At 37.5% G+C, this 118680-nt stretch overlaps 3 protein-coding genes across 6 annotated transcripts; 2 read left to right on the top strand and 1 right to left on the bottom strand.

Annotated features, from left to right (window-relative positions):
- Nucleotides 1-5775: 5775 nt before the first annotated feature.
- On the bottom strand, nt 5776-79649 carry IARS2 (isoleucyl-tRNA synthetase 2, mitochondrial). Its single transcript, XM_036757385.1, has 23 exons — nt 79256-79649; nt 61090-61212; nt 55231-55390; nt 53406-53554; nt 53276-53325; nt 53074-53183; nt 52541-52631; nt 51614-51729; nt 47591-47760; nt 46321-46411; nt 45488-45639; nt 42095-42255; nt 32048-32150; nt 30133-30226; nt 24707-24809; nt 23230-23332; nt 21580-21705; nt 15596-15727; nt 14527-14633; nt 13503-13648; nt 10640-10830; nt 9603-9747; nt 5776-6309 (listed from the first exon to the last, which is right to left on the bottom strand). The coding sequence occupies exons 1-23, from the start codon at nt 79523-79525 to the stop codon at nt 6179-6181; spliced, it is 3024 nt and encodes a 1007-aa protein (XP_036613280.1). The 5' UTR covers nt 79526-79649; the 3' UTR covers nt 5776-6178.
- An 85-nt stretch (nt 79650-79734) lies between these two features.
- On the top strand, nt 79735-117666 carry BPNT1 (3'(2'), 5'-bisphosphate nucleotidase 1). Of its 4 annotated transcripts, none has more exons than XM_036757389.1 (9): nt 79735-79744; nt 87427-87554; nt 90406-90510; nt 98443-98550; nt 100932-100980; nt 102066-102157; nt 105473-105670; nt 106418-106523; nt 116939-117666. In XM_036757389.1, exons 2-9 carry the CDS (start codon nt 87435-87437, stop codon nt 117085-117087), a joined length of 927 nt encoding a protein of 308 aa, XP_036613284.1. In that variant the 5' UTR covers nt 79735-79744; nt 87427-87434; the 3' UTR covers nt 117088-117666. The 4 variants fall into 4 exon arrangements, with proteins under 4 accessions (XP_036613284.1, XP_036613281.1, XP_036613283.1 ...); XM_036757386.1 differs by lacking the exon at nt 79735-79744 and adding an exon at nt 81998-82093; XM_036757388.1 differs by lacking the exon at nt 79735-79744 and adding an exon at nt 82145-82221.
- Nucleotides 91447-95699, top strand: LOC118848488 (COMM domain-containing protein 5-like). Its single transcript, XM_036757391.1, has one exon. It carries the CDS (start codon nt 91569-91571, stop codon nt 92256-92258), a length of 690 nt encoding a protein of 229 aa, XP_036613286.1. The 5' UTR covers nt 91447-91568; the 3' UTR covers nt 92259-95699.
- Nucleotides 117667-118680: the final 1014 nt, after the last annotated feature.

Genomic DNA, 118680 nt, shown 5'->3' with positions numbered 1-118680 from the left:
TACATTTTTATACCCAAATTAGTGTATATGTTACTCGCTTTCTGAGCTAATTCTGATTAGACTAAGGTTCACAAGCTCCCTCCCCTTTCACCTCCCCATCTTCCCCTCCACTATAAAAGCTCCTTTGTGCCTCTTTTGTCAGATAACTTAACCCGTTCTACCTCTCCCTTTCCTTTTCTCCCCATGCATTCCTCTTTCTCACCCCTGAATTTTATTTCAGATAATCATCCCATCATATTCAACTCACACCTGAGTCCTCTGTCTATGTATACTTCTTCTAACTGCCCTAATGATGAGAAAAATTTTAGGAGTTACAAATATCATTTTCCCATGTAGGAATGAAAACAGTTTAACCTTATTGAATCCCTCATGATTTCTCTTTCTTGTTCACCTTTTTATGCTTCTCTTGAGTCTTTTATTTGAAAGTCAAAATTTCTATTCAGCTCCGGTCTTTTCATCAGAAATACCTAGAAGTCCTCTATTTCAACGAATGTCCATTCCCCCCCCCCCCCCTCCAAAAAGGGTAATACTCAGTTTTGCTGGGCAGGTGATTCTTGGTTTTTCCAGCTCTTTTGAATATCATATTCCAAGCCCTCTGATGTTTTCATGTAGAAACTGCCAAATCTTGTGTTATGCTGACTGGCTCCATGATAATCTAAATTGTTCCTTTTTGATTGTTTGCAATATTTTCTCCTTGATCTGGGAGCTATGGAATTTGGCTATATTCCTGGGAATTTCCATTTTGTGATCTCTTTCAGGAGATGATTGGTAGATACCTTCAATTTCTATTTTATCTTCTGCTTCTATGATATCAGGGCAGTTTTCCTTAATAATTTCTTTTAAGATGATGTCTAGGCTCTTTTTCTGATCATGGCTTTCTGGTAGTCCAATAAATCTTAAATTATCTTTCCTAGACCTATTTTCTAGGTAGTTCTTCTTTTAATATTTCACATTTTCTTCTATTTTTTTTCATTCTTTTGATTTTGTTTTGTTTCTTGATGTCTCATTGAGTCATTTGCTTCCATTTGCCCAATTCTAATTTTCAAGGAATTATTTGCTTCAGTGAGCTTCTGTACCTCCTTTTCCATTTGGTCAATTATACTTTTTAAGGACTCCTTCAGTGAATTTTTGTACCTCTTTTTTCATTTTGGCCAGTTCTGCTTTTTAAGGAGTTCTCTTCAGTGGATTTTTGTGCCTCTTTTTGGAATATTGTTTTTTAAGGTGTTATTTTCTTCAGTATTTTTGGGGGGCCTCCTTTACCAAACTGTTGGCTCTTTTTTCACGATTTTCTTGGATTGCTCTCATTTCTTTCCTCAATTTTTCCTCTACCTCTCTTGATTTTTAAAATCATTTTTTGAGCTCTTCCAAGAATTCTTTTTGGGCCTGAGACCAATTAACGTTTTCCTGTGAGGTTTTTGATGTGGCAGTTTTGATTTTGTTATCCCTTCTGAGCTTTTGTCTCAACTTCCCTGCCACTATAGTTAACTTTCTATATTCAGGCTCTTTTTCTTGTTTGCTCATTTTTCCCCAACCTGTCCTTAACTTTTACCTCTATGTCAGTGTGGCTCTGCCCTTGGAATGAAGTGGGGAATCATCCCAATCTTCAGGGTTTTCTTGCTACTGCTCTCAGAGCTAGTTCTGGGAATCTGCAAATTTTCAGGTCATACAATTTAAGAAGTGTCGTCACTATTCTCCTGGCCTATGCTGTGGTCTCTGAGTGACCACAAGCACTTTTTTCTACCCTGGAACTGTGATCAGGGTCCCCACTCCTCTGTAGCCACAAGCTGTGGTGTGCTGATGATCCTTCTGGCCCTGGGGCTGTGACACGGATCCATGTATGGGTAATACGAGAGTCTTGTACACAGTGCCAGCCAAGAGACCCCTGTACCATCTGTGGCCTGAGCTCCAGAAACCACTGCTGCCACCACTGATTCAGTCACCCCTGAGGCCTGCTGCTGCTGGTTTGCTTGTGCCTGGCCTGTGCTTGACTGTGTTCCACTCTCACCCTGCACACCTAAGTTATCTTGGGCTAGAAAAGTTTCACTCCATCCTTTTGCGGGTTCTGCCACTTCAGAATTTGTTTTGAGGTGTTAAAGTTGGGTTTTTTGAGAGGGGAATTTGGGAGAGCTCAGTTTGAGTCCCTGCCTTTACTCTGCCATCTTGGCTCTCCCTCTCCATCATCAGTTCTTAAAAGACAAAGTTTTGAGTCATAAAAAAATTACAATCTGAATTATTTTTTTATATTTTTGTATATATTTTATTTAATATTTTAATTTTCAACATTGATTTCCACAAGATTTTGAGCCACAAATTTTCTCCCCATTTCCACCCTCCCCTCTACTCCAAGATGGCACATATTCTGATTGCCTCATTCCCCAGTCAGCCCTCCCCTCCTTCACCCCACATCCCCTCTTTCTCCCCTCTCCCCACCCTCCTGTAGGGCAGGATAGACTTCCACGCCCCATTCCCTACACATCCCGCTTCCCAGCGGCATGCAAAAAAAATTTTTTTTTTAATTTTTTTAAGCATCTGCTTTCATAACTCTGAGTTCCAAATTCTCTCCCCTCTTTCCTTCCCACCAACCCTCCCCAGGAAGGCAAGCAATTCAACATAGATCACAGATGTATCATTATGCAAAACACTTCCATAATGCTCATGTTGTAAAAGGCTAACTACATTTTCTTCCATCCTATCCTGTCCCCCGTTATTCAGTTTTCTCCCTTGACCCTGTCCCTTTTCAAAGGTGTTTGTTTTTGATTACCTCCTCCCCCTATCTGCCCTCCCTTCTATCATCCCCCTTTTTTATCCCCTTCTCCATACTTGCCTGTGGAGTAAGATCCCAATTGAGTGTGTATGTTATTCCCTCAAACTGAATCTGATGAGAGTAAGGTTCACTCACTCCCCCTCACCTGCCCCCTTGTCCCTTTCAACAGAACTGCTTTTTCTTGCCACTTCTTTGTGAGATAATTTGCCCCCTTCTATCTCTCCCTTTTCTCCCTCTCAATATATTCTTCTCTCACCCCTTAATTTTACTTTTTTAGATATCATCCCTTCATATTCAACTCTTCCTGTGCCCTCTGTCTATATTCCCTTCAACTCCCCTAATACTGAGAAAGGTCTCATGAATTCCACACATCTTTCCATACAGGAATGTAATGTTTACCTTTTCATTATTCTCTTGATTCTTGTGTTTGAAAGTCAAATTTTCTATTCAGCTCTGGTCTTTTCATTGAGAAAGCTTGAAAGTCCTCTATTTTATTGAAAATCCTTATTTTGCCTTGGAGTATTATACTCAGTTTTGCTGAGTTAGTGATTCTTGGTTTTAATCTTAGCTCCTTTGACCTCTGGAATATCATATTCCAAGCCCTCTGATCCCTTAATGTAGAAGCCTTTAAGTCTTGTGTTATCCTGACTGTGTTTCCACAATACTCAAATTGTTTCTTTCTGGCCACTTGAAGTATTTTCTCCTTGACCTGGAAACTCTGAAATTTGGCAACAATATTCCTAGGAGTTTTCTTTTTGGGATCTTTTTGAGGAGGCGATTGGTGGATTCTTTCAATTTCTATTTTACCCTCTGGTTCTAGAACATCAGGACAGTTTTCCTTGACAATTTCTTGAAAGATGATGTCTAGGCTCTTTTTGATCATGGCTTTCAGGTAGTCCAATAATTTTTAAATTCTCTCTGCTGGATCTATTTTCCAGGTCAGTGGTTTTTCCAATGAGATATTTCACATTGTCTTCCATTTTTTCATTCCTTTGATTCTGTTTTATATCTTGGTTTCTCATAAAGTCACTAACTTCCACTTGCTCCAATCTCATTTTTAAGGTGATATTTTCCTCAGTGATCTTTTGGCCCTCCTTTTCCATTTGGCTAATAGTGCCTTTCAAGGCATTCTTCTCCTCATTGGCTTTTTGGAGTTCTTTTGCCTTTGGGTTAGTCTATTCTTTAAGGTGTTATTTTCTTCAGTATTTTTTGGGGTCTCCTTTAGCAAGTTGTTGATTTGTTTTTCAGGGTTTTCTTGAATCACTCTCATTTCTCTTCCCAATTTTTCCTCTACTTCTCTTACTTGCTTTTCTAAATCCTTTTTGAGCTCTTCCATGGCCTGAGCCCAATTCATATCTTTCTTGGACGCTTTTGATGTAGGCTCTTTGACTTTGTTGACTTCTTCTGGCTGTATGTTTTGAATTTCTTTGTCACCAAAAAAGGAATCTAGAGTTTGAGTTTGAGTCTGCGTTTGAGACTGAGTTCGTTTTCACTGCCTGTTCATGTTCCCAGCCAACTACTTGACCTTTGAGCTTTTTGTCAGGATATGACTGCTCATAGAGTAGAGAGTACTTTGTCCCAAGCTTTAGGGTCCAAGTACTGCTGTTTTCAGAGCTACTTCTACTCCACTGTCACCCCAGGCTCTGTCACAGCAGTGCTCCTCCTCCCCCAAGAACCGCCAACCAGGACTGCAATACAGATCCACGCAGGGCACAGCAAGAGAATCTGCCTTTGTGCCCACAAAGCGCTCCTTGCATTCCCGCTCTGATCTGCTGCTAGATTCCTGTGTGAGCCAGGGACTTGGGGAGCCGCTGAAGCTGGCCCTCTGGAGGTAGCCTCAGGAGCTTCTTACTGCTGCTGCCGCCACCGCTGCATGACCTCCTCCACCCCCAGAGCTGGCGGCCAGACCGCTCTGAACTCGGTTCTGCAGTTTCCCCCTAACCTGCTCTTTGGCGTTTGTGGGTTGAGAAGTCTGGTAACTGCCTGTTCTGGCTGGCTGACTCTGGGTCTGGTCTGTCCCGGCGCAGCCCATGCTGGGCTGCCCTCGGCTATCAGCACCGTGCGATGGACCCTTCCTGGCAACCATCCAGGCTCTTCTGGGCTGGAGATCTGTTCCCCCCTGCTATTTTGTGGGTTCCGCAGCTCTAGAATTTGTTCAGAGCCATTTTTTACAGGTGTTTGGAAGGATCTGGGGGAAGCTTAAGCAAGTCCCTGTTTCCTGCCACCATCTTCTACAATCTGAATTATTACTGATGAAATAAATTCTTTCAAGTATTGAAAAAGCTGTTTAAAAGTACCCAGAAGTGACAGATGAGATATAAAGACCCTTCAAAGGGCCTAAATATGTTAAGTTTTACAAGTGTATCACACATTTCTGCACATGGAATTTCACTTGCCCCTCTAAAATTTAAATAGTGTCAAGTACATGTATTTGGCTTAGACTTGGTGTCAGAAAAACCTAGACAAAACCTCACCTCAGACCAAGTATCTCTGCATCCATGGACAAATGAATAATCTCCCTAAGACTATTGCATCATCTGCAAAAACGGGGATAGATGATACCTCGACGATTTGCCTCATGGGACTATTCAATAATAATGTACATTGTGTATATAAATGTCAGCTATAATTGGAGAGAATTAAGGTACAGAAGCGCCTTGTTTTCTGTGTTTTTATCTTTAAACCTACACTTCAGTACCTCACTGTGGCATTCTCAGAGGCTGTGCCAATACAGCATGTAGGTTCTGCTAGATGCTACAAAAGAAGGGCTTTGAGATCAGGCCTATGGCAGATCATGTATCTGTCCCTCTGAAAACCAGATGATTGAAGGACCGAGATGTTAATTATTGGAAAGGTGGCTATCAGGTGATGTTTCTGACTATAGCAATCCATTATGATGGTTTTCTAGAGCAGGAAATAAACTGTGATCTTCCATGGAAGGAATACTCATGCTAATAAAATTAGTGATCTTTGAAATAATTATAATTTCATAGCAACAAATTCAACAATGGTATTTTTCAAACAGAGCTTTATTTTCAGAGATAACTCTGAACACATTTGCTGCAGAAAATATTTACAAAATATAAAGCATTTTCAATTGACCTACATCTGAAGGCAGATTGTAGTATACAGTCAGGGTCTGTTAAGTTTTTATATGAAAATTTTAGTCACACGAAATACTTTAAAATACCGTGATTTTCACTTTCACCGTCATCTCTATTTTCCATTTCACTGGAAAAATAATCCAAAATCTAGAAAATGACTTAGTTTTTCAAGCATGAGCATATAACCTCTCAAAATTTTGTTCCTTACCATTATCCTCACTGACCAATCCAGATAAGCCAGAAATTTCAAAGCCAGGAGCTCTTTGCTTTAATGTAAAGAGTGTTTTACTTCATTAATTAGCTTATTCTTTTAAGCAATAACTTCAGTGCAACGGGGGCAAAGTTGGTTTGAAGAATCAGCTGTGTACTTCCAACAGCGGGGACATTTTTCTTTGGTAGCTGGTATGACAATGACTTTATATGAAGTCTCTTCACGAATTCCTTTAAATGGAAAATAGATGGTAGAATTACTAATAGCACATTTTAGTAATAACACATCTCCCTGAAAATGGATCAACTCTGGTGTCAAGATGTAGCAATATGTGCCTGGAAAAGGAGGTTGGGCTAGACATATAGTGAGAGTGAAAACAATTCAAATGGTGTGCCAAGATAACAAAAACAAAGGAAAAACTTCCAGCAAGCAAGCTGAACAGCTATTCTTTGAAGAATTTAGGAGAAAAACTTGTATGTAAGAGGGGATAATGGGATGATACATATCAGTGTAAGAAATACCTTCACAGACCTCCTGAAGTATAGCAACAGATTTAAATTACATAAGCAGAAAAAGAAGACACAAGAGTGCATTAAAAGCCAGGCTAGGCAGCTACCCATGTTCTGAGGAGAGGCCCACCACCAAGCTTCATGGCAATACTAAGTTCAGCAGTCAAAGAAGAGACTAAGGAGGGCAGGAACAGGTTAAGGGAGTTAAGGAAGATTCCTAACTAGCCTTTATTTTCTAGTATTTCTCTCATACCGAAACCCCCAAATATTTTCTCCCATACTGCCTAAAAAATTTCAGACACTTTAAGAAGAGGCTGTTTTGAGCTACTAGTGAGCCTCATTCTTATCCACCAGTCGCTTCCAAAGGACCGTGAAGCAAATTAATCTTTCTTCCTCATATCTAGATGACAGTCCTCACTGAGGTAAAGGGACTTTTGATTAGAGCTCTATCTTTTCAGTTCATCTAAGTTTATAGCCCCAGTGTCATTCCCAATGGCTCACTATCACCTTACATATCCAATCAACTACCTAATCTTGTCACTTCTATCTCTACATCTTTTTCTGCATCAGGTCCCCATCACTTGTCACATGGGCAGTTCAAGAGCCCTCCTTATTGGCCTTCCTGCCTCACAGCTCTCCTCACTCCAAGTGATTTTCCATATATCGGGCCAAGCCATGTCACTTCCTTCTCAAACTTCTCCGACAATCAAGAGCAGCAAGACTATAATGACTGAACTATAGGGTACCTGAAGGGGATTAGTAAGCAAGGCTAGAAAGACAGCTAGGTGGCACAGGCGATAGAGGGCCAGGCCTGGAGTCAGAAAGACCAGAGTTCAAATCCAGCCTCAGACACTCAGCAGCTCTGGGATGCTGGGCAAGTCACTTAACCCTGTTTGCCTCAGTTTCCTCAACTGTAAAATAAACTGGAGAAGAAACTGGCAAACCACTACAGTATCTCTGCCAAGAAAACCAAAACGCGGTCACAAAGAGTCAGACACGACGGAAACGACTCTACAGCAACTACAATACCAACAATAGCTAAGGCTGGGATTTGGCAGTCAAGGGTTAGAAAAGCCACGCAGCTGCTGATGTCTGATCTGAGAAGCAACACCCAGGTGGCGACCTCCTCATGGTGGGTAGAAAACGGCACAGTCAGATACGCACTCTGGAAAAATCACTTTGTCAGCACTATGGAAGCTAGATCAGAGCAGAGAAACCTGAGGATGAAAGACCAACTAGGAGGCTATTAGAACAGTCCAGGTGAGAGATGAGGTAGAAATGACAAGACCTAGAACAAGGATGACCCTGAGGCTGACCTCCTCAATGACAACCTCAGTGTACGAATGGCGGTACACTCTGCAGAAATACCGAAATGAAGAAGAGGGGTAGGTTTGCAGAGATTAACAATGAGGTTTATTTTAGACACGTTGAGCCTGAGATGCCCACATCTAAACCGAAGACATGCAAGTGGAACACAGGAGAAAGTGGGCTGGATTAACATCTAGGATTAACCTAGAGCAATATGATCCTTAAACCCATGATGGCTAATGACATCACTGAGTGAATGAGTGTAGCACGAGAAGAGGGCCCAGCCTCTTGGGGCTCACCCACGGTTAAGGACATGTTATGAATGATTAAGGAGCAAATGAGACTAAGATTTAGTGATCGAGTGTGGTTGTTGTTCAGTCATTTCAGTTGTGTCTGACTCTTCCCAACCCCATTTGGGGTTGTCTTGGCTGAGATCCTGGAGTGGTTTTGCCATTTCCTTCTTTAGATCATTTTACAGACAAGCAACTGAAGCAAACAGGGAGAAGTGACCTGCCCAGGGTCATACAGCTACTGAGTGTCTGGGGCCAGATTTGAACTCAAGAAGATGAGTCTTCCTGACTCCACTGTGCCACCCAGATGCCCCGAGTGGTCAAGTAGGTAGGAGAATAAAAGGTTTATCAGGAAAACCCTAAAAAGAAGAGTATATAATGAGGAGAGGGTGATCAAAGTCAAATGCTGCAAAGATGTCAAAAAGGACTGAGAAAAGGGACATCAGATCTGGCCATTAAGATATTTTTGGTTCAATTGGGGAATGCCTAAATAAGTTGTGGTTTGTGATTGTGATGGAATACTACTGTACTACAATAAATGATGAGGTGGTTGATTTTAGAAAAACATGGAAAGGCTTACATGAAATAATGAAGAGTGAAATGAGCAGAACCAAGAAAACATTGTATATAGTAACAGCAATATTGTTCAAAGAACAATTGTGAATTACTAAGTTATTCTGAGTATCATCAATACTCCAATCAGCTAAAAAGGACCTATAAAAGAAGAGAAAGCGTTGATAAAAGGAACTATGTGTAGTATGGTTTTACATATATAGACATATCTGTGTTTAATGGTGGCCTTCTCTAGGGTGGGATGGGAAGGGAAAGAGAAAAAAAAAATAAAAAGTGCACAGCAGAGAAAAAAAGAAAACTCAGAAGGAAGCACAAGAGCAGGGTAGCTTTGAAAATGTGTAGTACTTACTGTATAGTTTAAAAAAAAAGTGAACACTGTGAAATGGAGATTCCTGTTTTCATAATGAATTCTTTTTTCTGTGCTAAGTATGTGGAAATGTTTTTGTCCTTTTGTATTTAAATTCAAAATGAATAGAAAACTTTTTTAAAAAAAGACAAAACTGGTAACATTGGAGAAAACAGTTTCAGCTGAACAATACAACCAGACCACAAGCCTCACAAGCAAACAAAAAGATCCTCTGTGGCCTCTTCTTCTATACTTCTTAAGAGGCTATTATTAGTAATATAGTCCAACAAAATTATGAGTCCGTAGTCTGATTTTAGTACTTGATCATTATAATTTCTACGGTAGAACTATAAGCTTCAAATTCTTAAAAATATTTAAGATATGACAATTTTTTTTGGAAAAAAACCTTTTTATTAAATTTGGGGACTACCTATAATAATCCAATTATACCCTGGATTTCAGTTACATCTCTTGTTAGCTGTATTTCATGACCTTACCTTCAATGTTGATTAGATAGCTCCCTTTGAGTTCAATTGCGCCATCAGGGATTGCTATGGGATCTTGAGCCAACAGAGATGTTTGTGAAGCCATCATTAGTTCATTTAACTGAGACGTACCAGAAGTTTTTTGATCGTCTAGCATCTGGAAATAAGTATTTGACATGGTCACTAACTATATTACAATAATTTAAAAGTTCTTTTAAACATTTGCTGAGTACAGTGGAAAACAATGAATTCTAGAAATTCTTTAGGTTGGCTCTATGCCTTTTAAAATAATAACATCCTGTGCTTGTTCTAATGAATATATCAGTTATTACTGATACTAGTGGCTTTAATCAAATACAGTTCCAGTTAACTTCCTGGTATTAAGAAATCAGCATATGAGTTAAACCCTAAGGAACTCCCCCACGTCCCACTTTTTTTTTTCCCAACAGCGATCACTGCTAGCATTCTGAGATGATATAGGTCCTTTCTAGGGTTTAGCAGTCATTGGTTTTTATAATTACTGTGAAAATTAACAAATTCACAATTTTTAATTCTGAGATATCTTAAACTAGATCTTTAAATGAATACAAAATCTTTTTATTAAAGTATACTCTTTCTCACAGAGATCAGCAGTAACATTCTTTTCAACCTGCTTCTACCTCTCATTGAGGTACAATGAAAAATCAAATGCCATTTTAATACTCATTTTAAAAATGGAATTCAACTTTAACAATGCAGACAAAGAGTGTTACAACATTTCCTAAGAACTGTCTGGATAATAAAACTGCAAAAATTTAAATTTACAGACAGGCAATCCCACGGAAGGTAAGCAATTAAAGCAACTACAACAAAGACTAACATCATATGAGAAAAGCAAACCTTGAAGCAGAACTGAGGTCTCCCAAATCCTAATTCATGCATAAAACTGTACTGGAATAGGAGTCCCAAATGAGTTTAACAGCAAACTTTTACCAGTGAAACAGTGAAGGTTTACGAGATAGTTCAAAACACTAATATTATTTCAAAAGAAAGCCTGGCAGTCCACATACCTCAATAATTTCAAAGAGTAGTCCAGGATCGATCACAATGATAACATCATATTCCAAAGAATTCTTGCCAGGGATGCTTCCAAGAAATGCATCTCTCATTGTACATACTGCATCCACTGCTTCCTCCAGCCCCGGTTTCTTCCAAAGAGAACTTGTACTAATCCATCCAGAACGAAATACACTCTTGGGTTCTTAAAACAAAACAAATGGATTGAATTTCAGATTTAATCCCTTTCCTAAACTGCATTTATTCATTAACTTCCTAGTTATTACTATGATCTATTCAACTAGTACTTGATAGGTAAGATATGCTATATACACAGATAAATATGAGGCAAATTGGAATATGAGAATGCAGAGAAAAATACAGATCAGACCAACTGGGGAGAAATCTTCCTATTGAGGAAATCAGAGAAAGCCTTGCCTGAAGGAGGGTAGGTAGAGTATTAAATGGCAGAGATGGGGGTGAGATATTCATCTAATAATAAGTTAATATATTACTGAAGGAATTGAATAACATTATTACTGACATTCTCAATGGAAACAACAAACCAAATCAGCTGCAGCTAAATGGAAAAACGATTCACGGACTCTCCTGAATAAAATGAATAAAACAATTGTTTTTAAGGCGCTGATAAGCAACTAGAATCATCACTTCAAGGGATTCTTAGCTACTTGTTTTGCAATATTCGTGACGTACATAAAAGGCCATTAAGAAGATGGGTCTTACGTACAAACAACTGCTGCAAATTATAAAGAAAGGAATTCTAGAGAGAACTTGACAAAGTTCTTCAGCCGAACTTCAAAGTGAAGGAGTAAAAGGGCAAATAGTGAAAAATATTGTTGGGGACTAAGACATGCGGACCTCTGATCCGGACGTTACATTGCAGTACCAGAAATCAGAAAACAGAAATATGGCTTAAGAAAATGAAATCGGGGAGCTAAGCGAGCCTGGACAATGGACGCAGGAAAGAAATGCAGCTGAAGGCAACACAAAAAATGCAATTTATAAAAGATCTTATTGCCCCCAAAAGGCAAATGAAAAGCCAGTCTGTAACTACTGACTCATGACTATTTTTTCCATAGCTTAAACTCCTTGTAAAAAGGGTCTAAATTAGGAGTTCTTAATCTAAAGTCTATGAAATTAAAAAAAAAAATCACAACTATATTTAAAATGTAATTGTGACCTTTTAAATTCTATGTATTTTATTTTAAGCATTTAAAAATATTCTGAGAAAGGTCCAGAGGCTTCCTCAAATTGCCAAAGAAATCCAGGACACATAAAAGATAGTCTATATACATAATTAAATATATCCCTGATGGAAATATAAAGGAAAAGGAAAATTCCTTAAATTTTTCTACAGCAGACCACATCTTTACAATCAAACAGCTGATGGGGAACTAAGGGAAATACATGATTACACGGTTTATTGTTTGCTTATTAAAAAAAAAGAGCCTATGAAAAACAAACATTTGACCTTCTAGAAGAAAATATAATCTCAAATGCTGTCTTCCAATCCCACACATATAGTAAGGTCATATAAGATTTCTTATCAGACAAAATAAAAGTAACAATTTTGTTCATTAAGCCTCTGATTAGTAATATCAGATGAGAAATAAAACAGACATAAGCTCGCTAAAGGTATTTGTCACTATCATGAAGGATATCCAAAATGAATTTCATACTGAAAAGGAATCCGTGCTAGTAAGGTACTCCAAGCACTTTTATTTGAAGATGATAATAGGACAAGTTACAGTACTCTGGGACTTCTTCGACAAGATCAGAAAGAAAAAACAGTGGATTCTAGATGGTTGTGAATTATGAAACATGATTTCCAAAGGATCAAAATTATGGGCAACGTGAAAGATAATGGTTAATCTAAGTATACCTTAGCACTAAAAAATGTTATCAATCAACAAACATCTCTTAAGAACCTCCTCTGTGTCAGGAACTGGGCTAGGCACTGAGGAAACTAAGGCGAAACTAAGGCAAAACTGAAACTAATTGCTCTCAAGGAGCATCTATCCTAACTAGAGATAACATGCACAAACATAGATGTGGTAGAGACAAAAGAGAAACTGGGAGGGGGGAGATGGAAACAGATTAGCAACTGGGGAGACCAAGAAAGGCTTCACAAAGAAGGTGGTACTTGAGCCAAGTCTTAAGGGGCAAAGACTCACATTGAAAAAATGCTATCCACACGCAGAGAAAGAACAGATGGAGTCTGAATGCGGATCAAGGCATACTGTTTTCCCTTCCTTTAGGGGGGTGTGTGCTTCCTTTAGGGGGGTGTGTGGTGTGTGTGTGTGTGTGTGTGTGAGTTTTGGTCTGTCTTCTTTCACAATATGACTAATATGGAAATATGTTTTGCATGATCGAACAAGACGCACAGGACCAACAGGCATGAATGGGCTGTGATCTGCAATGCTGGAAGAAAAATCTAAAACACTGAGATCTGAGATCTAGGCAAGAGTTTTGAGTCTGAGTGATCAAGAGGGTGTTTTCATGAAACAATATAACCCTTCTCAATCTTTTTCTTTTGGAGGTTATTGGTAATCTGTGACAGACCAAAGCTCTGAATACAGTGAGAAAACTAGCACATAGACTTGTTCTGAAATCCTTGCTCCTCTAGAAATGGGTACAGCAGCGAAGGTTGCTTATGAAGGTCCCTACTAATACTACTCCGGCCCCTTACTTATCCTGGCTTTAGAGTTCTCATAGCACTTTCACTATACACGATCACATTTGACCCTTACAATAACCCTACAAGGCAGGCAAAGGTTGTTCCTGATTTAAATCATTAAAACTCAAAGAAAGCTCTCTTTAAAGACAACTGTTTTCCATTAGCAGACCACTCCTCACCTTTCTCATAGGGTATGTGCTGGAACACCTCTTCGGCCAAATGAGGGAGAATAGGTGCAATAGAACGCACCATCACATCCAAAATCTCAGCTAACGCAGTCTGACATGAACGTCGTTTGTGATCCTTTTCTCCTTCACAATATAACCTGAAGAACAATATATTCTGTGCTTAACAGTATTTCACAAACTGGGATTATTTAGACAGGTGAGGTCTGCTCTTTATTAATTACAACCTCTATGCTTCCATTTGCCCCCTAAATAACAAATCAAACATTATACTCATTATATTTACCCCTACTTAATCTCCAAAAGCATCTACAGATTATTTGTTCTATAAAACTGACTAAAACCTGTCAGCAGCTGATTCTGGGTGGCCGGCTCAAAGTACAGTGAGGCAAAGCTTCTCACTGCCCTTCCCATCCAAACTTCCTAAGTAATGGACCTTCACTCTTCCCAAGTGCATGTTCTCTCCACTATTCTCCATCTTCTTCTCACTTTTAGCTAAAAGTCAGTTAATTCCTAGGGTGATAGCTAACCATTAAATGATAATACTTATGTGCTAGCCTTTCTAGAGAGATTTAAGTTTTAAAGAGGTACAGTAATCCATCATATAGAGAATCTGTCCCCTAGGATAACCCCTGAAACACCTCCAGATTCATGAATACCAATGAGCTTGGCCAGACTACCTCCATACTGAAGTACTAGAGGAGGACGACTAGTCTTTACGACACCTACACCCTGACTTACTGAAAAAGTGAATAGATGAAGACCTGGTATACAACTGCTGACAGCTGACAACTGTAATACAATGATATTGCCATCTTCTAGTTTAAATAAGGAATCCTTGAATTTCGAGATATCAGCTTCTATCATTCTTTCAGTATTCTCACTGAATTCCAGTTAGCAATAAAATGATGGTTTCCTTCTTTCTCAACATATTCAATAAACACAAAAAGTACCAGGATAGAGTCTTTAATGCTAAATTAATAACTTCAATACAACTTTAATGACTAGGAATACATACCTATCTTTGATTATGCTGAAGTAAAAGTTAGAGAGTTGCCTGGGATAAAATGCTTGTAAATGCCGAACAACTTTTCCAAAATCATTCTGCTTATATGCTTCAGTAATCTGGGAGAAAGGCCAGAAAAAATTAATAGAGGTAGTGACCGGTTAAACTGTAAGTAGCAATCATGATCCGCACAATGTTGCTTTTAGAAAGTTCTGTCTGAAAGGGAAAACAAACTGAAAAACTGAGATAATAAGGCCAAACAGTTTCACTCAGCTCCTATCCTAATTTACATCTTAATGAGGAGTAAAAGACTGAAGGAAAAAGAATTTTAATGATAAAACTTTATTTTTGCCTTAAATGCCAGCTGCAATTTATTGCACCACTAACCCCAATCAATGGGGAAAAGGCAATGGGAAGTTCATGGCAAAATTACACTAATATACTTTGTGTACAGGTCAAAAGCACCCCCGGAAAAGCCACGCTAACAATATTTCAGAAAGTACCAGATTTTTTAAAGAAAAATTTCAGGGGCAACTAGGTGGCGCAGTGAATAAAGCACCAGCCCTGGAGTCAGGAGGACCTGAGTTCAAATGTGATCTCAGACACTTGACACACTTACTAGCTGTGTGACCTTGGGCAAGTCACTTAACCCCAACTGCCCTGTCTTTTCCCCCTAAAAATTTTTTTTTCTCCAAAGAGAAAGCACAAAATAGCTCAGTTTTGAAGAAGCATCTTTAAAAAAAATAAACTGCTTTACTAAAAGAGATATTGCTAAGAAACAAAGTAAACTGACTGTTTAGCTTACTGTATTACTGTCATAGAAAAAAAAGATGACCTACAGAGTAATAAAAAGCTGCTAGTGTTTCAGAAAGACATTTGTCTGTCTGATAGAAAAAGAAGAGTTTTACCTAACTCCAAAGCTCTAGGCCTTCCTAAGGAGAAAGATACCATCCTAGAGACACCAGACGAAAGAGACAAATCACTTAACATGGTTGGCATTTTTATCCAACCTCATAATACTAATACTGCTACACATATATGCTGCTGAAATCTTTCTGCTCCTACTTACTAAACAACTTACCTTTTTTCCAAAATCTTGAAGTAAATGTAACATGTACTGGTCTATAATATACATCTTTTCAAAGCGGACAGTATCTGTTTCTGGATTGAAATCAGCGACATTTCCCAAAAGAAAGCGAAGTGTATTCCTAAGCTATAAAAGAAAATGTTAGAGTATGAGCTCATTTTGTAATTATTCATTATTTTTTTCGTTTTTTCAGAATCTGAATTTAAAACCACCCCAAGATGAGTATATGGGCACATATACTATAGAATAAAAGGAGAGGATTACATATGAAACTACAAATCTCTATTATGTTTGCTTCTTTTTTTAAAAAAATTATATAATAAATTTAACATAACTTTCTAAACTGTCCTGCTAGTCTGTGATTCCTTTTGGCCTTTTCCTCTCTTCACTTTTTTTTTGCGGGGGTTAGTTCTGGGAGAGAACCCTGTTCCTAGTTTCCCCATCCCTTCCATCTACTTCTAGTGAAAAAGAAAACCATTTTGACAAATTTGTAGAATCAAGCAAAACAAATTCTCATAGTGGCCATATACATCTCATTCTATATCTTGATTTGCAATCATTTATTAAAACTTCATATTAAGCATAAATACAACCAATTAAATTTGTTTATAACCATCTTTTTTCTACAAATGAGAAATTCCCAATAGGGAAACCACTTCCATTGATACCAATCAGTAAATTCTCTTTAACTTATGCTGTTGGCACTGAGATATGAACTACGTTGTCCACTGTGATCCAGCCAATGTACATCTGAAGAAAGTCTTGAACCTAAATCTGACAACACTGCCTCTCTTGAAACAATATGTAAATAGCATAATTATTTTCCTTCAATATAATGTAAGCTCCTAGAGGGCAGAGATTGTACTGTCTTGATGTTCTCTAGCATCTAGAATAATGCTGGGCATGTGGGAGGAAATTCTAAAATGGAATTTAAAATTTAAATTTTAAACTTAAAATTAAATATTAAATGGAAATAAATTAATTTTACCCCCCACCAAAAAGTATAACTTTTCAATCATTTCCTTGAAGTCTCCTGTGTCTAGGGCTAATTTTCTTTACATTATTTCATTAAGGTTTTTCCAAATTTTCTTATATTCTTCAAACCTATCAATCACTATAAATAGAACTACAGTATTCTATTACCTTAATCACCACAATTAAACCATCCCCCTAATATTAGACTTTCAAGTTATTTTTAGTTTTCTACAAGTATAATAAATGCTGCTTCTAAAAAAAAGCACAAGTAATTTTTTTTTGATTATTGTTATGGTTTGATACCAACAATGGAATCACTGAATTGATGGTAAAGATTATTTTTGTCATTTTTAATGCATCCTGACAGACTGCTTTCAAAAAGTATATCTGCAGCTACCACCTGCACTGCTGCCTTACTTTTAATTATTTAGGTCAGTGTGGGAGGTGTGGGATATATATTAAGAGTAACAGATTTGCAGTAAAAATTAGAGAAATGCAAATTAAAGCAACTCTTAGCTTCTCCTTCACATTCATTAGATTGGCAAAGATGACATGGATAATTACATGCTGGAGGGGGTGAGGGAAAAGAGGCACACTAAAGCACTGTTGCTGGAGCTATAAATTAGTCCAGCTATTCTGGAAAGCAATTTGAAAGTATGCATCAAAAGTCTAGATAAACTACGACAACCTTTTTTTTCCATATAATTTGCATTGTGATTTTATCTAGTTCAATGAAGAAACCTTTGGATTTTGTATTAAGTATGTAAATTAGGTTCTCATGGTTTTATCATTTTTACTCTATTGACAATTCATGCATAAATACTGAATGTTCCTTCCAATTACTAAAGTCTTTCTTTATTTCAGATCATTATTTTAAAACTGTCCTAGTAGGGTCTTTGCATTACTAAGCAGTTCCTCCTCCCAAGTTTTATAGAAGATCATACATTCATAGGAGCACACTGATTAAAATATGCTACTTGGTGCAGTAGTAGAGTGCTAGATTTAAGGTCAGAAAAACCCGAGTTCGAGTCTTACTCAAACCCATTCTTACTTTATGACCTCTGGGCAAGTCAGTGACTTTCAGCCTGTTTTCTCATCTGTAACACGGGAATCAAAACATCTACTTTACACAAGCGTTGTTGTAAGGATCAAATGAGATAATATATGTAAAGTACTTTGCAAACCTTAAAGTACTATATAAACATTGTCTATTATTATTATTTTTAAAGAGAATATAAGGTCCAACTGTACTTATTAGTTAGCTACAAAAAAGCACATGAGTTGGTAGAGTGAAATGCTGTCCTACAAAGGTGTAGGACGTGTGACTTGAAAGCATATATCAAAATCACCTGAGCCTCCTTGAAAAATAGAACAGACATAACTTTTTTGGGAGTCTCTGATTAGTCTGGGAGATGCATGTTCAAGCACATCAGTCAGTAATCTAGTCTGTCAAGAGGCATCTATCACGCACTATGTACCAAGCACTATGCTCAGTGCCGGAGACATAGGATTTTTAAAAAAAAAAAAAGGTCCTCCTCTCAAGGTGCATGCATTCCAGTGAGAAAGACGAAGTAAAAATCTAGGTGGCATACAAGATATGCAGAGAGAATAAAGGTCATCTCAAAAGGAAAAGCACTGGTGACTGGAGGGATAAGGCAAGGCTGTCAGCAGCAGGTAGGATTTCAGCTGAGTCCTGAAGGAAGCCAGGGAAACTCAAAAGTAGAGGCGAGGGAACAGCACATGGTGGGCACAGGAAGAGCAAGCGCAAAGCCATGGGGAACAGCTAGTGAAAAGGCATAGTGACAGGAGACAGAGTGATGTATGTGTGGAACAGCAAGAAGACTAGGGCAGCTGATCACAGTCTGCGGAGTGGAATAAGGTGGAAAAAGGCTGAAAAGGTAGGAAGGGGTTAGGTTATGAAGAATTTTAAAAATCAGAGAGGATTTCATATTTGGTCCCGGAAGTGACAGGATTCGCTGGAGCTCCTTGAGCAAGGCAATTACATGGCCAGACCTATGCTTTACAAAAGTCACCTCAACAGCTTGAGGAAGAGAGACTAATCAGAAGCTACTACAGCCTAGCAAGAGGTGATCAAGACCTAAATTATGAGTAGAGATACAGGAGTGAAAAGCAAAGGATGTCTATGAGAGGTGTCACAAAGGTAGAAATAAGATTTGGAAGCAGCCTGAAGAAATGGTACTGAGAAGAGTGAAGAGTTGAGAAACACTGAGATTGTGAAGCTAAAGCACTGGGAGCGTGATGGTGCCTTTAAGGGCCATAGCACACACACAGGAGGCATGACAAAATGCTGTTATTTGTCATAGTCTTATTTCTTTTTTTATATTTGTATTCCTAGAACTTTGCATAGTAAGAGGCACATAGCATGCATTTAACACGTTTATTTATTTGCATGGCTGTTATTATTATTATGTAATACCTGAAAGTCTTAAGGGAACATTGAAAGATTAAATGGTTTGCCCAAGGCTTGTTTAACCAGCCAATGTGTATCAGAGGTGGTGCTTAGTTCAAGTTTTCCTGACTCTAAAGTGAGCTCTCTATCTACTAAGTCATGTTGCCATCAGCACTGAGGGAGTATCAACATTAAAAAGTGGGCTTCCACCAACCTGGGAATAAATCATGGTATATGAGTACAACAAAATACTACACCAGCAACAAGAAACAATATGAAAAATTCAGAGAAGTGGAAGACTTCTATGAACTATGGAAATTAACAGAATCAGGAAAGCAAAATATACAATGACTACAACAATGGAAAGGGAAAGAACAACAAAAACCTAAATGAAATACTGTATCGTTACAATGGCAATATTTTGACTTAGAAAAGAGGAAATGCCCCTTCCTTTCCTTCTTCCTTCTCTAAGTAGAGGTGAAAGTTTGTATATACTCTTAGATTTGGTTGATGTCAGTTTCCTGAACTGCTTTTTAAAAAACTTTTTTTTAATTCTTTGTTATAAGGGATGGCTCACTGAACAGGGAAAGAATATTATTCAAAAATGAAGATGATTTAAAAATAAAGACGTCAATAAAATAAATACAAAGACAAACTTTGCACACAATATGTACTTAACAAGTATTTCTTGGGGGGACAGAGCCAAGAAGGCAGAATAAGGCAGGTACTTGCCCGAGCTTTCCCAAATTCCCCTCCAAACAATATTAAAATAACTCCTCAAAACAATTTCTGAAGAAGAAACACAGGAGAGGGTAAAACAATTTTCCAGCCCAAGACCAGTTAGAGAAGGTTGGGAGGAAAAGTCTATCTCAGTGGGGTCAGAGCATAGTGTAGGCTGAGCCATGGCAAGCTAGCAGGAGGCCCTGGGGGTGACTGAATCAGTGGCAGAGATGGTTTACAAAACTCTCAGTCCACAGACAGTAAGGGGGTCAGACAATTGGTCAGGAGATGGCAGGGGACCCTTTGCTGGCACTGGGTATAGGATTCTGGTGCATTGACCATATAAAGATCCACAGTCAAGGCAAGGAGGAGCACTAGCAAAGAGGGTGAGAAAGAGGGATGCACTGGAAAGGGGGGTAAGGGAGAGGTTGAATGGGGTAAATTGTCTCACATAAATGAAGTGGGAAAGAGCTTTTATAGTAGAGGAGAAGATGATGGCAGACCACATTTAACCTTACTCTTGCTGGAACTGACTCAAAGAGGGAATAACATATGCACTCAGGTATAGAAAGCTATCTTACCCTACAGGGAAGCAGAAGAAGAATGGGATAAGAGAAAGGTGATGGGGGGCTGGTAGAAGGTTAAGACAGACTAGTGGAAGGCAATGGTCAGAAGCAAAACATTTTTGAGGAAGGACAAGGTGAAAGGAGAGAGAGACAAAAAGACAGAGAGAGAGTGAAGGATAAACAAAGGAAAAATAAGATGGAGAGAAATATACAGTTAAAAATCATAACTGCAAAAAAAATTTTACAGCACATTTCTATAAAGGACTCATTTCTCAAATATATAGAGAACTGAGTCAAATTTATAAGAATACAAGTTATTCCCCAATTAATAAATGGTCAAAGGACATGAACAGGTACTTTTCAGAAGAAGAAATCAAAGCTATGCAGAGTCAAATGAAAAAATGCTCTTAATCACTGCTGATTTGAAAAATGTTATCCACCCTCAAGGAACTGATGGCATCTAAATGCCTATCAAAGCATACTTAAAAAAAAAAACTTTATTTTTCTTAGGATTTTTTTTTGGTCTGTGTTTTCTTTCACAACATGACCAATACGGAAGTATGTTCTATATGACTGCACACGTATAGTCTTTATCAAAATTGTTTGCTTTCTCAGGGAGAAGAGAGGGAAGGAGAGAATTTAGAACTCAAAATTTTTAAAAAAATGAATGTTTAAAATTGGTTTCACATGTAATTGGAAATTTTTTTTTTAAATGAGTATTTGTTTTTTGGTTCCAAAGAATAGATGAGGGAATGTATCTCACTCCTTTAAGTTGGGGTTAAGAGGGAAGGGAGTGGAGGGGAGGCAGGGACATGCTGTTTCAGGCAGAATACTGCACATCAGATACAGTAAATTTGGGTTTTGCTGATCTTTTTTTCTCTTTCTCTTTTTATCTTTCTTTTACAAAGAAAAGCAGGGAGGAGTATATTCAGAAATGAAATACAAAAACAAAACTCAAAAATTAAAAAATTAAGTAGAATAAGGTGTTGCTTGAATTAAATTTAGTTATACTAATTACTTCAGAAATGTGTCATTGGTATAAACAAGAAAATACATATAAATATATTAAGCACAAAGTTAAGGCAATAAGTACATAACTTATTACTACAAAATATTATTTGTAGAAGCTCAACTAGCATGTGAAAACATACTAAAAATATTCTCTATAAATGCATGATAATTATTTAGATGGCAAACTGAAATTAATAGCATTTCTAGCTTCTTTATCTAAAAGCAAATTGTAGTTTTTAATTACAATTGCTTGACAACTTTTTGCTTCCAGAATTATACAGTTTAAATACTCTGACCTTGTCAATATCATCTCTGGCTGCATTAAGTACACGTGGCCCAATTTTCACTTCATTGAAGACATTTGATTCAGCTACCCACCATCGAAGGATATCTGCACCATAGGGAGGATCTTTGCTTTGATCCTTTTTGTGAGAAAAATACAAATAAGCATTAAAAACTGTGCATTTTAAAGTAGGCCCATAAGAAGTATGTGAAATAGGAACATTTCAGCTCAACACTGAAGGTTTAGAATAGCAATACAAGTACATGGGGTTCCACAATCTCAAGTCAAAGAAATTTAGCTTAGGTCCAAAAGTTAAATCAGGCCTCTCCACCTCTGTCAAGTTCTACATAATTTCTACTTCATCTGTCAGGCACTCCTATACATATTTAATTAGAACAGACAGGTCCAGATAGGCTTATCAGCTGGAGTATAATAATCCTTCTCTGAATAGACCCCCTATCTGAGAATAGAATGGAAGGGAAGAGGGGGAGGCATCAAAGAAAGGTTTTCCAACATTCTCTAGTAATTCTGGACACAATGCATTGAATAATGGACATTGGCAGGTCATTGGCAAACCAGGATAGCAATATATTACTGGTCTGGATAATTTACTTTATAAATAACAAATTGGCTTAATGTAAAGAGACAGAGGTTCTTGAGTTAGAAGACTTGAGTGAAAAACTCACCTCTGACATTTACTATCTGTGTGATCTTGGGCAAAGCACTTAACCTCCTTGGACTTAAGTTTCCTCATTTACAAAATCAGAGCACTGGGCTGGATAGTCTTTAAGGTCCCTTCCATCTCTCAATCTACTACTCTATGATCCTAAGTTGCTCTGTATCATGTGCAAATAAAGCCAGGTTATCAGCAGTGTCCATTAATCAATAATAATGATAATCAATTCTCCAGAGACAAACGTATATTTTCTAATAGTAGCAAAATAAAGTGAATATTTAACAGTTTCAATTTTCTGAAGTCTTATCTTCTCCTGCCAGTTTTCTCTGTGACTATACCTAAAAAAGAGCTGGATAATATTTTAAAATCGTGGCTATTGCTAATTGCTTGTGATTAAATAGTTTACCAGAGCAGCTAGTTAGTGCAGTGGATGGAGTGCCAAGCCTGGAGTCAGTAAGATTCATTTTCCTCAGTTAAATTCTGGCTTCAAGACACTTACTAGCTGTGTGACCCTGGGCAAGTCACTTCACCCTGTTTGCCTCAGTTTCTTCATCTGTCAAATGAACTGGAGAAGGAAACGGTAAACTATTCTAATATCTTTGCCTCAAACACCCAGATGGGGTCACCGAAAAAAAATGACTGAACAAAACAAAAACCAGAACTAACTGCTTACTAAAGGGACAAAAACTTTAAATAATTCACATGAAACTCTGACACCTGTCTACAAATAAGTATGACTTCGTCTCTAAATACAAACCCAAATTAGATCTTCTACTGAATATTAGTGTGATCTTAGGTGGAACATACAATCTCCATTTTTTAGTTTCATCATTTGTAAAATGAGGACAGAAGATAAGATCCCATGGCAGGTGACCCCTAAGTAAGCACATATAAAGCAATTTAAAAAAACTTAAGGAGCGAAGTATTACAGCAATCTAAAATCTGTAAAATAATAAAAACGTCAACTGTTTATTTTGAGTCTCTTACTTCGCCTCCATTGATGATAACATCTGGGCTAATCACATTTCCAAGAGATTTAGACATCTTTTCTCCTTTTTCACTAACAGTAAAACCATGAACCAAAACAGTCCTGAAAAGGAAAATCAACCAGTAATTTATATTAAAGAGTGTTAGGTGATAAAACACAAACTGCCTTAAAATTGATGAGAACCTTTTTATATAGTTATCAAAATTAATATACTTCGTCAGCTGCTTAAAATAGGTTAGACTAAGAAAAAGGTTCACATAGCAGTCTTTGATGAAAACATAATTCTAAATGTGACTGTTTAGTTCACGGGCAAGGGAAAGAAAAGTGAGTAAGATAATTAACTTTTTTAATGTGGGAATTTTGGGGGGGGGGGGAATAGTACTGTTCTATTAACTTATGGTAGCATATACAATTGACTATAATAGCTAATTATCCCCCCAAAATTCTTTCTCCTTTTTGGTCATAAGGGTGTAAGAAATTTATTTCCATTTCTGATGGCAGACAAAGGCACATTCTGAGCCCTCATTATTATTCAAGAAGAGGTGAAAAGCACTGGAAAGATGGAAGAAAAACATTATTTTGTTTGGGGCTCATTTGGGGAGATAGTTAAGATGGAATGGACAAAAAGACAGAGCTTCAATCCAATAAGCATACTGTGACAACATACATCTTTTTCTTCTGTTCTGAACCTGTGATTTCATGAATGCAGAGAATCCCCAGAGAAGAAACTCCCTTTGCCAACGTCCATTAACAAATGTTCTACAACTTTCAGTTTTAAGACTAGAAAGCAACTTCAAAGCTTTGAAAGCAACTCCAGTGCTTTGAAACACTGAAAAATTAGAAATGACTGGCTAAATGTCATACAGCCAGTATGCCTCAGAGGCAGAAGTTGACCCCAGATCTTCTTGACTCCAGGGCCTGCTACTATACCACACTGCCTCTTAGTCTCAACCTAATTTTATAGAACTCACGTATTTTTATGGTATATTATGATTTCTAATCTAATGGAAGTATATTGACTGGGAGCTAACAAATTCTCTAATTCTATGTTAAGCTAGCTTCTAATGCTAACTTCCAGGTGCTATATATCCAATTTGCCAATTATTTGTGAAAAGTAGAAGCATAAGAGCATTTGAAGCTCAAGATATCCTCTCCTCCTCTGGGTATGTCCCACTTTCTCTACCTGTCTAAAGCTTATCTATTCCTCAATCCAATTTCCTCCCCTCAATTATGACAGGCCATAATGATCCCCCTAAAGGATTTATAATCTATGGCAAAGATAATATACTTTTATTTGAAAGGCATGTTATACCCCAATGACATCAAAAGCTCTCAGAACTCAAGAAGCATGTTATAATTTTTTGGCATCCTACTCTACTCCTGGCATTGTGCTTGGTCTGTTATTGGTACTCAATAAATTCATACTGAAATTAAATGAAATATACTGACTAGCTTATTTGTGAAATAGATACTTACTTATAAGGGGCTTTATTCTTTGCTGCCACACTAGTTAACAAGGAAGAATGAAACCAGCCTCCAAGCTGGTCCTTTCCCTCCAAATACAAATCTGCTCTTTTGTCTGTAAATTATAGAAACACACAGAAAAAACAAATTCAGAGTTAATTTTACATTTCAAATCTTGCAGTTATGAAAATCCAGCGTCTTCTATTCTTTTAACATTATGTAGAGCTGCTACAACTTTTAACTGTCCGTTTATTCAAAGTATTTGTATGTATCAGTCAATAAGTATTTACTAAATACTCTGTCAGTTATTGTGCCAAGCTCCAGAGATACAAAGGGAAAGGAAAAACAGTTTCTTCCTACAAACAGCTTGTATTACAATGGGGAAGACCGCAAATAAATACAGGATACAGTACATACATGGTAACCCTAGAGAAAAAGCACTAACTCCTGAGGCCTAGAAAAGCTGGTGCTCCCCCTCACCAGGAAGGAAAAGGTCAGGAGTCAGAGTACAAAAGGTTTAGAAGTGAGACGAGAGTTTGAGAAAGCACTGAGTATAGGCAACTTTTCAAGGAATTTAGCTGAGAAAGGGAAGACAGATATATGACAATAGTTCTTAAAAATGGTAAAATCTAGGAAGGGTTTAAGAAAAATTTTAATACTTGGATGTGTTTGTAGACAGCAGAGAAGAAATTAGTAAACAAGGAGAGTTTAAAGACTAGAAAGATGGAGCAACATTGAGGGTAATCTGTTAGAGAACACAAGAAAGGATGGAATGAAGGGTATATGAAAAGAGGCTGTAATACTCCAAACATAAGATGACTGAAAGAATACTCAAATTAGGTAATGATAACATGTATTAAAGTCTCTATTAAATTATTAAAGTAGGCTATAAATACAAATTATTCAGTAATTTGCTATATATTTTAATAATAATTTGTATATTTTTGTACACTCTACAATTATAAATACATAAATGATAAAAAGAAATGCTGTTGCCTGTATTTCTGAAATAACAATTATATGATGGCTACTGAGCCCAGAGAATCAACATCTGGAATAAAAGGCCATTCTTGCTCATTCTGCCAGTCTTGCAGTTTTGTAGGTGAGTGTTATGGTCAAAAGAACAAAATAAAAGTGAGGGTGGGGTAGAGGCAGAGAAGGATGACTAACGACTAATTAATTTACTCCTGAATATCAAGGAGGCAATGGCGAGAGTTTGGACGTTTATTCAGTATTTCTAGGTTGACAACTCTCAGAAGCAAGTGAATGGTTATTTCATCAACATCCCTGAAATGTGTTCATTAAGAGCACACGATGAGGACTACTCATCATATTCTAATCCAATACGTCAAATGACTATTGCATCTCCCACAAGTCTTTTTCTTCTTCAGATTAAACATCCCAGGTTTCATCAAGTGATCCTTGTATTGAATGGTTTTTGGTTGCCTGGCAGTCCTGTTCACTTTCCTTTGGACATGTTCCCCCCTTGTCAACATCCCTTCTTAAATGTCTGACCAGCATATAAGATCATGTCTTTTGTCTTTCTTGACACTATGCTTCTTTTAATGCAGTAAGACTGAATTACTTTTTTTTGGCTGCCACATCGCACTACTTAGGAGTATTAGAATTTCAATCCACTAAAATTTCCAGATTTTACATAGCATTTTCCCCTACCTATTTATCTAGTAATCCTGTAGAAACAAAAATGCAATGAAGGTAGGCTGGCATGACTCATTCATAAAGAACTATGATGTTACATGGTGATTACAATTTTCCTTTTTCAAAATGGTCACCAACCACCCTCTTTAACTTAATCTAGAATTCTGCCATGACCTCACTAATCTAAAGCATCCACCCTTTTTCCCCAACACTTCTGTTTACCAAATCATCCTTGTCCATTAGTCAAAATCAGGTCCAGCCTAGAAGTATGTCCCTCTCCCACCCTTCCACTGGTTTGCAGATTTCTACACAGGTTTATCTTACCCTGTTTTCCCTTCTACCTAATTTGATCTGCTTGAATAAGGTATATATTTTCATTGTCACAAATTAGTCATCAGTTGCACCGGACTCTTAGTAAGCAAAGATATAACTTCTAAGTAAATTACACTATCAAGGATATGCATGCTAGAAAAGGAAATGGGCCAATCTTGTATAGAGAAAAAGAAAATACACAATGTAAGGGGTGCATTAGTAACCCTGTATGTTAAAAGAATGAGGCCTCCAGTATATTGGGTAGATCCTTTACAGAAGATTTGTGAGGGAATTATGGTTGAAAAATATACCAAATAAGTAGGTTTAACGGGGTTACATCGTCTGTCAGTAGCTGGCATGTCTTATCAAGGACTTTTCAAAATGTCAAATTAAAATACCACTGCAATCTTGCATTGTTGGAGGGAGTTTCCACATTTATGAGAAAGCTGTTAAACCTAAACTATTTACTTTAAGCCTTCCCGTTCTCTTAAAAGAATCAAAAAATATGTAAGGAGTTCTTTATGTTAGTTTTAAAATAAAATAAAATTAATTAGGATTAGTACTAACATGTCTTTTACAAATTCTTTAAGAATTTTTTGGGTATAAGTGAATCTGTAATTTAAAGAACGGTTTTAAGACAGAATTCCTTTAAATTTCTCAAATGCTGACTTCTTTTTAGATTCCACTGACTCTAATTTCTTAATGAAATAGGTGTTTGACCTAATGCCAAGTTTGTAAAACAAATGCCTCTCTTTGCTGTAAATCCTGTCAGGATAAAAGTGAAAACAAGGATGCAGGCTATAAGATAATCAGATTCATCTGATTAATGTCAATGATTACTACAGAAGATTATCTGGGCTATATAGATCACTTTCTTTTGCAAAAAAGAAACTTCAGTAGAATCACTGATCTCATAAACAGACCTTAAATCAATTAATACTAGAGACTCAAACTACTTGACATTATGCAGCACTTTAATTAAACAAAAAATATAGTACAAATGGGTGATAAGTAATATTGCTAAATTCATAAAAACGTAGTATTTCGGCTGTCATTGAATTTTCTTATGTTAAATCTATGTATACCAAAATAACTATTAAAATACTCAAGCACTTTAAAAATTCCAAGCATTTAGTAAAATCAAGTTTTCCTCTCTGTCTCTTCCCTTGCAACACACACATAACTAGCTGGATATGATTTCTCTTTCATTTGATCTCATCACATCTCATGCCCCTTGTATGGACTTAATCAAATTATTTTTTCTTAGTTTCTTATTTTTTTCTACTATAAATTATTAGAGGCAGGGTCCATTTCTTTTTATTTATCCCAGGGTCTATACATTACATTGTATTCTTTGATGGAATCAGGTTGCAAGAATGTTCTCTATCTGCGTAGATCACAAGTCAACCATGCCTTCCCAAGCTGTGGTACACTTACCTATGCTTTCTCCTAAGTTCTTAATATAAGACTAACCCAACAGCCAGGAGGCTATCCTCTAAATCTTTTTTAATATTGTTAGGAGTGGAGGTTTACATCACTTGCTCTCAATGCCTAAACACTTCGCACCACCTCCTTTTCCAATTATGTATTTGCTTAATGTCTTTACAATTGGGTATTTCCTTCTTACACAGAAGTCATCACTGGTAATGTGCTTAAGAAAGCATGTAATAAAAAGTTAAATAAAAGTATAAAATAAAATGCAAAGCACTCAATTTACTTCTTATTGGCAAGCTTTATTAAAGTTCTTGTTCTCTACCTGAAGGAAAGATCTAGGGCTAGTAGGTAGATAATACGGATTAAAATTCCCTTTTTATGTTATTTGTAAATTTCACTGACCACTGCCAACTGCCTTCTGTTTCATTATAATGAAAAATCAAGTTTATTATATCAATTATGTATATTTATATAATGTTTCTCTTATTATGGTACACCTACATATGAGAGTCAAACCCCCTAATTTTGTTTGGAATTATGTTCACAGACAGAATTTCATTTAATGAATTCCTCTACTTCCTGAATCTTCTAAATGTTAGGTTAAGAGTAGGCCTATTTTTTTCTGCAAGGTACTTATAGATGCAACAATGACCGAACTTCACCTATTAGTATAGTAAAGTAATTATTAGTAATTAGGAATATTAGTGCCACAGCTTTCATTCCATTTCAAACCAATCTAGAGCCCTGAATTTAACTTGTATGTATTATCCATAGTAAGGACTTTAGTTTTGTGCCGAATGTTTGAGAAATCATCCAAATCATGACAGTAACAGAAGTAGTTCTCAAGAAGGCTGAAGCAGTCACTGATCTTTTGCTACTATTTCACATCAGGTACACTCTTTTGAGTTTAAGAATACCCTCCCATGAATGGCTACAAGAAACCCTTCTTTCTGCTGAGGTTTAAATTGTGCAATTCTGTTTGTCTGCATTTCCAAGAAAATTTGGAAAAATGCTGAGTGCCTCTCTGCACATTTAATATTTTTCTAAACTACACTAGCAAAGGCCACTTGAAACAATAATTTTGGAAACCAAGGTGGCACGTGAAAATATTAGATAAGCAAGGTTTAAATTCTGACATTGCTTATCAGTGACATTTCTGGATAAAAAACTAAACAGTTCAAATTTTCTAGAAAAAAAAATAAACCCTTTAAGTATAACCACCCAGAATCACTATTTATTTAGGCGCTTTCCTTCATGTAAATCCAATTTCCTTACAAGTCATGGCATCATCTTCCTCACATCACTGTACTCTTTGAGAATGAAGGACAAACAAACAACAACAGCACCACCTAGCCTTAATCTAACTGAAGGGGCGTTGCCTCAGTGAAACTGAGACCTGAGAAAGACCTTAGCTGAAAAGGTCTCCCACTGCATCCTGGGCCATCTCTAGTTGTCCTGATCCATATCTGGCCACTCTTCCCAGATGGCTCTGTAGGAGAAAGTGAGGCTGGTGACTTTGCACAGCCCTGCCTCACTTAAATCCAATTCACTTGCAAGTCATGGCATCACTCTCCTGATGTCATGGTCCTCTCTGAGAACAAAGGACAAACAACTTTTCCCTGTTTTTCATGCTTAGCTACCTTATGAAAACATCCCCCCCCCTTTATTTTGTCTAATTTACTCTAATCACAACCAATTAAGCAAAGAATAGTATTACATTACAGACTTGTATTTCTAGTTTTAAAAAAAAGGAAAAGAAAGAAAGTTGTCAAGTACATAGAAAGTATGGTCCACAGGAGACCTGTTTTCTATACAATCCAGGTCCTTCCATAGACTAGTTCTGTAAGTATGTTACTTAAGCTCCATCAGTATAACACTGCTAACAGGTAAAAATCAGGGGTTATGTTACAAGTCTAAGACATTATAATTTTTTAAAATAGGAAATTTATTATAGGTTTTGAGTGTGTCTACATTTTTTGAATCTCAAACCTTTCAATGATGACATAATACATAACATTCTTTTTATTTAATACCTGGAAGAACACAATTCCATGAAGTTCCACTTTCAAACCAGATATCCAAGATATCCCGTCCTGGCACATATTCCAATGCATCAGGACCACCAAGCTAATGAGATATAAGTGAAAAATGCATTTTAATTATACAAAGATATAATACAAATGGGTAATAGGTAATACTGCTAAATTCAGAAAAACTTAATACTTCAGTTGACACTGAATTTTCTTATGTTAAATCTGTGTATATTAAATAATACTCAAACACTAAAAACAATTCCAAGCATTAAGTAAAATCAGGTTTTCCTCTCTGTTTCTTCCCTTGCAACACACACATAACAAGCTGGATATGGTTTCTCTTTCATTCACTCTCATCACATTTCATGTTCCTTGCTTGGAAATGAACAATCAAATTAGAACATTATCTATGAACATCTAATTTTTCCTACTATAAATTATTAGAGGCAGGGCCCATTTCTTTTTATCTATCCCAGGGTCTATACATTATTACATTGTATTCTTTGATGGAATCATGTTGTAAGGATGCCCTCCATTTTGTAGATCACAAGTCAACCATGCCTTTCCATCCTGTGGTATCTATCCTTGCCTATGCCTTTCCATAAGTTCTCAATGGAAGACCAACCCAATGCCCAGGAGGCTATCCTCTAAATGTCCTATAATACTGTTAGGAGTTGAGCTTTCCATCACTTGCTCTCAATACCTAAACACTTTCCACCACTTCCTTTTCCAATTATGTATTTCCTTAATGTCTTTACAATTAGGTATTTCCTTCTCACATAGAAGTCATCACTGGTTCTGTGCCTCAGCCTACTTATATCTAGTATATGTCTTCTCCGTTGCCCTTTGGGTTACCTGCTTCACTAGTGGTATCTATTTTTAAAAAAATCATATATCAGAGGGGCTTGGGATCATAAGACCATCGATTTAAGGATTGGAAAAGACTTTAGAGATCTTAGACCCCAACCCCTGCGACTTATAGCCAAGAAATGATTCTTTCAAATTTTTCTCTTTGTGCCTCAAGTCTTAAAACACATGGTTAAATCAGACATGTACTGAGTTAACCTATAAGCACATATAACTTATATGCTGCAGACTGATGAGGAGCTAGTCTCAGTACTGAAAAGGTGGAAAGTGGCCTGGATTGCTTGTGGGAACTTACCCAGTATGTTCAAAGATCTTAAGCACTGTATATAAGTGTTAAATAAATATTTAGTTAAATGACTGTAATTTCTATGGCCATTAGTTAAACATTCACAATTTTAGCTCATTTCTGGGCATTATTATTTTGCTAAAAAAAAAAACTTTTCTGCATGATATTTCAAAACAGCTAATACAGACAATTATGTACATTCAATTAATTCTTATTTGAATCCAGCAAAGTTCAAGTGTTATTCCCACTAACTCTTAACAACTTCCAATATAAATGCAAGTATTTATGATGCACTATAGTTTAAAATTGAACTTCAAGTCACTAATATTAGCAGAATATACATAGAGCTTTCATTTATAAAGCACTTTTTTCATCACAACATTGAGAGTAGGTCATGCAGGTATTACTCCTATTTTGCAAAGGAGAAAACTGGGGCTCAAAGGCGAAACAACCTGCCGAATAGCAGAGGGCTGGAAACCTTAGATTTAGGACTTGAACACATGTCTATCTGACTCCAAATCCAATGCTCTTCTTGCTGTATCACACTGCCTCAATACAGCGACCCTGTACCTACCACTATATTAAATTCTATCCTGTTAAAGACATACCTGCCCTATTTTAGGTCTAGATGATGTCTTTCTTATATTCTTGTATTTTACTATGTTAAGCCTGTTTTAAAAATTACATTATAAAATAATTACCAAGCTTTAAAAAATTACCCCCCAGATCTTTAGTATTCAACATTTGCAATTTGAAATTTACCTGAGATAAGACTTTTTCAGGAAGAAGCTGCTCAGGACTATGGGTCCACCAGATGTCACTTCCATGTTTTTCTACTAGTTGAACAAGATGCTCGATGGTTTGGCTATTGAAAGAAAAAAACAATCAGATCCAGTGAAGTAACTACTTCTGCTAAGGAATAAAGCAATAATAACAAAAAGAAATGACAGAAATAATGCCTTATTTCCAACCCCAAATTGACCTCTCCAGTTATGTAGCTACAACTGTAGGCTACTGGATACTAGTTCACTTCAAACATATTTCAGAAACAAACCTTATTCTATCTTCTCCGCCAAACTAAATTTATCCTCTGATTTTCTTATTATGTTAAAGGAAATATCATTCAATCAGTTAAAATGTGCAAAATGTCTTAGTCACCTCTTATAAAATGAACCAAAAGCATTTTTAAATACTTAATATGTGCCACATGGAAGGGATACAAATACAAAAGTTGACAGTTCCCGTCTTCAAGAACTAAAAGTGGGAGGCTACACATGTCGGAGAGCAGGGGCTGTAAACAGGGTGTTTGAGTCTACTAAAGCATAAAGATAATAAGTGGAGCTCAAGGGAAACCTAATGACATCCTTTCAAGAAGCAATGGTGCAAAGGCCATTCTCCATTAAATGGGTACGAACAGTTTTCAAAAGAATAAGCGCAAACTTAACAACCACATAAACGAATGCTCCAAATCATTAATAAGAAGAGACACACAAATGAAAACAGCCCTAACGTTTCATCTTCTACACTGCAAATTGGCAAAGGTAACGAAAGATAGATTAGTCAGTAATGGAGGGTCTGAGAGAAGGCAGGCACACTGGTGCAATGGTGGTGGAGCTGGGAACAAGCACCACCATCACGGAAAGCAATTTGGAATTATACAAATAAAAGTGATTAGAATATCCATGCCCTTTGACCCAGAGATTCTATTTCTTGGCTTATACTCCAAGGAAGGCACTGATCAGTACTTATATACACCAAAATATTTGTAATAGTCTTCATTGTGATAGAAAAGAATTGGAAACCAAGTAGATGCCCACAACTGCAGAACAGCTGAACAAACTGCGGCACACAAACATAATGGAATATAACTGTGCTATAAGAAATGACGAAATGTGGAGCAGCTAGGTGGCGCAGTGAATAGAGCACCGGCCCTGGAGTCAAGAGGACCTGAGTTCACCGGTAGCCTCGGACACTTGACATTCACTAGCCGTGTGACCCTGGACACGTCACTTAAACTCAATTGCCTTGCCTTCCCCCCACCAATAAAAAAAATGATAAAATGTGATGAATATGGTAAGATCCACGTGAACTAATGTAGAGTGAAGTAAGGAGAAGCAAGAAAACAACATGTACTATGACTACAACAATGTAAAGAACCACTACACACACCAAAAAAAAGAAAAAAGAAAACGAATGCTGCAACGTTATAAAGAGTAAGCCTGGCTCAAAAGAAAAGATAATGACAAAACATCCCCTCCTCACCCCTCTGCAGAGGTTAGGGATCCACAAGTTTTGTACATTATGCACATGTTCAGACTTTTGTGATCAGGTATGCTGACTTTTCCCTCTCCTTTTTCTGTTGATCTTTAAAAAATATTATTTGTTATGTGAAACGACTCTCTGGGTTGGGCAGGGGAAATGATACTGGGGGAAATTAGGTGATGTAAAAAAAATGTCAATATAAACTTAAAAAAAAAAAGAGCGATGGATGCATCAATTAGGTTCCCAGAAAAAATGATTCAAAGTAGAAGGGGCTACGTAAGTGTGGTACAGAGCAAGTGTAAGAAAACGGGCAGGAACAGCTGTACGGGACATGGAACAAGGAGTAATGGTCTGGCTGGCCTGGAGACTGCTAGCTGTCAGGATTATTACCTGGAACGTTATAAAAACTTCCAAATCATCTTCCTGCCTACACTCACTACACATTTCGTCATTCTCACCAAACACTGACATATTTCTCTTCCTAAAATACTACTTTCATTAAGCCACCTTCCTGTTAAAAACCAACTAAAGTTAGCCTCCAATCTGGCCCCAACCTATTTTTCTATTCTATTTTAACTCCCAATACTCTTCTTTTGGGGGGGAGGGGAGAAGGCAAGGCAAATGGGGTTTAAAGTGACTTGCCGAAGGTCACACAGCTAGTAAGTGTATCGAGTGTCTGAAGCCACATTTGAACTCAGGTCCTCCTGACTCCAGGACCGGTGCTCTACTCACTGCGCCACCTAGCTGCCCCGCCCCATACTCTCTTAAGGTGAACCTCCTAATCTTGCCAAACTGATCCATTCCCCAAAATAAACTAACCTGGCTCATACCTTTCCACTATTGCTCACTCAATTCCTCCTGCTCCCATCCATCCAAGAAGTGTCTCCCACTTCTCTGACCTAACCCTGCATATTCAAGGCTCACCTCAATTCTTACCTCCTCCATGAGGTCTTCCTGGCCACTCCAATTCTGTCATCTCCTCTTCCTGGTAGCTTAGTTGTGCACACTACTTAATTCACATTTAATCTTAGGTGCAGTGGATTCTGTGCTGGGACTGAAGTCAAGAAGACTTGAATTCAAATCCTGTCTCAAACACTTACTAGGTCTGGACTTCAGTTTCCTTATCTTTTAAATGAATGGTGCTCTTCCACCAACACATAGCTAAAAAGATCATTCTAAGGAACCAGACTGTCAATATCCCAGAAAACACTAACATCTCTCTGAAGGTCTGGACAGTTATTGTGAAGGGCCCCAGAGGAATCAAATGAAGGTATTTCAACCATACCAATATTAAGCCCAAGTTCCTTAGAAAGACAAAAAAAAAGCTTGTGAATGACAAGCAGTAAGGAAATTGAAAAGAATTTGCACCAGTTTGCACAATCAGTAATTGTGCAAAACATGACCAAAAGAGTTGTCCTGGACTTGGGGGTCAAGGTAACATCCTTGTATACTCACTTTCCTATCAACATTACTACTCAAGAAAATGACTCAATGAAATCAGAAATTTCTTGAGTGAAATACAGATTCCAAGAGTGCTCATGAGAGCAGATGTTGCTCATGCCATTTCTCAAGTCTTAACTCTTGAGGAAAATGATGTTAAACCTGTATCAAGCTCAGCCACCTTGATACAACAGGCCACCACAAAAACAAATAAAGAAAGGACAATTTCAGGATGGCATCTATGCCTCTAGGAAGGGCCCAACGTTCCGGGCTGGCTGCCAGGTCCGAAGTGTCCCCGGTGCTGCAGGGAACCTTCTGTGCTCCCCACACTGACTGAGATGCTAGGATAAAATACACTTGGTCCTTTGGAGACTACTGCCTTATGATCATATTGTACACAAATCTGGCTTATGCCCCAAGGTAGTTAGACAGGGGATCTTGGGCTCTTGGAGACTCGGTTGGAATTTTGGAAGATCCTTTTACCAAGCTGGACAGGCTGTGAATATAGACTTTTAAAGAGAGTGTAAGTTCAGAAAGCCTTCCGGGCAGAAGGTTTATCATCTATTTCTTCAAAGTGATAAAAAATAATTTTGTTGTTGTTATTTTGAGTCATTTCAGTCATGTCTGACTCTCCATGACCCCTTTGGAGTTTTCTTGGCAAAGAGAATAGGAGCAATTTGCCATCTCCTTCTTCAGCTCATTTTACAAACGAGAAAATGAGGCAAACAGGGTTAAGTGACTTGCCCAGGGTCACACAGCTACTAAGTATCTGAGGCCACATTTGAACTCAGGTCCTCCTGACTCTGGTAAAATAAAAAAATAAAATGAACGGGTTGGACATGATGTCTTTTAAGGCTTTCTGTTTCTAAATCTCTGATCCCATGACCCCTGTTTGTCTAGCTTAGCTGTCAAAATCAATTTCAAGCACCCCAGAGCTGGAGAATATGGTATAATTCTCTGAAATCACTACTGCACAATGCTATGATTTAAAGTGGGACTACAACACTTCAGCACTACAATACTTCCATTAGTAATTCAATAACTTTTAAAAAATTAACGGTTTATTTTTCACATTATCTTTCTTGAGGTTTTTTTGATCTGTTTTCTTTCACAATATGACTATCATAGAAATGTTTTGCATGACTAAAAATATTAATGGTTTAAGAGAATATAAAAACTGCATATCCCTTTAAAAGTTCTAAATTTTTTTTTTGGTAAATTCTATAGTTGATCATATCAAATGAACAATTTTGGGGAGGATGGAGGGGAGAAAAAAAAAGTGCTACACATGAAAAATATTGTAAAGCACATTCTCCTTCATCCTTCTTATCTGTCAGTCTCTAGACCTATGTTCCAGGGTTCTTCTCCCTTCCTCTTGCAAGTAGAAGAGATACAAATGTCACACTGGAAATGTAAGTGAATGATGGGTGTACTCCAGTGGAACTTAATGCTTCCTCACTCCTACCCCACACAGTGATCAATGCCTTGAATCAATCAGTCATGCTCTCACAGTACTAATCTTAATAGTTCTTCTTATATATGCTAAGTCTGCTGTTGTTGTTCAGTTGTTTGGTCGTGTCAGACTCTTCATGACCCTATGGAACACAGCACACCAATATTGTCCATAGGGTTTTCTTGGCAAAGATACTGAAGTGGTTTACCATTTTCTTGTCCATCAAGTGACTAGCACAGGGTCACATAGCTAGTGATGGAGGCTGAATTTGAACTCAGATCTTTCTGACTCCAGGTCCAGTGATCTTATCTACTAAACCACCTCGCTGCTTCTGTCGGCTACCAAAGTCCCATAGAAAAAAATGGGCAAAAATCTAATATTTGCATACAATATGGTCATAGGAAATTTATAAGACTAAGACCTACTCCCCAAGGAAATGAAAGAAAAGGACATCTCATATCTCATGGAATATAGATATTAAACATAATCTAATCCAACTTCTATTAGCATTCCAAACAAGACTTAGTATCCCTTGAGAACAAATATTTACAAAAATAAAGTTGACAAATAATCACTGTTACCTCAATCTCCCAAATCTCATATTTGAACCTTATCTGTCACCTGAGTTTCAGTCCCCAATCTCCAAACTGCTTAGCGGACATTTTCACATCAGTTCCTGCTCTCACCAAAATAAACAATAACTCAAACTCATCATCCCCATTCTCCTCAAACAAGCTCCCTCCTATTTCTATCAACATAATCGCATCTCACAAACTTGACCAACATTTCATTTGATTCGGTTCAGGGCACTCTGACTAGTGTTGGAAATACAAAACCAAAATATCTCCCCCCTTCAAGAAGCTACATTTGAGAGGAGGAATATAACATTTTTACAAATAAGTAGACACAAGATAATTGAAGGAAGGCTGAGGACAGAGCATTGGGCTTGGAATCCGCAAGTTGTCTTCCTGAGTTCAAATCCGGCCTCAGACTGTGTGACCCTGGGGTAAGTCACTTAGTCCTGTTTGCCTCAGAGTTCTCATCTGTAAAATAAGCTGGAGAAGGAAATGGCAAATGGCATTCCATTATCTTTGCTAAAAAAAAAAAACCAACTCAAATGGGGCCACAAAGAGTGGAACACAAGTGAACAACAAAAACAATAATAGCCGGTCACATTTCTATAGTGCTTTAAGGTTGACAAAAGTCTCGACAGAGCTAAAATTCCCATGCGCCAAATATAAACATAATGCCGTATTTTATGATGATGCAGCGTTTCTATCATTTTTTCCATAAACTAAAAAATACTTTATATAATCATTTGAATTTATTCTTAGCAGTGAGAGGCAATGTGGTATACCAGTAACAGTGCTGGTCTTGGAATTAAGAGAGACATACTAGTAGCCCTATGACCACAGGCAAATTCCTTAACTTCTTGTGCCAGGCACAATGTAGGCACTTAATTAATACCAGCTGACTTAAATTGACTTTTTTTAACCTCTTAGCAATAAAATAAGAAAAAGAAATTGACAGAATAATCATAAACAAGGAGGAAACACAACACTTTTTGCTGATAAGATTTACTGAGAAAGTCCTGAAGTCAACCAAAAAGTTAACTGAAACAATAAACTCATCAAAGCTGCAGGACATAAAATAAATTCATGTATCATCAGCACTCTTTTGCAGACCTCCACTCTTTAAAAAAAGGCAGGAATAAATAGAAAGAAAAATTTCATTCAATTAATTAAAGAAGCTATAAAATATGTGGGATTGTATCTACCAACATACACCAATGAGGGGCAGCTAGGTGGCGCAATGAGTAGAGCACCAGCCCTGGAGTCAGGAGGACCCGAGTTCAAATGAAACCTTAGACACTTGACACTTACTAGCTGTGTGACCTTGGGCAAGTCACTTAACCCTGATTGCCTCACCTCCCCCCTCCAAAACAGAACAAAACAAAACAAAGATACACCAATGAACTATACCAATCCAACTATTAAAATTTTTTATAGAAATAAAGACCTAGAAGGGCACCTAGGTGGTGCAGTGAGTAGAGCACCGGCCCTGGAGGCAGGAAGACCTGAGTTCAAATCCAGCCTCAGACACTCGACACATGTACTAGCTGTGTGACCTTGGACAAGTCACTTAACCCCAACTGCCCTGCCCAAAAAAAAGGTGAAAAAGAAAAAGAAAGACAGACCTAGAGAAGTGTTAATTGCTGCTCTTAAAAGCTGAGCCAATATAATAAAAATGACAATATTTTCTAAATTAATCTATTTTTTCAGTGCTGTACCAAATTATCAAAGGAGCATTTTACAGACCAAAAAGGAAAATAATAATCAAATCCATTTGAAGGAACAAAAAGTCAAGAATCTTTAGTTAATAATGAAAAAAATTGGAAGCAAGGTGGGGAAGGGGTCTAGTAGTACCAGATTTCAAACTTTTAGTACAAAGGGGTAATCATGAAAATAATTTGATAATGCCAAAAAACAGAAATCAATCAGTGCAACAGATTAAGTACATGACATACTAAAGGAAACAAAGTAGTATGGTGTTGGAAAAACACTCCAAAATGGAGAGCATTTAGGCAGAAATTAGGTTTAGACCAACGCATCATTTCAAACACCAAGATAAGTTCTAAATGGATACATGGCCTACATATAAAGGATCACATCAAAAATGAATTAGCAGAGCAAGGAAGAAATTATCTGTCGGTTCTTTAGTTAGAGGAAGTGTTCATAATTAAACAAGTGACAGAGAAGATCACAGAAGATAAAAGGGACAATTGAGTATATAAAGTTTAAAAGTGTCTTGCAAAAACAAATAAAATATGGTTTTAAATTAGAAGGAAAACTGGTAAATGGGGAAAAGAAATCTTTGTATCAAATTTTCTGATAAAGACCTCATTTTTAAGACATATAAGGAACAGATTCAAATTCATAAGACTAAGACCTACTCCCCAAGGAAATTAAAGAAAAGGACATATATTTACCCTCCAATAGATATACATTTGTATATATACACATCTATACATAAAAATGTATATGGAAGGAGGGAGAGAAGAGAGCAAGGGCACAGCTCTTTCTGAAGTAACAAAAACTGGAAATGAAGGATGTGTCTTATAGTAGAATGGCTAAACAAATTATGGTATATTAATGTAATATAAGATTATTGTGCCATAAGAAATAACGAAATAGACAGTTTCAGAGAAAGCAGTTAGACTTTAATGAACTGAGTGAAGAGAGCAGAACTAGAAGAATAATTTATATAACGGCATTATAGAGAAAAACAACTTTAAAAGACATTAAAACTCTAAATCAATGTAATGATAAGACATGAATCCAGAAGACTGAAGATAAAGCATGCCATTCACCTCCCGCCAAAGAGATTATGAACTTAAAATACAAAGAGACACATACATTTTTCAGACATGGCCACTGTGGGAATTTGTTTGATTTGACTATGCAAATTTATAGGGATGGTTTTATTTTTCATTTTGTTGTTATTGCCACTCATGGGAGAGGGGGCAGGAAGTGAGTGGGACAGATTATAAATTGTAAATCGGTTATGAAAAATAAGTTAACTTATTTAAAAAGGAAAAAAGGCAGAGTAATTTATAAAAGGTATTGAATTCAGTTTATAAAATTCTAAGGACCATCCCTTAACAAACAAAACAAATTACTCTGAGTCTCAGTTATTTCCTTTGTAAAACAAGGATAATTACACCTCCAGCACCTACACTTCAAATATATGGATCAATTGAGAAACTGGTAAGGAAAGTATTTTGTAAACCTTAAAGCAAACCTACACAACCTGTGGCCTGCCAAAGGATTTCAGGCTGCCTGAGAAAAATATAAAGGAAAACATCCTCTACATTTTTTGTGGGCAGCCCAAAATCCTTTGGCATGCCCAAGGGCCATAAGCAGCCCATGGGCCGCAGATTGTGCAGGCCTGCCTTAAAACAACAAGTTACAGGGGCAGTTAGGTGGCGCAGTGAGTAGAGCCTTACTAGCTGTGTGACCTTGGGCAAGTCACTTAACCCCAACTGCCCTGCCTTCCCCCCTTCAAAAAAAAAAAAGAAATAGAAAACATCAAGTTATAGTGTCTAAGAGAAGGCTTTCAGCGAAGTATGTATTAAGCTGGCCAATAATATGTGAAGCCCCAGAGATAAAAATGTCCTAGCAGTCATAGAGGATGGTATATCTTTCCAATAGAAAAATTAAGTCACTTGATACCTAGACAGAGGAACCCGAAAAAGAACATCAGCTATTTTAGAGGCCTCAGAAATAAGGAACACAAAACCCTCAAGGGAAAAGTTTGCTACAAAAATCACCAACTATCTGAGTACCAGGGCTGTACCAAAGATGATCTATATTAAGTCTAGAACTAAGAATGAATCCAGCCAACAATGTACAGGTGCACTTCAACCATCATCTTGGCACCTAACCACAAAATGGTCAAGTGCCACACCATGCAACCTGTAATAAATATCCAAGGTGGGGCATGCAGAAGGAATGACTGACTGACATTTGGAGGGGGGATAAAGGAGAAGTGTTGCCTTCGAGCATCACAAGAGAGCAAAAGATGTGAAAAAGGCTAAAAACAAATGTAGAAGATTCAACTCCTAGGGAAGGACACTCAGGTTCTTCTGTGTAGCAAGTCTATTTTCCTACAGTTTTGGCTGGACCTATGTAGGGAAAGTGAGGACAGAAGAATATGATAATGTATATATAGCTGTTTTGGGTTCAGAAGTTAAAGGGTTTGGACCATGCACTCAAAGTACATCCATACATTTTAGCTGAAGTTATGTGAACTCTATTAAGTACTTTCTTATACAGAGATTTGTCCTAAGTTACTCTTAAACATTTGAAGGGCACATGAAGCAGAGAGAGTTGACACACTACAGAATATACTATAAAAATGTGACCAGCTAAAACTATTTATGACAGCTACTATTGTTATTATTAAAAACTGAGATACACAAGAAGGAAAAGATTTTCCCCAAAACAGTAAGGAAATTTGTAATTCAAAATTCTTGAATTTACATACATTCTTTTTGGTTACTGAAGTCAAATTGACTTCCACTGTCCAACATAACTCCTACAGAGCAGATAAAGTTCATAAATTCTAAGGTGGAAAATAATAGGATTAGAAGTAAATGTGTTTAAGGGCAAATAACAAACCTGGGCTTGAGTCCTATTATTTCTCTGCTTAGTCTCAAAGGGCCAAGTGATAGCTATGATTTCTCCATATACAAAACCAAACACCTACTTCTCAAGGAAGTGAATACTACAACTTTATAATAACTTTTTCTCAAAGCAACAACAGACTATTCATACACTGTTTAAATAACACAATACATTGCTTCAGGGGAAAAAAACTACTATAAACATATCTTTCTAAAGCATAAATGGGAGCACAGCTTCAAGTTTGTTTTCAGTATTTGAACTGAAAGACTACTTTATTAATATGGTATTTTCCAACGAGGTTCTTTTGATACCTGAAGTGACTGAGCCTCTTTGGAAGCTTTACCAAAGTATACATCCTATAATTTATTTGAAAAAACATAATAAAGGTCAGTGAAGTTGAGATATTTTTCCATATTTGAAAAATATTTAACTCACTAAAATTTTATAAAACACAGCAAAAGTTTCTACCTGTTGATCAAGATTTCATCTGTTGTCTTGTGATGGAACACAGGAATTGGAACACCCCAAACCCTTTGCCTTGAGATACACCAATATGGCCGTCTCTCTATTGTATCCACCATGATATTCATTGCTGATACAGGAATAAATTTCACCTTTCTTAATGAGTCCTGTAATAAATTTACAAATGTATTTTTAATTGGGTTACTGAGATCATGCTAAAAAACACATTTGTATAAAACTAGGAAGGGAAACTAAGTAAAATTTTTTCAGGTGTTTACCAGGGGAACCCATTAAGTGATAATCCAGGGGAAATATACAGCATCTATCACAGACCATAACATTAATTTGTAAAAACACTAAATCAAAACCAACAGAATAGGTTAAGAACTACCACACTTTATTAATAGCAAATAAAATTAATTAAATCTCTATTTCAATCATAAAAAACAAATTAGTACTATATAATTAAAGAATATGTAGTTTTCAAAAGAACAATTGTAAACTATTAACAATTTTATGAAAGAATAATCCAAATCACTACTACTAAGAAAAATGTAAATCAAAGGAACTCTAAGAAGTTTCATCTCAGAAAATTCACAAAGATGACAAAGAGGAAAAATAGTCAACACTGAATAGGATTACGGAGAGATACACACTTAGGAACTGTTGGTGGAGCTGAGAATTGGTACAACCATTAGGGAAAATAATTTGGAATTATGTAAAGAGTAACTAAAATGCTTGTAGTTTCTTACACAGAGGTTTCAGTGCTAGGCATATACCCCAAGGAAGTCAAAGACAAAAAGAAAAGTTCCATAAACACAGAAAAACTTACAGCATCATTTTTTTTGTAGTAGCAAACATCTGGAAACAAATTAGAAGCCCATCAAATGGGGAATGGCTAAACAAATTGTGACAAATGAATATAATGGAATACAACTATGCAGTAAAATGGTGAATATGATGGACACAGAAGGCATGGAAACTTTTAAGTACTAATACAAAAATGAAGCAGAACTAGGAAAACAATAAACAGAATGACAATGTAAAGACAAAAAACAATAAAACCACCAAGTGTTGATAAAATTATAATGACAAAACTTGGCCCCAAAGAAGAGACATGAGAAGGCACTTCTCCATCTTCCATTCTTTGAAGAGGCAGGAGAATTTAAGTGTGGAACATCACATAGAATTTCTTTTATTTGATATGTTGGTTAGTTTTACTGTTTTTCCCTATTTTTTTTAATAGAGGATGGCTGTCTGGGAGGGGAAGGGATATAGTGAGAAATGAACATGATGTAAAAATAAAATGTTTATAAAAATTTATAAAAAGCAAATAAAATAGAAAACAAATTAGTACAATCTCAAAGTAGTATTTCAGAACCTAAAGTTGTCAGGTGATTTGCTATTTTAAAGCAAGTATTCTTTATCCTTATATCATGGATCCTTTTGACAGTGTTGTGGAATCTATGGATCACGTCTCAAAATGCTTTTTTTTAAAAATTCATAATCGAAAGAGATGCTAAGTTTCAACTACAGATTAGTGAAAATAAAGTTGTAATTTCCCTTCCAAGTTCAAAGACTTCATGAAATTTATCCATGGACCTCTAAGGGAACTGTAGACCCCAGGCTAAGCACTCCTGTTTTAAAAAATAGGTGGATACAAATACCTTTTCCTAAGAGCTTCTCCTTTGGTGTAAAACAGGTAAACATTAGCCCTCGACTTTGGGACTTTAGTTAGGACTTAACAGGACAAATGCTGAATTTAGCTGTAAGAAATGCTTGTGTCCAACTGCAAAACCCCCAAAAGCCCCAAGATGTCAATGCTACCCAATGTGGCTCTGTGTTCTTGAATTTATTTTGTTTTTCTTTCTCCTGTAGTTACAGTATTAAAATATTACATTTTTTATTATTTGTTGTATTTAACTGTTTTAGGTTTCCTTCTATTAATTTGAAGAATGTATGGAACATTTTATACTTGTCTGAAGAAAACTTCTCATGTCCTTCTTTTTAAACTTATGTGGCTTTCAACCTACTTTTGAAAATGATTGATTACCCTCAGAAAAAAAAAAAATGTTCCCTGTCCCTACTTGAACTTTACACATTTGTGAAAGGATGAATGAGTAAAGATCTATACTATGATTGTTCAATTTAACTACAGATTCCATTTATACTATACTCCTAATTTGAGACTACCCTTTTAACCAAATTCAGGAGGGATCACTCTAAGTCAAAGATGTTCAAGTAACCAAAAGGAGATCAAAACAATAACAAGGAATTGGCAAATAGTAATAGGGTCGTTTTTCTATTTTAAAATAGTACCCAGAACACAACAGTGTTTTAAACTAACCTACAAACTAATCTGCATGTTCAAAGTTGAAAAATATGTACTTGGTTAGAAACACCAAGTCTAATTTCAATATAGCATGCCAATTCAAAACTTTTCACATTACAACCACTAAAATGCTCTATGAAAATCTGGGAAGATTTATATGAAATGATGCAAAGTGAAGTGAGCAGAACCAGAATAACATTCTACACAGTAACAGCAATATTGTAATGATGATCAACTGTGAAAGATTTAGCTACTCTAATCAATACGATGATCCAAGACGATTAATTCAAAAGGATCCATGATGAAAAACGCCATTGAGACAACTGGTGAACTCTGAGTGCAGATTGAAGCATTTTTTTTTCAGTTTTCCTTTTTTTTTCTTTTTCTGCAACATGGCTAATATGGAAACATGTTTTACCTGACTTCACATGTATAACTACTATATTGCTTGCCTTCTCAATGAGTGGGAGAGGGGTTGGCAAGGAGAGAATTTGGGACTCAAAATGTGTAAAAATTAACACTAAAAATAAATAAAAGTTTTTAGAAATGAAATGCTTCATAAAAATGTTTCTACATGATTAAAAACTTTACCTCATGAGTTCAAAAATATTATCACAATGAAAATTCACTTTTCTGATGCACAGAATTCCAAGTTGAATGATTAAGATATTAATTGTTAAATACAGTTAGTAAGTACTATAGTTTTAAACTATATATTTTTTAACAAAGAACAGCTACTTTTGTTGAGATTCTTATCATTTAATGTGGCAGTGTATATGTATATACCAGCATAATGAGAGTCAAAAGACCAAGATTATACATCTTGCAACTAACAAGCTAGCTATGCAACCCTGCCTATATCACATAACCTCCTTGGCCATGTTTTACCATTTATAAAATAAAGATTATAGACTAAATGACCTTGAAGGTCCCATCAAGCTTTAAGCTTCAATTCTATGAATGTAAGCCAGTACAATGAAATGTGTTCCTTCAAAGACTATATGTGTATATAAGCCTGGAGGAGTCGTCAATCCTATTTTATAAGAAAAGTGACTTAAGTCTGGTACCTTGGCTGTAGCTGTCATATTTTCTATCTTTACAAACCACTGCTTGCTAGGGCGAATAATCACTGGTTTCTTTGTCCTCCAATCATAGGGATAACTATGTGTAAATTTCTCCTCCTTTAGCAAATTCTTTGAAGATTTAAGCATGTTTATCACTAATAAAAAAAAAAGAAAATTACAAGTTAGATATAAGAAGGTACGTAGCATTCTAAAACCTCCTAAGCACAATCTCAACAACTATTAAGCAGTGTAGAATCTGGTCTAGTAGTTGCTATCACCGAAGACACCCACCACCCTAGTACAAAAATCAGGGTCTGTAGAACCCCCGATAGAAAAGGGGCCACTCTTTCAGAAAAAAAGAGTGAAAAGTCTGGGCAGATAATAGGTTTAACGACTATTACTACACATAATGGCATCTGCCTCTTCAGTTGAAAGCAAAGGTAAAGGTCAAGTGGCTACATAGATCCATAAGAAACAGAGCCATTCCACAATATCTGTCTAGAAAGTCTTTTGGAAATCTAGAAACACCCAAGTTTATTCTTCTCTTGGTTTAAGGAGAGTGGTTTCATTACTACATCATCACTACTACTCTTCCACAAATCTATCAAGTCATGCAGCTGATTGAAACATTGCTACTAAGCAGAATCAATTAAAAACACAAAGAAGTATATCATTTGGCAAAATAAATTAAAATAAGCCACTTAAAAGTTTTGCTTTCTTCAGGGAAGAGTCACCCTGAGTTAAAAAACTGTAAAGACCAGGGCAAAAGAGACATAGATGTTACTTGCTCCTGCTACCCATAGAATGTTCTTGGATGACAAGCAGAAAACACTGACCAGTCTCAGACCCTTCCTCAAGGATGTTCTTGTTCTCAAGTTCATTTCCTGCAGCTTCTGTGAAATTCCCAAGTTCATCCACCAAACAATCCTAGGAAGTACATTTTAGTCAATTAGAACAAAATGTTAAGAGACATCATCTTTTGAGACATCTGACTAACAAAGAATCGACAATGAGATCTGATAATTATGAATTCCTGCTCTATAATGAAAACTTGGATAAATTTTAGTTCTAATGACACAACTTCAAATTCCTGTGTTTAAAAAAAATCTGCAGTACTAAGGCATCTACCTGAAGTTTAATAACAAAAGGTATCAAAGTGTTTGAATTCAAACAAAATGTCAGAACCAAGTTTCATTTATGAAACAAGGGATAAGAGATAATTTTAAAAGTCCTTTTAGGTGACAGTCTGAAATTCTGATATAAATTAGACTCAACTAAGACAAAATTCATAGTAATTTAGACAGGTACTAGACTAAGGTTTGCTTTAAAAAAATTTTTCTAAATACAAAATTAGAAAAGGAATACTTTTCCTCCTTAAGCAATAAACATCTAAAACACTTAAAACCATCTCCATTCTAAAAGGCACTAACTGGAAGTGCCCTTTAAGTATTGAAACAGCTGAGACAGCATCTCTTCTTAAGATGATTTTGTTAACTATTAGTCTATTTATATTACCTGGGAAGTAATGAAACTATATTCCTTTTCAAATATTCATTCCTTATTATCATATTCTTAATTACTGAAACTGAGTTAAAGGCAACTGGTATTCTTGAAAGAGCACTTATTCTTGGACCAGAAGACCTAGATTCAAACTCTGCCTCTGACACTCCATATATGCCGTAGAACAATTCACTTAACCCCTCCAGGCCTGTTTCCTTATCTGTCAGGGAAGGTGGTTTGTGATGTTGCTTCCAGCTGTAGATCTATAACCCTATGCCCTTTCTCAATTAGCCCCCAAAAGCAAGGTTTTACTATACAATTTCAAATTGAACAAATCCTAATTTTTAGATTTCACAAAATCATAGACTTAGAGCTAGAAAAAATTGTAGGTCATCTAGTTCCTCTCCCCTATCTTACAGATTCAAAAAATGAGAACCAAAGAAGGGAAGTACAAGTGATAAATGAAAGGGCTGGGAGGAGATGAAAAAGAATGGAATAAACTACAACATAAGGTATGAGAATGGATTATGTTAATTCGATAAAAGCAATACATAGCTATTCTTCCTCACCCCTCCCTCTTCAAAAAAAGAGAGCAAGAAATGCTACCATGGGCAGCTTGTGTATGGAAGCCAAACTGTAATCTTCCATCCCGTGAGCCGGGGCTACATGCACCAAGCCTGTGCCTTTCGACAAAGTCACATGATGACCAGGTAAGAGTGGGGAGACTCTATCAGCAATTGTAGGATGAGCACAAGAACCACTGTCCATATCAGCTCCTGAAAGGAAAAGAAAAAAACCATTAAAAAAAATTTCTATTCAGATCTTCTTTTGATTCTTTCTTCCTAGTAGATCTGATCCTAAGCTCTTTGAGAGCAGGTCTGGTCATACTTATATCCTCATTGCCTGGCACAGTACGTGGAAGACATTTAATACATGTTTGTTGCATTGTATATTGCTATGTTAATGACTTTCCCGATATATTAATTACATAAGCATTTAAGAAAGGTACACCAACTCGGTTCAATATGGCCTGGCCCTTACTCAAGGACCTGTGAAAAGATACGGTACCTATCAAAGATATGGTAACTATCCTCCTGGGAAACTAACTCAAAAGATTAGGTCCACAACCCAACAACACGAGCTTTCCTTATTAACTCTGATGCCTGAATTTATATAAATATTTTTAAAGCTGCTTGTATCTGCTACTTGTACCACTTCCTGGGTTAACAGATTATGTAAGCCCATCCCCTCTGTTCAAAACATTACTTTATAAAATGAAACCTTTAAAAATCAGGGGGAATGATAGGAGTGAAGAAGAAGAAGAAAGGCTATTTCTAATGACTCAGTTCAACAAGATTTGGCAAGTCTATCCCATAAACTTGAACCATTTTCCAAAACTGATGTTTTTTTATTTCTTTTCACTCACTTTCACATCCCTTCATGATTTCAGCTGTGTTTTTAGACTCTCTCTAGCCTCACTGTGCCTTTAGTGAGGCACAATTGACCAAAGGTATCACTCTGTCTTCCAGCTGAATATAGCCCTCGACACTCCAAGTGTGGTCCAAATCAGATTAAAATAGAGTTCCTATCTGATTTTAATGTGTTGCTGTATTAATAAAGTATATATGTATATACATATATATGTATGCAGATATATATACACACATCATATATAATTGTATATATATAAATTATATGTGCGCGTGCGTGTGTGTATACACACAGCCTATAGGGATCCTTATATACAATTTAGTGGCCCCTGTTTTTATAGGTATTTGACACCACTGCAGTAGATGGAATTGTAGAAATAATACAGACAGTAATTGCACATGATTTTAAGCACTTTGGGGAATGGGACTGTGCCAAGGACATGAGGGCATCCAACCCTTTTCTTTCCCCATCCCAGCAGGGCCATCAATTGCCCCCGCTGGAGGCAGCACATTCCCTTTCCTTTCTCTTTGCCAGTGATGCCTGACAGAGTGTGAATGAGATGGAAGTTAACAACTCCATGCCTTCTGAGGAGATGAAGGCCTTACCATGTGTTCTGTCACTGTTTCCTAAGGTCCTCCACACCTTATCATTTACCCTGACTAAACACTGCCAACTTAACTACTTAAATAACCTAAAGACCGCTGGGCCCTGCTATTTGCTCCTCTACTTAACCCCTTAGGACTTCCAGGTCATGCTATCTACTTGGCAAATGAACTGTCTTTTATGTTTTATCTCTTCCAAGTAGAGTGTGAGGTCTTTGAGAGCAGGGTGTGTCTAGTTTTTTATATTTGTAACCCCAGACCCTTAGCACAGTGCTTGGCACATAGTAAGCACTTACATGCTCATTTATTCATTCATCCACATTGGGCTGGTAGCTTTAGTCAACAGGCTGTAATGACTGATAGTTCATTTTTCTAAGAAATGGCTCTGTACCTTTCATCTCACAAGAATAGTTTGAATTATTTTTCCCTGAAAGAATTAAATTTTATCTGAATACACTGAATTTCAGTTGACACTCTTCACACTCCATACATACAAATTCTCAAGATGACACTCAACACAAGTGTTTCAATATCTTCCCCTTTAAGTTAGTTCAGTTGGTTTGGCATTTCACTAGCTATGGACGCCCTTTTCCAGACAAGTGACGGATATATGATCCACAATTTGTTCATCCAATTAAGTGCCTGTTTACAATCACCTCTTACTTTACTTTCCCTAAACTATTTCCTGATGTATATCAAAATACATCTCACAACCCTGTGTCAAACCACTTTTAAAAATCATTGTTAATCCAAGACAAAAGCTTCTGAACATCAACAAATTAAGTTTGTCAGTTCCCCTTGCTCAGATATTTATTTACTCCCTCAAATAATCTAGTCAAGTAAGATTTTTCTTTTACCAGAATCACACTGACTTTCCTCAGAGATTATATTTGTTGAAGACAGTTACTCATATTGTTTCTACCACTTTTCAAGCTAAGGAAGTGAGATCCCCTCCTTTGTCCTTTCAAAGACTTCCCTGAATTAATCTGATGGATCAGATTCATGCTAGCAATGCAACAATACTCTTTCTGCACAGTGGTTGTTCAGAACTAAGCCTGACATTTAGGTCAATATACTTATAATTTTATTACTTATTTCTTCAAACTCTTGGGTTAATGACATCAAGTTTGTGATTCATTTATAACTATTTTGTTGATAAAGGGAAACACAACTACTTCTTTCTTTTCTGTAATTTTTTTTTAAAACTTAAAATACAAAATGAGAAAAAAACAGTGGTACGTACATAGCAGAACGTAAGAGAGGGTTCATTATAAAACAATAAATTTCCATTTCAAGAAAACCTAAATAATAAATGCTACACATTGTTTTCAAAGCTGCCCAGCTTTCCTCTGCTTTGAACTTTTCCCTCCCTTCCTCCCACCCTAGAGAAGGCTACAATTAAGCATGAATATATGTACATATACAAAGATACATATACATAATCTATAAACATACACATAACTACACATATACACTCATATACAATATGTACAATGATGCTTATTTCCTCCTCTCATCTCCTTCTCTGAAGGCAGTAAGCATCTTCCTTCCTAAGTCCAAGTCTTTCATGTTTTTCTAAATCAACCTGCTCATCATTTCCTATACCACAGCAGTGTTCCAGGCAGCACAACTTCTAAAAAAGGAATTCCTGTGAATATCTTCTTCAGAGAAGAGGGAAGCAAAGAATTCATGGAGTCTTCTCACTTCACCGAAATTACTTATTTTAAAATGATAATCATGAAATCTCAATAAATATCTAAATGACTTTCTGCTTTTCATATAAAGTACACATTTTTTGTACTGCCCTTCATATATCTAAAAAATACCAGATTATTGGTTGTCCTCAACTTCTTTTACTAATAATTAATTTCAAGGCATCTGACATCACATTTAGTGACTCACATAATTACTTTAGTTGAACAAATTTTTCATCTTTCTTTTTTCTGAAGATGTCACATCTTCAAGTCTAGTCCCTTTCATTTTCTCAGTTATTCACATATGATTTTTGTTTGAGACTAGGTTTTTTTAAATGCATGACACACATTTTTTCTAGTCTTCTAAAAGAGTTACTATTCAGCAATCTTTAGAGGTTATCCGGTATTTATATTTTATACACTTTACAAGGTCACCAACTCTTTTGATCTTCTGAGCTGAAACTTCCAAATTACAGTTTGGTTGAAGATGCTTTTGGTATGCTTTCTAGAACTCATCCATTTTCTTCACAATCAAAATTCTAACTCTCAAAACTAATTTCTCCCTAAAAGTATAAAACAAGTTTTCAGCAGTGTGTGTGTGTGTGTATGTAAAAATTCAGCAGTGTGTGTATACACACGTGTATATATTATATATGGATATTTTAAGAAACTCCATCAGTTATGTAAATAGGCATATAACTTTTATTTTATCAATAATCCTATATTTTACATATGTCTAATATATGTTCTTTTTAAATATCACTCCCCCCCATTAGAAGCCAAGCTCCTATAAGAGAAAGATAAAGTCTACTAGTTTTTGAAAAATAGGAAGCAAAGCAATACACTGAAATCAATATTTTATGCAACTGGTAAATATGTTCCAATTATTTATTTATCTTTACCTAAAAATGTTGAAATAACCTCAAATTCTGTTCCCAAAACAGCAGCTACAGATGATACTTTTTCATCAGCCAGTATATAAAATTCTCCAGAATTGGCACATTTGACGATGGAATAACTAGAGTGAAATATTAGAAGTTTATTAATAGTAATAAAACAAGAAGTCACTGATATGTCTATGCTTATCATAGAACTAACTTAAAGAGGAATTCTTAAAATGACTCTAGAAAAGATACTACCTCCTAATCTTTCCCTAATATACCTAACATTTGCATTGCTGCCTAGCTTGTCAGGGGAGAGAGCCCCAGCCTCAGAGCCAGGATAGTTAGGACTCAAGCCTGGCTCTGACACGCTGGGTATGTGACCCCAGGAAGTCACTTAACCCCTCAGTGCTCCAGGCCAGAGGTGTCAAACTCCAAGAGAAAAACAGCAGCCACCATTCAGTACATAAGAATCCCTGTGGGCCACTTACTGACTTAGTTTTAAAATGTAAGGTTACCCATGTTTTCTTGTATTTTTGTTTTGTTAAATATTTGCCAACTGCATTGTAATCTAGATAGAGCACCCTAGGGAGGCTTGTGGGGCATCATAAGGCCTGGGGCTATATGTCTGACACCTGTGCTCTAGGCAAATCCTTCCAGAATCAGAGTTGCAGGGGAAGCATTGACCTGCACTGGGAAGAGGCAGGCTGCTTCACAGGAGAGTTTCCTATAACTAATGAAATCACAGTTCCAGGTCTTTTCCCTATCCTTTCCTAATAGCAATTTCAAAGGAAATAGCTAAGAAGAAAGCTTACAACATTGTAAGAAATTAGATCAATCTAATCAATTCTGTGTTGTCACTAGGACAGACTCCACTAGCTTTCAAGATTTTAGACATTCAATGTGTTCCCACCAAATATGGATAAAACAAAGAATTCTAACACATACTTAGATTCTGGCATATAGCAGACAGCCTGATTGGCAGGAATAGTCCAAGGCTGTGTGGTCCAGATTATTACACTAACAGGCGAAGAGCTATCTGTAGGAGAGATAGAAATGTGTTGTGAGTGGCCCAATAAACAGTATACTATATCCCTACTGTATGTAGGGGTACCATGCTGGGCACTTGGAGGGTTGGAAGAAGGAAAAGAGGAGTAAGAGAACTGGGAAATAGGACAGTCCCTGCCCCAATCTAAAGATATAAAAGATATATACATTTATACAAATAAATCTAGAAAGTATAAGCATATGAATCAAATATAAAATGTTTAAGATTTCAGTTCCAGATGACAGAAAGAGAAAAGATAATATTTAAACAAGGTCTTAAAGATGGGTAAGATTTCAACTGAAAGAGTTGGGGGGGGAAGGTATTCTAGGCAAATGGAAAAGCAATAATTTAAAAAAGGGAACAAAGGCAAGAAAAATCACAGGCTAATATCCCAATGCCGTATCTGTAACAGAAGAGCTACAATAGATCTTACCTAAGACAGAGGCCAGCAGGGGAGGGGGTTTCAAGAGTGGGAACTTGACATATACAGAGTGACTGACATGCTCAGGATTATACTCAAGTTCAGCTTCAGCCAATGCAGTCCTAAAATTTTTAAAAACATCAAGTTAACCAATGAATGCTTTGAACTCTCTCAAAAACTATCCCCCCTTTTACTGCCCACTGATTAAACATACCTTGCTGAAGGAGACCAAAATACAGGTTTATAAGCTCTATATATCAAATCCTGTAGAAGATAAAATTACATTAAAACAGTATTTTTGTGACACACTTTAAAATGTTTAAAAATTATTCAAATAAAAATACCTTAGCATACATTTGATAGAACATTTTTAATTGTTGGGCCTCATACTTTCCATCAAATGTGTAGTAGCAATTATCCCAGTCCGCCATTACACCCCAACGAATAAATGCAGACTTCTGCTTTTCAATAGCTGCTTCTGCAAATGCTCTGGCTGAAAAAGATAATTAATTCTTAAAAATAATTTCAATCAAGCTGTTAAAACCTATGTTAAGTACGTGTCCTCCAAAATGTCAAAGATTACATACTGTCAGCATACCTGTCAGTACAGATCTGATTCATAAACCAGTGCTATGATGCTGAAATCACAGAGAGGCCACTAAACATTTAGCAAAGGAAAGCAGATTAGAGGGGAAGATAAATAATTTCTACAGCGTATTTCCCTTCCTTGTTATAGTTTCTTGTTTGTACAAACCGGTGGCATTTATTAGCCATTTCAATATACATAATGAAAGAAATAAGATAACTGATCTAATCTCGTATCTTTGAAAAGGACTATTCTATGCAAGAAAAAAAATCATAATACACAATCAATAACTATATAATTTTATGGGAGTTTTTTTCTTTACTCCTCACATAAGCAAGAGATTTCATCCATTCTCTCAGATGGGAGAAAGGAGAATGTGAAAGAGTTTAAGTTAAAATGCTAAGCTTGCTTCTAGTTTACAGAACCACAAATAAAACTATTGGTTGAAATACCAAGTTCATACAATTAGAAGACAGGGCTAAATGTGAACACAGATATACAGGTTTTTAAATTCTTTCTTTCAATATCCAACAGTTAGAGATCCTCATCAGATCCAAAAGTTCTAATTCAATAAGCCTACGCTTCCTGGAAAACAACACATTTTACAAAAAAGCAATTTTCTGAGGTAGAAAAAAACAAAATTTTATTTGGGAGATTTCACTGTACTACAGATGAGATTATTTTAAAAATAAGGCCCAGAAATGTCTAGAAAACTCACTTTTAGACTATTGCACAGAGTCAGTTCTGGGATAACCTTTGTTTTGAAAATGCTAATTTGTTCCAACACAATTGACATACTGGGGAATAATTTGAGCATAACATGGATTATTAGTTTGCTTATGCTCAAATTTCAAAAGTTAGAATGCAGAAAAGTACACCACTTCGCAATAACTCACAAGTTGAAAGTCTTCCTACAACTACTTCCAACAAGCAAACTTCAGGTCTTTCTCAAAGTGAAATCCCATATCTATTGTGTATCTTCTGGGGTGGTAAAAAGCTATGGGGAAAGGAGGGCTGGTCTGCACCGAAAATGGTTGCCCCATCCCAAAGTTGTGGCTGAGGCAGATCTCTCAAAGTTGTCAACTGTACCAGAAGAACTGTGACACAAGGCCAAGCAGTGGCCCAAAGTCATAGACACAGCTACTATTAAATGTAGTACTTACAGATTTCTTAATGATTTTTAGCATGTCTAAATTTGTGTTGCTCTTTTTGTTAGGTTCCTATCTTTTCTTAATGTATTGCTAAAAAAGATTTTTATTTTTCCCATCAGCTCTGTGATTTTTACTGTGTAGCAGGGATTTATTAGAAATGCATATATCATTTTATAGAAATGATTGTATTTTCAAACATGATCAATGTGTGAGATTTGTTTTGCTGAACTTTTTCATCTTTTTTTTAAGCTCTATTACATAGGATAGTTGGCTAAGTAAAGGAGCAGAGAGGGATAAATTTATATATTAAGGTGATATGAAAATAGAAAACATGAATAAAAATGGGGTAAAAAAATTTTTTTAACTGGAAAGCAGTGAGTTTGATCAAGTATCTTTGCCATTATTTAAAATCATAAAACACAGAAAATTTACCTGTCTTTCTAATTTCCATCGGTGAAAGATTCTGAGCTTTCTCTCCAGCTGCTGAAAGTGCTTTTAATTCAATGGGCAATCCATGACAATCCCAACCTGGCACGAAGTGCACCTTTGAACCTCTCATCATTTGGAATCGATTAGTTATATCTTTCAAGATCTATTAAAAAAATTACAAGCTCCACTTAAATGTATCTAATGCTCAAGTCTTTAAATATATGGATACATTATCATATAAATATGAAAATAAGTTTGTATATCAATACTTCAAATATCTATGATTTTATCCACCACATGGGAACTCCCTCTACAATGTAGATATAAAGCTACTGAACATTACAGCTTATATAGTTATGGGAATATATAGATCAATTAGGTGGTCCAGTGGAAAGTGTGCCGGGCCTAGAATCAAGACGACATGAGTTCAAATCTAGCTTCAGATGTGTTATGAGCTACGTGACCCTGGACAAGTCACTTTACCTGTTTGCCTCAGTTTCCTCAAGTGTAAAAATGGGGATAATTACAGCACCTATCTTGCAGGGTTGTTGTGAGGATCAAATGAGATGTTTGTAAAGTGCTTAGCACAGTGCCTGACACATGGTAGACATTCTATAAATGCTTATTCCCTTCCCGACCTCCCTCTAAGAGATGGTTTAAAGAGTAATAACTCGCTGGTCTATACCTCAGCTTGTGCTCCACTGGTCCAGCCTTCAAGACCTCAAATTCCATGATGTAATAAAGAAATGTTTATTTGATAGAGACAGTGAAAATATGTGATTTTACTGGTAACAAGAAGTGAAGAAATGTGGAAATAGGTGATTTTAAAAATTTAATAGACAAATGAAATGATGCAGAGTGAAGTAAGCAGAATCAAAACAATTTACACTATAACATCAACATTATAAAAATGAACACCGTTAGGGACTTTATAGAAATTGATGAAAAATGAAATGAGTAGACCAGAAGAATAATTTATACTCTAATCGATACAATGACCATTCATGAATCGAGAGCAGAGTGTCAAACATTCAACTGCCCGGTGGCATGCTGCCTACTACACTCCTCAGTGAGGCCAGAACCAGATTAAAATGTAATTTCTACATGATCTTAATGTGTTGATATACTAATAAAAAAAGAAATATATAAACATGTGTTTTTCTAAGTCAATATGGATCTTTACAATGCATGTGGTTTGATGACCCCCTCTTTCTATTTGAGTTTGGCATCATGATTCTAGAGGACCAATGATGAAACATGCTATTCATTACAAAGAAGTGACAGATTTAGGGTACAGAATGATACATATATCCTTTTGTATACAGTCACTTATGGAATTTTTTTCTTTAGCTATGCATATGTATTTATTGGGGCGGGGGAAAAGGGCAGGGAGGTAGGAAAGCAATCAAGGTTAAGTAACTTGCCCTGGATCACATGGTTAGTAAGTGTATAAAGCCACATTTGAACTTAGGTCCTCCTGACTCCAGGGCCAGTGCTCTATCCAGTACACCACCTAGCTGCCCAGTTTATATTTATTTTTTAAAATTTGGGTTTTTTCCCAGTGGGGTAGGGGTTAGGAGAGAAAAGGGATTTGTTAATTTTTTCAAAATAAAGAGATGGGGGTCCCCCACATACGTGAAATGTATGAGCTCTCAGATGAGGTCACCGCTTTATTAGTTTAACTTAATTGTTTTGCTCTGTTATAAGAGATTTTTTGTGAAATGGGAGAAATACGTAGCGTAAAAACTAAACATATTAATAAAACTTTAAAAAATAAATAAATAAAAAGCCCAAAAATCCCAACTGTCCTACCCGTGGTTTATGAAAAGTTTCCAGCTCTGACTTAGGTAAGCTGGTCTTAATTTGCATTCAATTAGCATTCAAGGATGCAATTAGGATGCAATACCTGCTGAGTTCATGTCTATTGGATTTCTTGTTGTCCATACACATGTACACATTCCATGTACCAGTGGTGAATGGAATCATCTTCAGATAAGTTTTTGTATTTTTTTTGGGTTTTGACCACAGGGTAGGATCCCTGCCTGCCTAGGTGAAACAGACAATTTTTAGGGCACCTTTTCTAAGCCCTTCCTCACACCAGGAGGTTAGCAGTGCAGAAATTAAAAAAGGCTACTCAGACACTCTGCCAACCCTGCTTTATCACTGCTGCTTTGGCCCTGTGAGAAGATGACCCCTATGGCCTGGGCAGCTCCCAGTGGTTGTCACTTGTCTATCATCATAGGACTATGAGGAGTAAAATAATGAAATAGTAAATGGTAAAAGGGTATGGGTGATGTCTTTTGACTCGAGCATAAAATGGATTGAGTGAGGCAGAGTTGCACAACGTTACCAGCCTTACTCTCTTCCAGAGTCATTTAAGTCCAGTGACAAGACAAAAGTCAAGATGACTGGCAATGGCTCAAGATGCAGTAGACAACCTTGATGTCTTCAATGTCTAACCAAGCTCTAAGTGCTCCATGGTGACTGCTTCCACCACTTTCACGGTTCATTGGAACAAGTTGTTCACAACTACCTATTCTGCTAGGGAAGCCCTCATATGCTTGTCATGTGGACACTCACCTAACTCAGTGGCGGGTCTGAGGTTTGCTGGCTAACCTCTTTAGCCCATCTGCTGAGATGGTTTTGCTGGGGTGTGGCTGCTGAGTATGCTATAGATTCTTGAAGCCAAAGATGAGCTGGGCGGCAGTTGGGACACCAAAGGTGGAAAGCAGCCCTAGGCTAGGCAGCCAACACACCAAAGGTACTAATCTTCCCTGAACACCCTGTACAACCCAGAATATGATGTAAGGGTTGGTCTAAGCCTAATTCCTGCTAGACTATTTTCCAGTTTTCCTGGAAATTTTTATCAAATAGAGACTTCTTTCCTAAGTAACTTATGCTTTCTGGTTTACTGAACACTGGGTTAGGGAGTTCCACTATTTCTCATTTACCCATATCTATATTGTTTCTTTGATCTACTGCTCTAATTTTTAACCAATGCCAAATGGCTTTGATAACTGCTGCTTTATAGAATAGCTTGAGGTATGGAAGTGCTATTCCTCTTTGATTTCCTCTTCATATTCTACATTGTTTTGTTTCTCCAAATTTTGTTATTATTTTATCAAGTTCTATAAAGTATTTCTTTGATAGTTTGATTGGTATAATGCCAAAAATGTAAACTAACATCTTCTATCACTCAGATACCTTTCCCCACTATCAATTCCTTCCCTGTCTCACCTATAGAGGATATATGCACAAGTGATAACCCATCCCATCCTCTTAAGCAGCCCTGCTCTCTCTATTATTAGAATGAGGGATTTCTAGTTAAAGCATTTATTATTAAACACTACGTGCCAGGCATTGTGATAAGTGCTGGGAATACAAATACAGGCAAAAGGAAAGCTAGCCAGGGCCCTCTCAAGAGGTCTACATTCTAATGGGGTTGGTGAGGGTGGTGGGTAATAATCCATTATAAAGGAGCTGAAGGCAGCATGGGGAGGAATGGAGGAAGGTACCATGGGAAAGTCTGAAGGGTTAAGAGCTGAACCAGGTTAGAAGTGAGTACAGTTATCAGGGGTACTTCCTCAAATGGAGGATTCAGGGAGGAATTCATTAAGTGGAAGAGGAGACAACAGGGAAGGAGGTGTCTCCAGTATAGGAATGTAACTGGAGTGGAGGTGGAAAAGTCCTAAGAGTCAGGAATTCACTCATCTTATTCCCACCTACTCATCAAAACCTTTAATCTCTTCCTGTTTACTGGCTACTTTCCTCCTTCATACAAAGAAACTCTCACTTGATCCATTCATCCTTGTTACCCATCATCCTGTATTTTCTTTTCATGGCTCTTGACTTGAGGAAGTCATCTATAACCAGTTTCTTCCACTTCTCTTCTCAGATCTGGCTTCAGACATCATCATTTTACCTAAACTGCTCTCTCCAAAGTTCTTCACTGCCAAATCCAACAGCCTTTTCTCAACACTCATTCTCTTTGACCTTTTTGCAGCCAATGTTGATCACTCTCTCCTCCTTGATACTTTTTTCTCTCTAGGTTTTCAAGACATCCTCTTTCCTGGTTTTCCTCCTACCTATCTGACTACTCTTTGTCAGTTTTTTGTTTTTGTTTTTTTTGCTGGACCCTCATCCAGATCATTCCCTCTAACCTTAGGTGTCCTCTATGGTTCTTTCCTGGGCCGCCTTCTGATTCAAGTCACTAGGTGATCTCATCAGTTTCCCCAGATTTAATTAGCATCTCTGTGTTGATCTCAACTCTACCTATTTTTCCCTAACTTCTCTGCTGACTTGTGGTCTCAAATTTCCAACTGCTTTCAGACACCTCAAAATGGGAGCATAGGTCCAGGCCCTACATCTATCCTCTATTATCCTCATTACATAATTTTAACAAAAAATTGTAGTGAGAACATAGTAATGTATGACACTGACCACAATGACCTGAATATAAGGTGTAATTTTAAACAGTTGTGTCTTTTAAAAACACAGCTCACCTTATATTCTTAGAAGTGAAACCCTGAGAGTCATGGTGTCATGAGCCCCTGGCACAAGCAAGTGCAGCATCCCTTTGTGACTGTTGCTGAAAAGGAAATCAGTTAGTATTGGTTACTTTGATTTATTTTTAGTTTGATTAAAGGACTAAGCTCCCTTCTCTAGGAAAAACTAGTCTTAAACTAAGCCAGACTAACATAGTCTCTTTAAGTTTAGGTTACCTACAGATTTAATGAATAGATTGATAAGACTTTATCACTGAGTAGCATATAATTTAGAGGAATAAAATAATCATAGGATTATAAGGCTTTTTTAAAGGCTGAATTCCCCCCTTCTAGTAGCTACAGAAAGGGGGGAGGGGGCGCTGACCAAAGGTTAAGTTAAAAGTTAAGTTCCCCCTTCTGGCAGCTGGGAGAATGGGGTTTACTGCTAGCTTATTAACCACCAACCCCAAGTTCCTCTTTCCCAGTCACAGTTCCCTTTTCTCCTGGACTCCCTGAAGGCCTATGGGGCCCTTTTAAAGTAGCATTTCTGGTTACAAAAAGCACCACCTCTAAGTTTATCTACACTTCTGCTGTAGGATTAAGAAAGTCTGGGAAGAACTAACCAGTAGATGACCTGCCTGTCCAACTGAATTATGTTCAAAACAAGTTTCTGTCATCTTTTTTATTCTTCTTTGCTGTTACAAAAATCAGCTGCATAAATCACTCCTTGTCTCTGACATCTGAGGAGTCAGATGACCTGGTATGATATGCAAATGCTAGCTTTGCAAATTAAATCATGAAATGCTCAGTCCTCAGTTTCTTTTTATTTCAGACAACTAATTTTGATATTGCAAGCAACTGTGAAATAAGCACTATTACCTCTTGTACAGGCAGAAAAGTACCTATACAAAAGACGTTGGAAACAACACAAGAGCAGGAGGAACTGAGTGATAAGAGAACTATACTAGTATAGTGTAATGGAAGACAACACCAGGTCATGGATTTTTCCGTAACTAGCTATTTGACAATAGAGAAGACATCTTGTGTTTGTAGGCCTCAGTTTCTTCATCTGTAAAAGGAGGGTCCTTTTAACTCTGGCATCCTACAATTTAGCTTTACTTTTGTTTTTAAATTTCCACTAGACTTCTTTGCTTATAAGGAGCCCATATTCAAAGCTTTTCCAAATTGGTGCAACCTGCCTAAGCTTGTGCTTTCCTGGAACAGCTTCTGAGAGCTCTAGAATACCCCCACAATATAACGAGGCATTAAACTATAACTATAACACATATTTGATGAGTGGAAAATATATTTTTCAGAGGAAAAACATGAAAATCTTTGAAGTACACAGGACCGATAAGCAACTGAAAATTTTAAATACCTTATTTAAAGCATGACCAACATGAGCTTCACCATTAGCATATGGTGGTCCATCGTGAAGACAAAATTCTTCCTTTACATTTCTTTTTCTTTGCCATGAATAAAGTTCTGAAAATCCACATTTCTGTAAAGACAGAAGAAAATACATGGTATATACTTCATATCTGAACAACTCACCTTACTTTAAATAAATTCTTAATAAAATAATAAACAATTTGGTACCAGCTTATAAAATATATTAAAATAGCTATATTGACAGTTTTGTAGTCATTATTTAGATTACTGTACTTAATTTTGAATCAGTTCATATACATCTTTCGATGTTTCTCTATCTTAAACATAATCATTGTTTCTCACAGCATGGGAATATTCCATTATATTTATGTACCATAATTTGTTTAATCATTCTCCAACTGTTGGGAATCTACTTGGTTTCCAGTTATTTTGCTACCACAAAAAGTACTGCTCTAAGTATTTTGGTTTAGGGGCAGGTAGATGGCACAGTGAGTAGAGCACTGGCCCTAGAGTCAGGAGAAACTGAGTTCAAAGACAACCTCACACACTTGACACACTTACTACCTGTGTGACCTTGGGCAAGTCATTTACCCCCAATTGCCCTGCCTTCCCACCTCCAAAAAAAAAAAAAAGATCAAATATTTTGGTTTATACCTTTCTTTTTGTCAATGACCTCCTTAGGGCATATGCCTAACATTGATACTTTTGTCATTTTATTTACATAATTCCAAACTCCACTACTGAATTACTGAACAAATTAACAGCTCCATCAGCAATGCATTAGCATGAAGTCTTTCCATAAGCCTTACAACACTGATTGTTTCCATGTTTTGTCATTTTGTCATTTTTGCTGAGCTGATTTTCAAATTCATTTAATCAAGATTCTTTTATTTTTTTGTGATTATCTCCATTCCTTGATTGGTTAAGAATTTATCTCCTACCCATGAATGTGAAAAGTATATGATCTACTTCTCTTCTCATTTTTAATGGCATGATCTTCAATATTCATGTCATGTCTACATTTAAAATTTATTCTATAATATAGTTTAAGTTTCCCAACAATTCTTATTTAACAGGAATTTCTTTCCAGGATAATCTGTGTTTGAGGGTTTATTGGGTTCAGTTATTTCTGATTCTTCTTTACGAGTACATTCAATTGAACTATTTTTCTAGTTTTTAACCAACACCAAATGGTTTTAAGGATTCTGTTTTATATAATGGTTTGAGGTCTGGAATTGCTATTCCCCAAAAAAATTCTACTTTTTTTCATTATCTCCTTGGATATTCTAAAACCTCTGGCCCTTCAAATTAATTCTGTTACTATTTTGTCTAGCTATATAGAGCAGTTTTGGTAATCTGATATAGCAACACATCTGTGAATTAACTTTGGCACCATGGTCATTTTTATTAAATTGTCATTATCTACTCATGAGTCCTGAATAGTATTCCAACTATTTAAGTTGCACTTTATTTCTCTAGGGAGCATTTTGTAATTGAATCTATACAAGTATCAAGTGTGCTTAGGAAGTAAAGAAGAAAGGAGAGAAGAAAGAAGAGACGGAGGAAGGCTGGTTAAGAAGCCTTGATATTTAAGTACTTAAAGGAAAAATTAACTGAATTACTTACAGGGAAAAATAGAATGCATAAGAGTAATAGCTGGAGGCCTCAAGATGCCCCTTTCACATGGGGACAAAAACAAAAAAGAAGTACCTGAACAAAATTTTTGAAAAGTTACATATGCTAGATCTACCAGTGGAAATGAGAGTGAGAATGAGAGAGAAAGAGAAAGGGGGAGAGACAGAGGGAAGGAGAGGGAGGGGAGAAGATTGAGGGGGGGCGGGGCAGGGAGACAGAGAGCGAGACACAGAGAGAGAGAGACAGAGATTTCTCATCTGCACATGGTACCTTTATAAAACACTGGCCAAGTGCTTGGATATAAACAAGCACAGCATGCATAAATATTAAACACGTCCTTTAGAAGTCACAACTAGATGAAAATTGTAGTTAAGATAGAGTATTTGAAGAAAAGATTCAAACTTAAATGGATACTAAATAATATAAACATAAAGAATCAATGTGTCAAATACAAAATCACAGAAACAATAGATACTTTGAAAGAAAATAAGAACACAACATACCAAAACTTTGCACATCAACCAATGCAGTCTTAGAGGGAAAATTTATATTTTAAAATGCTTTTAATCAACAAGAAAGAACAGTCAATGAACTGGGCATGTAGTAACATGGAACAAGAGAAAAGCAAGAAATTAAAAAATCTAAACTAACCACAAAAATGGAAATTTGAAAACCCCGCTATGACTTAATAGGTAAATCTAGGAGCTGTTAAATTCAAACAAAAAAACTAATAAAAATAGACAAACAGAAAAACCAAATTGACAAAATCAAAAATGGAAAGTATTCATAACAAATAAACAGGAGATGAAGTAAACTTCAGAAACTGTTTTGCCCAACTATATGCCTGAAGACATAAATGAAAGAGATATTTACAAATATATGAAATATTCAGATTAACAGATGAAAAATAATTTATAACCAAATTTGAGAAAAAAGAAATTAAACAAGTCATGAAAATTCACAAAGTAAAAAGCTTTAAGGAAAATGGGTTTATGAGTGAATTCTATTAATCACCTGATGCAAATTAACTTCAGTATTAAATCGTGTACAAAAATTGAGAAAACTCATTCTATCAAATTACAACTTCTGTGGGAGAAGTAAGAAAGAATTGAGCTAAATAAAAAAAGAAATTATGAGGGAAAAATATTTAAATGAATACTTTAGTACTTAAAGTAACAAAAACTTAGAATATAAACTCTTTTTGAGTAGGGATTATTTTATTCATTTAATTTGTGTCTCTAGTGTCTATCACACTGGTAGATAGTTAATGCTTAATAAAAACTTTTCAATTAAAAGATCAATTAATATCAAAGAACTAGAAATGATGGAATCCTAATAAAGCTGTCCCCAGCTCCAATATTCTAACTTCCTTATATATTCTATTCTCCAATATTCTATCTTCCACTGAACAGCAGGCCCACTGCCTCTATCTAGCCACTCACACCCCCACATTCAATATCCTACCATATGTACATACCCCATCCCCCACCGCCCCCACCCCCCCAAAGGGTTTTTCTGTATACATTGTAGATAATCACAAGCACAGTTCTACTGTCACTGGGACCCACCCCCTTACCTAATCCCTTAACAAACCCCTCATTCCTTTTTAATACTCATAATTTCTATTATATAATTGCATCTTTATCCTATAAAAATCCATCTTGCTTTCTCTGAAGTTGCTGGTTCCGCTTGGAACTCAGCTTGCTTCATGAGAGGAGTGAATCTCAATAAATGCCTATACTTGGATTTGAGGTAGTCTGACTGAATTCTTTGAGACAGTTTCACCACAACACATCATTAAACTAAGTAGACCCCAATAGTTGGTGTCGTCCCTGGGTGGGCAGAGTTTAAACTCCAACAGTTTTTGGTGTCCCTGGGTGGGCAAAATCTAAACTGCAACAGAAATACTGTGCGGGGTCCATCAATTAGTAAATGCCTAAGAAAATACAGTATGTAAACACAATGAATAGTATGCCACAAAAACGACAAAAGGAAAAATTTAAGAGAAACCTAGAAAGGCTTGTTCCTGCATAAAAAAAAAAGAGTAAGCAAATTTACATATGGACTGCCATAATGTAAAGGTACCTTTGAAAGACTTAAGAACTCTAACCAAGGCAATGGAAAACCACGACTTGAAAAGAGATTACTCTTGGCTGATTGCTAATGGACTACAGGAGCAGAAAGAGACACATTTTCAAACAAGTCCAATGTACTGGTCTGTTTTGCTTGACAAGTTATTTGCTACAAGAAAGGGCTTGGGGGTTGGTAATTAGTGAAGGGGGAAACATTGAAGACTGTGATGATGGAAAAACATTAGAAAAGTCAAGAAAACATTTTAAAAATACAAGGACAGGAAAAGGAACTTCAGAGGGATCACAGAATCAGGGCAGTCTTGCAACTCCTATATTGAATTTAATATGCACTTAAAAATTATACTAAACAGAAGTTCAATTTCATATACAATGCTCTTCTGTTCTTTGTGTATCAAAATTTTCCTTTTTGCTGGCGTTCCACTCATAATAAAAAAGAAAAATTTTAAAATACCAACTCAAACTAATAGTACAAACTGCAATTACTAAGAAAACTAGAAGCTTAATAGTAAATCTGAGTGAATTCATGAAACATATCCTTCCCAGAAGTACTTTTTAAAATATCCTTGGATTCATGCAGTTTTCCTAGGCCTCAGCTTCTTCTCATTACACACTTGCTTTTAAATTGTTTTTGCTGTTGAATTGTTTCAATTGCGTCCAACTGTCCAAGTGGTTTGCCCAAGGTCCCACAGCCAGTCAGTATCTGAGTTCGGAGTTGAACTCAGGTCTTCCTGACTCCAGGCTTGTTGCTCTATCCAGTGAGCCACCTAGCTGCCCATATATCATGAATTAAATGAACCCTAAAACTCATTTCCAGTTGTGTGGGATACAAGACTGTTTGTGAAAGCTTCCCATGAATAAATCAAGGTAATACTCAGATAGTACAAATTTAGTTAGGATGCAGACCTCACTAGGCCTAAGTTTCGTTTTCCTGTAAATCATATGATTTCGGGGAAATCAGGTGGTCTCCCCCTCTCCCCCTCCCCTAGCCTACTCGCATGCCGTCATCTTAACATTGAGGTTTCCCTATAAGGTAATTCTGTAGTTTCTGTGCTAGTATTGGATAAACTTATTCTGGGATAGATTGTGAGGCCACCTGTCCCAGCAAATAGGGACAGGGGTCCAGCCTCTAGGGGTGGAATTTCTTAGAATTGTTTGTACAAGGTTATATATCCCCTTGCTTGCCTTCTCCCCCTTGCCTCTCTGCACTACCATCCCACCCTGGTAGTGGGAGATGCCCAATTCTCGCGAGACTTGATCAAATAAAGCTTCTGTTTTGTTTCTACCTTGAGAAAATCGAGACACCTCTGTTTTTGTTTATTTTGAGCCTGTGGTTTGTCCCACACAGTTGGGGGCTCGGCCGGGACCCCCTCGATTGGGGGGGTTCTCCTCACCAGGGAGCAGGATCCAGCGTGCACCACAAAGATTTATTGGGGGTTCCTGGTCCTGGTGTGGGGCTCCACCCAGTTGGGGGAAAATCCCGAAGAGAGGGACTCGGAGGAACAGAAGCTGTGCTAGGTTCCGACATTCCAAAAAGTAAGAGATAAGAGAAAAGTCCGGCCGGCCGGTGTGGTGTGTGTTGAAGTCATAAACAAGTACGCGTACTCTCCGAAGGTAAGCACTCAGAGGTCTGGGGGTGAGTCTGTTGAGTCTCTGACTTGGGGAGTGCGGCGACGGCTCCCGACCAAATTAGGGTGGGATATGACCCCAACGCAAGGACGCTCTCGAGAACGCTTCGCGGGGGACTTCGGGGGAGTAGCTGCCCCCTGGGGAGTTGAGGCATGTGTGCCCTCCCCGTTCAGCTAAGTTCTGTTGAGTCTCGGATTCGGGGAGTGTGGCGACGGCTCCCGACCAAATTATGGGGAAAACCAATCTAAGTCTGTGCAGTCAGAGCACAAATGTGAGGTACCTTTAGGCAATCGATTGCAAAATTGGAATGAACAAAAGTAGAAAGGAAAATGGCCATAGACAAGCGCTCTTAAAATATTTGACCTAGATGGGTGGAATGGATTTTTCCTGGTGTTTTGAGGAAAGCTCTCCCAGGGAAAACGAAAAACAAAAAGCTTTTGGATTTCTGTATCTTTGTGTCTGTGTCTGTCTGTATCTGTGCTTCTGTGTGTGTGTAATCTGACACCCCGTAATGTCCACTATCTGGCTTTTTCTCCCTCCCTGACTCCTCCTGGCATGCAGAGGAGCGGGAGGACGGGGGAGAGAGAAAGAGAGAGAAAAACGTTTTCTTGTTTAAATTATGTGATGGAAAAGGCAAGGTAAAGAGGAGTGTCAGGTCAGAATTAGAAAGAAATAAGGTATGTGCAGTTTTACAGGGCTTTCATCAAAGTCCACCAGGAAGGAAAGGCAAGAAAGTTTAACCATGTAGAGAAGAGATATGTGAAGGAAGTTTAAAAAAGGCATAATCTATTTGCACAAATAGTGTGAATAGAGGTTTTGACAGTGCAAGGTGGAAACTTTTGGGAAGTTGTTTTAAAAAAAAAATTTTATATATATATATATATATATGCTCTTTCTGTCTCCTTCCATCCCAGATCTGGCCAATTTGGAATGTGGAGAGATAAGAAAGAAAGCGGGAACTTTTCCCTTAAATTTAAGTGAAATGTGTTACTTCTAATTTGATGCTCAGAATTTATTATGCTATTTGGTACTAAGGCAAATTCGGAAAATGCATAGATATGAAAAAGAGATACTTTGAGCTCCCTAGTATGAGGAGAAAAGGAAAAATCTAGAATGTGTACTACGATGCATTGTAATTATGGTTTCCCAATTTTCAGACTTACGAACTTTAAGTAATGATCCTACAAATAGAATTGGAAAATATTTAATAACGTAAAGGTACTAAATAAATCTATAGAGTTAGTAAGTACTTTTTTTACATACAACTACAGAGATCCTTATGTGCAATTTAGTGACCCTTGTTCCTATTTGAATTTTAAAATGGCTTAAAGCTTCCAAAATAGAGAAATATGACCAGAGAATGACAGCCAATCTGAACATATTTTACCCAAAAGACTGTTGCTTATTACATTCCTGAGAAACAGAAATACTTCCTAAAATAGGAATTAGCTCAATAGATATAGATATTTCTAACTTGCTGTGATTTTCCTAAGCTTGTTACTTGAAAAGTTTAAAAAGTGATTCGGCTGCGAATATACAATAGAGAGTTGGCTCCTTTTCAAAAATAATTACCCCACTGACAATAGCCCTGGACCCCGGGCACCCTGAAGCCCACACTTCTAGGCAATTGCCCCCCTCCCACTGGAACCTGGAATTTTTGCTCCTAGTCTTCCAAACCCGACAACCCCTGTTAGAAAGTAAAGATCTCTCAGAGACCCTCCTAAATGACTCCTTAGACCTTTAATTCAGGTGCTGGACTCTGCAGCTTCCCGGCACCTTTCTCCCCCCCTCCCCCGTTCGCCCCCCCCTCCCGCCTTCAGTCCACAGCTAGGCTCTGCAACTATGAGGAGAGAAGAAAAGCCTCTATGCTTGGTAAGCCTAAAATATGTAATGATTTGGGAATGCAATTAATGTCATCTGAAAATCTTTCTATTTGTACTATTAGCGTACTTCTAAATTGTAGTAAAATGTCCTATATTGCAAAACTTAAGTAACCGAAAATAGTGTTAGACAAAGCAATTATTAATCTGAATTTTGTTGAAGAAAAGAAGACAAAAAAATGATATGAAAACAATTGTGTAAAACTGGTTAAGTTACTTCCTCAGCCTTAATTGCCGTTTAGAAGACCAGGTATTTTCTACTTTACCTGTAGTTAATAGAAGGTCACAGCTAAAACAATTCAGCCAGCACTTACTTGTAAGATTGTTAACTAGGTTATTTGGGATTACTGTCTTAATGTTAAAGACCAAGAAAGTTCTGAAGAGATAAAAGAAATTATGTCCATCCATCTTTTGGGCTAGATTTGTGGGTGGGTTCTATTAAATCTTATATGGATATTAATTAGGGTAAAGATATTGATTGTTGTGAGTTATTATTGTTGCTGTTCAATTAATTATCAACCCCTCGGCCTGGAAGGGAGGCTGACTATACCTTGTTGACAACGATTCAAATTTCTTAGGCTTCCTTTTTACCTGGGGCAAAAAGAAGTAGTTACTGGCCCAGCACATTTTAAACTGATCTAATTATAACAGGTGATAGCAAACTATTTGTAATGTGAATGGAACTTAGAAATGCATATTTGAATAATTTTCTAGGAAAAGTGCATATTGGTATTTGGCATTGAGAAATTTATTAACTATATAGCCCCAAGAAAATTCTATTTACTGTAGTTCACTGTTCAATAAGGGGATGGTGGTGGAATCCATTCCCAGGAGTATTACAAAGATCGCATGATTGTAAAGGTGCTTGGCACAATGCTTGGCGTAGAATAAATGCTATTTGAATGTACACTGTTTTAAGTTAAAAATAATTGCTTCATATTTATTAACCTTATGTGGATTTTCTTCACTGTGAAGTTTTGTTGATGAGATGAATGATTCTCTGTATCAGGCAGTTCGGGGCCATATCTGACTGAGGTAAAGCCACCACAATGGAAACTAATTGGTTTTGGTTTTCAAGTTTAAATAGACGATAATTGTTTATGATATTGTTATATGTCTAAAATTTTTCTTATTGCATAACTTGGTAAAGCAGCTGTATCATCTGTGTTGTTAGAGAAGCAATTTCTTTTACAATCTAAATGTTATTAGGTTAAGAATTGTAATTTAAGAAATCTTCAATTACCAAATTTTGTCTTTAATTGTTTTGCTATCATTTGGGAAATTTGTGAGATCATTAATTAAGCTGTTGATGTTATTGCTTAGAGATAGTATTTACCAGAGTACGTTTAGTTTTGGTTTTTATTCTCAATTATGTGGAAAAGGTTTGGTGATCAAAATTTGGGAATTGTTTAGCGCTTAGGAATTAATAATATCAGGATAAATTATGAGCTGTTTCTGAGAAGGAGAGATTTAAAAAAAAAAGGGGGGGGGTTGTAAAATCCTTTGTATGATTTTTAGAAAGCCTCGACCTTGAATAAGTGTGCTCAGAGAAACAGCAAAAGATAGCAAACAGACCCAAGGTTTTTCTATTTAACCCCTTCTTGGGGTCCATGTTACTTCTCCTTATTTTGTAAAATTGCCAAGGCACCTGGAAAACTATCTGCATGGGCAAGGTCATCAGCCCCAGACAAAGAACTTCTTTGAGTTATGTAGGTCCTAAACACTGAACTTAGCTTGCTGAGAAATTAAAAGTTTATGTACAATAGATAGAAAGGATTCTAATATTTGGCTTTTACACCACGACAAATTTAAAGTGGAGAACGAGAATATTTAAATAAATCCCTTATGTATGTGAGTCCTGGTAAATCTTTGCTGCTTATTGCAGCTCAGTATCTGACTCTAAGCTGTGACTGCTGGGACTTGCTGTTTAAGGTTAAAAGGCACTTGGGACTATAACTACTTTTGTTTTGAGTTTGAATCTGGGTATAGTTGTCTACATTACATCAGCATCTGAGAGGAATGCCACAAGCTACTCAGAAAGACTGTGATCCATACTGTTAACGGTGGAGATCTGCATTTGGGACAAAAGCCGGGGGGACAATCTTAGCCTCAGTCTAGGATGGGATCCTCCTGGCCTCAGTTTCCCCCTGTGTTCTTTTGAAAAGGAAGTTTCCCACATATTTCAGAGTGTAGCAATGTGGTGGCAGAGATACTACATAACTGAGGAATCAAAACTATATCTGGATTATAAACAAGAGCCAAGGATGTTTTATCCTGTAATATTTGACATATCACGAGTCCCTGCCTTTTTTTCCTTCTATAGCAAATTTCTGTGATCAGAGCAAGTAGTCAGTAAAAGATATGAGCTCTTTTTGTGTTATCTTACTGGGCAATCTAATATAATTTTATCTAGAACTAGGGCAGGTACAGAAATTTAAACGAATTGCTTAAGGCTCACTTTAAGATGTTCCCTTTGTCTAAAAGGAATCTAACAGCAGTAGTATTTTCCTATGATCACTCTCTTACTGCTATCAATGTGAGATTCTATTACAACACCTCTTTGACTAAGAAACTTTGTAATATTTAGGAATTCTGCTATAACTAGAAACTTTGTTTGTTATGATGCTTTGAAATTAGTGTTACTGATGGACTTTTGCACCAACTTAGTAAAGCTTTATGAAGAAGAGTAGAAATGCATACAAGCCACTTAGAACTCACTTTGTAGATGTTCTTTAAGCAATGTGAGAATGTTATTTTGTTATTTGATTAATATCATGCATGCTTAAAATTTTTGGAAAATATGGGAGGAAAGGGGGGATGATAAATAATAAAGGACGAGACCTGGCCCACATCGCCTTGGTCTCTCAAGTGTTAGAAAACTTATTATTACCAAAAAATATATCAATAATCCATGTGAATAGTCATCAATCCAGACAATCCTTTGAGGTTAGAGGTAACCGCCTGGCAGATGAGGAAGCATGGAAAATAGGAGCTATAGAATCTGAACTACCCGACCATTTGCTGGTACTAATTCCCTCTTTTCCTCCGAGTCTTCCTTCCCCAACCTTTACTACAGAAGAACAGAAGAAGGTGTCATCTTTAGGGGCCGAGGAGCAGGAAGGCCGATGGTATCTCCCAGATGGAAGAGAGGTACTGACCAAGTCAGGTATGAGGCAGGTCCTTCACCATTTACACCAGGGCAGTCACTGGGACGTCCAGAACCTGTGCGATGCTGTTCTCATGAGGTATGTGTCAACCGGCCTTTACACCCTAGCAAGACAACTGGTACAGGGCTGCCTTGTTTGTCGAAGGACGAACAGGACTGCTTTGTGCCGAACCCCGATCGGTGGAAGGCCACCAGGTCTTCGGCCGTTTCAAAGCATACAGGTGGATGTTACTGAGCTGCCCCGCATAGGCCGTCTCAAATACCTGCTGGTCGTAGTGGACCATCTGACATCTTGGGTGGAGGCTTTTCCCTTGCCCCGGGCTACTGCCCCTATGGTATGTAAGATTTTGCTGGAACAAATAATCCCACGGTATGGGATGGTGGAACGAACTGACTCGGACCAGGGGACTCATTTTGCGGGTAAGATCCTGCAGCTCCTTATGCAAGCCTTGGATATTACATGGGAGTTTCATGCTCCTTGGCATCCTCCCTCATCAGGCAAGGTAGAAAGGATGAATCGGGAGACCAAGACACAGCTTATGAAGTTGATGTTAGAAACGCAGTTACCTTGGACTAAGTGTCTCCCCCAGCCCTTCTCAGAATACGCATTAAACCTCGAAGGGACATGGGGTTGTCTCCTTATGAACTCCTATTTGGTCACCCTTATCTGGCAAGAGTAGAAACTTGGGATCCTATATATGAACAGGAAGATAGGTTTTTTAAGGGAATATGTATCTGCCTTGGCAAAACACCTCCGTATTTTACAGACTAAGGAGTTGATCGCTCAGACCCCACCTTTAGGCTTTCCGTTGCATAAGTACCAACTAGGAGACTGGCTCCTGATCCAGATGTGGAAGGAGGAAAAGCTTGCCCCGACCTTGGAGGGGCCTTTCCAAGTCCTGTTGACATCGGACACCACGGTGTGGACCACAGAGAGAGGCTGAACCCATCACTCCCGAGTGAAGACATCTACTAAGCCGCCCGGTGAATGGACTGTTGAACCCTCGTCCCAGGGGGACCCATTAAAAATACATCTGGGGCATAAGCCTCCCACTGACTTAATGCATGAACCCTGAACCCCTACTTGATCCATAAGATTGCTAATAGCTATAAGTGGAGCTGTGCTCCTTCCAATTTGCCTCCCGTGTATGCTGCAATTGATTACCAGAATGATAATAAGGACTCTATCAAAGATGATTAAGTTAGAAGGTACAGCCAGTGGATCTATCAGACTGATGATCCTTAAAGGGGGGGAATGGGAACCAGTTGAGCAGGAGGACCTGCTAGAGCAGACCAATGAGTTGGATCGTGCAGTTGAAGCAGTGTATATGAATTGGCGTGGGAAGCTTTCAACTATGGAATAAGAGGGGGGATTTTGTGTGGGATACAAGACTGTTTGTGAAAGCTTCCCATGAATAAATCAAGGTAATACTCAGATAGTACAAATTTAGTTAGGATGTAGACCTCACTAGGCCTAAGTTTTGTTTTCCTGTAAATCATATGATTTCAGGGAAATCAGGTGGTCTCCCCCTCTCCCCCTCCCCTAGCCTACTCGCATGCCGTCATCTTAACATTGAGGTTTCCCTATAAGGTAATTCTGTAGTTTCTGTGCTAGTATTGGATAAACTTATTCTGGGATAGATTGTGAGGCCACCTGTCCCAGCAAATAGGGACAGGGGTCCAGCCTCTAGGGGTGGAATTTCTTAGAATTGTTTGTACAAGGTTATATATCCCCTTGCTCGCCTTCTCCCCCTTGCCTCTCTGCACTACCATCCCACCCTGGTAGTGGGAGATGCCCAATTCTCGCGAGACTTGATCAAATAAAGCTTCTGTTTTGTTTCTACCTTGAGAAAATCGAGACACCTCTGTTTTTGTTTATTTTGAGCCTGTGGTTTGTCCCACACACAGTTCTAAACATTCTCTGGTTTTATGAAACAGAAAATTTAATTGCTAATCCTTATTTTTTTTCATATATTCTTGTATTATCTGTTTTATTAGGTTAAAGCTAGTGGAAGACACCCACGTAAACATCTACTTCTTCTTTATTCTCCTAAATTCTGGTGTATACAGTAGATGTTTAATAAATATTGCTGACTGGATCACAAATTCTCAGAGTTAGAAAGCACCACAGAGATCATCTAATCTAACCAATAAACGAACAAATACTTCCCTCTACACTATACCTGACAGTGGTCATCTAGCCTCTGCTCTAAAATGAGGGAACTCCCTCTACCAATCCCTTTGGAAGGGGTTTTGTCTTTTTCCCCCCCCTTAATTGCACCTTTTTCCCTCCCACATAATTCTCCTTTAGAAGGAGATTTCTAATTCCCCTCCTTCCTTTATTGTACTATCATAAACATGCAAACTTCCCTATGGATTGTGAACTCTTTGCTCTGGTTTTGGATTCTACATGAATATTCATTTCTCTATATAATAAATCCAGGTACAACACAATGTATCAGAGACTTGTGATTTTTTTTTTTTTGGTTAACAGTTTGTATCCTGGCTCTGCCATTCCCTAACAGATAAAGGGTTAAAGGATATGAACAGGTAACTTTCTAAGGAAGAAATTCAAGTTAACAGCAACTATGAAAAAAATGTTCTAAATCACTAATGATTAGAGAAATGCAAATTAAAACAACTTTGAGGTTCCACCTCATACTAATCAGACTGATGAAGACAAAAATGACAAATGTTGGGGGCAGAGAGCTGGGGGGAAACAGGCACACTAGTACACTGTTAGGTAAAGCTATGAATTAATTGGTCTAGCTATTCTGGAAAGCAATTTAGAACTACAGCCAGAAAGTAACCAAACCATGCTTACCCTTTGACCTAACTATACTAATACTAAGCCTATACTCCAAGGAAATCAATGAAAGAGGAAAACATTGTGTAAAAAAAATTCTATTTATTATATATTTATAACTTATATAAAAATATTTATAGCAGCTCTTTAATGAGAGCCAAAAATTGGAAACTAAGGGGTTGTTCTCCTATTGGGGAATGGCTAAACAAACTGTAGTGTATGAATGTTTTAAAAAAAAACATTGTGCATAAGAAATGACAAAATAGAAAGTTGCAGAAGAAACTCAGAAGACCTACAACAAATCCAAAGGAATGAAGGCTAACCCCTTCCTGTCAGAAGATGATAAACTTAAAATGCAAAGAAACATTTATTTTTAGACATGGGTAATGTGGGAATTTGTTTTGCCATACTACACAGCTATGTATCAAGAACTTTTCAGGTTTGTTTTTTAAATTTGCTCAAGGGCAGGAAGAAAATGTAGTAGAAAGGACATTAATTATTTTTAATGCTAAACTGAAAAATAATTTAAAAGCTAAGATAAATTCTGTCTAACCAACTGCTCAAAAACAACACTTAAAAGTAATAGCTATATAATCCATAAAACATAATGTATCAAACTCTTACATATCCCCTGTAATGGAAAAAAACAGAATGGGTTATTCTATTCTACATCCACTATTAATTATAGTAATAACAAAAACAATAAAAATAATTCATGAAAAAAAATATCCTGGCTCTTCCATTCATTGCCTGTGTGAACTCAGGAAAATCACTTCACCTCTATAGGTTTTCAACTTCCTTACTTGTGGGATAGATGACCTCTTAGGGCCTTCTCAAATCCTAATCTATGACCCTCTTGGCTGCCTTCCTAGATGCTCTCCAAATTATTTAATGTCAATACTGAAATGAGCTGCCCAGATTAATGGCATTTTGCTGTATTTCTTTCCCCAGACTCAAACTCTTAGGAAAAGCTATCTACATTCACTGACTCCACTTACTTTCCTCCCACTCAGTACTCTAACTCTGCAATCTGTTTTTTGATCACATGCTCAATTGAAATTGTTCTCTCCAAAGGTATTAATGATCTCTAAATTGTCAAATGTGAAGTTTTCTGAGTCCTCACCCTTCTTAACCTCTCTGCCGTTGCACTCTCTCCTCTGGGTTTTAATGTTACAGTACTCTTTCATCATTTATATCACATCACAGTCCTAAAGTGGTAGTTATATGCCAAGACTCTATCCTGGGCCCTACTTTCTTTGTTCCTTCAAAATCTTACATATGGACCGCATAAAAACCAGTCTCAAATCACTGTTCGGGGACATTTCATATTGGATATCCTGTAGGCATCTTAAATGGAACAAGTTCAAAACTTTCTCCCAAAATCCTCCGTTTTACCAAACATTCCTATTTCTGTGGAGGGCACCATCATTCTCCTAGTCTCTCACATTCACAGCCTCAGCAAAAACTTCATGGAAGTCAGATCCCTCAACCCCTCACCACACATATTCCATCAGCTGCCAAATTTTGTCCTTTCTATCACCCACCACCACATCTTTGCTATCCGATTCCTTCTCTCTACTCATCCAGCCGCTACCTTAGGTTAGGCCCTTATGACCTCTTGGCTGGACTACTGTGATAGCCTTCTAAGTGGTCTTTTTTGACTTAAGTTTCTTCTCAAAGATGTCAAAGCAATCTGATCATGTTATTTCCCTTCTTACAAATTTCACTGGCTCCCTACTGCCTTTCCAATAAAATATAAACTCTTTTTTGGCTTTTAAAGCCCTCCATAAAGTTGACCCCCAACTGTCTTTCTGGATTCACTATACATTATTCCCCTTCCCATACTCAGCAATCCAGTCAAATTAGTCTTTTCTTTTTCCTCACACTCCTCTCACCCCTCACTCTAGCTCCCCAATCTGTCTCTGCACTGGCCCTCTTCCACATCTCTCCTTACCTCTACTTCACAAAATTCCTTACTGCACTGGAGATACAAGTTAAGCCTTTCCTTCTACATAATGGCTTTCCTAGTTCCCTCTAATTCTAGTACCCTTGCTTCCAACCACCCTGAATTTATTTTTCGTTGGTTCTGAATATATTGATAAATGTATACAATGTCCCACCCAATAGAATGTAAACTCCTTAAGAGTAGGGACTACTTCATTTTTGTCTGCATTCCCAGTGACTGGCCCAGAGGTTTAATAAATGCTTGCTGATTAAGTTAGGAAGAACTTTATGAGATTATTTACAGCAGGGGTTCCTGACCTGGCGCCAGTGAACTTTTTAAAAAAAAATTTTGATAGTAGAGCCAAGATGGCAGAGTAGTAAGACACATGAGGCCAAGAGACACAGAAAACGTGCCAGATCAGACCTAATGAGGGAATTCAAGGCAAAGCCATAGTAATTTTTTCCAGTCCAGGTTGGCATAAGAAGACAGGCAGAGAGGTCTGAGGACACTAGGAATGGGGCACCCCTTAGCCAGGAGCTGTTGTGTGTAGAGCATACCAGCACCCAGGCGAGGCTGTATACCAGAGCAAGAGAAGGTCCCAGACCCATACCAGAACACTGAAGGGTGCATGAAACTGTGATGTGAGAAACTGCCAATGGGCAGCTTTGTTGTTCAGTCCTCAGTTTCAGATCACAGATCCAAAGTAGGGTGCAGAAGGAATTGCACCTGGGGGCGCAGTTCAGAGTGAGGAGTAGTTACTGGGCCCTGGGCTGAGAGGGGCAAGGTCAGAAACAAACTGCAGCAGTCTCGGTTTCCACATCTAGCCCAATCTGAAGCCTGCAGAGGAATACTAGGACAGGAATGCCAGGGGACCCTGCAGTTCTGTGCCTCAGAATGAGAAGAACTGATTCCAGCATAAGTCAACTGTTGCTTAGGTCCTGCAGGTCAGGAAATTGCAGAGTTCAGACCAAAGGGGTAACAATTAAGACTCTGACCTGGATCAGACCACTTTGGAAGCAATAAAAAGACTGGAGGTCCCCAGCCTGAGTTGTTTCTAAGATTCTACAAAAACAATACTTGTTACCCCAAGAAAGCATTAACAAGAGCAGCTCAAGCTTTCCCTCCAGAATTACGTATTATGGTTCTAACCAAGTCAAGAAGTAGTCTAGAACAGCGCTGTCCAAAATGCAGCTGGCCTACAAGCATAGAAATTTACATAAGTGCGTTAGTAAAGGAAGCTGAGCAACCACAGAGCTCTCTCTAAAATGGCAAATCAAAAAGTATCTTGTTTCAATAAAAACCTAAGGTTGGACAGCCCTGGTCTAGAAGAATGAACAACAAAGAAAGAATCCCACCATAAAAAGTTATTATGGTGACAGAGGTGCTCAAGACACACACCCAGAAGAGAATGACTCTAAAACACCTACAAGCAAAACCTTAAAGAAAAACACAGCCTGGGTACAAATTCAACTAGAATTCCTGGAAAAGATGGAGAAAGATTTTTTTTTTAATCAATGAAAAAAGAGTGCTAAGGGAAAAAACTGGAAAGTAAATACGAGCTAGGGAAAAAAAATAATTGAAAAGGGAATTAGTAGTACAAACAAACTCTATGAAAGTTAGAATGATCCAAAAAAGAGCCAGTGACTTCATGGGACAACGAGAAATAATAAAACTAAGTCAAAAGACTGAAAAAAAAGAGTAAGGTTTCTCGTAGCAAAAACAGACTTGGAAAAGAGACTAAGCAGAAAAAAGCTGAGCATCAATGGACTACCTGAATACCATGGACAAAAAAAAAGGGTGGAGCCTAGAACCCCAGACATCATATTTCAAGATATCTTAAAAGAAAACTTGCAAGGTAGAAGGCAAAATACAAAGAATCTACTAGTCAACTCTTAAAAGAAACCTTCAGGTTTCTTACCCTCAGGTCAAATCCTGCCTTAGTTACTGGTTTTAAGTTCCTCTGCGTCTCAGTTTCCTTAATGAGGATAACATCATCTACCTCTCAGAGTTGTAAGGATAAAATGATTTAATGAGTATTGCAAATCTTAAAGAACTACATAAATTTTAGCTTTCATGTTATTATAGCAATCTTTTTAAAATACTGTATAGTTCTTTTGTATAATTAGTTTCTTTTGTGATCCTGTGTAAATTATTTTATGTATTTAAAAACACCATTTGGAGAAAAGATCCATAGATTTCACCAGACTTCTAAAGGGACCCAGCGATACTGGATGTCACAGTCATACTCAAAACGTCCCTAACTGCCCCTTCACCGTCCGCTACCATCCAGTTGGAAATTTTCTTAGGTTTTTTTCCTACAAATCACTAGCAACCAATGCCAGGAGCACAGGCAACAGATTCTAAAGTAATCCCCCGTCTGCCTCTCAAGGCTCTCAAAGGAGTTCTTCATCAAAGAGCTAATGCTGTGATAAGCACAACTGCTGACAATTCCGAAACATTACATGCTTACCTGCTTTGAGCATCAAAACAACCAGCGAGGGCTGTGGGCATGGGACCCGTAGGCCAGGCGCTAAGCGGGGCAGTAGGTGAGAGCAGCCCAGTGGGTAGTCACGAAGACCCGAATTCAAACCTGACCTCAGACCCGTACTACCTATGTGACCCTGGACAAGTCACTTAACCCTGTCTGCCTCAGTTTCTTCATCTGTAAAACGAGCTGGAGAAGGAAATGGCAAACTACTCCAGTATCTCTGCCCAGAAACCCCCAAATGGGGTCACGAAGAGGAGAATGCGGCTGAACGGTACAGTGCCTGCTACTCCATCCACAAAGTGGGGATAACAGCACATACCTCCCAGGGTGGCTGTGAGAACCAAATGAGATCACTGTAGCAAAGCGCTACGTCTCCGCTAACTGACTGCTATCCCCACGTGAGGACCCTGTGGCTCAGAGAGGTTAGGGGACTTACCCACGGTCACACAACAGGTGAAGCCACGCCTCCCGTTCCCCGCCCCCACCCCCCCAAGGGTGGGGAGGGGCGCTCACCTGCTGGATCTCCAGCTCCATGTCCACCTGCTGACGGCCCACCAGCCTCATGGGCATGCGGGTCTTCGGCAGCAGCACCGTCTCGCGGTAAGGGCCGGCCTTCCCAGGCGGCTGTTGGTTACTGGCCCCATTGCTGGTCTCAGCCCTCCGCAGGAAGCTCGTCGTCGTCGTCCCCCGCCATCCCAGGCCCCATAGAGGTCGGCGCAGGCCACCCAGGCCCCCGGCCGCAGCTGCGGACGCCACCTTGCCGGGCCTCAGCCCCCAAAGCATGGCGAGGAGGCCCGCACGCTAGAGGTGCCCTGCGCCCGCAAACCCTGCGGAGCTGCGCTGCCCCGCCCCTGGCTCTCTCAAGGAAGCCCGCCCCACACCGGCGCGGCGCATGCGGCAGTCACCCCTGGGCGCATGCGCACCCTGTGCGAAGAGCGGGCAAAGGAGTCAACTGGGTCCTAGTGGAAACGCCTGCGGGCGGGAACAGCAAAGAGGGCAGAGGTAGTTAATCAATCAGTAAGCTTTTATTAAGCGCCTATTAGGTTTCAGACGCTGCGCTAAGCGCTGAGAAAACAAAAGAGGGAAAAGACAGCCCTTGCCCCCATTTAGTAAGGGGTGACACATAGATGCAGGTCAATAAAGACCGTGTGTGTGTGTACAGTATAGTCAATAAAGACCTAATATATATGTGTGTGTATAAAACCGACCAAAGGTGTGTGTATGTGTACACCTGTGTGTATATAGGTATGCATATATGTCTGTCACACACACCCACCTGTGTTCTTGATTGCACCTAGAAGCCAGTGGGCGTGTAGTCCAAATCCAGAATCAGACACTGACTAGCTGTGGGACCTTGAGCAAGTCACTTAACCTCCATTGTAAAATGGGGATAATAACAGCAGATAACTCAGAAAATTCTTGTGAGGATCAAATGAGGTAATATCTGTTAATCACTCATCGCAGTGCCTGACAATTACCAAGTGCCATATGAATAAATATTGGTTATTATTAGTGTCCAGAGACTCCTACTTGCATGTGAAAAAAAAAACTCTTTGCAAAACTTTAAAGGGCTATCTATATAAATGACAGCTATCAAATCAATAAGCATTTATCAAGCTCCTCTTAGGTGCCAGGTGTGGTGACAAATCAATGAGACTATGAAGAAAGGTCAAAAACCAAAAACAGCCCCAGCTTTCTAAGAACTCATAGTCTCTTCCCACCCCAGTCCATTTTAAAGTTTGGTCTCATCATTTCACCCTTCCACTCCCTGCCCATTTCAAGAAACACAGTTGTCTCCTTATCACCTCCAGGGTCAAATATAAAAATTTGGGGCTTTAAAGTTTTGTTCATTTTTTTTTCAGTCCTGTCCTCTGACTGTGAACCCATTTGGGGTTTTCTTGGCAGATACTGGAGTGACTGCCATTTCCTTCTCCAGCTTATTTTACAGATGAGGAAAACTGAGGTTAACAGGGTTAAGTGACACAGCTAGTAAGTGTCTGAGGCCAGATTTGGACTCAGAAAGACAAATCTCACACGTATCTATACTATTGTTGTCGTAAGACTCCTACTATATATATGTCTGGAGAACTCTCCATGTATATGTATATATATATATACATATATATATATGTGTGTGTGTGTGTGTGTGTGTACATATATACATGTATGTATGTGTATAGTAGGGAAACTCAGTGGATAAAGCACCTGGCCTGGTGTCAGGAACACCTGAGTTCAAATCAAGCCTCAGAAGTTTACTGGCTGTTCGACCTTTTGCAAGTCACTTAATCTATTTGTTCAATTTCCTCCTCTGTAAAATGATGATGATAGTAACGCCTGTTTCCCAGGGATATTGTTAAGGATCAAACGAGATAATACTGTAATTACTGTATCTGCAAAATACCTAGCATATAGTAAACAGCTATACAAATGCCAACTATTATTAAAACTATTTCTATTTAAATTATGATTAATATTAGAGATGTTCTCTGGAGGAAAGTTGTGGCCGGCAGGGCAGTGATTCTTTTTAATAACTACCTTATCTTGTGATCATTTGGCACCCCCCTACTCCCCCACTCCCAAAACACATGTAGACATTGACTGCTTCTTGCGGACTAGGGAGAGGTTCGAGAGGGGGCTGCTGACTTTGCACATTTCTCCAGGATGCTGGTTGCTGCCGCCGATTGAGAACAGAATCATTGATACGGAAAATCGATCCGGTTCTTGGTAAACCAAACCGCGGCGGGGGAAAGGTGGGGTTTCGAGGGGAGTGGGGGGCAGGATAGGGGTAGGTTGATCCTTCAGGTGCTGGAGAAGAAAGCCGCGGCTCTAAGGGAGGGGTTCCCGCAGAGAGCAGCTCAGCCTCTAAGCCGCGGGTATTCGGGTGCCTCTTGACACCGCGGGGGGTAAGGCTCACTTCTGGCCTTCCGATAGGACTTTAAGCCGAAATAATACCACCACCACCACCCCTCCCAAGAGAGCGGCCACGGCTGTCTTAAATCCTGGGGAGAGTGAGTAACTCGGCTACCTCGTTGGACAAGCAGCCTGCCTCACCGCCACTTTGGGACGAAAGCAAACGTTTCAGGTCACTGGAAAAGGACTGGAGGTGTAAAGGGAAGTTGAATAAGAGTAGACGCTTTGGGCATGCGCCGAGCCGTCACGCACCGACGCGCCTACCCCGTCCTCATTGACTAGCGTGTGTTGTAACTTACGCTTCGAGACATCATTCCCTAACGTAGAACATGTCCTACGGGACGTATCGAGGGACCTGCTCCTAAAAGACGCGTTTCTTTCTTTCTTTCTTTTTTTTTTTTTAAAGTGTCTTGTCTAGGAGAGTTTCCAGGTTTATCAGAAGTAAGTTCCTTCCTTACCACCTTCCCCTCCAGCCAAATAAGTTCCCATATATTGGGCAGAAGACTGAGCAAGTTGGACTAGTTTCACTATCTGGCTCGTCCTTTAAATAGGTGTCTGAGCATATTCAGGTACTCCTGTTAAATCACTTTCAAAGCTTGACATGGCCTGGATTACCCCCACCCCCCACTCCCACTACCAAGGCTTTTTAGTGCCAGTCCTGGGGATTAGAAATAGTGTTAACATTTCACTTAGTGATTTTTTTTGTGATTTTATTGGTATGTCCTACCTAGAACGTTTCTATAGCTGGTATAAACGAGGAACGAAGGCAGACCTGAGTACTAGGCTTAGTCTGGTTGTTAAAATAAAATCTAAATTACTTCTCATAGACATCAAAGAATAAAGAAGGAAACTAAAATAGTAAATCGTTTTCTACCGTCCTTCTTGTAGGCATTATAAACTCAACAACTATGTATTAAATGCATGGGTCTTGTATTGGGTGTTGGTGGCACGACAGACTTTCATTTTTCTATTATTGGATCAAAGAGCAATTGCTGTGCTAGAAGTGTTGGAAAGAACTTGACATGGTTTGTTTCAAGGTTTAATTTATGCACTAAGTCAAAAGAATGGGAAAAAAATCACAAAATATTAGGCATATAGGGAACAGGGTCAATTATTCCTTTGTAAACAGACACAGTGGAGAGTAATCTGAAGCAATTTTGAATAAGTGGAATACTTTCTAACTTTGAGTCTTGATTGTTAAAAAGGCATACCCCACCTCTGACAATTACTAGCTTTGTTACCCTGGGGAAGTGACAACCTCTTTGTGCTTCAATTTTCTCATCTGTAATGTGATGATAATAGTATTTTATTGTTGTGAGACTCAAATGGAACGATATAAGTAAAGTGCTTTGGAAACTTTAAAACACAAAATAAATATCATTATGCTATTATTATTAGGATGGGGCCAGAGGTGAGCTAGCAAATACAGTGTGTTTGTTCACTGTCTCTATGCTTTCAAAGAAAACCTTGGGATTCCTTGGAATGTGATTTGACAAACTATGGCTAAAAGTTCAATTGTATCATATTTTGCCAATTTATTACACCTTGAAGCTGTGGTCCTGTTAAATGTACTTGTCATGGTCCCCTGGTATCTTACCTGTCATGCAATAAAAGACTGGCATGAGGTATGACAGTTATTGAACTGTCTCAATAGCTGAAGATTGGATCCTAATACATTCTTTGATTCCAATATAGAAAGCCAAATTGCACTCTGCTTTTCTGTCCTAGAAACCTAAGTGAGAGGAAAGGCACCATACTTTAAATTCCTCCTCTACTTTGTCAATGAACCTCATGTGCTATGTCTTATACCTGGGACATAACTCAGCTTTTTTGACACGTCTCAGCTTTTTCTTTTGTGTTAACATATCACATCAGTAATATAAAACACAGTAGCAAGAAATCACAATGATTATTAGAGTATGACTGCTATTTGATGGTCAGGATATTCCATATCTGACAGGTGTATTTTTGAGTCTTCACTGTTTTGAGTGTCAGGCAAGAAAGAGTTAAAAAAAAAGAAGGCAGGGTTCTAGGACCCAGAAGGTTTTTAGAAATGGAGGAAAGGAAACTGATTGAATTTTAACTCGGGCTGTTAGTAAGGAAGTTACCTGTTTCCCGGGAGCTGGTTTTAAGCTTCACGTGCATCTGCTACAAAAAAAGGTATTTCTCATTGCGAGTTTTAATCATTTATTGAGAATCTTTGCCAAATGTCAGCATTAGAGGAAGAATAAGGAGCCAAAAGGGAGCTGTCTTTTACAGACTGTTTTATAACCAAGATCAACCCGATTTCCTCTCAGCAAATAAAGCAAGATTTGTTTGGGGAAGAGGTGGGGAAAAGAGGGTCAGATTTTTCATGATAGCGACGAAGTTACTTATTTCATTTAGGACTAAAAAATGCATTAGAGGCCAAAGTGAAGATTGTTGGTTATTTGCAGCCTAACAATGAATGCTTTAAGGCATCTATTCATGACAAGTAGTATTTGCCTTTCTCCTTGGTTCTTTTGGTTGTGTAAGTTGATATTATTTTGACAGATTGCTCAACTCTATGGTGGGGGGAAAGGAAAGGAAAATCATTAAAATATTTTCTTTGGAAGAAATGCAGTTTTACAAACCTGTGAGAAGGTAGTTAAGTCTTAGGCGGGGACTGGTAAGGCTTAAATGATTAACGATTTCAAAGGTAATGGATACCTTTCAAAGTTAACAATACAGTGAAGGAAACTGGCCTACTTAGAATAGAAATGCTAAGTAAAATAAGGACAAAACAGCAGCATGCATTTAAAAATTCTGAGTGTTACAGGCCAAAGTGTGTTGCAAATTAGAGATTGGAAGAATACTTTTGTATTAAAATCAGACTCTTGGTTTGTGTGAACAGAATGTGAAGGCAAATCACATTCATGCACTTTCTCCTGTTTTCAGTTTTTAAATGGCTTCTAAATTAGTTATAGTAATAACAGCTGTTCTAAACATTAATCCTTGTGTGCTGTACACTGTAAAGGAGAAAGGAGAGGCTGTTTATTGCATTTGAAATTGAAATAAACACAAACAGAGCTGCACATCTTTCCTGTCTTTTTTGTCCTTAAGAGGGCTTTCAAGCACTTCATGTTTTATCATTTTCGCAGTTCTATAGAGAATGCAGAAAATGCTTTGTAAATTCAGTGAGGTGGAGTGGTAGGAAAATTTGATTTGGAATAAGGAATATTTCCTACATGAGGGTCACATTACCACCCTGGGCCTCATTCTTTTCATCTATAGAATGAACTTGACTTTGAAGATTCTTTCTAGCTCTATATTGTATGGTCCTGTGACTTTAGAGCACTATTTAAACATGAACTATCAAGAACATTACTAGTAATTCTCCTTATTTTATTGCTGGAAAAACTAGGACACCAAGAAGTTAATTCTCTTGCTCAAGATCTTTCCCCTCGTAGAAGGACAAGAACTCAGTTCTGCAGTCATTCTCAATTCTTTTCTGTGCCTGCTCCATAGTAATCATGTTAGTGTCAAGAGATGATGAAGAGGGAATAATGAGGCTAGAATTAGAGGATTAAATTCAGTAAATGTATATTATTGTTAGTGTGTGTGTGTGTGTGTGTGTGTACGTGTGTACTGAGGGGGTGGGGTGTATGCAGGAATGATTTATACAAAGTTTACCTTGGATTTCTCCTTGCCTTGGAGCTAATCAAATTTCTTTTTAAAAGACATGCATACTTACTCCTGGAAGCTGTTTATTTCTTTCTTCTGGGCCACCACCTAATTGTCCCTCCTGTGACTCCCTAATGGAAAAACCACCTAATTTCCCTAAAGATTTTGGCTTCTCTTTAATTTTCATATTGTTACTTTCTTTTCCTTGGCTATATGAGGGGGAAGAAAACAGCATGGTGTTAAGGAAGGAAGCCTGGCTTTGGAGTCAGAAGCCCTGGCCTTGAATCCTGTTTCTGTGTACTTTTTACCGGTGGGATCTTGGACAAATCAATTAATTTTGATCAATTAATCAAATCAATTAATTCCTTATCCAAAATGAGTAGGCTGGGCTGTAGGACCTTTGAGGCTCCATTTAGCTCTCTATTCCTATCCATGATTTATGCATTTCCTTAAAAAGATAATAAGCAAATAGCTATTTAATTCTGTACCTTAATCTTAAGTTCCCAGTATCTATTGTATGGTAGAGGCATAAAGTAGGACAGCTAGGTGGTGCAATAGATAAAGTGCCAGGCCTGGAGTCAGGAAGACTCATGTTTCTAAGTTCAAATCCAGCCTGACACTTGCTAACTGTATTATCCTGGGCAAGTCACTTAACCCTGTTTGCTTCAGTTCTTCATCTGCAAAATGATCTCCAGAAGGAAATTCCAAACCACTCTAGTGTCTTTGCTAAGAAAGCCCCAAATGGGGTCATGAAGAATTGGTCACAACGGAAATGACTGAACAGTAACCTAGAGACAAAGTAGATTAATGAATACACTGCTGAATTCAGCATCAGGAAGATTGGTTCCAGACCCTCCTCTAACACACTTAATAGCTGTGTGAGCCCAGATAAGTCACTTAAATTCTTTGGGCCTTTGGTAACTCACTAGACCTCATCTATCTCAGACAACTCCCTAGAACTTTTCTACTAAATCACATAGAAGGAGGTCTTTATTGGTAGAAGGAGTTACAGTTTGGGAATTTCCTGTGCTTAAGAAATTACAGTTCATTTATATCTATTGTAGGTACTATCTCAGTGTAAAATCCATATTGAAGTAAATTTTCTTGTGAAATCATCATTTCTTTTTAAAACACAATAAGTAAACCTTGAAAGATGTATTTGATTCCAAAGCAGCAGTAACTTGACTTTGAGAAAATCTTTGTTAGTCAACCTCCACTAAAATCTCATTTGGGTGCCTCATCCTGGCATGGAGGTGGATCCGGATTTGGAAGTTAAGTCAACATAAAGCACAAAACTCTGGCACATCTCCTAAGAGGAAAATGCTTCAATTCCAGGCCCTGAAATGAATTGAGTGTCATCCAAAAACCACCCTACCTAAATTAGAAGTTCATTAAGGCCTATTATTTAATACAAGGGAAACTTTGGGCAAATACTCCCTTAATGTTAGCTTCCTCATCTTTCAAAGAAGGGAATTGAATAGATGATCTCTAATATCACACCTACCTGTAAAATCTGATAATCCTATAATCACCAGAAGGTGGAAAATCAAGTAAACTTTCTTTGGCCCAGGCTTCCTCGGAGGCTCAGGTAAAGTTTCACTTTTCTACAAGAAGCCTTTCCCAGTCCCCCTTAATGCTAATGCCTGCCTTCTGAGAGTACCTCCAATTCATTCTGACTGTCTCATTGTAGACTGAGCTCCTTGAGAGCAGGGACCATGCGATGCCTTTCTTTGAATCCTCCATCAATTAGCACAGTGCCTGGCATATAGTAGGTACTTAATAAAAATTCTTGTAGACTTGACTAGTAACTCAGGAGGACAATGAACTACTAACGTACTGAAAGATTATCATCTGTACATGAAACCAGACTGATGTTACAAAGGAAAAGTACAAGTGAGTGGAGTAAAAAACAAAATGGCTTAGATTCATTTGGGGACTACTAAAGTTATATACATGTGCTAGCAGACAGATAATCTTTTTGTTGTGAAACACCGGGAATAGTGGGTTTCTGGCAGAATTTATACTATATGTATTTAATTCAATTTGACACCTTTATGCAAATATAGGAATAAGTGAAATTGGTAGTTTATGTTGCCTTTATTAACCGGGGGCTTCTCTTGATTTCTTTTCAGTGTTAATCATGGCTTCCAGTCCAGCTGTCTTGATTCGTTTGGTTGCTTCAGCATATTCCATTGCTCAGAAAGCTGGAATGATAGTCAGAAGTGTGATGGCTGGGGGTGATCTTGGAATCGTGGAGAAGGTACCAAGTTACATCTCATTTCTTACTGATTTGTGTTCACCTAGCTCTGTCTAAATAATCAGTTCTGACAATCTAGTGGTCAAAAATAACATGTTTTTCGTTGGGAAGGTATAAGAGCTTTGTGCTCTATGTATAAGGCACTAATAGTAGCTAACATAGAGTGCTTTGTTTACTTATACTCCATCATTTGATCTTAATAGAAGGAACAGATGGAAATCTTAAGCTTTAGGTGTGGCTTGCTCAAGCTTTAGTTGTGAACAATATTCAGAAGAACACTGTACCTTTGTTCAAACCCTGCTTCAGACACTCACTACCCTTTCAGTCCTGGACATTTAACCTTCTTGGGTCTCAGTTTCCTTACCTGTAAAATGAAGAGGCTGGACTAGTTGGCTTGTGAGGTCCACTCCAGCTCTAGATGTGTGATCCCTTAATTCTTAGAGCCCAGCCTTCTACTTACACCACTTACCCTTGTGATTATTCACTAGCCCCTGTTAATATGTTTCATACGCTAGTTTATGCTAACGTATTGTGATTTCTCATATAATACTTGTTAAATGTGGCCATTCTAATAAAATGTGACGTTACCAAGTACTTGTTCATCTTTGAAACATTTAAGTTTCATTGGTCCTCAGAGCCCCTTGATGGTATAGTATAATCTATAGTCTCCATACAATGTTTTTCTTTCTAAAACAATGGTTACAAAATGGGACAATAATTATAGTAGCAGTTAGTTACAAGAACTATCCCTGGGCATGTATTTCAACTATTGAAATATTCTTCTATTTCCTTCATCTATATTTAGTCTTAATAATATACCACTAAGCACAAATGTATAGAAACTTTTTTTTGTATCCCTGACTTAGCACAGTGCCTGGCATATAATAAGCACTTTATTGACTCACTGACTTGTAGAGTAAAGCACCACTAAAGCACTGCTGTGGGTCTTATAAATATACCCTTTCCTTAAACTACAGTAACCTTTGTTGAGTACTATATCATGCTTTTGTGTAAGCAAATTATAGAATGTCGGTTCATCATTAACATTTTACTGACGTGGAAGAGAGACAACAAATGTTTAAATTCACAGTGACAGATTCTAACAGCCAAACCACTCCTCTGTTGTGAGGTTGAACCATAGTAACTCAGTTAAATTATGTAATATTTTAAAGAGTAACTTATTTCTAACAGGGACCACTGACTCAAAGGGAAAAATATCAATTGTGGGCAATGCAGAAACAAAAAAATTTACGTATATGTGTGTTGTGTTCTGAAAAATGAACTGAAGTTAAAAGTGTAGAACATTAACGTCGTCTGCTTTTAAAATTAAAAATAGGAATCCAGACTATTAAAAATGCATGAAAATAAGACTTAAAATTGAATGGAAATGGAATTTCAATGGCAGCTTATAGGGGGAAATAATCAAGAAATGTTATTCAGCTTGGTACTTTTGAAGTTGGGACACAAAAGGCTTTATTCCAGTGATTTACAGACTATGTACTAAGTACTATGTCTGTTTTCCTGCTTATTGTAGTTACCAATTAATTTGCTGTGCTGCAAAAGCAAGGTAGCCTCCTTGATAGAAGAGACAAAAACAAAAGAAAGGACGTAAGAATCAATCTGCTGTGGTCAAAGTTATTAGAGAGGAAAAAGAAATATTCCATGAAGGAGGCAGAAAATAAAAGCTTATACACAAAGAGAGCAATTGATACTAGTGTCTAGAGGCTGATGAATAAGAAAATGTAACACAAAAAGAAGAGAGGTAAGGAGAGAAGAGAGGAAATGGAATCATTTGACGTGTACTCTAACATTCAGTGTGCAGAAGGTGATTTAGAACCTGTTGAAGAAGGCAGTTGGGTAACAAATATTTATGAAGTACTTGCTATGTACTAGGCAGGCACTGTGCTAAGTGCTGGGGATACAAAGAAAGGCAAAAACACTGTCTCTGATTTCAAGGAGTTCATGTGTTAGTGAGGGAGATAACATGCAGATAACTGTGTACAAATATATGTATGTTGATACCCATATTTTCATATATAATGGAAAATCATAAGAAGATGAGGGCAAAGATCCAGCAAAGAAGAATCAAAAGAGTGGTCAAGGAGATATGAGGAGAACCAATAGGAGTCAGTATCATGAAAACCTGGAGAGGTGAGAGTATTCAGGAGAGGAGGGAAGGAGGGCATCACCACTCCTTTTGATCCAAGCTCTTGCCTCCTCAACCCCAAGGTTCTGAAAGGATTCTACCCTTGGGTCATAATACTATTGACTTTGAAAATCTCTCCAAAAATTTCACTTCTTGATTAACAAATGCCCACCTTGGTCATACCCTCCACATCCTGGTGATTCTGAACTCCTGGGGATCATCATCCATCCTCTACTTCATGTCTACTGCCTGATCACCTATTCCTTGTTTCCATCCCTTGCAAGCTGGAGATACAGATAAGGAAAAGAAAAACATTCTCTGCCCTCAAGGAGCTTACTATCTAATGGGTGCAGTCAGTTACACAAAAGGAGGCTGAAAAGGGGAGGGGTGCACTAGGGAGGAGAATAGGCTTCCCTGTAGGCCAACATTGTTCCACCACTAGGAATATTGTAGAAGGGATTTCAGTATTGGGAATAGATGCTTGAGTAGATAACATCTAAGTTCCTTTGAACTCCTAAGATGTTTTGAATCCTACTGTGAAACAAAAGGGGGTAGGGTGAGAAAATTGGGGATGGTCCAAGTAGAGAGAAATTCTGGGAATTTGTAGGGCTGTTTCAAAGATAGAAACAGTATGCTGTAGGATGTAGACTAAGGATTGCTTATAGTGGAGATAACTTTTTCCACGATAATTTACATCCTTTTTTGTAGACATCCTCGGTAGATCTACAAACCAAAGCTGACCGATTGGTGCAGATGAGTATATGTTCTTCACTGGCACAGAAATTCCCCAAACTAACAATAATAGGAGAAGAGGTAAGAGTTTTCTGGTGACAAAATTTGCCTTCTCTTTGTTGATTTTAAGTTTAATTACTGTCATTTGAAAATTGAATTAGTTATAATACTTGATAAGTGGGTGCCTTGGATGCACATTGTTTTAAGGCAGTTATTTCCAAACTTCATGTAGCAAATGCTTGCCTTTCTTACAAAACAAAACCATTTTTCATATAATAATCCATGCCTTACCTTTATTTCACTTTATTCAAATAAAATTATGAATATATTACAATTTTATAGCAACGAACAAATCTTAAAAACCTAATTATATGTGGCTATTTTATTTAAATGACCTAAACTTATTACATTAGTAACTATAATAATACTCTTATTGTGATGGGTGAACTTGTTTTGTGGTGCAATTTCTCAAAACATAACGCCATAGATACTTGTTACCCCTTCTTTTTGGAGGGGCAGCTAGGGGGCTGTATGGGCCGGGAGTCAGGAAGATCTGACTTCAAATGCAGCCTCATACACTTACTCGTAATGTTTACCTCTATTTTTTCATAAGTAAAATGGGAGTAATAATAGAGGGGTAACCTCCCAGGGTGGTTGGGACAATCAAATGAGATAGTAATCGTAAAGCACAGTACGTGGTATATAGTAAGCAGTATTGTAAATGTTGACTATTATTTTTCAAAGATTAATCAGGCCCAGTTTTATAGTGAGAAGACGTTATCAACATCAGTGAAACTGGCATTGTTTGACTTTACAAACCACAGAGCTCTTTCTTTGCATAGAGCCTAGCGCCTAGCGCAGCTCACCTGTCCCAGAAGGACACGTGATTGGCGGCCCGCTCCAGGCGGGACTGCCTGCATTCTCCCCTCCGCCCGCGAGGGGGCTGCAGTCTGGGCGCCCGGTTCCTCCTGCTTCTTCCTTTTGGGCAGCTGCTCCCCTCCCCGCCTCGGGAGAGCTGCTTCCAGGGCTTCCGGACGCTGCCCGCGCCGGTCCCTCGCTTTCCTCCCTGCCCCCCTCGGGTCCGCCACTTCCCGGGTTTGAGAGCTCCGCTCCTTCCTCCAACTAGGGCAGTGGCGGCCATGTCAGCGGCGGGGACGGTTGCCGGCCGCGGCCTGAAACCGGCCGCTCCCTACCTGCCCCCGGCAGGGGACGGGCAGGGCGGTCGGGGGAGCTTCCTGGGCCCCCGTCCCCCGGCCGCGGTGGAGGCCATGGCCCGGCAGCTGCGGGGCCTGGACAAGGACTTGTTCCGGCAGCTGCTGAAGGTGGTGGTGAGCGCCCTGCAGGGCGAGGACTGCCGGGAGGCCACGCGGCGGCTTGTGGACTCGTCGCCGCTGTCGGAGTCGCAGCTCGGCGTCCTCGTCGCGGGCATGTACGCGCTGCTCCGGGAGGCCCTACGGCTGCCGGCGTCCGCCCTCAAGCCCGACGTTTTCCGGGAAGACCTCCAGCAACTCCAGGTGCCCGACGAGTTCGTGACGGATTTTGCCAGCGTAGTCTTCAGCGGCCGGCGCCCTGACCTGGCCCGCGAGCAAGGCGCCCGGCTGCCCACGGTGCAGGACTTCAGGTGGAGGGTGGACGTGGCCATCTCCACCAGCTCGCTGGCGCGCTCCCTGCAGCCGTCCATCCTGATGCAGCTGAAGCTGTCGGATGGCCAAGCCCATCGCTTTGAAGTGCCAGTCGCCAAGTTTCAAGAACTAAGGTACAACGTTGCCTTGATCCTGAAAGAAATGAACGACCTAGAGAAGAGATGCGTTCTTAAGATCCAGGACTAACGCTCGCCTGCCTGCCTGTGGGTTAGGTTGGGCAGCTCCCCAAGAAGCCTCCTCTTGAATGAAGACAGACGCAGCCAGGAATCATGGAGCATAATGTGTCTCAACGTTGTATCATTTCTCTGACTGTACTGTAAATATTTTTCAATTAAAATATTGGTTGAGAAAAACAACCTTAAGTTAGGGTTTTTTTTTCCCTCAAAACCGTTTATTTTTGAAATCAGTTTTGTATGATTCTTAAGGAAGTATTGAAATAACGAACAAAAGCTTAAGACTTTGTAAGAAAAAAGATGAGCCATCCGAGCCTGGTGTATCAGCTGTTCTTATTCCGATAAAGGGGCCAATGTGTCAGCTGTCTTCTGTAAATGGTTCCTTATCTAGTCATATTTAGAAATGTGTACGTATATCTTTAAGAATTGCTTTTGTAGACTGATTAATAAGTATGTCTATTTCTGCTTCATTTTCAGGGCAGTTATATTAAAAATTGGTAACATCAAAATATTTTGAAAAATTTATACCTCTAACTATTTCGAAAGAGCAGGGACTTCATCTCTTTCTTGATCAGCTTATAATCCTGAGGACCTTGCATTGATTCATTTAGGGATCAAAGTATTTTAAAGCATTCCACCAAATATAAAAGCTTCAGGAGAAAAAAAAACTATAAGATGTATTTTCTTCATCTTTATTATTTTAATACACCCCCTCCCCAAGAAAAGAAATTGACATTTGTTTCTTTTAGCTCAGACAACCTTAAGAGTAATTTTGTCATGACAAAGCCAAAGAGTTCACAATCCTGTAGAACCGAGGTCCTCAAACGTTCTTTGTTCCAGGACTCCTTTACGCTTTTAAAATTATTAAAGACTTCCATCGAGCTTTTGTTAATATGGATTATATCTATCAATGTTTATGGTATTAGAAATTAAAACCTATAAATTTTTAAAATATTTCATTTAACAATAAAATCGTTACCTGTTAACACAAATTACTTTTTCACAAAAAAATAACTTTTCCAAAACAAAAAAAAATGGAGAGGGGTATTGCTAATCTCTTTAATGTCTGGTTTAATGCAAGACAACTGGAGTCTCATCTGTTTATGCATTCGATCTATTGCGATATGTTGTTTTAATTGGAAGTATGTGAAGAAAATCTACCCTCACACGGACATATAGTTGGAAAAGAGGAGTAACTTAATAGGTAAAAATATCTTAGTATTGCTGTGAAAAGTTTTAACCAAGTGGACTCCCTGAAAGGGTTTCAGTGATTCCCACTGAGAACCACTGCTGTACAAAAACCTTATTCTTAACCCCTAAATTTTCTCATAATTTTGTAAAGAACCTTTCTTAACAGAGTGTTATAGTCTTGTAACTTGAAAAATGAGCTATATCCCTCATATTTTTCAATATAAGTGATTATGAAACATGCAATAAGTTCTGACTACATGAGGACATCTTTAACTTTTACTTGTAGACTGGTACAATGGGAAGAGCCTATAATTTGCAGTGATGGGAAATTAATTTGATTCTTTGCCCTCCCTTTTAATATTTGGCAGGAAAGTTGGAATTAGATCGTTTCTCAAGACCCTTTTTGCTTTAAATATTTATACATTTGACCATTGTTATATCCAGACATCAATAGAGCTCCATTGGCACAGAGCACAGTACGTTGTCCCACACTATATCATTTTAAAAAACATCATCAGTTGGAAAATTTTTTCTTTATGTGGCATTGTTACCAGTAGGTTTACAGAATAAGTTTTCCCTAGCATTGTCTTCACCAATATATTAAGCAAAGATAATCCATCCTTAATTATGCATTTTGTTTCATCCACTTGAAATGCAAAATTGAAAGAGATAAGTTTCTCATTTGAGTACAGACGAGAAATTTCTTCCTACTCTACCGTACAATCAGTGACCAAAAGATGAAGCAATATCTTTTGAAGGAACTTAATATTCTAACGGGGGAGACAAGTAAATATGTAATAAATATAAAGGGTAAGTCACTTACCCTTTATATGCCTCAGTTTCCTCATCTATAAAATAGGGATAATAATGGCATCTATTTCACAGAGTTCTGAATCTCAAATGAGATAATATTTGTAAAGCATTTTGAATGGTGGCTGGTGTATTGTAGGTGTTTTCATCTTTTTTTGTATGTGTATGCATATATTTACATATATACCTACGTAAACATACATAGATCAAATATATCCCACATATTTCTTTAAAAATAATATTTTTACTATGAAATTAAATGAAAATTTTAATTTAACTTACATGTTTCTAATAAAATGAGGCAGTGGAGATTATAAATTCTTTATAATTAGAAGTTGCTAAAAGACAGATTCTGCACATATTTATATATTGCATTTCATTTAGTTATTTCGGCTGACCAAAGAAATAACTGACCATACTAGAGATTATTCTGGTAGCAGCAGTGGTTACCATTCCTGATTTATTCTTATCTTTATCAACCCTAACTTAGCTCAGGGCTTCCCCAGTCTTGTTGTGTGATATTAAAAAGTATCACAAAGGAGCATTCTACCTGCTATCTTTTAGAAAGGCCCCTATGAGAGCAACATAAAAATGATTCTGGAGAAAGGAAATTTTCCTTAAAAGGAGCCACATAGTAGGGTAGACATGACTGGTCTCATTAATAATTTGCTAATACTGTTACTTGCTTTTCTTTTTAAAATACTATTTTTATCATTCTTTTTAAAAAATTCTTAGTTCCAAATTCTTTTCCTCCCTACCACACATCCCTCAGCCACCGAGAAGGCAAGCAAAATATCAATTATACACATGGAATTGTGCAAAATACATTTCCCTATTATTAGCCATACTGGAAAAAAAAAGGCAGAAGAAAACTCCTTCAACTTGTATTCAAGGGTTCATCAGTTCTTTTTCTAGAGGTAGATAGCATTTCTCATCATGAGTTCTTTGGAATAGGATTGGATCATTGTATTGACCAGAGTATCTAAGTCTTTCACAGTTGGTCGTTGTTACAATATTGCTGTTAACTGTATACAGTGATCTGGTTCTGCTTACTTTGCATCAGTTCGCATAGTTGTTGCCATGTTTTTTCTGAAACCATATCCCTCATCATTTCTCTTTTTTTTGCACCTAATAGTGCTTTTTTTTTCCAATTACACGTAAAGATAGTTTTCAGCATTCAATTTTTTAAGATTTTGAGTTCCAAATTTTTCTCCCTTTCCTCTCCCTTTCCCAAGATGGCAAGAATCTGATATTGGTTATACATATACAATCATGTTAAACATTTCCGCATTAGTCATGATGTGAAAGAAGAATCAAAAGAAAAGGGAAAAACCATGATATGTGCTGCATCTCAAAGGAAGGAAGGGATTTTGTGGATACAGAAATTTGAAGAGTATGTACCGGGCACACGGGGCAGCAAATGGACTGCAAATAAAGTCAAATTTGTTTTGTACATAATTTGTCAATTTCATTAATATCAATAGCATCAAGTGACACCAAATTTCTCCCATTTTTTCATACTTAGCAATTTTGTTAGCACTGATATACAAGGTAAGCACCTTTTTTTTTTTTTCCTGTCAGACATCGGTTGTTGAAATGCTTTTTCTTACTAAGAATATGATTTTCTCTGGAAAAATTTCCTTGTCTTACCAAAATATGTACCTATACTTTAAAGCTATTTTAACTAATTAGGTTTCATATTATTTGAAGCTAAAGTATTAATCATGCAAACCCAGTGGTTTTTCTTTTTTTTTTTTTGCAGGGGGGGAAGGGCAGGGCAATTGGGGTCAAGTGACTTGCCCAAAGTCGCATAGCCAATAAGTGTGTCAGGTGTCTGAGGTGGTATTTGAACTCAGATTCTCCTGACTCCAGAGCTGGTGCTCTACTCACTGAATCACCTAGCTGCCCCAGTTTTTCCATCAGTAATAGTTCTTGTGAATCTTTATGACAAATACAGTTAATCATATATTCTAGATTTAGGCTTTTTGCTTCCCCCCCCTTCATTTCTTTATTTAATTTAAATTTATTTAAGCCATCTCCATTTTCTTTATTAAATTTTCTGCTATTTTTGTGGATTTTTGCTTCAAATCAGTTGTTTTCCATCATGAAGGGATATTGTTTGTACACAATTTAGAGAGCAAAAAATGTAAGACTAATTTGTTACAAATTTCAAACCATTCAAACAAACTATAGCCATTCTTAAGTTTTTTTCATTTTTTTAATTGCAGAATTATTTGGAAACCAACTTAGAGTTAAAATGATGTTAAAATATAATAGATGTTGTAGTACTTTTAACTTACACAAAAGATGATTTAATTTCAGATTTAAACAGGTGTTCAAATACCACTAGCAGCTTGTAGTGGTGACAGATTATACTGAAGTCAGTCGTCAACATCAACTCAAATTTGACTTTGTGCATGGTGTATTAAATAATTACTACTTTTCATTCATTGATAATTGGATAATATTTTCTATAATAATCTTTCTTTTCTTGACTTTGATTTGAACTTTTTCAATTTTAAAAAGAGGATTACTTGTAATTATACAAAAAAAATTAGTTTTGGCCAATGCTTCACCCCTACACCCAGATCTTGTATCACCACAGAGGAGCATACCTCCACAGTTTGAAAAACTTTATACTTAGACATAGTGTGTCAAAGTATCATATATTTAGAACCAAAACAACCCCAATCGAATCCTCTTATTTTACAGATGAGGAAACCCAAACCCAGAGACATTCAGTGACTTATCTAAGGTCATACAGGTAGTAAGTAGCAAGAAATAGGACTTGAACTCAGGCCTTTTGGCTCCAAATCTATCACTCTTTAAATTCACCATACTTGCTTCTAACTTATAGGGAAAGTGTGGCATTATGAAGTACTACATTTATTTAAATTCTATCACAGAAGTATCCCTTGGCAACACATTTTGAAGTAACATAGGATTCTTCAATAGGGACATTTCATAATATAATAAAAGTCACACAGTTTAGGGTTAACATTTTGTTTTACCAGATAGAACAAGAATTACTTTTGGTCCTTGTCCTTGAAGAACCAGTTTCCAAAACCCACTTAATTCTTCCTTGTCTATTCTCTTCAAGGGTTCTTTTCAGCTTGTCAGAAATGAACTCAAGATCTTTTAGTCTGATGTTTACCCTATTTTGGTTAAGTTGAATCACTTAAGGGCTCTTGCCCTGTCTATAGCCTTATCAACCACTTTATTGTAGAAGTCATGTTCTAATTACCATGTCTGTGTTGTTCAGTCCCTTTCAGTCTTGTCTGACTCTTTGTGACCCCATTTTGGGTTTTCTTGACAGAGATAGTGATGTGGTTTGTCATTCCCTTCTCCAGTACTTTTTATAGATGAAGAACTGAGGCAAACAGGGTTAAGTGACTTGCCCAGGGACACCCAATTAGTGTCTGAGGCCAGATTTGAACTCAGGAAGATGAGTCTTCCAGATTCCAGTCAGCATTCTGTACACTGTGCCACTTAGCTGTCCTACGTATTACGTTATACACTCCCAATAGAACCTAAGCTTCTGAAGAGCAGGGACTGTTTAACTTGTTTTTGTGATCTCAGTACCTGGCACAGTGCTTTTCATTAGTAGGTGTTTAATATTTGTTGGATTGGATCAGACAGTAGAAAGGATAGAATATCTAGCCATAGATTTATTCATATTGGCTTTGGGAAGATTACATCTTTTTTCTCCTTAATTTTTTCTTCTAAAGATTTTACTCAAACAACAAGATAGCTGGGTGAAGGATTAGAGCATTGGGCTTGGAGTCAGGAAGACCTGAGTTCAGATATGGCCCCAGACACTAGCTGTGTGACCCTTTGGCAAGTCACTTAACCTTGTCTGCCTTAGTTTCCTGGATCGTAAAATGGGAATAATGCACCTGTTTCACAAGATTCTTGTGAAGTTTAAATGAAATAACATTTGTAAAGCACCTAACATAGCGCCTAGTATATAGTCCCTCCTTCCTTCCTTCCTTCATTCCTTCCCTCCCTCCCTCCCTCCTTCTTCCCCTTCCTTCCTTCCTTCTTTCCCTCCCTCCCTCCTTCCTTCCTTCCTTTTTTTTAAGTAATCCATCCCCCAAATTGTGAGCTGGGTAGAAGTATTGAAACCTGTGAAACTATATTCCCAGTGCTGTTGACGTATAGTATGTTTTCTTCCAATGTTCTTTCTTTTGATTTAGGATCTGCCTGTTCAAGAAGTAGACCAAGAGCTGATTGAAGATGGTCAATGGGAGGAAATTCTGAAGAAACCGTGTCCCACACAATACAGTGCTATCAAAGAGGAAGATGTAAGATTAATATTTATGATTAACTCAATTTTAGACCAGAGTTTGCCTTCTAAGAAAGACATTAAAATAAGGTAACATTGTAGGTTTTAATACTATATAACCATGTTTACATATGTGGTGCTATTTTAAAAAATTGTTTATTCAACATTGGTGAAAAAATCACAGCAGTGAAAATTAAATTCCTGAAGAGCTGAGAAAGTATAATCAAAGGTGTTTGGGCAGGGGAAGAGTTATTCTTCTTTTTTAGTCAGGGCTTGGAACTTCATCATTTTGGGGGGGCATTCCTCTTATTGATATGGATCTATGCAGACTAACTTATAGTCTCAGATAGAAGCTTGGCAGTAAGAGTTGAAGTGACTGGTTTGTGGTCACATAGCCAGCATATGTCAGAGTCTGGATGTTAATTTGAGTCTCCCTGATTCCTTGTCTGGCCCTCTCTTCAATTTATAGCAATATGTCAGGTCCTTTAACCGGGAATATCTTTGCAGGCAGATAACAGTGCAATTACTTGCCTTTTTGTTTTTGATCCCTCTGAAAATGCCTGAAGAGCCATTTCTTCATTTAGAGAATTAAGATCACCAAAACAATTTTAACTAACATTGTCCAAAGAGAGGATGAAGCAAAAGATATGCTGATGCTTTGGTGTATTCACTTATGTTAAACCTATGACCGTGGATAAACACTGTACTTCTTTCTTGAAATTAAGCGTCTTTATTCATTTATTAAACACATATTCAATACTTACTACCTAGATAGTTTAGCTCAATGATATCAAATTCAAAGAGAAATGGATCCCTGCTGGCCACATATTGACTTAGAAAACCACAATTTAACATTATTTATGTTTTATTGTATTTTTGTTTATTTTGTTAAACATTTCTCAATTGCATTTAGTCCACTTGAGTTGCAATCTGGCCACACTGGGGACTTCTTTGAGTCACAAAGGGCTCTGAATTTGACACTTTTGTTGTTGGATATACAGTGGTAAATATGGCATGATCCCCAGCCTCAGATAAACTATATCCTTCTAAAAAAAAATCTCTCTACTTCTATCACTACTGGTAATAATTTCCAGTTTTCAGTGTCCACAATTGAATTTTTAAACTTTGGGGAGAAACGGTGATTTTGATTTATTGCCAACTTTATGAGCCATTCATTTTTCTGTTATATATAAAAGATTTGGAGTGGCAGCATAATAAAGTAGATAGTAACTTAGAGTCAGAAAATCAATAAATAAATCAACAAACATTTTTAAGCATCTGTTATGAATTGCCAGGAACTATACTGGGTGCTGGGTATATGAGTACAAAGAATAAAACATCTCTACTCTCATCAAGCTAATATTGTAATGGAGGAGACAACAAGTATATATAAATGTAGACACGATGGATGAAAAGTGATGAAATGTAAATTCATACAAAATAGCTAAACTATCAAGGTAGTTCTGTGAGATGGCAGTATTGAAGCAGCACATAAGACATGTGAGATATACAGTGCAAAGACATGGAGATTAGACATGAGTGTTATGTGGGAGAAATAGAGGAAAAACCAGTTTGGCTGCATTACATAGTGTTGGAGAGTGGGGTTAGGGATGCGGTTCAGGGAGGGGTACAATGAGGCTAGAAAGATAAAACTTCAAGTCTTGCCTCTGATACATATTTACTATGTAATGGGCTAATTGCAACCCTTTTGTGTTCCTGCAAACTCTGTAAGACTAAAGTTGCAGACAAATTGTTAATCTGACTCTAGAGGAAGTTTCTGTTATAGGAATTTCCCACTCTGATGCAACACAGGTCAGTACCAAAATATATGCACATATAGTTTTATATGGTAAAGAGACTGATTTTAAAAAAAGAAACAATAGTGACTGTTTTGAAAGATGGTACTCATTTGGCTATAAAATAGGTCTGATTTTTTAAAAAGGCAGATTCATTATTTTACAGTCATGGTTTATAATCTTGAATTTGGTATGCTGTTAGGTTGAAACTGTCAGATTTGTGCCTCAACTGTAAAACTTTTTCTATCCTCCTCTTCTTTTCTTAATACCTCTTAGAGGCTGTTTTGTATATGACATTGTTCTTGGTGCTCTGAGGAGTTTGTAGAATTATAGTAAAGCTTTGTTCATTTCGAGTTACTTTTATTGTACAATATATCAAAGCACTATTTTCCAGTGATTCAGTTAGGCTTTTTCTCCAGCAATTACAAGTTAGTGCGGCCTAGTGAAACTGGTGGGTCCTCTTAATTAGCATTTTTACTATCATATCAGAAAAAGTATAATCTAATTTAAATGAGAAGGAAAAAAGTCATGTAATTTAAAGTAGTTTAATTTATACTTGTGACTTTATTTCTTGAAACTGAATCTTTTCCTTGCTGTTTTTCAGCTTGTTGTATGGGTTGATCCTCTGGATGGCACCAAGGAATACACTGAAGGTCAGCTTCTTATTTGTAGTTCTATATGGCAAAACTAATTTTATCACTTTAATACAAACAAATAAGAGAGCCTATTTCCAGGTCCCTCGTGTGAAAGGCAAGCATCACAGTCTGCATACCTTTCCTAAGACAGACACTGCATCCATGCTTTCCTCAACTGACCAACCTTTCCAGGGCTCCCCAGCCACTATCAACACTGTATTATCCCTGTTACTTCCTTCCAGATTCTATCCCTACCCTGTACCTTACCTTCCACATTCTGAGGTTGCTGGTTACCCAGTGGATATAGTGCTGGACATGGAGGCAGGAAGACATGAATTAAAATCCAGTCTCAGACGTTAGCTGTGTGACCCTGGGCAAGTCATTTCACCTTTGTCTGCCTCAGTTTCCTCATCTGTATGATGGGGGTAATAATAGCACCTACTTTCCAGGGTTGTTATGAGGATAAAATGTGATAAATGTAAAGTTTTTTGCAAACCTTAAAGCGCTATATAAATGCAAGCTATTTCTCACATTATACCTTACCCTATAGAGATGAACTTTAGTTAAATAGTCAGCATTTCTTTCCTTTCCAAAACTCTCCTTAGTGTTTAAGAATCAGAAGAATTAAAGAACCAACAAATTAAACTAAAACTGGCATCCTACTTATGGAAAGAGACTGAAAGCCAGATATTTGACCTGCATAGCATTTATATGTTTCCTGTATTTCCATGTTTGAAGGAAAGAGCACCCATTATTTTTTGAATCATTTGCATGTTTCATGGCTAGAGCAGAACCTCCCCCAATGCCACTTTTTTTGATATGAACTGTTGACAACACCTCCGATTCCGTAGTGACAAATTGTAGCCCTGCTGGCCTGCAGACATCAGCAGCATTGCCTTCGTAGGAAGACAATACTTCTGCAGAGTTCATGTTGGGGAAATACTCTATGGAAGGAGGAAAAATTGTGACATTTTCTTTTTACATATTAATGAAAATATTGTTTGCAGATAGATTTTAATGAATTCATATGAAGTTGAAGAACACATAAAAAATTCAAGATATTAATGGAAAAATAACTAAATAACTTTATTACTTATACACAGGTCTCCTGGACAATGTAACAGTCCTTATTGGAATTGCTTATGAAGGAAAAGCAATAGCAGGAGTTATTAACCAGCCTTACTACAACTATCAGGTATAATATGTTAATACACAAGAATTTCATTTGTTTTGTAGCTGCTTTTGTAAATTTCAATTATGGGCATGGAAAGTGACCATTTGAGACTGTCTAGTCTAACCTTTGTCCTTGATGCTCTTCTTTTTAATTATTAATGACTTGGACAAAAATATTGATGGCTTATTATTTGATAGATAGCAGGAAGTTGGGAAGGATTTGCTAATACATTGATGATAGATGTTCTCTCTAATATTAGAATATATGTTTTTGAAGACAGAAATCGTTTTTTGCCTTTCTTTGTATCCCCAGTGCTTAGCACAGTGTCTGGCCCATAGTAATCATTTAATAAATGCCCATTGACTAACTGACAGAATTATAACCTAAACCTATCTCAGTAAGCTGCAACAATGGACCAAGTATAGCAAAATGAAATATTCTATATAAATTCATGTTGAGAAGTAGAGGATGTGAGAGATGTAACTAGAAAGCCATTCTTTATGAAAAAGAGACTTTGGGAGATTTTCATCATTCACTGTCTTAGTCACTTAGTCACTCAGCCCTGTGATGTACTAACCAAAAGTTAGTGCCATCTTTGAGATGCCTTAGTAGAGGTATAGGGTCCACAACAAGAAACTTGAGAGCCTCAGTTTACCCTGTTCAGAACACATCTGTAATACTGTCTTCAGTTTGGGTACGACATTTGAGGAGCAACATTGGCCAGTAGAAGTACCAGGAAGCCTAAAAGTCCTAGTATCGTTTTAAGCTATTAAAGCCTAAAGCTGGTAAAGCTTAAAACTGTAGTAAGACTTTTGGGCCACATAGTAGGTACAGAGGAGGGTTTATAAAATGCTGATGGGATTCAGTATTCCAAACTCATAGTCCTCCAGCTTTGCCGTGAAGGAAAAGAGGTGAATTTTCGTAACTTTTGGTTAGGCCCATCCTTGGTCATTATTATGATCCATTGTTCAGTTTGGAGTGTTTACTGCTGGGTTTTTTTCCACTTACATTGTAGTTATTCTGTATCTTTCCCGATTTTCCTTACTTTACTTTGCATCAGTTCATATGCTCTTATGTATTTATCATATTGTTTCTTATAGCACAATAATGACACAATTTGTTTAGCTATTTCCCAGTCAATTGGCCTCTACTTTGTTTCTAGTTCTTTATTACTATTAAAAAAAAGGTGCTACTCTAAATGTTTTAGTATAGATGAGACTTCTGTCTTTGACCTTCTTGGGGTATATTTACATAACAGTGGGATTAGAGTAATTTTGTTAATCTGGACGCTGCTCTCTTAAGGAGAGCTAGGAATCTGTTACAGAAGTGATATGTTAGGATCAAAGAATAATATGAGTCATTTTCTTTTGAGTAATATTTAATAACCATTGTTAGATTGCCATTTGCTCTGTTTGTTGATTTGTTATCATTCCTATCATTTTGGAAGAAAACTGCATGGTACTGTGGAAAGAGTGCTGGACTTAGGTAGATAAGGGTTCAGATCCCACCTCCAACACTTACTACATGTGTGATAAGGGCCAGTTGCCTGATCTCTAGCCTCAGTTTTTAATCTCTAGGATCAAATGAGGTAATACAGATAAAGTACTTTGGAAAACTTTAAGTGCTGTGTCAGCTATAGTAATAATAGTGACTGGAAGGAGAAAGCCCAGCATTGGTTCCATCGTCCAGTAATTCCAGATTTGAAGTATAGTATTCTAAAACTGTACATTTCAAGTGAAGGAACTGAGAGAAAAGAACCCTGCTAAAACTGAAGGGGAGAACAAGTGACCAGAATTCCATCATCTTTAATATGCTTAACTTGGAGTAGATCTATCCCCCTTTCAAAAAGGACATCTTTTATTTTACCATACTATTTTAACACTTTTTACAAAATTGCAGGTTGTTTGTTCCTTGGTGCCTTTTGTCATTGACTTTTATTTCTTACCAGTAGAAGCATATATTTCTTGGAATTATCACAGCAAAGTGCCAGTTCAAATTGTGATACATTCAAGATCACATTGTAAAATCTAAAAATAAATCAGTACTGATAATTAAAAGGGGGATTTTAGTTAGAAATAAAATGTATAAATATATATGCATATATATAGGACCATTCATCTGTAAATATCTAAGCGATTTAAGAGCTATCATTAATTTTCATCATATCGTTTGAAAAGGTTAGAAAAACGAATCCTTACCCAGAGAGCAGTGAAAAGAAATTAAGGGAATATAATTGTGAGGAAAAAGTGAAAGGTAAAACTGGAATTTTAGTTCTTACTAACAGAGGAGGTACTACACTTAATTGCTACCAGGTGGTGGCAATTATTAAAAGAATTTATTTTTTTCTCTCCCTTTCTTCTTGACCTCGGCACATCTCAGTCTATCTGAATCTCAAGTTTTCTCATCTGCAAAATGGAGGCACTGACTAAATGACCAGTAGGATCCCTCCCTACTCTGAAGGCTATAATCCTGTGATTTTTCTCCTGCTTGCACCTTCAAGTCTGCCTCAGTGGCCTGAGGCCACTCAGGCTCAACTATAAGTACTACTTACTTGATGATGGCACTCAGGAATGGGGAGGTGAATGAGTGCTTAAAAGAAACATAAGTCTCAGATACAGAAATGTGTAATAAAACATTTATGGAAAGTGAAGCCCTATAGTGAATATACCTTTGTGCATGTGGCTCTGTGTTAACCTCTTTGTATTTCAGTTTTTCCTAAAAAATAAGAATACGGTCTTTGTGCTTCACATGAATAATTTTGAGATAAGTGAGATAAAATTATGTAAAGACACTCTAAGCTCTTTGAAATCAATAATTAAAGCAATCAATTAATATTTGTTAAGCACCTACTATGTGCTAGGGACTGGGGATACAAAAAGAGGCAAAAGACAGTCCTTGTTCCCTCTAGAAGTTCAGTCTAATTTGAAGATTAGATTCTAATGAAAGAAAGATTCAAGTCCAAGGTTATATTATCTTTGTCTTTTTACCCTAGAAGGTTAGGGAATAAAACTCTAACTTCAAACCAATCTTTGTGACCACCTTTCATTGACAGTTTATTCAGCCATAGCTGTTGTCCTGCATAATGCCCATGATATTGAATGTCACTTGAGTGTTCCTGGTAGTGCAGAGAATAGTCATATCTTTCCTATCTAGTGCATTTCAAACCATATTATTTCACAAAATAATAGAATAATTTATGTTATCTAAGAGCTATAATAATTCTACATCAGTTATATCTTTTCACATATAATAACAAGACTAACATAAAACATTACACCTTTCGCTGGCTTTTTGCTACAGAAGTATTACATATTATTGTTTCATCGATTTGTTTAGGCTGGAGCAGATGCCGTGCTCGGGAGGACAATCTGGGGAGTTTTAGGTTTAGGTGCCTTTGGGTTTCAGCTGAAGGAAGTGCCTGATGGAAAACATATAATTACCACAACTCGTTCTCATTCCAGCAAGTTGGTAAATGATTGCATTTCTGCTATGAATCCTGATAATGTTCTCAGAGTGGGAGGAGCAGGAAATAAGGTAATACATTTGATATTTGTCAGAAATAAAAGATTGAAGAGATTTATAAAATATTGTATTTATTGTCATTTTTCCCCTTCAGCTTCGTGTTACATAGAATTAGTCATTTGATAATGTTCAGACTTGTTCATTTGGTATAAATTAGTATTGAGTGTATTGAAAGATAATGGAAGTAATAAAATGATGCCACAAAAGTTAGCTGTAAATTATAAAACCAGTTCTATATCTAGTTTTTAAATTCTAAATTCAGGTCTACTAAAATTTTTGATTTACTGTTTTTTTTCTGGAACTTTTTCTAAGGTAATCATTTGCCTACATGAGAAATAACCCTTCTACACTAAAAAGTGGATAAAGTAGCCTAGGCATCCCAACATTTGTGATTAAAGAAAGCTAGCAGCAAGTTTTTAAGGTGGTTGTGTGAATCTTTATTGTCACCTAATTTCAAATTAAAATTAAGCTTTGAACATGAATTATCCTGAAAGGAATAATTGTTGAGAAGCTCAATAACATTTTTCTCATATTTGTATGGTTCTTCACATGACTGTCTGAATATATCAAGACTTATTTTACTTTTTAACAAAGTCATCGAACCATCCTACTGACTTTGTTATAGTCCTGTAGCCATTTAAGCCCACGGAAGGCATTATCCTCATGTGAGAGTTATGAGACTAAACTGGCTATATTTATTGCTTTAGGTAAATAGATCCTTGTGCCTAGAGCCTATAACTTTAAAAAAAATCCTTACAGATCATTCAGCTGATTGAAGGCAAGGCATCTGCTTATGTGTTTGCCAGTCCTGGCTGTAAGAAGTGGGATACTTGTGCTCCAGAGGTTATTTTACAAGCTGTAGGAGGTGAGTAAGCAAATTCAGAGACATTTTCGATGAGGTAGAGGTATTTTAAGATTTTGATATACTGTAGTATCAATAACATCACATGAATTTTATTACTAACTTTTGGTTTTTCATAATCTTCATTTCTATTGTTTCCTGATGTCTATCCTGTCCCAGAGATCCATCCCATAGAATAAGTGACTTTAGAAAGAGAAAGAAAAAAAAAAGTTCAGCAAAAGTAATAGCCAGCATATGAAAAAAGTCTGATGTTTTATGTAGTATTTCAAACCTGTGATTTCCCACATATTTAAAGAAGCAGAAGGTATCTTTTCATTCTTGGGAATTATAATTTCTTTTCAGTTTCAGTTGTTACATAACATGCATTATTACTGTCAAGATAGAAGTACTACTTCATACAGCATATGCATTTTTATTTAAACACAATTGAAAAAATATTAATTGCTGTACCTTGTGTTTTAGGCACAAGTCTGCCAAAAATAATTTTATTTAATTTTAATGTTATTTTATATCCAACCTGTTTCTATCTTGGAGAGAGGCATATCCAAATTAGCATCCCCCATGTCTTCCAACAAGACTCTCTGTCCCAAGATTTGAGGAAACATTTATAGGAATCTTGAATGCAGAAAGATATTTTAAAACACAGTTTGGGGTTAACATTCCAAAACAATAGTCACTACTCACTTCTTTTGTTGACCACTACTTTGAAATGTTTTCCAGAAATTTTTAAAAAGGGTTCACTTTCCTGAGTTGAAGACTGCCCTTACACAGGTCAACTAGCTTCAGAAGGTGGGGACACAATGATCTTAACAAAAAAAAACTCAATTAACAACTTTAACAAAGTTGAAGGATATAACCATCATCGTTTGATGATACAAATCATCAAAAAAAGAAAAGGAGTACTTTCAAAAAAAAAAAGAAGTACTTTTTGGTAAAGTGTTGGCTTCTATTAAGGGATGGTGGGAAAGGATGTCTAGAAAAAACTCTTAGACCAGAAGAATTATTATTTTTTAATGTTTTCAATTTTACTAAAAAAGCTTTTTTAAGTATGCTTCCAGATACTCTAATGTAACCTCTTTTTTGATGATTATATACAAGCAGAATTTTCAATTTAATTTTCCCTGTTTCCAAAAAATGTATTTTAGTTAACCTGTAAATAGAAGAAGTCTTTCCTAACAAGTTAAATACTCATCATCATTGTCATCAATCAGTTAATCAGCAAGCATTTATTAAGCTGCAGTTATATGCCAAATGCTGTTATAGGCTTTGGGAATTCAAAAGAAAAAATGAGACAGAGCTTATATTCTTTTTTTCCCAGCTTTAAAGTTCTATGATTATTTTTTTATCTAGTATTTTAATTTTTCCCCAGTTAATAAATAATTAAAAATAGTTAATAAATAATAAAAACAATTTTTTTAACATTCATTTTTAAAACTTTGAGTTCCAATTCTCTCCCTTCCTTCTTCCCCACCCCACCTCACTGAAAAGGCTAGCAATTTGATATAGGTTATACATTTATAGTCATGCAAAACACTTCCATAATTTAAGTCATGTTGTGAAAGAAAACATAGGTTAAAAAAACCCTCAAGAAAAATACAGTAAAAAATGTATGCTTCCAAGGCAAAATATGGATTTTCAACAAAATAGAGGACTTTCAAGCTTTCTCAGTGAAAAGACCAGAGCTGAATAGAAAATTTGACTTTCAAACACAAGAATCAAGAGAAGCATGAAAAGGTAAACAAAAAAAAGAAATCATAAGGTACTTACCAGAGTTGAACTATTTTGTTTACATTCCTACATGGAAAGATGATGTGTATGTTTCATGAGACCCCAGTATCATAGTAGCTGAAAGGAATGTGTGTGTGTGTGTATGCATATATATACACGTGTGTGTCTAGGTATGTATATATATGTAGACATATATATATATATAGATAGATAGATAGATAGATAGAGGGCACAGGGTGAGTTGAATATGAAGGGATGATATCTAAAAAAATAAAATCAAATTAAGGGATAAGAGAGGAATATATTGAGAGAGGGAGAAAGGGAGAGATAGAATGGGGTAAATTATCTTGCATAAAAGTGGCAAGAAAAAGCAGTTCTGTAGGAAGGGAAGAGGGGGCAGGTGAAGAAGAATGAGTAAATCTTGCTCTCATTGGATTTGACCTGAGCAGGGAATAGCTTACACACTCAATTGGGTATCTTACCCACAGGAAGGAAGGAGGAAGAAGATAAAAAAGTGGGGACAATAGAAGGGAGGGCAGACAGGGGGAGGAGGTAATCAAAAACAAACACTTTCGAAAAGGGACAGGGTCAAGGGAGAAAATTCAATAAAGGGGGATAGCTTAGGAAGGAGCAAAACATAGTTAATCTTTCACAACATGAGTATTGTGGAAGGGTTTTACATAATGATACGCATGTGGACTATGTTGAATTGCTTGCCTTCTTAGGGAGGGTGGGCGGGGAGGGAAGAGGGGAGAGAATTTGGAACTCAAAGTTTTAAAAACAGACGTTCAAAAACAAAAAAAAAAGGTTTTGCGTGCAACTGTGAGAAACGTGTTTTTGGGGATCACTGGACCTCCCCAAATTGTGAGAAATGTGGTTTTGGGGATCACTGGACTTCCTAGGCAGGGCCAAAGTCCTGAGGAAGAACCCTGTGATAATCCCTAAGGAAGGCTGTGAAGACCACAAGACTCCCTGAGGAAGACCAAGTGGTAGCCCCCCTTAATCTGTGGGGATCCTAGGGCCTCCCAAGGGTTAGAACCTAAGGAGGACCCAAGTGATGGCCCTTTAGAACAGCAGTAAGATCACAAGGCTCCCGAGACAGGGCCGGAAGTCCCAAGTGATGTCCCTTAAGAAGGCTGTGCAGACCACAGGGTTCCCCAGGGAAATCCCGAGTGGTCACCCTCTTAATATCGCAGTGGGGATCACAGGACTCCCCAAGGCATGATCAGGAAGTAAGCCCAGGAAGTAAGCCCGAGACGAGCTTCCACTGCTCATTGCTTTCCTTTCCTTTCCTTAACCTTAGGAAAATCCATGTGATTTGCCCATTCTCACCCAAAGAACTCAAGACTAGAGTGGGCAGAGGAAGGCATTTATTACGCTCCTCGAGAGAGCAGAGAGCAGGTGTAGTGCTTACTGGAACACTCACCCTGATACAGCTGGGGGGGGGGGGGGGGCGGGATGTAACCATTCCCTCCACTCCTGGTAGAGTTATGGTTACTTTACAATCTTTACTTTTTACATAGTTTTCCTAAGTTATACAGTTTATATAGGTAGGATAATAAGGATACAGAAGCAAAAGTGAAGTTAATTAGATTTTCCTTGTCTTAGTTTAGGATTAATCTACATTCTTTTACTTCCCCTACTTTCCCTCTTTAACATATGCACATTATGCAAATCAGTAGGCCTGGATTCTTGACCAAGACCAGACACTAGACAAGCTTGAACTGGTGAAAGCGGTTTGGCCTCTCTAATTCCCCTGACTGCCTTCTCAAAAAGCATGTGCATGTGTACAAGCCTCTGACCTCTCACCTGACGGACCTTGAGCCCTGGTTTCTGCTAAAGCTTGGGTGGGAGAGGGGGGAGTACACCTTTAGTTTTGTGGAAACAAAACTCCTCCTCTCATTTCTTACACAACTAGGAAATAAGATACACAGGCAATGGGGCATAGACATTTATCTTGCCCTACAAGAGAAGAAGGGAAAGGGGGATGGGAGGGGAGTAGGGTGATAGAAGGGAGGGCTGACTGGGAAACAGGCCAGCCAGAATATATGCTATCTTGGAGTGGGTGGGAACGTAGAAATGGGGAGAAAATTTGTAATTCAAACTCTTGTGAAAATCAATGTTGAAAACTAAATATATTAAATAAATCAAAAGAAATTAACAATAACAGTTAAAAAAAAGAATCTGAGCACCTTCACGGAGGCAACAGGAGACTTATATACACAAAGATTGTGGGAGTGATTGAGGGGTGGTTTGGGGTGACTAGAGGAGGGGTTTAGGGAGGGTCTTGAAGAGAAGTCTAAGGAGGAGCTTGATGGGACCTGGATGAGGTCAGACTCCAGGAACCCAGAGAATGGGATTAAGGGTGGGAAGTAGCTGAAGGCATGGATACTGATAGTATCCAGGGTGGGAAGTAGCTGGACAATAAAGAGCAAGGCTAAGTAGAGATTTGGGCCTAATGATTACTTAAAGTTATAGCCTCAGGCCAAAGCCAAATCAAGTGGGAAGATTCAAGGAGAGTTCAAGGGGGTTCCCAGAGACTGTGCCCTCATCATTCCCCCCTCAAACAAATAGGACCCAAATTCTTTTGGGGTCCAAGGGGATTCCTACAGTCTAAACCCCATCACAATAACAAAACAAATGTGAAATCATATTTAAAAACTTTTTAGTTTTTCCTAGAAACACTAAAAAATAATATTTCTCTGATCTAAAAAGTACCTTTCTGGACTTTTCCTTTTAGGAAATTGGGCAGGACAAAAAGGCCTTTCATGGGGAATTGGATTAAAGTCAGCTGCCTTCACCCATCAGAATTGATTGGACCCATCTATAAGTGGTCTCCTCTATGCTTATCCCCTGAAGCATTTGGCCCAAACACCCACCCTTCTCCACTGGGAAAGGATTAAGATGTTGAAGGCTGGGAGCAGGTCCCTTTGTTTATTCTAGAAGAATATGCAAAGGGATTGTTCAACCAAAAAACAAAGAAGTAACTATTGATTTTAGTGTGTCGACCCCCAAATTATAATTTAATGTATTATGATCTTTTCCTTGTTCAAGATTCCTATAAATGTTACCTCAAATCATCTTGAGAGTAGAAGCACGAAAGAGGGCATGGGAGATATATGCAACTTTAGACATCTCCTCTAAACCAGAAATGGCTTGACTATTAGATTAACTTTAAATTTTAAAAAAAAGATTATAAACTCCTTCAGGACTGTCTTAATTTTTATTAATTGTATCCCCACAGCTTAGCACAGTGTCTAGCACATAGTAGACACTTAAATATTTATTGGATTGGAGATATATATATATATATACACATACACGAAACAAATGAATATTTGACAACAGACAGACTCTTCACTTTTCAGTCCAAAAAAAAATTTTAAAGTGACAGAAGTGATGAAGCACTGTTGGAAATAAATGTACTAGCTTAATTTTTTTTAATTGCACTTTCTCCACAAAAGGAAATTTCAGTTCGGGGGAAGCAGGATAGGAAAGAGGGAAGGACAGCTGAACAGGCAGACATACTGAAGCACCTTAACAATGGGATTGAAAATTGATAGAAGATTGATTGCAAAAATCATCATTTTCCCAGGCATGATCAATGTTATCACCTAAGACTTAATAATGTTGAGTATAGATACTATGATGAGTATTCCTTCTGTGCAACTTCTGGATAGTATAGATCAAATAGTGACCTAAAAGCTAGAACTGAGGATCAAGAAATTGAAAAAAAAATTTCTTGAAAATAGCTTTTGGTCAAGATCTTTGCACAGAGAAAGTCAAACTTTTTGCCTGGGTAAATGGACATGGCCAACATAATCATTCTTGTCTATCTTGTCAAGATCTCTTTGGAACTTGACTCTGTCTTCTGTGTTACCTGCAAAATTGATAAGCTTGCCAGCTATGCCTTCATCCAAGTACCTGACAAAATGTACAGGAAGCTTATTTTTTTTCTTCAGTTATGTCTGATCCTTCACAAGGTCATTTGGAATTTTCTTGGCAAAGATGCTCATTCTCCAGTTCACTTTACAGATAAGGAAACAAGGAAACAGAGGCAAACAGGGTTAAGTGACTTATCCAGGGTCACACAGCTAATAAGTGTTTGGGGCCACATTCGACCTCAAGTCTCTCTGACTCCAGGCCCAGCACTCTATCCACTGGACCACCTAGCTGCCCAAGGTAAAGGAAATAGGAAAGTCCTATTTATATACATGGTCCAAAAAGACAAAAAATATCTTCTTATCATCACCATCACCACCACCACCATAACAATGACCATCACTGCGAACACCACCACCACTGAATAAACATAGTAAGGTGGTAAACAGACCACATTATCATTTAGAAGCTAAATTTATTTCAATATTCATATAGATGTTATAATTATAACTTCTAATGTTGACTTTGGGATAATTTTAAATTTAGAATATGTTTTACACACACACACACACACATATATATATGTATATATATGTATTATATATGTATGTATAGTCTGGCCATAAGTAGCAATATATTATTGTACGTATAAGTATTAATATCAATGTCATTAATAAAGACATTTTTTTTCTTCAATTTACTATTTTAGTTCACTTAAGAGATTTTTCAAGTCATAATTAAACAAGGCTAAATCATGAGTTCTTCCTCTTAACGTGGACCAGAACAAAGCCTCCTTGACTAGTACTAGAGACCTGTAACTAAATATAAGAGAAATTTGAAGTATGTGCTGTGAAATTTTAATAAAATAAAACCTTATCATTTTAAATTTTAAAATATTTTTTCTTATTGTACTAGCAATTTGTTTCTTTTATTCATTCACAACATTTGTTTCCTGTACTCTTCAGCTCTCTCTTTTCTTAAAACAGCCCTTGACAAAATGACAACCATGCCTTTAAGCCAAGTGATTCTTCAAAGTAGTCTTACATCAATGCCAGCTGTGATTTCATTTATATTGAATCACTGTAATCACTGTAAACAATTTATGAAGTTGTTTTGTAAGCCTGATTTAAACTTAAATGTAAAAGAAATAAAGACATGAAGAAGCCCTATTCAAAAAAAAAATGTATGCTTCAATCTAGTCAGATCCCCTCAGTTCTTTCTCTAGGGTTAGATAGCATTTTTCACCAAAAGTCCTTCAGAGTTGTCTTGGATCATTGCATTGCTGAGAATAGCTAAGTCATTCACAGTTGATCATCTTAAAATATTGCTGTTACTGTGTACAAGTACATTTCACTTTGCTTCAGCTCATGCAAATCTCTCCAGGCTTTTCCAAGAGTATCCCTCTCATCATTTCCTGCAGCACAATTCCCACAGCACGTTTCCCATAGCTCAGCATTTCCTATAGCATATCATAATCACATACCTCAGCTTGTTCAGCCATTCCCCAAGTGATGGGCATCCCTTCAATTTCCAATTCTTTGCCCCCAGAAAAGAGCTGTTACAGATATTTTTATGCATATAGCTTTTCCTTTTTGGTTTTTTTTTTTATCTCTTTTGGGATACAGATCTAGTAGTGGTATTTCTACATCAAAGGGTATGCATGGTTTTATAGCCCTTTCAGCATAGTTTCAAATTGTTTTACAGAACTATTGAGTCAGTTCACAACTCCACTAAGAGTGCATTAATGCCCCATTTTTTCCCCACATCACCTCCACTCTTTGTCATTTTCCTTTTCTGCCCTATTACCCGGTCTAATAGGTATGAGATAGTACCTCAGAATTGTTTTCATTTGCAGTTCTCCTATCAGTAGTGAGTTAGAACATTTTTTTCATATTGCTATAGATAGCTTTGATTACTTCATCTGAAAATTGTTCATATCTTTTGATCATTTATCAACTGGGGAATGGCTCTTATTTTTAGAAATTTGACTCAATTCAATATATGTTTCAGAAATGGGGCCTTTATCAGAGAAATTTGTTTTAAATTTTTTTCATAGTTACTATTGTAACTGTATTTCCCTCCATCCTATCCCCCCCCCCGTTTATTCTATTCTCTCTCTCCTTTCACCCTGTCCCTCCTCAAAAGTGTTTTGCTTCTGACTGACCCCTCCTCCAATCTGGCCTCCCTTCTATCACCTCCGCTCTCATCTCTTATCCTCTTCCCCTCCTACTTTCCTATATGGTAAGATAGATTGGAGGCTTTGGATGTAGGACTTTGTTATCTTCTTCTGAGTGTGTGTGTTTTGATTTTCCTTGTCATCATATTAAATTTCTATGGTCAGAATTTTTTTTCTGTTGTTTGCTCAAATTTTTCCCAGCCTAGTATTTGACTTTTAGTTCTTTGTTAAAGTGGGGCTCTATTTCTCAAGTGAAGTGGATGCTGTCCTAAGCTTCAGGGGTTTTTTGCAGCTGTTTTCAGAGATACTTCTAGGAACCTGTAAGTTTTCATTTCTTCCAAGGTGGTTTGATCCAAGGAGAGGATCAAACTGTGCTCTGGTCTGTGAGTGACCACAAGCACTCTTTTCTGCTCTGGAATTGTGAGGAGGGTCCCCCATCCACTGCGGCTGCAAGCTCTGGTATGCTAGTGCTCCTCCTTACCCTAGGACTGCCAGCCAGGACTGTGACCTAGATCTGAGTATGGGCAAAGCAACAGAGTCCTGCCTCAGTGCTAGCAAAGAGACCCCGTAATCTCCTTCTGACCACTTGTTTGACCCCCTTACCATCTGTGAGCTGAGAGCTCTGGATTCAGTGGCTCTCACAGCCTGCTCTTGGTTTTCTGGGGCTGGGGCTATGCTGGTATGGACTGTGCTGGACTGTGCTCCACTCTTATCCAGGTATGACCCTTTCCTGCTGACCTTCTAAGTTGTCTTAGGCATCTGTGAGCTGAGAGGTCTGGACACTGCCACTGCTGCCACTGATTCAGTCACTCCAAGGCCTGCTCCTAGTTTGCTGGGGCCAGGTCTGTGCTGGCGTCTGGTCTGCAATGGCCCAAGCTGTGCTGGCTGTGCTCCTCTTTCACTCTGCTGCAACTGACCTTTCATGCTAACTTTCTAAGTTGTCTTAGGCTGGAAAATTGTTTTATTCATCTTTTTGTGGGTTCTGCCGCTCTCGAATTCGTTTAGTGTCATTATTTAAAGGTATTTGGAAGAGTTTGTGGGAGAGCTCAGGCGAGGTCCTGCCTTTACTTCACCATCTTGGTTCCACCACCTCAGAGCTTATATTCTGAAATGATATTGATTGATTGAGCCACATATAGACTTTGAACTCCACTGTGCTATGTGCAAGGTGGCCTAAATTTAGAGGGAAGCTCTGCACCTCATCTAAAAAGAATATGGTAAACTCATTACATTAAGATGCTTTTAAAAATTGTCTCTTGGACCATCTTTACTGTTAGTAAACATTTCCTCATAAAATTAATTTTATCACCTACAATATATTGACAGCAAACATTTGACTCTTTTAATTCATCCATTTTACCTAACATATCCTATTTCTCTTCAAGGTATTCCATGCAGAATCTTATAACGTACTACAGCTTCTTTTTGTGAATATATTTCACTGAAACTATAGTCTCAGTTAAATGGGCATAAAAGGTGCATGAAAGAAAAAAATGGATTAAAAAAGAAAAAAGCAAATTAGCACAATCAGAAAGTCAAAGAAAGGTAATATGAAGTAGGAGGAATGAAAAATAGAATAGTGATTAAAATTATATGTACAGAGATGATGTGTATGTAGAGAGATGAATTTTATGATACAAACATGGATCAGACTTTGGGAAGATTTTTTAAAATGTGAGCAGAAAATATATGGATAAACACATTCTTTGTAATGCCAATTTAAGAATGATTGAGAAATGAATAACAGAAAATCACTGGTGAGGGTTTAAAATAACTACCAGGAAAATAAACCACATAAACACCCAAAGGTGCCCATGGTGCAATGAGTGAGCAAACATTTAAAATTTCTTTTAATAAAATCACATATTTCATTTTTTATTAATTTTTCTTTTTTAAAAGATAAACTTTCATTTACATCTTTTGTTTTTACATCACCTACATTTCCTAATGTATTCCTTCCCCTCCCATAGAGCTGTTCCTCATAAAAAAGTATGTAAACAGTTCAACAAAATGAACTAGTACATTGAAAAATCCTGACATTGTACATAGTGTTTCACACTTATTATATGATATGTGATATATGTATATAATGTAGTGTAGTACTTATGTATAGTACATTATTTTATATATACGTTATATAAGTATTCTGCTTCATCTCTGAAATAGGAAACATGATGCATAAATCATTTCCATTTTTGAATATTCAATTGATCTTATCTACTAGGAGTAAAACTTCTATTCTTTTTAAGATTTGTTATCCAGGAATTTTTAAGCTCATATTTATTTAAATTGACCTGGCAACCACAGGCTTAAATAAACAAAATAATCCTTAGAATTAGGGTTAAGGGATTGGATTAAATGACTTTTAAGGTCAATTTCAGCTTTAAAATTTTGTGATACTCATCTTTCATTCAATTGAAAAGTAATACTTTAAGATTATACCTCTTAAGTAAATTCAACTTTTCACTCTTCTAATCATAATATTTTCTTTTTGTTCACCCTTTTTTAATGTTTCTTTCTATATTATACTTAGAAATAATTGAAAACCAAAATTTATATGAGAGAAAAGAACAACCACTTTTTCTAGCCTGAAATGAGGGATTCATATTGTATTTATATTTTTTACTTGCAGGCAAACTGACTGATATTCATGGAAATGCCCTTCAGTACCATAAGGAAGTGAAGCATATGAATTCTGCTGGTGTCCTTGCCACATTGAGGAATCATGACTATTATGCAAGCCGTGTTCCAGAGACTGTTAAGAAAGCACTTGTGCCATGAGGGACATATCTGCTTACCAGTGAAAAAAATTGAAATTTGATATTCAAGTTAATAATTTTTTAAAATTGTGAAAATTTATTTTTGTTTATATTATTATTGATTAGTGATATTGTTCATACACTGAGAGAAGCCTAAATAATTAATGAATTCGGATAAATTTATAGTTCAAGTTTTGAAATATAGAACATCAATTTTAAACTGGTAAGCTAGATCCATGAAACAGCCAAATTATGATCCTGGTGATCACACCTGACACCTAGTGTTTTGGCCGATATTCTATAGGGATAAATATGAAAGGTGCAGTTTGAAACCTGCTAATATGCTATCAACACTCCTGTCAGATTTCCTTATTTGATTTAGGGCACAAAGCTTAGATGCTACATGAATCTCATTTTGTTAATGACTTTATCCTTTAAGTTATTGTTTACCATTACTGCTATAAAATGTTATTTTCTATGTTGGTGAAATAGCTTTATGAGAGATACTCTTTATAATAAAATTATACATTATTTAATTTTTGCGTTACTTACTGAATTTCTTATACCTAAGTATTCTAAATAAACAGTTTCTTTGTTCTGATTTCTTTGTAAAGCTTTCTAGAATTTCAAGTCCTATGATTTCAGTTCACTAGATATTAAGTGTCTACTACGTGGAAGATACTATAATAGGTGCTGGGTATGCAAAGACAAAAAGGAAACAGTGCCAGCCCTTCTGGAGGTTACATTCCACTTTGTGACACAACCTATGTACAGTTAAGTAAATACAGGATTATTTGAGTAGGTCAAGAATGCTGAACACTTAAGAGTGAGAGAAGGGGAGAAATCAGGAAAGACTTTTTATGGGAGGTGGTGTCTGAGCTGGGTCCTGAAAGAAGATAAGGATTCTAAGAAGCTAAAGAGAAGGAGGGCCACTGGCTCTGGACAGAAGAACTCTGTTGCAGAAAAATGGTAGGGTAGCAGTAATAAAAATAACAGCTAGTGTTTATGTAGCACTTGTACAGAGGGCTATATTTATATCATCTCATTTGACTCTCAACAAACTGCTCAGGTAGGTGATATTGATGAGGAGTGCATGGCGCTCACCCCTCTTCCCAAATGAACTCGGGTGCCTTCTTGAGGGGGGAGATGATGAGATTCAAACAGGCCGGTCGATGAAATACTAAAACTAACTGGGCCTCTCTGCCCTGGGCTGAACAGTGATTAAATAATGATGTGCCTAGACGATGCTTGAAACTCTGAACTACTGTCCCTGGTTACTTCATTTCCATGGCCACAGCAGCAGGTTTTCCTGTATAAAAATCCCTGGTGTCTCCTGGCTAGTGGGCATCCCCCTTAACAGGGTGTCTCTCTTTAGATGGTATCCCCCTGAAATGGCCATCTCCCTTGGGGGGCTGCCTCACTTAAGGAGCTGCACCCCTATTTAAGCTGGGGTCTCCCTTAAAACTGCATCTCTCTTAAGGAGCGAAGGAGCCTGCTTGCTGTGTTGTGTTCTCCACAATAAATACCTTTACTCTTTGGAGACAGGCTAAGTGGATTCATTGGAGACAACCCGCCATACATTACACTCCCCAACATTTTTGGGTGCCTCTAAACC

This window comes from Trichosurus vulpecula, chromosome 4 (assembly GCF_011100635.1).
Source record: "Trichosurus vulpecula isolate mTriVul1 chromosome 4, mTriVul1.pri, whole genome shotgun sequence".
Classification (NCBI taxonomy): domain Eukaryota; kingdom Metazoa; phylum Chordata; class Mammalia; order Diprotodontia; family Phalangeridae; genus Trichosurus; species Trichosurus vulpecula.
Note: the sequence above shows the minus strand (reverse complement) of the source record. Positions and strands in the feature narration are given on the sequence as shown.

Excerpts from the sequence above, each read along its gene's own strand:
- LOC118848488 (XM_036757391.1), top strand. The coding sequence starts at position 91,569 with ATGTCAGCGGCGGGGACGGTTGCCGGCCGCGGCCTGAAACCGGCCGCT.
- BPNT1 (XM_036757386.1), top strand. Across the intron at positions 98,551-100,931 it reads GTGCTATCAAAGAGGAAGAT|CTTGTTGTATGGGTTGATCC; the intron begins GTAAGATTAATA and ends GCTGTTTTTCAG. Across the intron at positions 100,981-102,065 it reads CACCAAGGAATACACTGAAG|GTCTCCTGGACAATGTAACA; the intron begins GTCAGCTTCTTA and ends ACTTATACACAG.
- IARS2 (XM_036757385.1), bottom strand. The coding sequence starts at position 79,525 with ATGCTTTGGGGGCTGAGGCCCGGCAAGGTGGCGTCCGCAGCTGCGGCC. Across the intron at positions 51,730-52,540 it reads TGCTATATGCCAGAATCTAA|TTATTCCATCGTCAAATGTG; the intron begins GTATGTGTTAGA and ends ATTTCACTCTAG. Across the intron at positions 32,151-42,094 it reads GATGAAATCTTGATCAACAG|CCAAACCATCGAGCATCTTG; the intron begins GTAGAAACTTTT and ends TTCTTTCAATAG.